The sequence below is a fragment of the Tetrao urogallus genome (assembly GCF_951394365.1).
Source record: "Tetrao urogallus genome assembly, chromosome: Z".
NCBI lineage: Eukaryota > Metazoa > Chordata > Aves > Galliformes > Phasianidae > Tetrao > Tetrao urogallus.
The window spans coordinates 31,348,898-31,493,076 of record NC_136816.1 but is presented as its reverse complement, the minus strand read 5'-3'; the positions used below and the strand labels follow the sequence as shown (position 1 = coordinate 31,493,076).

The following is a 144,179-nucleotide window of genomic DNA, read 5'->3' as shown; positions in this document are numbered from 1 at the left end:
CCAGAACACCTTTTGCCAGTCAGCCTTGGAACTATGAGCAATGAAGCTGGTGACGGATCTGAAGCACAAGTCTTACGAGGAGTTGCCAAAGAAACTGCAATTGTTTAGTCTAGAGGAGACTCAGGGGAGACCCTGTCACTCTCTAAAATTGCCTGAAGGGAGGTCATAGCAAGATGGATGTCGGCCTCTTTTCCCAGTTAACTAGTGATAGGATAACAAGGAATGGCCTCAAGTTGCACCAGGGGAGATTCAGGATGGATGTTAGGAAAAATTTCTTTTCTGAAAGAGTGATCAGGTGCTGGAATGGGCTGCCCGGCAACATGGCTGAGTCACTGTCCCTGGGGTTGTTCAAGAAACATTTAGATGTACTAACAGACATAATTTAGTGGGGAAATATTGGTGGTAGGTGGATGGTTGAATGAGTTGATTTTCAGTTGATCTGGAGGTCTTTTCCAATCTTGATGATTCTACAGTTACACGACCATTCAGCGCCTCATCTGGGGAAGTGTTTTGTGTTCTGAATTGTTTTAAGTCTCACTCAGAGTTGAGAACTTACAAATTATTTTGATTTGTCTCATTCTTGTTGTCCTAAGGTTAATACCCCAGCCATTTCTGAGGGAAGCCCACCCTACAGTTTTTATAGACAAGCCTTTTCTCTTCAAATCCCTATCTGACATGGGACAAAGAAAGTCATTATCTTGCAAATGAGTAAACAAGCTTGGTAGCTACTTGCACCAGAGGTAAACACACAGAAGGCACCTGGTTGGTACCTGTGACCAAGGCATTGTTGTGTGAGTATAAAAGGTTGTAAGCACTACAATAAAGGTCTTCCTTCTGCACCAGCAACAAAGTCCGTTACTCTCTGCCACAATCTGAAGAACTGCAAAGCCTGATCTGGTGGTGACTTGGAGCACAAAACCTCACAAAAATAGACATGTTCTTTCAAACTGAACTTATACATTGAAATAGATGTCCTTGACAGACAGCTTCTGTTCTGAGTAGGAATATTTAAAAAGCATATCTTGTTAAAGCAGATAACTTATATAACTTCTTGCCAGTGACCTAACATGCTGACATTCATGCTCACATTCAAGATGACTAGCAAGTACTGACTTTCCACAACTGCTTCTAAGGCCGAAGCAGCCTTGAAGAGCACACATGTTGGATGTAGTATATGTGAGTACAGTGGTGATGGAGGGCAGGGAGTGAGATGGAGGAAATTATTGCTGACTTAAAATAGGAGCAGCTTAATGAAAAAAAAAAGAACCTCTCCTTAGTCCCCCCTAAAAAAAAAAAAAAAAAAGCTCAAAAAACATGAACATCCATATAGAAGCAAAAAGAGAAAGGAATTATTTTCTATTTCCCACCAGCAAGTGAAGCCAAGCCATCTTCTGGGAGGCAGTGCCTTGTACATGTAGTGATCAGTCAGGAAGACAAAAATACCTTCATAATGATAGTCCCCTTCATTCCTCCAGCTTTTATTGAGCTTGACATCACATGGTATGGGATGTCCAGGTCAGTTAAGTTTTCTGGCATTGTTCCCTCCTGACCTCTTGCTCATCCTGACCTGCTGGTCCTCAGTGGCAGCTGGAAAGCCAATGACAGTGCTGTGCCACACTGCTTGGCTGTAGACTCAGTACTGCTCTGTAACAGTGCTGCTCTGGCTTCAAGCACAAGGCACAGCATTGTATGAGCTGACGCAAGGAGGGTGGCTCCAGCCCAGTTGGACCCTGTACAACTTCCACCTCGTATTCCATATAATTTCATACCATCTTTCTAGTTTAGTCTATGAGAGACATGTGTCACGCTTCCTTTAGTATATCTATATCCTCTGATCATCATAATATCCAACGTAATAGATTTATACATTCTCATTACCACTATACCTTGCCCCTTGACAGATATATGGATATTGTCTGCCTGTTTCATGGGCTACTCCCATTTCCCAAACTGCCCATAAAAACTCTCAATTTTTAGGCCTCTCTTGTGGAGGTGGTCAGTCTGGCCAGGAGAAGGAGCACGCTGGATTCTTGGATGCCAGCTTAGCTTAGCTTGAATATTTGCTGCACTCAGCCAGTTCCCCATGGAGTTGACTCCTGTTGGTCTGCAGTGTCTTTCTACAACATACAACTTAGATTACAGATTAGTTAAAGTCAAATCTCCTTGAGGCACAAAACTGATCTCCCCATCCTTCTGCATCACCCACCAAGTGCACAGGGGTCTTTAAGCAAAAACAATGCCATTAACAGAGTAATAGGATTGCCCTTTCGCAGGAGAAAAGCAACTCATTCTGCCTTCCCCAGCCATTTCCCTGCGTACCCTCCTCCCACAATGTGTGTGGCTTTGTTTGGGCATCATCAGGATGGCTGGCAGTTGCTCTGGTGATAAATATTCAGGTGGCTTCTTTAGATTTATAGAATCACAGAATTGCTCAGGTTGGAAAAGACCTTGAAGGTCCTTGAAGCTGGACCTTGCAGGTCCAACTGCAACCTAACCATACCACCCTAACAAGCCTCTGCTAAATCATGTCTCTGAGCACCACATCCAAACAGTTTTTTAAACACATCCAGGGTTGGTGACTGAAACCACTTCCCTTGGAAGCCTATTCCAGTGCTTAACAACCCTTTCTGTAAAGAAGTTTTTCCTGATATCCAACCTAAACCACACCTGGCGAAATGCCATGCCCCAGCACCAAATGCCCCTCAGCATAATCTATTATACCTCCAAACATTTCCAAAGATTTAATGCTAATACGGAATATGAAATATTCAGTCAATGCTCTGTCTCTTGGTCTGTGAGATTATGAGGTTGGAATGGAAGTCCCATAGTCTAACTCAATTCTTTCTGAGGTACCATGATGGCACAAAACTCGCTTTTCAAGGTCCAAGATGGCACTTCAAATGGTGGCAAGGTATACTGGGTGTGCTTCCAGCCATCATGTAGTTGCTTCCAGCATAATGAATATAGTATGTAGCACTTGTCCTGATATATTCATGGTAGGGTCCAATGCAGTAAATTTGCCATGCTTCATTATATAAAAATCCTAGCCACCACATTGCATTCCAAAGAGGCTTTACTTGCACAGCTTGCTTGCTTGTAGCACATTTCACATTCATGGGTGACCTTTGCAACGGTCTAAATTACCAGGTCAACACCCCAATCATGAGCCTGTCTGTATATTGTTTCTCTTCCTAGAAAGTTTTGTGGGCCCACTGACCCACAGACATCTCATCCCTACCTTCCCAGACTGGGTCTACTTGAGCAATTTCTATTTTCTATTTCCATTTTTGCAGTCTTATCTTCCTGCTCAATGTTTTGATGTACTTCAGTAGTGTATTTCTTGGGCATGTGATCATCTATATGACATACTTTTACATCAATATTTTCCTCTCGGTCAGCAGCCCAGATGAGCAGCTTTGTTGCCACTTGGTTTGCTTCCACTGCTGTACCTATACCGCACAGGGCATTTTCCACTATTGGTGAGTTGGTAGGTCATGCTACATATAGGAAGACAAGCAAGTGCTGACTCTGCACTCTGCACAACCGTGTTTTGACTACAAGCCTCCTCCAAAGCAAAATTTAAGCATGAGAAGAACATGATGAGAAGAGCCAAGATGAAAAGAGAAGACAAATGTTTGAAATAATTTTGAGGAAGAGTAGCATAACATTGTTTTCTAGGCATGCATTACTTAACATGGCTCTTGCCTGGTTTGTAACATTGCCTATTAGTGTTAAGGGAGTGTGGACCACATGTCCATGATTTCGATGGGAACCTACACTTCCAGTATTGTAGGCAGAAAATGTATTCAATAATTTAAATGTGCTCAATAATTTAAACATAAAACCTGCAATTATTTTTGTTGCCTTGAATAGTATCTCTCCAGGACTGACACCAACAAGCAGACAGTGCAGATGGCACTGCCTAGGGCAGGGTTCTGCAAGTGAACATGTGGGAGTCTGGCTATGGATATATGCAGGTGAAATGGTGGTCATTCCTGCCTTCCAGCTGTCTGCCATGCTGCTCCAGCAGAGGTCATTTGCCCCTTAGTTGGAGTGGCTGAGTGGGATGCCTATTTAGTTCTGGCCTCCAATTTCTATCTGTAGTAACCTAAACTAGAAAGCTGTTCAGTGGGTGGGAAATGTGCACTGCTCCCACTAGTTGTGACTAGGTGCCTATGTTTAGTACACTTTAGTACAGAGCTCTTTGTTAGAGAATAACAATTTTTTAATTTTTTTTTTTTTTTGTGGTTATGCATAAGCTTGAGCCATCCCTGTCTCCTAGATACAGACAGAACTGTGATTTTTTATTATGCACTTAAATTTCTGAAGTAATACTATCAAGTACAATTCAGAGAGTATAAAAGGGGGCTAAAATGATACTAGCTTGAAAATCAGACTACAGTACCCAAAATGTATTTGATACTTTTGAAAGCAACTCACTTTATGCTTTTTTCAGCCATCAGTTGTTAGTTTTATTGGTAGATTAGGTGGCAGATGAGAATGTCAATATGTGGAATTTCCCTGTGGTGGCCAGCTGTTTTCTAGTTTTTCCTGTTAATTGTAGGAAGAAACATTTTGTGACTTATGAGAAAATTGAAATCCATTTTCAGGTCAGTCACATGTTAAGCTTGCCTGAGGTCAGAAGAAAATAATTTCTGATGCTTCTGCCCACCATTCTTCCTCTTAGAGAGTACAGTTATTTATTGCAGTGTCTTGAAGGCGTTACTGAAATCTTGACTCCTGCTTTACTGTCCATCAACCTTCCAAAATTTGAAGGAACATCAGACACTGTGGCCATCATTTTTTAAAACTCTTTTCAGCTCCTTCCTTGTTGTGATGTTCCAGATTTACACTGTACTTCCTTACATTGCTAAGCAAACCATTTCTGTATTGTGTAGCATTCTTCCTTGATGGATTGCAGACTTCTCCTTCATGCTAGTTCATTAGTACCTCAGAAAAACTTGGAAAGGTTTGACCAGGTCAATGTAGTTCCTTCAAACAGGTTGAATTCTTCCTTCTCCTAATCTGCCTGGGTTGACCAAGGAAAGAAGGAAACCTTATAGCCAGAATGACACAAGACATTTGTGAAAACACTGAGATTTCACCTTGGGTGTTCCTCAGTTGCTGATCTACTGTTTCTTTCCTCAGGAGAGATTATCCTCTTTCTGCTGCATACATGGCAGCTGGACTCTGCTTGACTCAGCAACCAGACAATATTAATATTAAAATATTAATAATCTCTGAACACAAAACAAAACATCCTTCTTGTGCTGGGGGTGAAGGTTTCCTCTTTCTCCCTGCCCTTCTTTGTTCCCTCAAGACAATAAATATATGGAGAAGGCTCAAATTCTGCAGGACCATATGTTGCAAATATGTTCATGGGATGACTGAATTTCATCCCACTTGTCCCTGTGTTTTCAGTTAATATTTTTTCTTAAAGAAAAAGTTAAAAATGCTGTTTCCATCTGCTATGAAGTAGCAGGGAGGTAGCAGGTGAAGACATGACTAGGTTCTATGGTAAGAAAGAGCAGTACAGACCAAATACTCTAAGTGAATATCTACAAGAGATTTGCCTTGATTTGAGGTATCTAAAACTACTCTTAGCCAGTTCTCCGGCATAAATACCAGCTTCAAGACCTACCCCAAATACACAACACCTTTAGGGGTGGCTTATACGCACCACTATGCATACCTTCTTTCATTTGGTCTCCATCTCTTTCTTCTTCCCATGTGAAGTAGTAAATACAGACTATTCCAAGGTAAACACTGCAGAGCCAGGGAGTGAGCTTTAGTTTTTCTGTGGTGTATGACCACCAATATAAACCAAAACAAATTGCCTTGCAACAAATTGTAATGCCCTGTCTTCCTTAGGGGAAGGTAGAGTTATTTTTCACTGGGGTTTGTTAGTTAACTTGAGGTTAAATTGGAAAAAAAAAATCCTATAAACAGATACAGGTCTTGACAAGTCAATACAAAACTGGTTGAAGACATCTTCTTTCTCCTTCAGTTATAAATGCCTGAATCTGATCCAGTCCTGGGAGTTTCTGCCCAAAACTGAGTGTCTTGTATGCTCCTGTGGAGGTTGGTGATAATTAAGTGGTGATGTAAGCAGATCCTGCTCCAAAAAAAGCTGAGAGACTCATCCTTGTGAGAGAGACTGATCAGTTAACCTGGGATTGTCTAGATTGAATCCCCCATATCCTTTCACAAGTAAGATCTTCATTCACTGTACTCCTGAATACCTTTTGTCACTGGGGAATTAACAGTCCAGCCCATCTAATCTGATACACTTCAGGACATAGCTTTCCATGCTTGCAGGTGCCAATGTAACATGAGAAAATCAGATATTTTCATTTGAAAATTGTGCGTTAAAAGATGTTATTAAAAAATAAAACTGGAAACCAGTTTGACTTTAGAAATGGAGTACCATCCAGCAGATTAAGAATAGAGGAAGGAGATACAACTGAAATAATATGATCAGATGAATACAGAGAGAAAACTGTAGAATTAGAGTGGAACTGTATAAGCTATTCCCTGTTCAGTGCAATGATTCACCCAAGACCATGGGAAATTCCAGTGAGACCTATCACACTAAATATGAAGCTAAAATTAGACATTTGCAAAAAACAGATCAGAATGTAAATATCAAACAGCTGCTGCATCATCAGGAAGAGATGAAGAATTTGAATGGGTGCTGCTAAAGATTATATCTTTGGTTTACTATGAAATGTCTGGAGACTAACTAGTTTGAATTGTTCACTGAAAATACTTCATTCCCAGAAGTGCATGCTACAATTGCTAAACAGTTCCTGTATTTGAAATCTACATAAAAGTAGCTGGTGAATATATACAGTTCACTTAAGGTGAAGTCTTGATGATGGCCCTTTCAAATCAGGACAATTTTAAAGGATAAGCTGGAAGGTGGATTCCCAGAAGTAAAAATAAGTCAAACAAATTACAAGGAAGCCTTCCTGGTTTTTTTGGTTGTTTATTAATCTCTTGGTTGGTTGATTGCTTTTTTTGTTTGTTGCATGGAGGCTTTTTTGACTTGTTTGCTTTTTTTGTTTGTTTTTTTCTTCCATGGCACGCTTCCACAGCAAGGTCAGCTGGATTTATGGACATATTTGTTGTGAGCCTCTGGTAGATGCTTCCTTAGGCTATCCAAGATACTACACACCTTCTCTGAGTCTTCATAGTTGGACACTGGAAAAATATCTATTCAAGTATCTCAGAACTTTCAGCTATTTTTCATGTGTCTCCCTCAACTGCATTTAGACTAATTCCATTCTCCCCTAGTCATCTTAGATCATATCTTCTAGACCTGTTTATTTCTATGCTCTTCCTCACATTTCTTTCTTCAAGTATGACGTTCGATCAATTGAATCAACAATTGGAAAACCCATATTACTGACTCACAGACAGTGAAATGAGATTTACTTTTTGCACAAATATAACATGGTATCTCCACCCACAAGATAAAATGCTGCTTATCAGAAATTTTAGGCCTTAGAGGGTCCTGTCCTTAGGTCCCATAATACCCTGCTGTCAACCCCACTGAATCAGAGTTCCACCAGAGTTCAGGACCATGGGCTCTTCTCAGTGACAAAGGTAACAGGCTGGAGCCTGTTTCCCATGCTTCATATGGCTCAGTTTACTTCACAGATACCTCCAGGAGTTTTCCTCAAGACCAGGTCCAGCCTGAAATTCCCATAGGCAGGATCAACATTTCTACATTGTTCCTGTGTGGACCTGTTCTCCCTCTCCCCCTCCCTTTTTCTTGTCTTATTTAACTGAAGGATCTTTGTTGTCCAAAGAAGGAATGTATTTAATCACTTGGGACATCTTCAGATGATATTAGGAGTGATGTACTGTTTTGTCTTCCATTAATGATGGTGCATTCCAGTTGGGCACATGCTGGTGTGAAACTTACAATACACTGCATGCCTGCTTGCACTCTGCTTGATCTCCAAGATCCCTGATACTCCATTCAGTCAAATGAGTATCCTAAAGGGATACCTGAGTGCACCTCTTGTCACTGTATCTTCATTAGACAATTCTTTTAGAACTGATGCCAGAAATTTCAGGCAAGATCCATAGAAATGCTAGTCATCAGTGGATAAGATGTGACTGATAACTGCAGCTGACTAATATAAATATAAAACTGTAAGTACTTTTAGTATAAACAAACAGTTCACATGGTATGCTTTGTGTACAGGAGTATTTTTTTTCTATCACAATATTCGATAGAGGGAAAAAAACCCAAATATTAAAAATATATGCAGGCAATATATTTGAACTGAAGACAAATGAATCTTCTTCTTCTCCTTTGTAATTTTAAAAATATGATCTGTCTGCTGATTGGCAGATTTTATCCCAGACAAAAAAGAAAAAAAAAAAAGGAATGAAAAATGGAAATAAGTAGAGCTCTGTATTAGGTTGGTTTTGCTCAGCATTATATAGCCAATATACAAGGTATTTCTGCTTGGAGAAGCCCTGGTGAAAACTGATCATATACAGAAAAATGGTTGGGAGTAGAACGTTGACCATGAATTGCACACTGGCCTGTATCCAGTACTGTGACTTGCAACACATGTGAATGGTTGAAACTATGTATGGGACAACATAAACAAAGATAAATTTCAGCAGGGTAAATACACAGCCATGCAGAGCTACACCCACTCTTTTAGCATGGTTTCTAAGCCCGCTAGGTTTATGCATTGGTCTTGAAGCAACCTCTTGGAAAAAAGAAGTCATCAACCTGAAGAGAGGCGAGACAAAAAGGACTTGTGTGAGGGGTGCTTTGGCCAATATAAGTGAATAATGTCAATGAAAATGAAAATGAAGTGATAATGAAATGAAATTGAATTCTGTCAAGTTTCACAGAATCATAGAATGACTTAGGTTGTAAGGGGCCTTAAAGATCATCCAGTTCCAACTTCCTGCAATGGACAGGGCTGCCACCCTCCAGATCAGGCTGCCCAGGGCCTTACAACCTGGCCATGAATACCTCCAGAGATGGGGCATCCACAGCATTTCTCAACATAGTTTTTCACCAACCCCTGAGCAAAGAATTTCCGTTTAATATCTAATATAAATGTCACCTGTTTTAGTTTAAAAACATTGCACTTATCCCGCCACTATCTACCCATGTAAAAACTCAATCTCTGTCTTCCTTATTAGCTTCCTTAAAGTACAGAAAGGCTGTAATAATGTCTTCCTGCAGTCTTTTCTTCCCCAGGCAGAACAAGCCCAGCTCCCTCAAATTTTCTTCGTAGGAGAGGAGCTCCAGCCCTCTGATCATCTCTGTGGCCTTCCTCTCGACTCACTCCAACAGCTCCACATCATTTGTGGTGTTGAGGGCCCAATGTGCAGGATGTAATAGTCCGGATAGAGCCGCAAATGGCAGAGCAAAGGGGGACAATCCCCTCCCTCTCCTACAAGTCACACCTATTTTGATGCAGGCAAGGATGCTATTGGCCTTCCAGGCTGCAAGCACACGCTGCTGGCTGAAGTCCAGCTTTTCATCCGTCAGGACCCCTAGATCCTTCTCCACAGGGCTGCTCTCAAGGAGTTCCTCTCCCAGTCTGTGCACATATGTGGGATTGCCACAGCCCAAGTACAGCACCTTGCACTTGGCCCTGTTGAACCTCATTAGTTTCTCAAGAAAGATTCAGATTGGACGTCAGGAAATGCTTCTTGGCAGCTGTATCAACTGGGTTGCATGTCATTGATTCCCTTAGACTTGTACAAGTTCAGTTTCATTGGATGGCCTCAGACTTGCTCATTGTAGAAGGAATTTTGCTCCACTAGCCCCTTCCTAGAAGTTCAGGGACGTGAAAGGTATGGGAAGTCTGACTGTCACTGAAGACTGAGGAAAAAAACTCATTGAATACCTCAGCCTTTTCCGTGTCTGTTGTAGCCAGTCCTACCTTCTCAGTTATCAGAAGGAGTGCACTTTCCTTTGTCTCTTCTGAGCAAAATACCTGTAGAATCCCTTCTTTTTATTCTTTGCATGCCTTGCCAAGTTCAGTTACATCTGTGCCTTGGTTTTCCCGGTACAATCCCTTCAGATCCAGATGTCAAGTTTCATTGTAGTGTCATTGAATCTTGCATCTCAGCATCATAACAAAGCTTCAACTTAAATTAAAATAAAGAAATCCCCAAGGGAAAGAGCATCATATACTGCCTTCTAATAGTCTGTAGCCTTTCTGTTTAAGAGACCCTCGCTCCTGCAATTCATGAGTGGCACATGCAGTTGGTATCATTTCTGAAGATTTTTCAGACCTTTTCCCAAATGCTCCTCCTTTGTAGTATTTACTTCTGATCTTTCTACCTCTACTTCTCTGCTTTTGATTTTGTACAAATTGTCTGGGTGTGCATCTGAAACGGAATTGATGGAATTAACATGGTGATGCTAGGGATAATGCATGTGAAGGCAAAGAAGAACCTTACCAGTGTTTTGTGTATGTGTAGACTAGGGTCAACACACTATAATACAATACAATTCTAACAATTCTAACAATTCTAATTGTCTAATTCTAACAATTCTAACAATTTGTTGCTGCTGTTTAATTTTGGGGCCCATCTCTCTATCCTTTTCCCTCACCCCTTTCTGGGATGTGGATCTGCTGGTCCCTCTGCCCTGTTAGTCATGGAACTGGGCCGAACCAGCCCATTAACCATTGATATTCTGTATGATGAATAAACACCTTGGGTTTTCCTTTCTCCATATCTTGAACGTGAGAGTGATGTTTCCCTTTTTTCGGTCACTGAAAATTTCACCTGACAGCCACTTTTCAAACGTGATGGATGGTGGCTCGGTAACCACAACAGTCAGTTCCTTCAGAACCATGGGTTGCACGTCATCTGTCCTCATAGACTTGTACACATTAAGTCTTATGAGGCAGTTTCAGCCTTGCTCTGCTCTTATAATAGGAGGGATTTTTCTTCTCTCACTTTCACCTTGAGGTTCAGGGATGTGAGATTCAGGAGTGTGAGAGATGCGAGAAGTCTGGCTGCCAGTGAAGACTGGAGCAAAGAACCTGCTCAGTACCTCAGCCTTCTCCATGTCTGTTGTACGCATTTCTCTCTTTGCATGTATCAGAGGGTGTAGACACTCCATGGTCTCTTCTGTCATTTTTTACATCCCCTGCTGAGTGCAGTCCTGGCTTTCCTTATCCCTTCTCTGCATGTCCAGACAGCATGTATACTTCCCAGGTGAAGCATCCTTGTTTTCACTCTCTGTATGTGTCCTTCTTATCCCTCAGTTTGATCTGCAAGTCTTTGCCAAGCCATGTCGGTTTCCCGCTTCCTCTGCTTGTTTTCCTATACTGATCCACTAAATCTCTGATTTTTAATGGGAGGATTAATAGATTTCATCTCTTAAGCCAGAATCTACTTGTGGTAAAGGTGAAGTTCAGAACACAGTTCCCAGTGGTTCTTGAGTAAGAATCAAACTATAATGCTGACATTCAGACATTAGGATAATCACACCAAAATCTGCACTGTCAAAATGACAGTGTTTGATCTAGTTATAAATAGAGGAAGTAATATAACTCAGTCTAGTTGACTCTATATGAGCAGGGAGGCTTCTGAGTGTGATTTCCAGGGGTCCCTTTCATCCTCAACCAGTGACTCTGCTGTAAAAATGCTGTGCACCTTCTCTTTATTGTTAACAAATGTCAGTGGGAAAAGGAGGCTTATGGGGCAGAAAACTCTACAAATTCAGTGAGAAATGCTGATGGTGTCTTCTCAAAGTTTTTAAAAATAATGATTGCATTTCCAAAATATCATGACTGACTTTATGCTAGAACAGCACCTGTATAATTCTGGTATTATTAAATGAAGCACATTCAGATTTTCTAAGCATTTCCCTAAAGCAATATGACGTCCTACAAGTCTGTAAAATAAATTCCAATTTTCTTGCATCTTCAAGAATGGAAACTTTAAATGCATGCCAGCTTTGCAAAAGTTGGTGGAGGGGGAATGTTTTTATACTCTTGATACACATATTCAGTGACGTCTGTGTAGAAGAAACCTGATGTTTCTTGTAAGAAATGTTAAGTTGTAACTTTTAGTTAAGTCTTAGTACACTGTAACTTTAGTAAGTCTTTAGTACAAGTCTTAACTTGTAAGAAAAGTTAATGTAAGAGGAAAAGGTGTAAAAGAGATGTCACAATATGAGATTATAGATATATTTTTATATACATATACAAAATGTATATCAGCCAAGGTGAAGGGTAAATACAGAAAAAGTAGTCAACAGTTCATTGACAAAGTTTAGTCACCTAAGTCAATGAATTCACACATCTTCTAAGACACAGTTTTGCTCTTGGGCAGATTGAGAAAGTGCTGTCCTCCCAGCACGACTTAGCCAATTGAAGTACTCTTTTTTTTTCCTCTCTCTCTTTTTTTTTCTTTTTTTTTTTCCAGTTAACCTGAATTTGCCTGGACATTTTTGATTTCTCTGCTTGACAATTAAAATGAGAATTATAGAAACATTCAGGTGGAGAAGTACACCCAGAGATAAAACTTTTTTCTTAAAGTAGGGCTTTCCCCAGCTTTGTTTCAAAAACCTTCTAAGAGGTTCAAGTTTATCTGGGGAACCTCTTTGAAAGCTAAGCTGTCCTCAGAGAGATCTGTTTCACTTTCTGTACCGTCAGAATCTCCACTGATTCAATTTATGACCATTGTCTCTCATTCTCCTGATGTTTATCTCACTAGAAATTATAGCTCTGCTTTTTGTATGTAACTCCCTTGTCAATGCTATTGCAGGTCTAACTGAAGCTCTCTCTTCTCAAGGCAGACCTAGTCTGGTTCCCTCAGCTTCTCCAGGTCGGACATGTTCTTCCCACCCTCTCCTATGTTGGTGGCCTCTGATGGGCTTGCTCAAGTTTATCAATAACTTTTTTACATTGATGCACCCAAAAATGGATGTTCTGTACCAGACTTGTTCTAACAAGTGACAAGTAAGAAGAAGCAATTGCAACTTCCTGTGTACTGACCTGCTAATATATTCCAAGATGCTGTTGTTTCTCATCACTGCCAGGACATATTTGTGGCTCACATTTAGTCTGTTGTCTCGTAAGAACTCATAAGGTAACTTCAACAGTCTTACTATCCTGTAAGTCAGACAGACCTCAGCCTGCAGTGCAGGGAGTATGCTTCAGGTGCAGGATTTTGTTGAATTTTATTTCTACTGCCCATCTAGGCACCTCCTAACGACAGCCCTGTCATCCAGAGTGTTGACTATACAGCTAGTTTGGTGCTGTCCACAAACTTGACAGTGTAAATTATTTTTAATTGTCCAAGTCATTGTCAGAAGTATTACACAGTTACCCTGAAGAAAGTATTAAACAGAAAACCCCCGAAGAACTTCATGTGTCACTTGCTTTCAGACAGAGTGCCACCTATTAACCAATAACCTTTGAGACCAACAGCGCAGCCAAAATTTCACCGTCCAAGTCTTCACCCATCCAGGCAGTCATGTCCTACTATGGAGCCAGAATACTGTGGGAGACTGTATCAAAAGCATTGCTGAAGTCAAACTATCTGACATCTACAGTTTTCCTAGCATCTGCAAAACCAGTTATTTCATTATAGATAGTGGCTAAGTTGGTCCACTGCAATTTACCATTGGTATGACATGTTCTTCTCCTTCATGTGTTCAGAAATGTCATGGGTAGACTTGCTCCATTACTCTCTTTGGGACTGTCATTATGTTAAACATGCTAGTTACTGGCTGCTTTTATAAGCAGATATGGATGGACTAGCATACTCTGAAACAGCATTGCCAAAGGCATTAGAACTAATATTACAGGAAAAACATTGAAAAGAGAGCAAATTGGTGCCTCATCTCTCTCGGGGTCACAACTCACTCGTAACAAACGGTATTTTAAAGAAAATTAACTGCTTGAGTAGACATGGCCATGTCACTTTGCTTTAGGTTTCATCTTCTGAAAAACATTCCTAGCAGAAGAAAACCAAATGACTCTGACATAGTGGTTTTCTGAATCTGTAGTGTTTGGCTCTGGAAACAGTAGGTATCAAAAATAAACAAATACATAAATAAATAAGCAGGCATGCAGTTTACAATTACACTCTTATAGTCCGTTACTGCTATTTCTGTCCCATCATGGTTTTGGCTGAGATGGAGTTAATTTTAGAGATGCTAGTATGGCGTGGTGTTTTGGATTTTTGATGAAAATAGCAGTGATAACACACAGATGTTTCAGTTTCATATGGTCAAGGACTTCTCTGCTTACACTGCCCTTCCAGTGAGGAGCTGGGACAGCAGAAGGAGCTGGGAGGGGATAGAGCCAGCACAGCTGACACAAGAAGGCCAAAGGGATGTGGTCCATCATAACATATGATGCACTTTGTAAAGAAGGAAGAAAGGGACACGTTTGGATTGATAGCATTCGTCTGTCCTAGAAGTAGCTGAACACCTGCCTACCAATGGGAAGTAGTGATCAAATCCCTTTCTTTGCTTTGCTTGCTCTTGTGGCTTTGAGCAGTAAACTGTCCTTAACCCAGGAGTTCTTACACTTTTATCTTTTCATTTTTCTTCCCCGTCCCACATGCAGAGAGTGAGTGAACGTCTGTGCAGGGCTCGGCTGCTTGCTGTTAAACACAACAGGTGCTTTTTGGGCCCACCGTGTGGCACAAAGTGTTGAAGAAGACAAGATTTGTTAGGAGCATGGAGTGTGTGCTACACCAAATATACAGGTATTATGGCTGTTTAGCTGCAAATTGGTAGGCCCCTGTGCTTGCCATAGGACTTGCTTGCCTTACTGTATCTAAGAGTTCAGAGCTTGTTACTGGCTGCCTTCTGCCGTATTCCTTTGCTGTGCTTCTTAGCATATTGTTTTGCTATGCCTGGGATCACTTTGGTAACAGCCATGGCCATGTGCCTGGGCTGGTAGAGAGCCAAAGCATTGCTGCTGTTGCTGTGCTGCTGTACTAGGCAGGCTGAAACTCCAGACAGAACTTGAGCTAGTGACTTGTGGATAAGCCCACACGGGAGAATATAAACCCTGATGCATTTATGGCCATGGAAAAGTCTGCAATGTAGCAGGTACAGCCCAGAATACCTTGAAGCATCTGTGGCCGGGGATGAGACTGCAACACAGCAAGTACCTAAAAAGACTGTGGCCAATTAAAGATGTTGTGCCAGGGCAGGAACACCTCAAAACAGCGGTTATGGATAAGTCCATGCTGCAGCAGGTACAAAGCTGTGGCCCATTAGTAAATCCGCACTTAAGTAGGTAGACCTTGAACACGTGTGGCTGTGGATAGGTCCATGACACAGCTGGCAGATCTGAAGGGAGGGTGGCTCGTAGATAAAGCTATGCCACAGCAGATACACCTCTAAAGACCATAGCCAATTGGCTAGCTGGAGCAGGGGTGAGGAGTTTGCTGAAATGTTGCATCTTCTACCTGGTCTGATTGTGACAGATACGTCTTTAAGCTATTCTAACCCACGGTCTAAGCTGCATGTTATAGGAAGGTCTGTAGTAGGAACACAGGATAAGCCGCACAAGGAGCGGTGTGAGCGCAGTACGGACCCCATCTGAGCCGAATTCGGCACCAGGTAACACGACGCAGTCTCTCTCTCACACACTTCCCGTTCTCTCCTCGTTCCACGCCTTCCGCACGCTCCAAGACCCTTTCCTCCCTCAGCCTCGCACCTCCCGCAGCAACCGGGAGCGTTGACACCGAGGGCGCGGCACGGCGCGGCACGGCAGCCGCCCCCAGCACAGGGCCCCCCGGCACGCACGCGCGTGGGCCGCCCCTCTCCTCGGGGGAGGGAGCAGCGAGCTCCGAGCCCGGCGCATGCGCCCTGAGCCCGGCGCCCCCACTCGGCTCCTCTCGGGCCGCGCTCGGCTATTTCCGCCTCTTTGTTTTAAACTCCAGGCCGAGCCTTTTAATTTTAAACACCTCCCCCACACGCCGTTTTTTATTTTTTATTTTTTTAATTTTTATATTTATTTTTCATTTTCCGCGAGGGGAAGGGGAAGAGGGGCCGGTATCCCTCTCCTCCCCTCCCCCCCTACCCCGCTAGCCCTCCCCTCCTCTCGCCCTCCCTCTCCCCACGAAGGACGGGCAGGGCAGGGCGCCGGCGGCTCGCGAAGCGGCGGACCCCCCCGGCGGCCGGAGACCGCGCCCCTCCCCGCACACGGACACGGCGCCGCCCCCCACCCCGGCAGGTCAGTGGGGCCGGGGCCTGCAGCGTCCCTGGGGCGGGGGGCGGCCCGTGCGTGGGATTCGTGCGGCCCGCGGCAGGGTGGGAAGGGGCGAGGGAGCGGCCCCGATGCCTCTGTGTGCGTGGGGGCTGCGCGTCAACTTCGTGTGCGCCGTCGGGGGGTGAGGTGGGGGGAGGGGGATGCGGGGCTTGCGTATGGCTTTATTGGAACTGTGTGCTGCGATCTCCGCGCAGCCCCTCCCGTGGTCTGGGGGCACGCAGGTAGGCGTGGGGGGGGGGCGAAGCCCAGAGAAACAAAAGTCGTGCTGCCGGCGCTGGAGTGGCTGGATGCGCATAGTCCGAGGTGTGTGGGTGTGCGCGTTTCGCGTGGTCAGCTTGTGGTGGTTTTCTGCAAGTTTTAGTGACTTGGGTTGGCTCCTTCGAGACCCAAAGCGAGGGGTGTTCGTTTGGAGCGAACGTGCCCTGAGCAGAACGGGGCGCAGTGGAGGTCTGCTGTTACCACAGCCTGGGTCTTCCTTTGCTGCTTCGCAGGTATTTTTGGAAGTATGGAAGTATCGCTGTATGCAGGCTTTGTGTTGAAGCAGCCTAGCCATTTCCTGCCTTCTGCAGGAAATAGATGTGTCTGAGGAGCCAGGACTGAGAAACTCCATTTCATTGTCCCTGTACGCTCTTGAACATCCAAGAAAAACAGCAAATACTTCCAGTATTTCTCCAGATTGCCTTTCATAATTGCCTTCTGGAGTCTCGCAGAACAGCTAAGGTTGTGGGTGAAAAGATTTGCGTTTTAAAATGGAGAACGAGGGGGGAGAAAAGTTGAACTGCTTCTCAAACGTAGGTTCGTCTTAACTACTTCATCTCATCCATAGATTGATCTTCTAATGTAAACTGATTCCCTCTCTGAAGCCTGCTAAGTACATTGTTACAGGTCTTCTTGCTACCAGGTACTGTGGCTTTTTTTGTTGTTGTTTTGCTTTTTCTGAACTGTTGTTGCCATTTGGTAGGGCATGTGTGAACTTTACATATGTGTATGTATTTTTTAGTGGCAGGTCAGATAAGGAATCTGTACCGTGAAACTCACTGTGTGTTTCTTAAAGGATGCTGTGCAGTTACACAGCCCTTTGGTTGGTGACAAAATGAATTGAAATAGAAGCCTTGCACCCTTCCACTAGTTTTATTCAGCCTGGGGAAGAGAAGGCTCAGGAGAGACCTGATAGTGGCATTCCAATAGTGAAAGGGCTCTTAAGAGGGAAATCAACTCTTCGTACAAGTAGATAGTGATAGGAGAAAGGAGGACAGCTTTAAACTAAAAGAGGGGAGATTCAGGTTAGGTGTTAGTCAGAAATTCTTTACCCAGAGGGTGGTGAGGCTCTGGCACAGCTGCCAAGAGAGGCTGTGATGCCCCACCCCTGGAGGTACTCAAGGCCAGGTCGGATGGGGCCCTGGGCAGCTGAGCTGGTGGGAGGCAGCCCTGCTCATGGCAGAAGGCTTGGAAGTAGATGATACTTGAGGTCTTTTGTAGCCCAAAACATTCTATGATTCCTTCAACTTAAGTTGTTCTTACAGCTATCTTACGGTGTGTTTATGAGAATACAGAAGTGAACAGAGTAGAACTGATGGTACTCGGTGAGACCATGTCCTTAGGAACATAGTTAGGAAAACACCTGTCCCTTTTCTAAAGAGATGTGTAAGAGTACTGCAACTGGAAGCTTGGAAGGATGCAGCTTTCAAAGCATTATGTAAAATCCTACATGATGGAAATCTGCTTCAGTTCTGTATGTGGGTTTATGCAGCCCACCTGATCTGGTGGCTCTAATGTCAGCATAGACAGTCAACGTGGATTGTTTTTAAAATGTTGTTAAAGCCAACTTGTATCAATGCAAGCATAATAACTTCTGCTATTCCTGGTATTGATAATTACCACGCCTTGAAAGATTTCTGCTTCTAAAAGGCTGTGAAGTACCATCCTGAACTTGCTAGTATGGAATTGAATCTTAAAATCATAGAATTGTTTGAGTTGGAAGGGACCCTTAAAGATCATCTAGTCCAACTGCCCTGCAATGAACAGGGACACTTAAAGCTCAGTCAGGTGCTCAGAGCCGCATCCAGCCTGACCTCAAGTGTCACCAGGCGCAGGGATCATTTTTTGTGGCCCTCCTTTGGACACACACTCCAATAGGTCCATGCGTCTCCTGTATTGAGGACTTCTCACCTGGGGTACTGCATCCAGATGTGGCCTCTCCAGCACAGGGCAAAGGGGCAAGAGAGGGGAAAGATCACCTCCCTCACCCTTCTGACCATACTGCCTTTGGTGCAGCCTATCATACTGTCGGCTTTCTTGGGCTGTGGGGGCACATTGCTGGCTCACATCCAGCTTACCTCCACCAATACTCCCAAGTCGTCTGTAGTTGCTGCAGTTGCCCAGCCTACTCACACTGGCTATGTAGAATCAGTAAGGGAAGGTCACCTCTCAACTTTATACTTGAGACATAGGTAAAGTTTCTACATTTGCTTCAACAGCTTCCACTTATTTAGTTTTTTTTTTCCCTCCAAATGACTGTTTAATCTAGGTGGCCTTTTTAGATTTTGTCTTTCTTATTTTTTTTTTCTTACATGTAGAGATCTCCCAAGACTGAAATAGTTCCAGAATAAAATAGTGACTCGTCTGTAAGAAGCAGCACTTAGCTCTGAGCTAGATATAACTTGCAAAGTGGTTGTGAATGTAATGTTTTGAAAAGTATGCAGCTGGTAGCATTTCATTCCTTACCTACTGTCTTGACAGACATTGGGTTCAAATGTAAGAAAAATGTAATGATATTCTTTGTATGTATTAGACATTTTTATTTTTTTGTTGTTGTTTTGGAAATGTTGTCCAGTTGACACACAATTGGAAGTAGAGGTACTGAATAAAAGCTTGTATTGATAATTGTGTTTGAAGATGCAAAAGAATGTAGTCAGTAGTGTTGACTGGTTTAGTGATTTGAACATGGTTTTGTTTTTGTTATTGCTAGCAAGGATGCATAATGATGTTTCAAACCACTCCAACCTGCTAGATTAGGCACACTGTTGGGTTTAAAGGAAATACAGAGGAAACTTACTCAGGACAGCTTGACTGAAGTAAGTTAAAAGCCAGGAAGAAGCTGCCTGTGTCTAGGATCTTTTAATTATGTGAGACATCTTTTGAAGTTCCGTCTTGAAGTAAGTTTATAGTGTCATATTGTTCACACCTGCCTATTTGAAAACACAAGTTTTGTGTATTAGACTGTAAGTTTAGTTGATATTTGGAAGTAAGTGTAATAAAAAGGAGACAAAAGGATTATTCTGCATTGAAAGCAATCCTTGCTGTTATGATAAATAGCACTGCTTCATGTCTGAATGAAGATGTGCTGTATATGCTGGTTTGTTCTGTAATTTACTCTAAGTGGCCAAGAGAAAGATTGCTACTTTACTCTGAATTAGATTCACGAATTAGTTTTACTGGATATAAGTGCTTCTGTATTTAAATCAACAGCCTGAAAACTATATACAGTGTAGTGAGACCATGTGAGATTGAAACCCTTATTTGCTACTGGAAGTTTGATTGAAGTTTGTTTCCGCACAGACCTGGAAGTCTTGCAATCATGTTGCAGCATTGTAGGAAGGAATAAAACAATAGTGGCATTATCAGTGATATTGTTTATCCACCTTTTTTTTTTTTTTTTTTTTTTTTTTTTTTTTTTTTTTTTTAAATCAGAACAAGTACTTCAAAATTATGGGGTAGCATAGGTCATCCAAAAGTAGAGGGAGTGACAAACTGGTGAGTTCGAGTTACCTATTCTTTGTGCTGAAAAGATGACTACTTAGCACACTAATGACTGCCTCTCATTCAAATAGCAGTTAGAAACTGACAGAGCTTATGGGGGAAAGTGCTTAGGGGAGGTGTGTGTGTGCGCGCAAGCGCGCATCATCACAGTGCAAGTGAAACTGTAAGGAAGAAATAGGCAAGTGCAACTGGTTCTACCATTACTTTCCCCATCTCTTTAAAATGACAAGAAACAGACATCTTATTATCCCTGTAGATGTGTGTTTAGGCTGTCGTTATTGGGTACCTACTTCATGTTCTGCCTCTGTGATTGACAGTAACTTAAAATTTTGTCTATGTTAAAAGGGCTTGTGTTTTGGTGGTAAAAAACCATCCATAATGCTTACAAGTGAGGATGGCCTTGCTTTTAAAATAGCATAATTTCATTTCTGTTTAAGGTGGGAAGCATTCTGTGTGTTTTGTTTGTGTGCAATGATATGCTGTGCTGTACTTAATTAACTAGAGGAAGGTTATATTTTCAGGTCATTGTGACGAATGTCATGTTATTTGCTGACTTGCAAGTGGTCATCAAGTTTTTCTGTTTTACTTAAGAACTCTACTCCATGCATAATCGGACAGTCAGTGTATGATACTATATTCAATTATTACGTGATTATTACCATTTTACAGAATATAATGCAAATCTTGAGTGCTCAACTAAGAATGACATTATGCTTTAACAAGTCATCTCTGCTATGTTTTCCCATAATGTCCATAAAATGTTTGTAACCACAAAAATCATTTATTGGTGAAAATACGTGAGTATGGCCAGTGCATTGTCTGCAGATTTTTTTTTTTCTATTTTACTTTTTCATGTATCACCTTTTTTTTTTTTTTCTTTCCCTAGTTTGTCATCTGAAGGAACAAACTGAAAGCTACAATACAGTGGACTAACTTGTAAATTCTTTACATATGAAGTATTGGCTCTGATGTTTCCTGGTGTACCTCAACTATCTGTCAGTTTAAGTACCTAGACTGACATGATGAGTGCTGGGGCTCAATTGATTACTTACTTGAAGGACAGTGCTAAATGTATTTTAACTTACTAGACAGCAGAAATGCACTTAAAAGTTTATTTTGATCTACCGAATTTGTTAGTTGTACTTAACAGTGGCTATTATCAAGCTTTATTTGAAGATTTTTTTAAATTTTTTTTATTTTTTAAACACAGTGGCAAATTTGCTTCATTTAGAGTGGCTTTGCCTGAAAATCATTTGGACACAGAGAGGTTGGAGGTCAAAGTTATGTTCTCAGGGTTGAGGTCATAACGGCCTGAGATTTTAATTAAATTCCTCCCTTTGTGCTGTTCCAGGTGTAATAATAATGGAGTTGGCCTTATGATTTTTCTTTCTTAATCCTTGAAGTAATTCTCTTTGCATCCCTGAGTTATTTCTTCTATTTTGCTTGCATTATCAGCTCTGACTATGCTTATGAAAGCCACCCAGTTCCACAGCTAGCGATTCCAGTAGTCTTTCTGACTGTACTGGTTGATTGTTTATGGACTTGCACGCCCTTTCCCATATACAGTTTTTTGAGCTTAGCTGACTCTCCTTCTCCAGGAAAATCAAGCATAACCACCAGTCAAGCATAACCAACCACCACTTGTTGGATGGTAGCTTAGAATTTCTTCTACAAGTGCACGTTGTTCTGGTTCTATGCAAAAGTCTGCATATGAGAAATTGTTCTTTTATGTTAGCATGGAAACAGTATGGTCAGAAATTGTACTCCATTAAATAAATGGAGTACACAAACCAGGTTTAGAGATGAAAATTTACTATTCAGAAACAGTTGCATGAATGTAATTCATCTGTTAAATGAATGACATAACTAAATCACCTGTAACAGTTTCCTAAGACTGACTGCAAAGCTGTCTTGTATCTTAAACCAATTTAAGCTTCATGATCGTGCTTTTTGTATTTGGTTGCATTAGATGAGGATTTAGATGTACCTAGTTCAAACCTTGGTGAAAGAAAGGTCTTTCTGCTATGCTTGTATACTATGCCTGTCCTGTTCTCAGACTTTTTTTTTTTCCTTCTGGAAAATCCATATATACATTTATTTCTTTTTCCTCCCAACCCTCTTTTCCTAATGAGTTTGGACCTGATAAAATGGCATTACTTTAACTTAAATCTGCACTTTAAAGGTTTAAATTTCATTGCTACAATCCACATCTATTCTCTGCAGTGAAGTACCAAATCTAGTCTATTCAAAACACTATTCTAATAGCTTATTTTACCAAAAGTTTGGATCTAACTATTGATCAGGAATATTTTAACTGCAAGGTATTTTTTAAAAATAACATTTATCTTTATTAAATATTCTTGGTGGCACCAAATCAAATCTTTTGTATACATTCCAATTTATTAATCTTGCCCTTCTAAGCTTGTTCATCTTGTTCATGTTTTTCTTGACCAGTTAGAGTGGGGTAGATGTCACTGCCAAGATCAGATTATTCCATAATAACTTCACAGAAGAGTTGTTTTATATTCCTAAAATGCGTTATTCAAGCATCTTATCTTGACCATTGTCCACAAGAAAATGAATGTATGTCCCTATAAGTTTATTTCTGAAGTAGCGTATGAAAAGCTTCTGGATAGCTAGTGACGCTAATTTTAGTTTACTTTTCTGCACTTCAGATTCTCTAATTTGACAGAAGTCACCAGAAGTCATCTACGCCTACTGATCCATGCGGTGTTAAGTGATTCTTAGCACCTGGAGGTTTCATTCTTTGAATATCTTGAAACTGGTGGGTGTGGAAAGTTCTGTATTAGTTGCAGTCAGTTTTTTTTTTTAATGTACTCTTTGAGGCACAAGCATAGATGCTGCCACCAGAAATTGTTTATTAGGAGTATGTTTCTTCTAATATGTAACAGACAAATTCTAAAAGTGTTACTTGGCCATGGGTTGTGTGGTTAAGACCTGAAAATGGCTTAAATTTACAAGTGTCACAGATTCAGAGAGGATATTACTTTGTTTTGCTTTTGTGTTTTGGAAAACAACAACAACAACAACAACAACCAAAACAAAACCTAAAAACAAACAAACAAAAAAAACCATAACATTTTACCCTGGACTTTTTTTTTTTAAAAAACTTGAATTATTGCAATGGGACCTAAATAAGTGCTTGTATTCTTATAAGCCATTCTGTAGTTGACTATGTAAATAAATTATGGTCTTTAAATGAAGTAGCTTTTGCAATTGTGAGAGGCACAAAAAGACGTTTATACCAGTGTTGCATGTCCTCCTTCCATTGCTCCACAGGGCGGTTCACATGACTTGCCTAGTGGAGTTAGACTTCTTAAAGCACCGCACTGTTAGAGTCTTTATTCAACAGTCAGAAACAGAAGTTGATACTGAATTGAATTTTTGGAAGTGAATGGAGAGACTCATTGAGATTTGTCTTTAAGATGTAGAAATATGAAGTATAAGCGTAAGTGTAAATGTTTCAGATTCTTTTTCTGTAGCCACCATCATTAACTTATTTTCCCCCAGATTCCCTAGCCACTAAACTGCTTCCCATGACAAGTAGTCTTTGAGTTAGTTGTCTGTTATCACCATCTGCAGAGATTTGACAGTTCTAACATGCAAATAGTGGGGGCTAGTCGACTCACTCCTCCCTTAGCTTTAGCTTAAAGTCAAAGCAATGCACTCGTCTTTCCTCAGGAGTTACTTTTTCAAATGCCTGTAATGTACAAAGAGATCTGCATCTGGTACATCCTGAGACAAAACCTGCTCAGTACTTACAGTGTAGGAATCTGTTGTGAGCACGCTGTGAGGCAGTGTCCCTTCTTGTCCTGGTCAGCCCAGCTTTTAGTGTTATGTGTTTCCTATGAGGTATTTTGTTAAATTGTGTTCTGAGGAACGGGAGGAGAGAATATTGGTGCAGGTGTCATGTACTTAAACAACTGGACAGTGAGGTGGGTTGAGAACTGGCTGACTGGCAGAGCGCAGAGGGTCGTTGTTGGTGGTGCAGAGTCCGGTTGGAGGCCTGTAACCAGTGGTGTTCCTCAGGGGTCTGTGCTGGGTCCGGTCTTGTTCAACATCTTCATCAATGACCTTGATGAGGGGATAATGGCCACCCTCAGCAAGTTTGCTGATGATACGAAGTTGGGAGGATTGGCTGACACGCCTGAAGGCCGTGCTGCCATTCAGCAAGACCTGGATAGGCTGGAGAGCTGGGCAGAAAAAAAACGGATGAGGTTTAACAAAAGCAAGTGTAGAGTCTTGCATCTGGGGAGGAATAATTCCATGCACCAGTACAGGTTGGGGGATGACCTGCTGGAGGGGAGCTCTGCGGAAAGGGACCTGGGTGTCCTGGTGGATGACAGGTTGGCCATGAGCCAGCAGTGTGCCCTTGTAGCCAAAAAGGCCAATGGCTTACTGGGGTGCATTAAAAAGAGCGTGTCCAGCAGGTCGAGGGAGGTGATCCTCCCCCTCTACTCTGCCCTGGTGAGGCCTCATCTGGAGTATTGTGTCCAGTTCTGGGCTCCCCAGTACAAAAAAGACAAGGATCTCTTGGAAAGAGTCCAGCGGAGGGCCACAAAGATGGTGAAGGGCCTGGAGCATCTCTCCTATGAGGAAAGGCTGAGTGAACTGGGTCTGTTCAGCCTTGAGAAGAGAAGACTGAGAGGGGACCTGATCCAGGTCTATAAATATCTAAGGTGTGGGGGGCAGAATGGCGAGGCCAGACTGTTTTCAGTGGTGAGGGGAGACAGGACAAGGGGAAACGGCTGGAAACTGCAGCATAGGAAGTTCCACACAAATGTGCGCAAGAACTTCTTTACAGTGAGGTGACGGAGCACTGGAACAGGCTGCCCAGGGGGGTGGTGGAGTCTCCTTCTCTGGAGATGTTCAAGACCTGCCTGGATGCCTACCTGTGCGACCTGCTGTAGGGAACCTGCTTTGGCAGGGGGGTTGGACTCAATGATCTCTGGAGGTCCCTTCCAACCCCTACAATTCTGTGATTCTGTGATTCTGTGAACTGAGGTGTATTTAATAACTTTAGTGAATTATTTTGATCGTTCCTTATGCCATAGTTCAGACTCCAAAAGTAAATCTTGGTGAAGTGCTGAGAGGAGCCAAATGCAAGTCTGTAAGTATTGCTGCAATGTTGCAGTAGTTATCATGTTGCATTTAGATACTGTTTCTTCCATTTTTCTACTATACAGGTCACATATCTTGTGTTTGAAGCACATGGTAGGAAATAATAATATAATATAAAAGTGATTTTGCATTTAAAAGTTCCTGGGGGAGAACTGAGGTATATCTGGAATCTAATTGTGATGGCACAGTAAGAACAGTGGTGTTTATTTATTTACTTGATAATATTCCTTGCATGAGATGTTCCTGGTTATACAGAGCATTTTCACAGGATATTTTCTTCCTAAACTGTTTGAATAGTATGTGTCAACATGTAGACTTCTGTTGATAAAGCCATCACTTTGAATTTCTATAACCCATCAATTCTGGTAATTCTGAAAGTTACCGATGTTTTAATGATGGATAGCTGACAGTTATTCATATAGAATGAATAAAAGACTGATGTAAAAATGCAAGTCATCTGTCGGCTAAAACTTTTTACAGGTGCTTTCTTCTTAACTTGTTGCTGTTTGATCTGCTATTGCGAACTAGAAAGGTTCTGCAGTATATGTACTGTCTGTTCATGTCTTCATGAAATGGTGCAGTGCAAACCTGGCTCCTACAGCATAGCAGCCATTCAGTGATTATTTGCTTTCATATTAGTTTTCCACATGACTGACTGTTTTACTATGTATATATATAGGGAGAGATACAGATATAGATATATAGTAAATAGGCATTATCTATCTATCTATATATATAAATTGGACTGCTGATCCAGTTTTCTACTGATTTTTTGTTCTTATTAAGTCTATTATTTTATTTCAGCTGGCTTTTGATGCTGTCTTTGTTGTTAATGCTACCATATATTCTTAAAGCTGTAAAGGGAGAACCAACAGCTTGCAGCTAGGTATGTGTAAATTTCTAAGGGATTCTGAGGAATTTTCTGCAGTGATCTCAGTGCAGAGCATATCTGCAATTCATTGATGGACTAAAACTACCCTACGTTATAACCTGCAATGTACCAATACTGTGACAAGGTAAGGATGAACAACTTAAGCTGTTCAGTGGCTTGTTTTCTAACAAATTGGATTGAAGTATGTGATGCAATAACTATATGGAGCTGGGAAAGGAAACTTCAGGAGGTGGTTAATTCTTTTGCTTGCTGCAGTATGTGAAACTTACTTTAACTGCAACTGGTGCTGAGTAGAGTGTGATAAAGGAAAATGGTGTTGTTTTTTTTTTCCTCAGAGATTGGACTAAGCTGTTGGTATTGGGCAATTTAGAAAACATTTTCATGACTATTCTACTGAAGTGTAAATCTTCCTGAGCGTAAGTCAGGAAGGGAAATACTGGCTACCATCTTTGGAGATGTTATATATGCCGTTGAAGCATCTGGAGTGTAAGAAGAGCCCTAGGGAGTTGTGGCTAACAGCAGTCTGGGGGATCTAGCCCTCATTCCATCTTCTTTTTTTCTGAAGTTTCCCTTTGCTCTTCTGCTACTTTGAGCTTATATTGACAGGCTTAAAGCTGTCTTCATCACTGTGTTGTGCTAGTATACTGTTAAAATGAGCACCTAAATGATGTGTTAGGATTTTTTTTTTTGCCTCGAGGTGGCCTTCTCTAGCAAGGAGTGGACACTAACTGCCAGTAATTTCTAAAACAACAGAAAAGCAGCTGTCAAATGAAACCAGTCTTCTGTAGATACACTTTAATTTGTTGCTGCAATGACCTTCAGGCCTTTTGGCTACTCTAAGTATTAGCTCACTGCATAGCAAAACTTTGCTGCTGTTATTCAAAACAAAACAAGAGTCAGGGATTGGGTCACAGGAAAAATCAGTTTTGTAAGTGTTGAATTCTCTTGTGCCACTGTTTTGCACTGGATTTTTCTGTGAGGACTATGTTTCTCGAACTGGTGTCACATTGCAGTGTTAGGGCTGACAGATGAGATGGCTGTAATATGATGGTGTTGCTCTTTTCTGTGATCTGGCTTTCAACATTTTTTTTGTTGTTTTTGTTTTTTGTTTTTAACAGAATTTGCAAAACAACCTGTTGATAATCTCTTTAACACTAATCTTGGAGTGAGTGAATGGTGATTCCTATGTTACATGAAATTGTCTTCGACTGTAACACATTATTAGATTATGCAGTGAAAAAATGGCTTGACAGTTAACTTTTGGCAATCCTTGCTTGCTGCAAGATGGCCAGGAAACATAAATGCAGAACAGTTTGATAATTGCAGGCATCCTTCTTTGTGAAATGCTATTTATTTGTGGAAGATAAAACATGTTTTCATACTGCTATACCTTGACCCTCCACTCTCCCTTCTCTCACTCATGCCAAACAGTATACCTAATGGTAAGGAAGTGGAAATCATTGTGATGGCTTTACGGGTAAAATTCTAATCATAAATGTAAGTTTTCAAGCACTGTTATTCTGCTGATAATGTGAGCTTCTTTGCATAACAAGGTTAAAGAATTTTTTACTGTTGTTGTGGCAAAAAAAAAAGATGTTGTTAGGGAAGATGGAAGAACATGATTGTTTTCAATCCTTACAAGAAAAGGGGGGGAAATAAATAAAATTGCTAAGATCTTAAACAGATATAAATGTTGACTTTTGTGTCAAAATGCAGTACTCACTTCACACAAATACATATATCTCTGTATGATTCTTTTAATTCACTATCGAACTGATGTAACTGTAGTGGTTTCATTAAGCCTGCCAAAAGCCTGAGGTACCTTTCCTTTGAGCAGTGTGACCAATCCCCAGGACAGCGGTGTGGTAGGTCCCCAACTCATGGTCTATGAGGAGCAGGCAGATAAGATGAAATGTAGTTACAAATGTCGTGTGTGCTTTGGTTTAAAAAACAAAACAAAACAACAAAAAAAAAAGCACCAAAAAAAAAAACAAAAAAAGCCCCCACACTTTTAAATGTCTGTGCTGTTTGCTATAATATTTTAATACAACTAAGCCAGTATTGTTAGCATGTCTAATAAGACAAGAGCTGGAAAAACTAAAATTATTGTAGGGATAAAATAGCACTGCACTAAAGTTTCTTGTGCATTTTGCACAAATGTAGGGATTTTTCTGTTCTTTATTGTTTATGCCATTTTAAGTGGAAAGAATTAAAAAAAAACAAACAAAAAACAAAAAAAAAAAAAAACAAAAACCACAGTAAAACAGATTCCATTTCAGTCTTAAATGACCTCTTTTTTTTTTTCCTGGAGAGTAACTTTGTTCCCCTACCTCCTTTTTTTTTTTTTTTTTTTTTTTTTTTCCCCACAGAATCACAGGAGTTGGAAGGGACCTCTGTGGATCATGAAATCCAACTCCCTGCTAAATCTGGTTCCCTACAAGTATGCTGTATAGGAAAGTGTCCAGGCAGGTTTTGATTATCTTCAGAGAAGGAAACTCCACAGCCTCTCTGGGCAGTCTGTTCCAGTGCCCTCACAGTAAAGAAGTTTTTTCCCCATGTTCAGTTGGAACATCCTGTGTTCCAGTTTGTGCCCGTTGCCTCTTGTCCTGTTACTGAACACTGTTGAAAAGTGCCTGGCCCCATCTACTTGACAGCTGCCCTTTAGATGTTTATAAGTATTGGTAAGATCCCCTCAGCCTTCTCTTCTCAGGGCTCAATGGTCCCAGGTCTCTCAGCTGTTTCTCACTCGGGAGATGCTCCAGGCCCCTTGCCATTTATACAGCCCTCTACTGGATTCTCTCCAGAAGTTCCCCGTCTTTCTTGAACTGGGGAGCCCAGAACTTATCACAGTACTACAGTTGTAGCCTAACCAGGGCAGAGCAGAGGGGAGGATTGCCTCCCTCAGCCTGCTGGGCACACTCTTCTTAATGCACCAACCTTGCTATTTCTTTCCTAATTCCTTCAACTATTTGTTCTCCTACTACAAATATATGTGCTTTTGTCACTCAAGTGCCAGTCTTTGGTTTAGGTGCTGTTTATGTGATAGGTTGTTCTCAATAGGTCTGACTGCAGCTTCACAGGGCAGCTGCAAGACGGGAGTTAAGCTGAGCACCCTGGCTCTGCGCCAGCTGTGCATCCATTTCTGCTCTTCTGGGGATGGCAGGCACTTGCTCACTTTCTTTGCTCTGTACTGGGTAGATAGCCCACAGACTGTTTTGCCCTACCATGGGATTGAACATTTTTAGGAGGAAATCATCATTGCATATGAATTGAAGAAGCCTGAATTGATTACTTCAGATACTGCACCCTACTCTTCCTGCTTATTAAAAATAATCAAGCCTTTCGCAGGTAAAATACTTCAAATAATGGAACTGGTGTTATGCTGGTAGGCAGCCATGTTACCATACAGCTGCTTAATCTCTTTCCCCTTCTTAGCAAGATGTGTGGAAATGAGATAGAGGGGAAAAAAGTGAGTTTTTTAGTCTTGCTGCTTAATGAAAGGAAAGTAAAATCTATACAGAAGTAAAAGGAGAAAAGTTATTCTCCATTTCCTATCAGCAGATGATGCCCAGCCACCTATCCTGTGAGCCATGGCCTCATGCACGTAGCAGATGCTTGGGAAGGCACATCTTCATAGAGGGCATTGCAGCTCCTTCTTCTCCCCTTGCTGAGCGCAACATCACACAGGATGAGGTGTCCCTCTGGTCATTTTGGATCAGCTGTTGTACCTGTGTTCCCACTCTTTCTGGCCTGCTGGTCCTGGGGACACCTGGAGGGCTGTGTGCTGTGCCACACTGCCTGCTGCTCTTGCTTCAAGCACAGGTGCTCTGTGGGCTGCTGGAAAAAAGGTAACTCCAGCCCAGCTGGACCCAGTACTTGTGCCATCAGTGTTAGCAAGGAGAAGTAAAATTGTGCTGATGTGTTTTTTATCATTTGATGAAGTTTTCTGCATGTCAAGGTTTCGGGGCGAATACTTTAATTATGTCTTGGCAGTCTTGGCATAGTTTTGGACGAAGTCAGTTCTTTAGTGTGGTTTAGTTTGTGCTGAAAACAGTTTCCTTTTTTTTCTTCTTGGGTTTTGTTTTGTTTTGTTTTTCAAGGAAAGGGGCAGAGAGCAGGAATGCAGGAGACCAGAACTGAATTATCATAGGCTGTTGTCTGATTCCTCAATCAGGCTAGTGGAACTCAGGAAGCAGTTTGCTAGAGACTTAAGCACAAGTGCTTTGGCACCCTGTTTCTGAGCTAGTGTGTTAGAAATAAAAAACTAATAAGAACTTGTCAGGAAAACTGGTGCTTAGGCTTTGAAGTGTCTTAAGTGGTGTCAGTGTCACAACTTTTCCTTCCCTTTTCTTCCTCTACTGTACTTATGGTCTTACAGCAGTGAGAAGTAGTCGCAACAGTTTCCTGTGAAACTTTGAATATGGTCATAGTGGAAAAAAAAATTCTGTTTGCATCAACGTCTATTAAAAATTGTTATATGCTTTGCATAATAATGCTCGAGTTCCCTACTTTTTATACTCCTGTACTTTGTATCTTCTAAACATAAAGTGCCTGCAGAATACTAACTGCTGTGAAATTAACAGCAGTGTCAGAATTTGGTACAGTGCCTAAACAAAAAAGACTTTCATTTTAAAAATTGACTCGATTTAAGTAGTGAAGACTCATTGCTGACTGTCATTCTTCAGTTCATGATATCTAGCAGTGCAAACTTGTTTATACTGAACAAAACGAAATGTTTTCAGAGATAATGAATGGAAATCGCTTAAGTACTTGAAAAACATTCCACAACAACAAGGGAAAGTAGTAAATTTTAGATGATGAATGCAGGCCTTTGCAGTGTATGTTGACAGAAATAAATACAAGCTATTGGAATGAACTTTGGAGGCTATGAGTTCTTCTTCCCACTAACAATGACTGACAAATGTACTTAAACTGTTAATGGGATGATGTATTATTGAAACAGTTGTATGTCACTGTGTTAAGAAAAGGAAGCTTTTAGTAACACATTATTCTGTATTTTTAACAAGGAGAAATCTTTTTGTCCTTGAAGGTGATGTGCACAGTCCTATGTTGCTTTTGTTCTATTGCAGCACCTTCAAGTCCCAACTTTGATGGTCCTGAATTTCTGCACTTACTGCTTTGATATCTTTCACTCTAACAACTGTATTTCTTTAGGGTCCTAAGTTAATAAACTTCGGTATCTTTTATTTTTTAAAAAGATGGAGCATCTTTCCAAAACTGATGTTTCAAGACTTCAAGATAAGAATTACCTCATTGAATACTGAAAGATGAAGAAGACTGATTCAATGTTGGTAGAAAGGAAATAGCTTTTCTGCTCTTGGTTAAAATTCAGCTGTATAATTTCATTTCAAGGAAATAATGTGTTTTCAGCACATGAAGTTAAACATGAGAGTCATTTAAATATATGTAGTCACTTGGAAGGTCAGGAGTGTGTCTGCATTATGTAATCTGCAGCAGCAAGCATTCAAAGGAGAGTCAGTAACTATAAAATGGATGCTACAATTTACTTCTTAAAGAGGTGAATGAGAGCAGAGCACATTTGTCTACATACGGAGTATCTACCTGTATGCAAGTTACTGTGTGTACAGTTGAATCCAGGAGAAACACAGAAATACCTGCCATCCATCTTAGTGATCTAGGGACTGTTCTAGTAACATTACTCATCTTCATAGTAGCTCAAAGATGATTGTTGGACAGATCAGCGCAGCTGAAAGTTCTGATAAATGAAATTGATACAATTATATATTCGTGCCTTTTGTTTAAAGAAGTTCTTCCAAATCTTTGTTCTGTTTGGTTAATGGTTAAGTGCTGTAATCTGGGTTTTGTTAAATTACATAAGAACATTAAAAAGAAAAGTGGTTGCTTATAAAATGTTTATTTAGTTAAATTGCAGTACCTTCCCATTTCAGACCTGCTGGTAACTTCTTGTCACAGATTTCATCTTAAAAGATCGAGTCAAGGACTGAAAACCTGAATTCCTAAAGGCCTTTTGCTGAATATCAAATGGAATTTTTTTCAGTTCCTACATGAAGGAGCTTTGTCCTCTCTTTCTTAAAAACAGACAATATTTGCATGAGTTTGGCACACTTATTTCTAGTAGAGCTCTGCAACAGCTTTGGATAAAAGGATTAAAAATATGTTTTTGGGTTACCCAGCAATTACTAACTAGTGATAAACTTTGTTAATAAACAGTTGGTTTCAGTATTGTAGAAACACACGCAACATTACATATAAACAGGATGTTTCATTGATACCTAGAATTAAGATTTTTCAACAAAGTAAGTTAAAAGTTAAGGCTATAAGGGGAAGGAGAAGGGGCAAGATTTTTTTAAACAATCATCAAAACAGAATGTGGTGTTTTTGTTTTTGTTTTTTTGTTTGTTTTGTTTTGTTTTGTTTTTTTATGACACAGTCTATTATGCTGCTTCTGGCTTCACCGTGATGGACTTCCCAAGTTCCTTTCAAGCCTTTATTAGCTCCCACATACAGAGGGAGTTACAGGGCAATCCATGAAAATGCAGCATCAATTCAAGTGACAGCTGGACAGCTAAAGATGTTGGTACTGTGAGTTACTCATTTGTTCTGAAGAGGGCACAATATGAAGATTTAAAATCTGTTTCAGCTGTGGTTAAGTCGTAAATTGCTTTCTCCCAAATGCATGGACTTAAAATGTTATATAAAAATGATATGTGTTCAGGTCCTCTCTTGTACAGTCTCACTGAAGTTTTTGTTTTGGATCCATGAGATCTGAATGGAAATGAAATGCCTTTTTAATTGTTTTTGGAGCTAAATTTTCAACAAGGTTGTAGTAGTATTCATTAATTAAAGCAAGCTAGTTCCTGACATAATGCTGTGGTTTTTATAATACTTTTACAGTCTTTAAGGACTTTGATGTTTTAAGGACTCTTTCAAGTTTTATAAGTGATTCTAATGGGCACTGATCAGAAATGACCTTGTACCCCTAGCACTAAATAAAGGAAAAAGCAGAGCATAAAGAAGAATTTGTATGTAATTAAGGCAGTGATTCTTTGTCAGAAATGTAATAGATTTTGTAGAATCAAATCTAGCCAGTCAGTGGTTCTTATCCACTACCAGAAAGGCTGGAAAAAACCTCTAAGATCATCCAGTCCAACCATCCACATACTACCAATATTACCCACTAAATCATGTTCCTTAGTACTACATCTGCATGTTTTTTGAACACCTCCTGAACCTCAGGTAGCCTGTTGCAGTATCTGACCACTCTTTCAGAGAAGAATATCTAATAACTGATATCTGATCTGAACATCCTTTGGTGTAAATTGAGGCCAGTCCTTCTTGTCCTATTGCTAGTCACATGGGAGGAGAGACTGACTCCCACTGCACCACAACCTCCCTTCAGGCAGTTGTAGATAGCTATAAAGTCTCCCCTGAGCCTCCTCTTTTCCAGACTGAACAATCCCAGCTCCCTCAGCCGCTCTCCATAATACTTGCGTTCCAGATCCTCCACAGATTTGTTGCCCTTCTCTGGACGTTCCAGGGCCTCGATGTCTTTCTTGTAGTGAGGGGCCCAAAACTGGACACAGTACCTGAGGTGTGGCCTTGCCAGAGCTGAGTATTGAGCGGGCAGTTGCCTCTGTGCTCCTGCTGGCTGCTCCATTTCTGATGCAAGCCAGGGTACTGTTGGCCTTGTTAGCCATCTGGGCACGCTGCTAGCTCATGTAGAGCCAGGTGTCAACCAACACATCCAGGTCCTTTTTCACAGTCTTCCGGCCACTCGGCCCCAAACTTAGGATGTGGCCTGGTGTTACTGTGGCCAAAGTGTAGGACTTGGCACTTGGTCTTGTTAAACTTCATTCCACTGGCTTCAGCACAGCTATCCAGAGCACTCTGTAGGGCCTTACTACCCTCAGCAGGATTAACAGTTCCTCCCAAGCTGGTGTTATCTGCAAGCTTATTGAGGGTGCCCTCAATCCCCTCCTCCAGGTTATCAGTAAAGATATTAAACAGGACCGGCCCCAGTACTGGTTCTTGAGGAGCACCATTAGTGACCAGTCACCAACAGGTTTTAATGTCATTCATCACCATGCTCTGGACCCAGCCCTCTAGCCAGTTCTTTACCTAGAAGACGGCATACCTGTCCAAGCCACATGCTGCCAGCTTCTCCAAGGGACTGTTGCGAGTGTCAAAGGCTTTGTTGAACTCTAGGTTCTCTGACAGAACTTGTGTCATAGATGCTATTCTGCATCCCACAGATTGTTAGCCTGCTCTTAGAAATGTGTTAGGAGTCCATCGATAACAGTTGAAGCGTGATTTATTTGAGAGAGGCGGGTTGAATACAGCTTGCTGATCAGTTTTGAAGGCTTTGGTTTCACCAGCAGTGGGGCCAGACTAATGGCTTGTTGCTGCCAAAGGAAAATCACACTTTTCACTGTGCACTACAGACTCTTCCCTTGAGTGTTCTCCAACTCTCTTTTAACCTTCTTGTGAATAAATGAATTTCTCCATCCAGCAGAAGATTCTATACAGTTTCATGAGTCACTTTCAATATGCCCCAAAGATCTGAAGCAACACTACCTATTGTGGAAGGTGTTGTTTTAGTGAGATTCCATTACGAGCTTCTTTGAAGAATGTAATTATGAAGTTCTGGAGTTCTGCTAATCAAGAAAGCTAGATAGCAGATAAGGCTAAATATGTTCTTCAAAAGTGACAGCTTTCAGAAGCTTTTTCTGGCAAGAAAATGTATGGAAGATTGACTTTGTAAGGTTGTAATCAATAAAAAGATGTTCTAAACAAAAGTTTAATTAACTGAAGTTCACTGTAATCATATGCTTCAATGATCTGCATGAAAGGCTAGTGCATATGCACTTCCAGCAAGTCCATCTGATTAAAAAAAAAAAAATTCTCAAAAGTTAAAAATAATTATGATATTTTGGAGCTTTTGAGACATTAAACTACCTCTTCTGATGGGATTATATCACTTCTTCAGGTTATCTAGTACCAAAAGGAGTCTCTGTTTATGCTGCAGCTGTTCAGAGATGCTTGCTGTTAGTATTTGCGTACTTTTGCAACTCTGAAAAGCAGTGAAAGCAGCACTGTGGAAGTGGTTTATTGTGGAGAGAAAGGTATTGGCTGAGATAAAATATAAGCCTGTCATTTCTGTGACGGTCAGGTATTGCTGCATTATCTGTTAACCAGTGAGTGCAGAATTTACAAACGATGCTTACATTTCCTATTATTCTTTGTAATTAATAGTGGTTGGTTTTTGTCAGAGATAGTACTGAATCAACTGGGGTATGTCAAAAGAGGACAGAAAATTCCTAGGTAATAATTGCAACCTAGCTTTCTCTGAATGGGTTTAATATTACTGTGGTAGGTCACATAGCTTAAGTAGCACATCTCTAATCTCAGTACAGTTCATGTGAACGCAACGGAAATGAATGCAAGACACCACTCTTTGAAAGAGTTCTGACATTTCCAAAGGCTTCTTGTCTTGCTTTTTCCCTCCCCTTGCCTTTCTGTTGCTGAGTTTTACTCTGCCCGTTGTATCACTTGTTTCAGGGTCAAAAGTGATTGGGAAGGTTGGAGTTGGAGGTGAGAAGATGCTGTTTTCCCTTAGCAGCTGGTGCTGCAAGAAAAGGAAAACCTGCAGTTTTAATGCTGTTGCGTAGACCAGCTCATATGCTTTTAGCCTGCAAGTTTCCAGAGGCACTGCTGTTCACTGCAGAGCTTTTCACAAAACCACTTTTCCTGTTATGTCTGAAGAATGTCAGTAGAGGACTTGGAAATTCTGACCCCTGTGGTGGGACATCCTAATGTCCAGTGTGAGCAGGAAATGTTTACTAACTTTGCCTTGCCTTAAATCACAGAAATTCACAATACTGAATGTCCTAGTATTTTTGTGGTAGTGTTTTATGTGTTCACAGGCAGGCTTTACAATAATAGTGCACATGAGAATGATGCAATGTAGGAACACTGACTGTAATGTGCTGCTTTTGAAATGGCTATAATGTTTGAAAAATGTGTCCTAATACACCTCAAGAAAAGATTAAAAACAGCAGTCATTTTTAGCCACTCTGTCTGATGTCCTCTTAGAATTGGATTCATCTTTTGTTTTGTACATTCTTGGCTAATTACATGAATGTACGATTTTTGTTATTGTTGTTTCTTCCTCTGAGTGCTCTTGACAGTGGCCAGCTCTTTTCATTTTTTTACTTAGTACACTTTTATAATTTTTTTTTCTTGCTTTGTAGTATAGAAGTAGTTTCTAAGGATTGTAGCAATGATTTGTGAGTATTGACTTTTAAGATAATGCATCCTTATACAAGGAGATCATTGAAATCTGTAAGCTCACTGTAACTACATTTAAGGTAGCTTCTGAAAAGAAATTTAATATTCATATTAAAATAAGAAAATAATTCATTGTGCATACTTTTTCATTCATGATCATGTTTTATTTTTGATAGGAGATACCTGCCATCTGTTGACACTTGAAAAACCTCTTCTTGCTGAATTATGAGAATATTATTCCTTCCATAATTAAATTTGCCTACATGTCTTTGACTGTAATACATATTTATCTGTTTTCTGATTATAAAAAGAGCTAAGGTAGTGGGAAGACTGAGAGAGGAAAGATACACGGTATGACACACTAGAGCTAGCAGTTGTGATGGTAGGTAGGAAGGAGAGAAGTAGACCAAGTTGCATTTACTGTGTGTATGTATATTTTCTATACTTAAAAATCTGCCTTTCTCTTACTTTTTACCTCTTATATGTAAGTATAATGTACTTATTGTTCCTCTTCTTAAACAGAATCCTTTAAAATGCTTTGATTTAATATTGATTTTTTATCCATGTTCATACGAAGTTATTTTCAATCCTCATTGTAGTCAGGAAGACTTCAGTCCAGTATTTTATCATGCTGTTTGCTTTCACGTTCAGAGCTAAAGTAATTCAGTGCTAAAATCTTCCACTGGCTTTATAGGAGCAGAGTATATAATTTCTATGCTCTTTCAAATTACCACTTGCACAGTTTAAGTGTGCTTTCATTCTCTTTCTCTCCCTCCACATATGCATGCGTAAACATAGATGGATATGTGTATATATTCATGTGTACCTACAAGAATGTTCTGTAGGGTGCTTCTAAAAGAAAGATTTAAAGATGCTGAAATGAAATTGAATGTGAATACTATTCTTCTGCAATAGTAACATTTTTATGGTATTTAATATTTTGTGAATTTTCTAAAAATGTTAATTACTACAGCAGTTCTGATGCATTGGTATTTGTTCCTTTATATAAAATGAAATTAAAATGCATTACTGAAGTTTGTGTGAAAGGATATGCGATTCAGTTGTGAGTCTGTAGCTTGTCTTCAGCAGTATTGCTATTTCTTCTACCTTACTTGAATTCCTTTTTTTTTTTTCCCCATGTTGTGTGATTTAATTGTACAGCACAAGGGAGAAAGTTAGACTGTCATTGACAACTTATACAAGGGCATAACTTATTTTGTGTAATAAAAAACAAATATTTTATGGTAAAGTAAGAAACAGCTTCATCTCTGATTTTAACATGAAGTCTTACAAGTATGCCCGGTGAATAAAGATTAAATAGGTAGCTTCAGTTCTATGTCCTGATCATTATTTTTCTGCATCTCAAACATCTGTATTACTTTCTACATGTAATTTACTAGCAGTGGGGCCTGGGGAAGTACTGTGCTGCCATCCAGAGGGACCTGGCTAGGCTAGTGAAGAGCCAAATAGAGTTCAAGAAGGGGAAATGGTGAAGTCTTGCAAGGAGAGAAACAGCCCCAGGCACCTGACCTTCTGGAGGCCACCTGACTGGAAGGCAACTATGCAGAAAAGTGCCTGGGGGGCACCAAGATAAACGTGATGCAGCACAGGGACCTTGAAGGCATCTGAAAGGTCCGGGTCAGGTGGGTGAGGCCAGGTTCTTCCTAGCTGTGTAAGGCAAGCAGCAACAGACACAAACTGGAGCATACGGTGTTCCTTCTGAATATGAGGAATATCTTTACTATCAGGGTGACAGAGCACTGGATCAGGCTGCCCAGAGGGGCTGTGGAGTCTTCTTCTCTGGAGATGCTCAGAACCTCCCTGGACATCTTCCTGTGCGTTCCTGTAGGGAACCTGCTTTAGCAGGAGGTTGGACTTAATAATCTCCAGTGGTCCCTTTCAACACCTATGATTATGTGATTCTTTGAGACAAATGTGTAAAAAGCAAATGTGTTTCACTGTAGGGTGCACACATCTTAGCCATCTGTGTGCAACTATTAGTAATGGTGTGACTACACCCCAAGTAGTTCTCCTTTAACCTGTTAGGCAGGTCTCCTCAGAAAAGACCAAACTATATTCTGTTCTCAAGTCTTTTTAGTAGATCAAAGAAGTGAATAAAACATAGACTCTAGAAGATACTTTCCAGAAAATGATGTGGTTATCTTTTTCCCCCATTTTTTTAATAATTATCTATTGGCATGAGCGTGTCATGGTATTTTAGAAAATTTAAATCGTGATTCTTTCAAGAAAGTTATCTAAAGCTCATATTTATATTTTGGTTTTTGTGGTCATCTGCTACTCTTTGATTCTTCATTATATCTTAATTGTTTGAAATTAAGAGTAAGGTGAAATGATTAATGAATAGTAAGAATTTCTGACTTAAAAATGTGTTTAGAATAAAACCTACCACTAAAATACTGAGAGTAATTTTGAAGATCAGCTTGTGCTTATTCCACAAAGGCAGTTTTACCTCTGAAGTATTCAGGCATAGCTTGTTATGATTGCAGGAACTTGAAGGAAAAACATTTAACTCATCACTTATGGAAACAAGACAACAGATGAAAGAAAAAAAAAATCAACAGCAAACAGGCTCTGTAAATGGTACTCACGTAACCAGTTTAAAACTGGGCTCATGATGTGGTTTCCTTTTAAAATTTTCTTCCCTATTCTTATAGGGCTACTTGTGTTTATACATTAATTGAAAATTTCTGGATATCTGTCTTGAAGGGGCTTTTGCTTGCTGACTACAAAATAAGTTCTATTGTTGTTCTTTTGTGCTAGTTCTTCATAAGAACTATTATTTCAGTGCTGGTAGGCTAAAGAGTTAGGTTCCGTTGTAGTTGTTCTTCTTTTTCTGCTATATTTTACTTAATTATATGACTGGCTTTGTGAATGTCTTCCGTACAGAAAGTATTTTGAAACTGTATTTCTGACACAAACATCAGATAATATTAGATACTGGGAAGAAATCAGGAACTTGCCTGCAATGTAGAAAATTACACCTTCTAAGGAAGGTTTCTGATTGATTAGGGAACAGTAAAATGTCTGAAAAACAAAACCCCTAAACCTCTGAAGTACCGAAATATGTAAAAGCAAAACTAAATATTGACACTTGCTTTTGCTGAAAAAGCTAGCACAATAGCTTTCTGGTCCTCTCGTGAAATTCTTAAAATATAGCTTTATATCTTGTAAGTGAAACTAATGTAAGCCTCTATTTTGAAGTAGTGATTCTGGAGGAACGGAGATCTGATTGTAATTGGTTTGAAAATGAAACTGTAGAGACCTTTGTGTTAGTTGAAGAAGTCAGGCTGTCAATCTAGTTGTGGGCAGGCAAGTCACATATGCACCACAAACACATGGGTTGAGGTTGGAAGGGACCTCTCAAGGTCGTCTAGTCTGACCAGGTCTGGTACCAGATCTGGAAATTGGTGGTCCTGAGTGCGGCAGAGGGGTTGGGACTTGATGATCCTTGGGGTCCCTTCCAACCCAAGCCATTCTCTGATTCTGTAATTCTATGACCTGCCTCGTTCCAGTAGAGTCAGCTAGGGCAGATTGCACGGGAACACATCCAGGTAGGTTTTGACTCTCTCTAGAGAGGAAGGGACCACAGTCTCTGAGAGAGACTAAGGAGGAAGAAGTATTTCATACTGCTCAATGGAATGCCTTGTAATTGTAGGTCTTGTGTGGAGAAAATACTGCTTGTGAAGAATCCTTGGCCACCTAGGAAATAACTTACTGGAAGAAGATCAGTACTCAGTGACGATCTGTCCTGTGTTCCGCATCCTCGGTTTCAGTATTACCCTTTGGAGAACGGCATTACTTTGCTTTTGTGAACATATTTAATGAGATCTGTTAGGTTCCATGGTACGGCTCATCTGCACACTCAAGACCAGAGAGGAAGATGGGTGAATTATATCCTTCCTAACTACTTCAAGGCCCATCATGGGATCCATCAGCCTGTCAAAGCCCATCTCCACAAGCCCAGATGATCATAGCTTTCTTTTAGACACTAATAGTTTTATATTCTTATTTGTCCTAGCTCTTGAATCTTGTGATTCAAGAAGCTATTGCTAAAATCGGGTGAGAAGTCAAGTGGCATTCCTTGGGGAAGTATTGTAATGATGGATTATAAAATCATTTAAAACCATTCTCTAGGATCAATTGCATATGAATTTTTGTAGTGTGGTAGCAGCATAGCAGCGAGGCAGATACTCAGAAAAGTGAAGCAAATAGCATCCAATTCTTGCAGGCTGTTTTAATCTTTGAGTTGCTGAAAAGCATATAGTTCAATTTCTAATGGAACTGAAGACTCTCGACCTGTCAGGTAGCTTACATTTGCCCCCAGCAAGTTGCTCAGCATAAAACTGCATACTTCATTTGTGCTCAATAGTTCTTTATTTTGGGAAAGCAGAAACAACAGATTTTTAAGGCTGGGTGGGTTTTACTTGCTTATTTTATTTCAGGCATGTCCAATCAGTGTCCTGCAGTCCACATGCAGCCTGGCACAGCTCACACTGAAGCCTGCCCTGCATCGTCGTGGCAGTGACTCTTCCCCACTACATAGCCTGGCCCAGCCCCAGGATGTGGGGAGAGCACAAAGCAGTGCTGACTCTGCTTCTTGCACCCCTTGTACCCACTCAGGCACACTGAAACCTGTGGATATTACTTGTGACATGCGCTTGTGCTGTTTGCTGAGTAAAACACAGTGATTGCCGATACTAATACTTCAGACTGCATATGGGCATCACAGAAGAAAACAGAACCCCCACACAAGAAAAATCATGGATGAAGAAAGAGTGTTGAAGGAAAAATGGACAGATGGGTACTACTTTGTCAAGACAAATAATATGCTGCTATGCTTAATTTGCAAGGAATTTGTGTCAGTTTTCAAAGATTACAGTTTACATTTTATGCAGAAACATGCTGCCAAATGCAATGCATATCAAGGAATGTTTCATAACGACAAAATAGCAGAACTGAAAAAAGTCTGTCATCTCAGTGATATCTTTTTTGAAAAGCTAAAACTCTAACATACTCTGTTACTAAAAACTAGTCATGTGGTAGCAAATCTAATTGCAAAAAAATAAAAACCATTAACTGATGATGACTTTATTAGGCAATGTATGGAAAGCATGGCAGACATAATGTGTCCTGATTAAAAAAAAAAAAAAAAAATATTTTGTAAAATCAGTTTGTGTCACCAGACTGTTGCCAGGTGATCTGAAGAAATGGGAACATTTGTTGAAAGAAATTTGGAGAGTAAAGCTGCTGATTTCAAATTTTTTGCTTTGGTAATAGAGGAAAGTACTGATGGTGCAGATATGGCTCCACTTGCCATTTTCATTAGAGGTAATAAAGAAAATGGCTTCTTTGGTGCCATTAAAAGACACAATAAATAGCTTGATTTGTATGAAGCAGTAAAAAAATATGCTAAAGTGATTTTCTTCAACCTTTGTCAACATGTCTGGTATAGCTACTGATGGTGCCCCAATGATGGCTGGGAAAAAAGGACTTATAAAATTAATGGAAGAAGATGCAATTGCCACTGATAACTCACATTTGATGAAATATCACTGTGTCATACATCATGAAAATTTATGTGTGAAAGCCTTAAAAATGGATAATGTCATGCAAATCATCGTCAAAGCTGTGAATTTTGTAAAATCCAATGGCTTGAATCATCACCGATTCCAGGAATTCCTTAAAAATATGGATGTTGATTATTATGCAGACACCCATTTACTTTTTTGAAGGAAGGTCGCTAAGTCAGGATAAAATACTAAAAAAATATAATGATTTGCAAACTGAAATCAAATCCTTTTTGGAATCAAAATGGAAACTTGTGCCAGAATGCGAACATTGAAAAAGGCTCACAGGTTTAGCATTTTTGGTGGATTTGACTGCTCATTGACATGTGCTAAACGTACGCCTTCAAGGTGAAAATCAACTTAATCTGTGCTGTGTTTCAAAGCATAATAGTGTTTGAAATTAAACTTGAATTATGGCAAGCTGAAGTTACAGCAGATAATTTCATACGTGTATTTGCTAAACACAGTCCTGTGAAGAGCAAAAAATGTGCAGCCCTGCTTTCTAATTTGATAAAGGGATTTGAGAATAGGTTTCAGGATTTGTGAAAAGTCATAAATATTTTGGGTATATTTGTGATTCCGTTTTCAGTTGACATAAATATATTACTTTGATTTTTCAAATTGAGTATATAGAGTTGCAATGAGATGTTCAACTCAAAAATTTGGTCATGTCTCTTTACTTGCTTTTCATAAGAGAAAAATATCCCGTGCTTTACAGTCATGCCTTAATAATGTCATCACTTTTTTTGGCAGTACATACATTTGTGAGCAATTATTGTCAAGGATGAAGTACAGAAAGAGCAGTTTTTCATTAAAGATCTGATGAAGTCCTTGAGAGCTCACTAAGAACTGTGGCTACTTCAATTAAATCAGACAATGATGCAGTAGTATCACAAAAACAGTATCCCAATGGTTTTATGTTTCTGTTGCTCTCTATTTTTTACATTTCAATAAAAACCACATTATATGTAAGTAAAAAAAAACATTAAGACAATTCTTCCCTGGTTTAGCATTGAATGTGGAGGTTTGTGGCCCTGCATGTGGCAGGGAGGTTGGAGATTCATGATCCTTGAGATCCCTTCCAACCCTGGCCATTCTGTGATTCTGTGTGATTCGGTGACAATTCCTGTTTGCTCAGTGCGGACCAGGCAAGCTGAAAAGTTGGGTGCTGGTGTTTTATATCCCCAGTGCTGAAGCAAGTAGCAGGTGGACCTGCTTTATGAAGTTAGGGAATTAGTGCCATCTGCTGGTGCTGATAGGTTTCTTAAAAGAGGAAAAATGACTTGCCAGGAGATGAGAGGAATTTCTGGCATTCTAAAAAGAATGCTTGTACACATTTGCTACTTTAGCATTTAATTATGTGGATAAAGTAAGTAATAAAAAGGCTTCTTATTGGCTGTTTATCAGAAGTTGGCTTGCCAAAGCAAATGTAAGCATTGGGCCTGCTTAAGAAAAATATTAGTTTGGTAGGTTCTTTTATTAAATAGTGCTTGGCAAATACAACACAAAGAATTTTATGTTTAAGTTTACAGTATTTTGTAACTCAATTTGGAAGAATCTTTTCTACTATCTATGCATTTTTACTAAACTCAGAACCTTCCACTGTATTTGAAATTACTGATTTTAAGTGACAGATAAATTGTGTATACTCAATAATAATAAAACCTGAAAACAGTTGAAGCAAATGATTGATATCTGAAGCCAAAAGATCTACAAATACTCTGTTTACTCTGTCCTTCCATTCCTTGAAGAAAGGTGTCCTGCACCTGAAGTTGTTTATCTGAGGTAATAACCCTGTTATTCTCCAGAGCCCTGGAGAAGGCTTTTTACAGTAGCTCTTTGGTCATGCCTGTTCTTCTGCAATAAATGTCTGACTCATAAAATATCTTGTCCTATGATGGAAAAGTTTGTAGAAGTGAAGATAATTAATATTAAACTGGTGTTTTGTTTTCTAAAATTTAAGTGATACTCTTAGCTATATATCTATGTTTGTGTGTGTACTGTATTTCATCCACATGCAGTTATTAGCAAATCTACTGCAGACTTGGATCCTGATTTGAAACGTTTATTTAGTAAGTTCTGGGTGTGCACAAAGTTCCTTCACTTTAATATTTTGTTCTTAGAGCTGTGACTTTCAACTTCAATTCCATAGTCTTTGTAATTGAGGTATACCTGCCATTGTTTTCTTTCTGCTTCCAGTGCTATATAACCTTAATGCCTTTCAGTAATTATTTTGCAAAATTAGTAACATCTGCTGTGTACAGCTGCTTCTCCTCAGGCTCTCCACTGCGAGCTCTGTTTTTTCTGCTTTTTAATGAGGTAACATTATGCTATATTTCAGCAGAAGAAAAAAAAATGCTTATGCTTTAAATAGAGTGGTGCTGTAATGACTTGTGAATCCTTCAGGCATTCACTTCAGCTCTGGATTTGTAGCTGGTCAAGGCAATTACCTGTTTTGCCTTACAATGCTGAGTGGTACAAAAGAGAATTACAGTTAGATAAACTGTCAAGTTATCAAGAATAGCAGTAGCAGTTTAAAGAAACCTTTAAATAAAATCATTCTGGAATAGTAGTGCTCTGTTCTAATGTGTTATGTCCAGGATCAGCAGATGAGTCTGCTTTCCGAGTTCTCAATTAGTATCTCTAAATGCACTCATGTTCTTTGTATTAAGCATTTGTAGTGCATCACTGTCACTGTGCTACCAGAACCGGAAGCATATGGTGGAATTTTAGGACAAACTTGTTTGCTGGCTCTTTCCTTACCACTTCAGTACCATTTTCTTCTTCCAGCTTAACTCAGGTATGACCTTGTCCTCTCCCAGCAGCTGTGAGGGAAGGTGCATGGCAGTTTCATTGGAAGACCTTGTTGCTCACAGGTTTATGTTGTTGTGTGCTCTTAGACTGGTGTTAAACTTCTAAATCCATCTTTAGCAGCTGTGTTGTTGACTGCATTGTTCTCCATATTGTGCTGCAAAGTAAATCTTGCGGCAGCTCGCAGATACCTCTTTGTTTCTCCTCCTGTCCATATAAGGCATCTTACTTCTTCTGTGAAGATCTTTTTTGTGGATTGCAATGAAGTAGCATCTGATGCAGCCTTGCCTTGTTTTCAGTTAGCAGTATGTTTTTCTCTGAGTGCAGTAAAAGCACCTCACAGTACAGTTGTGAAGAGTTTCTTTTTTTTTTTTTTTTTTGCATTGTCGTTTGTGCCTAATGCTACCGTAAATATTTTGTGTCATGGTATTTATAATCACACATTTATTATCACATTGAAATCAGCATTTACAGGCTGTGCTTTGATTTGTGGAACGATGGACGATGGAAGCAGTAGTACTCATTACCTGTCTCTTAACATCTGAGTTTTCCTTGTGTGAATCACTTCATAAGGAAAACTTCCTTCTTTTCTCATACTGTGATATATGTATGAGATTATCCTCTCTCTGGAAGGTGATACAAACATCTTTTTTCTAGATATTTTCCAAAATAAAATCATAGAGATTCCAGAAACATAAAGTATCTTCCTTACAGTATTTTTATGTATTACAGATTACTTGTAAATGTAGCTTGAAAGCTCAGAATAATTCTTATCTGGCTGTAGATCACCAATCCAAGATTTTTTTTTTTTTTTTCAAACTGATCACTATCTAAGTAAGTCATGGGTTGTGGGTCCTTCTGTTTGTTTTTCCTTCTGTCATTTGTGAAGATAATGCATTTCTCTAGATTTTGCCTTCACATGGCGATAGGACTAGCTGGACTTCTGTGGTTCCCACAGTATCTGTGTCTTTTTGTGTGAATCTGACATCTTCTTTTGAAGTTCCTTTTCCATCTTTCTAATGTTGATAGACTTTTCCTGCTTTCTTAATCGAATACAAATCATGTGCCACCCCCATTCCCCTGGCCTGTTGTCTTAAATTCATGTAGGAACTTCTAGTTGAATTTGGTGAGCTAGGTATTTCTACATGGCAGCTGGATTTTGAGGAACTTTGGATGTTAACTTTCAGACTATTTTTCTGTCTTTTCAGGTCTCTGGATGGCAAACTCTGAAAAGAAATGCTGGTTTGAGAGGTATGCCTCATGTAGGCTCAAATTTCCTGACTAGTATATATATTAATGATAAGGCCAAACTTCTAAGGAGTTTCTTTGCTTATCCTCTTTTTGAACTTGAGTTAGTGTTCGTTTTCAGTGCTGCAGTCTCTCTGAAAGGTGAAAGCATATACAGGGGCATTTGACCACGTTGGCGACGCAGTTGTACTGGAGAGATCTGTAATAAACTGCCTGATCATCATAATGGAGAGCTGCCTTAGTGGATGAAACACTAAAGTGACTAAGACCAGTTGACTGACACGTATATTCACTGCCAACATCTCCTGATTGTGTTCATTTTTGTTTGTTTATATTTATTTATACTAATTAGAGATATAGTGCAGATGTCTTTGTAGTTGTCTTCATGTGTTTCCTCCTGGCATGAAGTTCTTACCAGACAGTCAGAGACCGATGATGTCTGGTGTCAAATGATGTTAGTTGGAACTAAGAAGAAACACGATTCTTGGTTCAGGTGATCTTTTTGGCATGTTGGCAGGATGTATCGAACTTTTTGCTTCCTGGAGTCATTCAGGTGCTGCTGAACAGTGCTGCACAGAGTCAAGGATGTTTAGTATTTCAGTTTCTTGTACGCCCTGCCAGTGAAACTGCTGGATGAGGGGAGCACAGGGAGCTGGGAGGGGATAGAACCAGGACAGCTGACCTAATCTGGCCAAAAGGATGTTCTCTATCATACGGCATCATGTGAAAAAAAATTAAAACTGATCGGAGTTGGCCCAGGGGGCAGCCAACACTTAGGGACTGGCTGGGAATAAGTTGGTGAGTGGTGAGCAATTGCTTGTGCATCACTTAGCTTTGTATACATATGTAATTATGCATACACATAATGATAACTACTGCTATTTCTCTCTTCATTTTCTGCCTTAATAAATAATTTTTATCTCATTCTGTGAGTTCTGCTTCTTTCACTTGAGTGAGTGAATGGCTTTGTGGTGTTTAGCTGCCTGCTGGATTAAACCACAACACTTTAAAACAAGACTTCTTTCAAGAATTGATTCAAGTCTCTCAAACTCCTGAACGTTTCCTATTTCTTGAAAGCAGTACACTTCCAATTAATTTTGTCGTGACTCAAAAATATTTTCCAGTGCAAAGTACTAAATATTTGGGTTAACAGTGGTGGTTCTTCAGCAATTGTCTGAGATATTGGTGTTGCTGTTTTTATATGCTGTGCTTACAAAGGTCCTAAGGGTTTTTTGTTTTTTTTTTTCTTCTTTTTTTTTTCCCTAAGTGTAAGGGAAGATGGTGCTGCTATGTTCATGTGCTTACGGACAGTAATCAAGAAAATGGAGCCACTCTGTTATCAAAGGTGCACGCCTTTGGGATGAGAGGGATTGCACACAAATTACAGTGCAGGACCATTCAGTGCCATTAAATAATTGGAGCTTTTTTTTGGCAATGACAATTGGTCAGAACCTGGAACAGGTTGCCTAGAGAGACTGTGGAGCATTCATTCCTGGATCTGTTTGAGTGCAGCGGGACTGTGCCCAAGAGTAATTCACTTTTAAATTGTGTCACTTTGAGCACAAAGTGGGATTAGAGCTTTTGGGAAGTCACTTCCAATCAGCATGATCCTGTGAATCTTTGTAGCCTGCTGAGTGATCATTTATCTGTGTATTATGTTTCCTGTAAAAGTGGGTGAGATTCAGATCATTAGGAAGCATTTGTTGTTCAGTGTTTCATGATTCTAGGATTGACAACTCTGACTTCTTTCTGTTCCAGCAACAAGATTTTGAGAGTGGAGCATTGTTTTTTGATTCTAACACTTGTTTGCTAGGTGAGGAGTGAAAAGCTTCAATTTTAGATCAAATGTCACTGTTTAGTCTACAGATACTCAGGAACATATCTATACTTCCTTACTTGCTCTAGTATGTTACAATTTAAGAAGATAACTGTAGGAGAACAAATGAAGCACTGTGTTGTACAGATTTGCTGTGTTAATTTTTACAGGAACCTAATATTTGCAGTGTTAAACAGTGAAAAAGTGCTGTTAAGTTCTGAAAATGGTATTTAAAAAATTCAGATTCTGTTCTGTGCCCTGAAATTACATGATTTCATATCACATGATAACTTTCTTTAACATTTCAGTTCATGAATTTGCCAGATAGACATGACTAGGATATTATATTGAGTGTATTTTTTCCATGTTTTTAACATGTATTTTTTTCTGTTGCTGAGGAGTGTATAATTTTGCTTTCCATCCAGCCAGTGGAGTATGTTTCATCCTTATGTATTTATTTATTTTTCCTGGTAAAATTGACTTTATTACACTTCGTAGCACTTTTACCTTTTCTGTGTATGGTTTGTTTGTTGTTCTGTTAATATTATGTCCCATCTCAATTGATCTACATTTGCTGTGGGTTTTTTCTAGTGCTGTGTCATGTGATTCGTGTAATAACATTGCTTGTCTCTACTATAGTGGCAGAAAAAGTTGCATCTAGCTTTTACTGGAAAATATTTTTTTTTGCTGCAGTTTTCACTATAACTTCTTTGACTTTTATGCCTCTTTAATGGTTGGAATCAATCTATGGTAATCCTGAATGCCTCGTTCTGCATTCCTGTCTCTACAAGTGCGGTTGTATTAGTGATGCCTAAGTATCCTTGTAGCTTAACTTCTCTTTTACACATTTTGAATTGAGATTTACAAAGTGCTCTCTACGTGAACAGTAGTTTAAACCCATCTCCTGAACTGTTTGTAAGAATGATGCTAAAACCCTTTTTCCCCGAGTATTAGAAATGTTAAGTAATTCATGCAGTAGCTTCTTTATCTGGATACCTCATAAACTAGATTGAAAATGTTGAGTATGCACCTACTTCTGAAATAATTAGAAACAAAACTATAAATTAAGATTTAGAAGAGTAATTAAGTTCCTAGAATAGATTCTGACATATGTTTGGATCTGAGTTGTAGAGTTTCGTGCTTCTCATTCTTCTGTCAGAAGCTAGTTGCTACCTTAATTAAGAAATCTCAGATGCCATAAAACAAGTTTGATATTTTGTCTGTTCCTTAACCATGAGTACTAGAATTCCTCCTAGTACATTTTGTATAGGACAATACAGAACTTCATGAGCTTATGATAAATTACATGCTTTTCCAATGTTATAATGGAACATAAAGTACTTTGTCAACTCCAGTTTAGATCAGATTGGTATGAAGGTTTGCTTTATGATGTATAGTCCTTTCTGCTTAATACCACTTCAATAAACAAAGGAGAATAGATATGATAAACTGAGTTACATATTTCTTTGTGAAATTTGGGGAAAATGAGTTACCATAAAAATTCTGAAATGTATTCCCTATTAAACTAGATGAAAACTATTAGCGTTTATGAGCCATGGACTATTACCATAACAGAGAGCAATGCAATAATGTGGTCACATCTGAAGTGCAGGAGGCAAATTACTAAGTTATAAGCCAGTCTAGCCTGCCATTTAATTGATGCTGTCAACTTATGGTGACAATAAATTCTCTTAGTTTTCTTCTCAGCGTATTGAGAAGAACATGCGTGTGTGTGTGTGTATGTTGTATACATAGTATATATGTTCTCTCTCTATATAGGTATATGTATACATACATAGATAAATATATATATGTATATATTTTAAAGGTAACAATGTACTTCTTAAGTCATAGGTTTTGTAAACTGTTTTCTCTGAGCAGCTGATGTTGCGGCCAAAGAAGTTAATGAGCTGTTTTAAGTTTTAATTCTTCATTTTTGCCTGTTTAGTAGTAGTTATGCTCTCCTTTGTATTGAAGAGTGAAAAGCTTTCTAATTCACATTTCTTAGTACAACAAACTGCAGTTCTGCCAGTGAAGCAATTTTAATTTGGAACATGTTCTTCTATTAACCTCCGTTTAAATAAAATGAAATTCCGGGTTTACTTTTCAGCTGTTACTGAGATGACTTCAAAATTATGCTTTAATATAGTGAATAAAGGCAGGCCTTAAGTGTAGTTGTACATGCTATGCTAAGTCAAATGCAATTCTTTTAAATTCTCAGTTTTAAAAATACTTTCTAATTGTTCTGAGGATTTTTTCTCTCTTTTTTTTTTTTTTTGTGTGTGTGTGTGTGTGTGTGTGTGTGTGTGTGTGTGTGTGTGAAATTTCTCCTGTGACTAGTAACTGCTTAGATAAGCAGAATGATAGGATTTCACCTTAAATCCAAGTGCTGTGGGCAGTGAGCAGCTTATTAACAGTGCGGTAGTGAAACTTTGACTTGAAATAATGTGAAATCACCAGTATTTCACACCTTCTATTTCTGTGAAGTTTTCTAAAAGTTAGTGCTATCGTGTGTGTGTACATGCATGTGTTTAAACATATAGAATGTATGAGAACCTTAAGTTGTGTAAACATATCTTTAAGGTGAATTATAGTTAATAATTTATCACCAAATTACCTATCACCAAATTCACAGCAACTGTGTTTCTGTATTTCTTTTCTGTAGACACCAAAGATGCTAACCAGAAAGATTAAGCTCTGGGACATTAATGCCCATATAACCTGTCGTCTGTGCAATGGATACCTGATTGATGCTACCACTGTAACAGAATGCTTACATACATGTAAGTATGATTATAATTACATTCAAGAGATTGTTTTTTTTTCCTTGATGTGCAACATGATGTAACAATTTTTAGATGAAATTCAGAAGTCTGTTGTGCAGCAACCAGAAAAATACGTGCTTTTCTAGACTGTTTTTTTGTTTTGTTTTGTTTTTAAATTAACAATTAAGAAGATGATGTTGTTGTTTTCACAAAGTGAGTGAAGAGAGGATGTTAAAGCTGTAATGCATGAACTTGAAGCCATATAGAAGTGATAATATACATATTCAAAAATGCAGCCTATTTTCATGCTGATAGAGTGTAGTATACATAGTTTTCCCTTTGGTGACATTTGACACAGCATATGTTCTCTACCTGCACTCTCCTTGCTCTTGCTCTCCTGTCTCTATGAAGAGAGCAGATGTGTTTGATGAGGAATAAGTAAATTACCTTCTACTCTAGAAATAGGGTTTTGTTCTGGAACATTTAACTGAGGCTGTTATGTTGCACTGTGAATTTCAAGTTTCACATCAGTGAATCAGGCCTTAGAACATCACAAAGCCTTAGATTTAAAACAAACAAACAAACAAACAGGGCCAAAACAAAAACAAACAGCAACAACAGAAACGAAATAATTTCTCTTGAAGTTATAAATTCATCCCTATATCTTTGTTGCTGACATAATGAGATGAAGTTTGAAAAATGGTGATGAATAAAGGTCCAGAAAGACTCATGGTAGTAGCGTTAAATGTCCTTTGTAGCTGCCTCATGACATGTGGAAATCAAACCCTATAACCTGTAAGGATATAGGGAAGGCATGTTTTATTGGCAGTTGCTCAAAAGCCCTGGTGCAAGGGGGATAATTCCTCCAAGCTTGCACACTGTCAGGAAGAATGCTACAGTGCTACAGATATAGACCAAACTAATACATAATCAATAGTTCTCCCAGAATTCAGTTACACACTCATTACACCCCTGAGAGTTCATTAGCATGCAGACCCTCCCCTCTTGCGCGTGCGTAGTGGGTCGTGGGATGAAGATTTGTTGTCTTCCTCGCGAAGGCTTCTGACCTTTTTTGCTGTAAACTTCTGACCTTTCGGGGGGGCATCCCCCCAAAACAGTTTCTTCTTGCCCCCTGAACATCTAATCATCTCTCTGCCAAATGTCCTCGGGCTGTTCTCAAACCCTTATCTGTATGGCCTTCATCCCCCTCACTATCTAAGACCCAGTGTCTGCCATCCCTTATTTTCTAACAAGCTCTACATTCTTGCTTCTGTAAACTATCTCTAACTATTCCGCTTCACCCCCCTTATTCTCAGTCACTGTGAAGCTTTCTTGCCTTTTTACTTCCATTTATGGGGCCCTTCTCACCTTTCAAATCCCCCCCTTTTCTTTAATCTAGCAGGATTTCCACTTGCTAGATTACTCCTTTTTTAGCTGTTAATAGATCTAATGCCATCCTGTTTTGGAGGATGAGGATGACCTATTTGGACAAAGATTGGATCGTTTGTAGTGCATTTGTTGTGGCACTTTCTACTATTTCTAGAGTTGCAGAGATATTCACTATAGCCTTTTCCACTCCTAAGACCAGGATAAGGGCTCTTACAAAACTGTGGTATCCTATATTATATCTTACCAATTGGTCATTTACCCTTTTAACCCTCCTTGGATTTTATACTGAGTCCAAGTAGTTCTCACTATGCCTGGTGGGAGTTTGAGCTCTCCCATCTCCGCACAGCCACCAGAAACCTTTACCCAGATGACGGCTGGGTTCATTATATTACTTCCATTATGATATTCATGCTCACTAATGAAAGTGTTATTACCTTCCTTAATAGCAGCCTCTGTTAAGTATGGAAATGTAAGGTTTATCCAAATAAAAGGGAGAAGAGTGACAATCATAAATTTAACAATAACAAATAAATAAATATAACACAAAACATAGTACTATTGCAAGCAAAATACAAAATGTAACAGCACACAACATCAACTTGCCACAGACACCACCCCATGAACACCCAGATAAAGCAAATTAGTAACCGACTCATCTTTTCTTTATGAGTTTAACTTTTGACGGTGCACTTTCCTTGACAGACCAAGTGGTTCCTCAGCATCTTGGAATAACCTCCTATAACAATACTTTAGTTACCCCACGTGCCTTATTAGTTCTAAGGGAATGCCTCTGGCCACTGCAAAAAGCTGTCAGTACCAACATACAGCGATACTCCCTTTTTCTTTTTGGGAGTTCCGAGAAATCAATTGCCATCGTTGCCCTCTCTTCTAAATCATTAATTAGATTCCTATCCTCTCTAGAGTATTTTACAGGTTCTGACTCAGCTTCAGAGATTTTAAGTTTACCGTCTGGAATTAAAGCCCTCTTCATTTGCCTGTTCTGCCACCTGACCCACCATCTTAGTTCCAGTTTCCTGTACAGTGTTACCTTTCTGATGTCCTTTACAATGTATAATAGCCAGGCTCTTTGGTAGATTTACATCGTGCTGTTTTCCTTGGGTGTGCAATCCTTGCTCTTTCCAGATGTTACTACCAGTGTGTAGCATCCCAAATATGTAATTAGCACCTGTCCATATAATTAAGGCTCTTGTCCAGGCAGTTATTTCAGCCTTCTGAGGGAAAGTCCCCTCAGGTAATGGTTGTGCTTCGAATCTTGTCAGTTGCAGCTACTGCATATCCTGACTTACAGTTTCCTTGTCTCACAAAACTGCTGTCTTCTGCATCTTCTAAGGGCTCGTCCTTCAGGTCCGACTGGCTGGAATATGCAGCTTCAGTTGTTTCAAAGCAGTCGTGAAATACTGGTTCTCCAGGAGTTCCGCTAAGGAAAGATACTGGGTTGACAATATTAGTTACAATTATTTCTACATCATCCTGCTGTACCAGGATGGCCTGGTATTTCAGGAACCTTTGGAGTGAGAGCCAGTGCTCTCTTTTTACCTACAATACAGCAGACACTGTATGAGTTATTATTCTTTGGTGTTATTCTTTGGCCTAGCATAACTTCACTGGCTTCTTGAATATTGAGTACCAGTGCAGCCACCGCCTTCAAACACCCCGGCCATTCCTCACTCACTTCATCAAGCTGTCTGGAGAAGTGTGCCACTGCCCTTTGATAGGGTCCATGGCTCTGAGCAAGAACTCCCAGGGCTATTCCTTGTTTTTTATGCAAGAACAGCCAGAAGGGATTAGTCATGTCTGGTAGCCTCAAAGCAGGGGGCCTTCATGAGTTCTTCTTTCAGCTGGGGAATGCCCTCCTTGCTTCCCATTTCATATAATATTTTGGCTTTACCAACAGTCCATAGCTGTGTATCCACAGTCAGCACCATCCTGTCATTCCTGGGAACGTACAGAGTTCCTTGGCAGGTTGTGACTCGGGTTTGGCAGATGGCTTCTTTCCTGACAGTCCTTAAGGTTCAAAGTCCAGCTGTAATCTCATATCCCAAATACATCACTTGCTATGGAGTTATTTGTGCTTTCTGTTGAGAAACTTGATAATCATTTAAACCAAGAAATTCAGCAAACTCACAATCCATTGCACACAGTCCTTTTTTGTTTCTGTGACATCCACGTACTGCAGTAAAGTTATGCCTTGGGATGGAGGAACCCAATCTCAGGTTCATGAATTGACCAGCTCTCAAAAATCATTGAGCTGTTCTCACAACCCTGGGTAACACTGTCCAGGTTAACTGAGCCTTTTCTCCCTGTATTGGGGTTTTCCTATTCAAAGGCAAATAACCTTAGACTTCCTTTGGCCAAAGCAGGCAGAAAGGGCATCCCTCAAATCCAGAAGGTAAACTTCACCTACTCATTCCTAAACTTGGTTAATAAAGTGGATGGATTTGCCACCACTGAGTGTATGCATTCAATTGTTCTGTTACTTGCCCTCAAATCTTGTACCCACATTCCTAAGCGTATCTTATTCAAGATTTCTGTAACTTTTGGGTCTACAGTCTTGTTTTTCCCAGTTTGTGTTAAAGCCAGACTTCAGTCAGTTAATAGCGTTTGATCCTTAGCTCCAGTGTTATTTAATTTCTTGCCAGAATACCTTGGCATGTACAAGAATTCATGTATTCCTACTTGTTTTCTCAGCCTATATTTAGTTGATCCCAAAAAGTAAGCCTTTTCTTACTGGGCATTAGCTCCTACTACTGTTACAAAATCATTTATGGGTGGTAAGAGGCACTCGTATCCACCAAAAGATAAACCTATTTATCCTGCTCCCCTAGCTGCAATTTAACCAGTGAATCTGCTAGGGTAAACTTCCCAGGTTCCCACCCTTTGGCTTTGCAACCAGAGACGATTCCCTCTTTCTCCACAGTTTGCACACTGCTTTCATTCCAGTGAAGTGGAGCCCTCCCTGGGCTCTTCCAGCCCCCCCGTCTCTCTGAGTGGATCTCTGGGTCCTACAGCCTTGCTCTAGTGCCACAACAGTAGCAGCTGCTGTTATTCCGAGTTTCCTTACTATCTCTGTTTCTCAATCTGTTTTTTTGTTTGTTTTTCCTTCATGTCGCTCACCTCCCTTCAGTCCTGACATCCGTGTCACACCTTTCTCATCTTTGCCTTCGTCAGCCTGTGTCCTTCCCAAAATTTTCACTTTCCAAACTCTTGTCATTACATCAACCACTAACATCATATTTCAGTTTTATCTCCTCCTCTCCAGAGGCTTCCAGTGCAAACAGTGGGATTTAAGATTTCCTGGATCCCTGCAGATGAAGGCTGTTCTCACTTCCAGTGCCCTATCCTCCCTGTCTCCCCCTTTGCAAGTAATGCTGTTTACAGCAGCAGTCCCCGTCCCGGCTCACTCTCTCACACCAAGTTCTGCTTCAGGGGAACAGTGCAGGGGGGTTGCTCTCGTGCCAGTGCAGATAAACTCACTTTTTCTTTTAACCCTTTTTCTTTTGTACGTTATTCCACTATTTGTACCCTCAGTTATGCTTCCACATACTCTCAATTCTACTTCTGTATACCATTAACAATTACACTTATACCATCAAAACAGTTTTTTTGATTCCCAATCCACTTGATATTTTACAACTACTAAGATAAGAACAACAGTTAACGAGACAATTAGTGAAACAGATAACACGACAAAGACAAACTTTCGCTTCGTCTGTCCCAGTCGTTTTCCCTTAGGGGAGGACAGAAGTGTGGGTCGGGACTCCACTCTCACCCTGTAGCTTTGCTGTGACTCACTCACATCACACTCACTCAGGACACACAAGACCGGTCTTAGCCAAGTTCAAAATTCCTCAGAGGGTATTTTGGTGGTACTAATACAATGGCTTGTTCAAATACGTGGTACCAAATATAGCAATAGATGGTGAACGAGCATGCAAACCCAAAACTCCTGCTACCACAGCAAGGAGAGCCCAGGCAACCTTTCAGAATACCCTCTATCCTGTCACCAACTAACCAACCTAAGGGGGAGCGATAGCTCGCTTCCTCGCGTACAACTTACAGGTCCCCTTTCCCAATCACATACCTGGTCCGCCGATGGTCCTTTTCTGTTCCCGCAATGATTGGGTGAGAAAAGAGTCCTTCTGAGAAATCTTGGGGCGCGCCAAAGGCATCCCCTCTCTCAGCTGGTCGTGCAGCCGAACAGAGTGGGTTCTATCTGGGGTGTGAAATTGACATGTGGAGATCAAACCCTATAACCTGTAAGGATATAGGGAAGGCATGTTTTATTGGCAGTTGCTCAAAAGCCCTGGTGCAAGGGGGATAATTCCTCCAAGCTTGCACACTGTCAGGAAGAATGCTACAGTGCTACAGATATAGACCAAACTAATACATAATCAATAGTTCTCCCAGAATTCAGTTACACACTCATTACACCCCTGAGAGTTCATTAGCATGCAGACCCTCCCCTCTTGCGCGTGCGTAGTGGGTCGTGGGATGAAGATTTGTTGTCTTCCTCGCGAAGGCTTCTGACCTTTTTTGCTGTAAACTTCTGACCTTTCGGGGGGGCATCCCCCCAAAACAGTTTCTTCTTGCCCCCTGAACATCTAATCATCTCTCTGCCAAATGTCCTCGGGCTGTTCTCAAACCCTTATCTGTATGGCCTTCATCCCCCTCACTATCTAAGACCCAGTGTCTGCCATCCCTTATTTTCTAACAAGCTCTACATTCTTGCTTCTGTAAACTATCTCTAACTATTCCGCTTCACCCCCCTTATTCTCAGTCACTGTGAAGCTTTCTTGCCTTTTTACTTCCATTTATGGGGCCCTTCTCACCTTTCAAATCCCCCCCTTTTCTTTAATCTAGCAGGATTTCCACTTGCTAGATTACTCCTTTTTTAGCTGTTAATAGATCTAATGCCATCCTGTTTTGGAGGATGAGGATGACCTATTTGGACAAAGATTGGATCGTTTGTAGTGCATTTGTTGTGGCACTTTCTACTATTTCTAGAGTTGCAGAGATATTCACTATAGCCTTTTCCACTCCTAAGACCAGGATAAGGGCTCTTACAAAACTGTGGTATCCTATATTATATCTTACCAATTGGTCATTTACCCTTTTAACCCTCCTTGGATTTTATACTGAGTCCAAGTAGTTCTCACTATGCCTGGTGGGAGTTTGAGCTCTCCCATCTCCGCACAGCCACCAGAAACCTTTACCCAGATGACGGCTGGGTTCATTATATTACTTCCATTATGATATTCATGCTCACTAATGAAAGTGTTATTACCTTCCTTAATAGCAGCCTCTGTTAAGTATGGAAATGTAAGGTTTATCCAAATAAAAGGGAGAAGAGTGACAATCATAAATTTAACAATAACAAATAAATAAATATAACACAAAACATAGTACTATTGCAAGCAAAATACAAAATGTAACAGCACACAACATCAACTTGCCACAGACACCACCCCATGAACACCCAGATAAAGCAAATTAGTAACCGACTCATCTTTTCTTTATGAGTTTAACTTTTGACGGTGCACTTTCCTTGACAGACCAAGTAGTTCCTCAGCATCTTGGAATAACCTCCTATAACAATACTTTAGTTACCCCACGTGCCTTATTAGTTCTAAGGGAATGCCTCTGGCCACTGCAAAAAGCTGTCAGTACCAACATACAGCGATACTCCCTTTTTCTTTTTGGGAGTTCCGAGAAATCAAATTGCCATCGTTGCCCTCTCTTCTAAATCATTAATTAGATTCCTATCCTCTCTAGAGTATTTTACAGGTTCTGACTCAGCTTCAGAGATTTTAAGTTTACCGTCTGGAATTAAAGCCCTCTTCATTTGCCTGTTCTGCCACCTGACCCACCATCTTAGTTCCAGTTTCCTGTACAGTGTTACCTTTCTGATGTCCTTTACAATGTATAATAGCCAGGCTCTTTGGTAGATTTACATCGTGCTGTTTTCCTTGGGTGTGCAATCCTTGCTCTTTCCAGATGTTACTACCAGTGTGTAGCATCCCAAATATGTAATTAGCACCTGTCCATATAATTAAGGCTCTTGTCCAGGCAGTTATTTCAGCCTTCTGAGGGAAAGTCCCCTCAGGTAATGGTTGTGCTTCGAATCTTGTCAGTTGCAGCTACTGCATATCCTGACTTACAGTTTCCTTGTCTCACAAAACTGCTGTCTTCTGCATCTTCTAAGGGCTCGTCCTTCAGGTCCGACTGGCTGGAATATGCAGCTTCAGTTGTTTCAAAGCAGTCGTGAAATACTGGTTCTCCAGGAGTTCCGCTAAGGAAAGATACTGGGTTGACAATATTAGTTACAATTATTTCTACATCATCCTGCTGTACCAGGATGGCCTGGTATTTCAGGAACCTTTGGAGTGAGAGCCAGTGCTCTCTTTTTACCTACAATACAGCAGACACTGTATGAGTTATTATTCTTTGGTGTTATTCTTTGGCCTAGCATAACTTCACTGGCTTCTTGAATATTGAGTACCAGTGCAGCCACCGCCTTCAAACACCCCGGCCATTCCTCACTCACTTCATCAAGCTGTCTGGAGAAGTGTGCCACTGCCCTTTGATAGGGTCCATGGCTCTGAGCAAGAACTCCCAGGGCTATTCCTTGTTTTTTATGCAAGAACAGCCAGAAGGGATTAGTCATGTCTGGTAGCCTCAAAGCAGGGGGCCTTCATGAGTTCTTCTTTCAGCTGGGGAATGCCCTCCTTGCTTCCCATTTCATATAATATTTTGGCTTTACCAACAGTCCATAGCTGTGTATCCACAGTCAGCACCATCCTGTCATTCCTGGGAACGTACAGAGTTCCTTGGCAGGTTGTGACTCGGGTTTGGCAGATGGCTTCTTTCCTGACAGTCCTTAAGGTTCAAAGTCCAGCTGTAATCTCATATCCCAAATACATCACTTGCTATGGAGTTATTTGTGCTTTCTGTTGAGAAACTTGATAATCATTTAAACCAAGAAATTCAGCAAACTCACAATCCATTGCACACAGTCCTTTTTTGTTTCTGTGACATCCACGTACTGCAGTAAAGTTATGCCTTGGGATGGAGGAACCCAATCTCAGGTTCATGAATTGACCAGCTCTCAAAAATCATTGAGCTGTTCTCACAACCCTGGGTAACACTGTCCAGGTTAACTGAGCCTTTTCTCCCTGTATTGGGGTTTTCCTATTCAAAGGCAAATAACCTTAGACTTCCTTTGGCCAAAGCAGGCAGAAAGGGCATCCCTCAAATCCAGAAGGTAAACTTCACCTACTCATTCCTAAACTTGGTTAATAAAGTGGATGGATTTGCCACCACTGAGTGTATGCATTCAATTGTTCTGTTACTTGCCCTCAAATCTTGTACCCACATTCCTAAGCGTATCTTATTCAAGATTTCTGTAACTTTTGGGTCTACAGTCTTGTTTTTCCCAGTTTGTGTTAAAGCCAGACTTCAGTCAGTTAATAGCGTTTGATCCTTAGCTCCAGTGTTATTTAATTTCTTGCCAGAATACCTTGGCATGTACAAGAATTCATGTATTCCTACTTGTTTTCTCAGCCTATATTTAGTTGATCCCAAAAAGTAAGCCTTTTCTTACTGGGCATTAGCTCCTACTACTGTTACAAAATCATTTATGGGTGGTAAGAGGCACTCGTATCCACCAAAAGATAAACCTATTTATCCTGCTCCCCTAGCTGCAATTTAACCAGTGAATCTGCTAGGGTAAACTTCCCAGGTTCCCACCCTTTGGCTTTGCAACCAGAGACGATTCCCTCTTTCTCCACAGTTTGCACACTGCTTTCATTCCAGTGAAGTGGAGCCCTCCCTGGGCTCTTCCAGCCCCCCCGTCTCTCTGAGTGGATCTCTGGGTCCTACAGCCTTGCTCTAGTGCCACAACAGTAGCAGCTGCTGTTATTCCGAGTTTCCTTACTATCTCTGTTTCTCAATCTGTTTTTTTGTTTGTTTTTCCTTCATGTCGCTCACCTCCCTTCAGTCCTGACATCCGTGTCACACCTTTCTCATCTTTGCCTTCGTCAGCCTGTGTCCTTCCCAAAATTTTCACTTTCCAAACTCTTGTCATTACATCAACCACTAACATCATATTTCAGTTTTATCTCCTCCTCTCCAGAGGCTTCCAGTGCAAACAGTGGGATTTAAGATTTCCTGGATCCCTGCAGATGAAGGCTGTTCTCACTTCCAGTGCCCTATCCTCCCTGTCTCCCCCTTTGCAAGTAATGCTGTTTACAGCAGCAGTCCCCGTCCCGGCTCACTCTCTCACACCAAGTTCTGCTTCAGGGGAACAGTGCAGGGGGGTTGCTCTCGTGCCAGTGCAGATAAACTCACTTTTTCTTTTAACCCTTTTTCTTTTGTACGTTATTCCACTATTTGTACCCTCAGTTATGCTTCCACATACTCTCAATTCTACTTCTGTATACCATTAACAATTACACTTATACCATCAAAACAGTTTTTTTGATTCCCAATCCACTTGATATTTTACAACTACTAAGATAAGAACAACAGTTAACGAGACAATTAGTGAAACAGATAACACGACAAAGACAAACTTTCGCTTCGTCTGTCCCAGTCGTTTTCCCTTAGGGGAGGACAGAAGTGTGGGTCGGGACTCCACTCTCACCCTGTAGCTTTGCTGTGACTCACTCACATCACACTCACTCAGGACACACAAGACCGGTCTTAGCCAAGTTCAAAATTCCTCAGAGGGTATTTTGGTGGTACTAATACAATGGCTTGTTCAAATACGTGGTACCAAATATAGCAATAGATGGTGAACGAGCATGCAAACCCAAAACTCCTGCTACCACAGCAAGGAGAGCCCAGGCAACCTTTCAGAATACCCTCTATCCTGTCACCAACTAACCAACCTAAGGGGGAGCGATAGCTCGCTTCCTCGCGTACAACTTACAGGTCCCCTTTCCCAATCACATACCTGGTCCGCCGATGGTCCTTTTCTGTTCCCGCAATGATTGGGTGAGAAAAGAGTCCTTCTGAGAAATCTTGGGGCGCGCCAAAGGCATCCCCTCTCTCAGCTGGTCGTGCAGCCGAACAGAGTGGGTTCTATCTGGGGTGTGAAATTGACATGTGGAGATCAAACCCTATAACCTGTAAGGATATAGGGAAGGCATGTTTTATTGGCAGTTGCTCAAAAGCCCTGGTGCAAGGGGGATAATTCCTCCAAGCTTGCACACTGTCAGGAAGAATGCTACAGTGCTACAGATATAGACCAAACTAATACATAATCAATAGTTCTCCCAGAATTCAGTTACACACTCATTACACCCCTGAGAGTTCATTAGCATGCAGACCCTCCCCTCTTGCGCGTGCGTAGTGGGTCGTGGGATGAAGATTTGTTGTCTTCCTCGCGAAGGCTTCTGACCTTTTTTGCTGTAAACTTCTGACCTTTCGGGGGGGCATCCCCCCAAAACAGTTTCTTCTTGCCCCCTGAACATCTAATCATCTCTCTGCCAAATGTCCTCGGGCTGTTCTCAAACCCTTATCTGTATGGCCTTCATCCCCCTCACTATCTAAGACCCAGTGTCTGCCATCCCTTATTTTCTAACAAGCTCTACATTCTTGCTTCTGTAAACTATCTCTAACTATTCCGCTTCACCCCCCTTATTCTCAGTCACTGTGAAGCTTTCTTGCCTTTTTACTTCCATTTATGGGGCCCTTCTCACCTTTCAAATCCCCCCCTTTTCTTTAATCTAGCAGGATTTCCACTTGCTAGATTACTCCTTTTTTAGCTGTTAATAGATCTAATGCCATCCTGTTTTGGAGGATGAGGATGACCTATTTGGACAAAGATTGGATCGTTTGTAGTGCATTTGTTGTGGCACTTTCTACTATTTCTAGAGTTGCAGAGATATTCACTATAGCCTTTTCCACTCCTAAGACCAGGATAAGGGCTCTTACAAAACTGTGGTATCCTATATTATATCTTACCAATTGGTCATTTACCCTTTTAACCCTCCTTGGATTTTATACTGAGTCCAAGTAGTTCTCACTATGCCTGGTGGGAGTTTGAGCTCTCCCATCTCCGCACAGCCACCAGAAACCTTTACCCAGATGACGGCTGGGTTCATTATATTACTTCCATTATGATATTCATGCTCACTAATGAAAGTGTTATTACCTTCCTTAATAGCAGCCTCTGTTAAGTATGGAAATGTAAGGTTTATCCAAATAAAAGGGAGAAGAGTGACAATCATAAATTTAACAATAACAAATAAATAAATATAACACAAAACATAGTACTATTGCAAGCAAAATACAAAATGTAACAGCACACAACATCAACTTGCCACAGACACCACCCCATGAACACCCAGATAAAGCAAATTAGTAACCGACTCATCTTTTCTTTATGAGTTTAACTTTTGACGGTGCACTTTCCTTGACAGACCAAGTAGTTCCTCAGCATCTTGGAATAACCTCCTATAACAATACTTTAGTTACCCCACGTGCCTTATTAGTTCTAAGGGAATGCCTCTGGCCACTGCAAAAAGCTGTCAGTACCAACATACAGCGATACTCCCTTTTTCTTTTTGGGAGTTCCGAGAAATCAAATTGCCATCGTTGCCCTCTCTTCTAAATCATTAATTAGATTCCTATCCTCTCTAGAGTATTTTACAGGTTCTGACTCAGCTTCAGAGATTTTAAGTTTACCGTCTGGAATTAAAGCCCTCTTCATTTGCCTGTTCTGCCACCTGACCCACCATCTTAGTTCCAGTTTCCTGTACAGTGTTACCTTTCTGATGTCCTTTACAATGTATAATAGCCAGGCTCTTTGGTAGATTTACATCGTGCTGTTTTCCTTGGGTGTGCAATCCTTGCTCTTTCCAGATGTTACTACCAGTGTGTAGCATCCCAAATATGTAATTAGCACCTGTCCATATAATTAAGGCTCTTGTCCAGGCAGTTATTTCAGCCTTCTGAGGGAAAGTCCCCTCAGGTAATGGTTGTGCTTCGAATCTTGTCAGTTGCAGCTACTGCATATCCTGACTTACAGTTTCCTTGTCTCACAAAACTGCTGTCTTCTGCATCTTCTAAGGGCTCGTCCTTCAGGTCCGACTGGCTGGAATATGCAGCTTCAGTTGTTTCAAAGCAGTCGTGAAATACTGGTTCTCCAGGAGTTCCGCTAAGGAAAGATACTGGGTTGACAATATTAGTTACAATTATTTCTACATCATCCTGCTGTACCAGGATGGCCTGGTATTTCAGGAACCTTTGGAGTGAGAGCCAGTGCTCTCTTTTTACCTACAATACAGCAGACACTGTATGAGTTATTATTCTTTGGTGTTATTCTTTGGCCTAGCATAACTTCACTGGCTTCTTGAATATTGAGTACCAGTGCAGCCACCGCCTTCAAACACCCCGGCCATTCCTCACTCACTTCATCAAGCTGTCTGGAGAAGTGTGCCACTGCCCTTTGATAGGGTCCATGGCTCTGAGCAAGAACTCCCAGGGCTATTCCTTGTTTTTTATGCAAGAACAGCCAGAAGGGATTAGTCATGTCTGGTAGCCTCAAAGCAGGGGGCCTTCATGAGTTCTTCTTTCAGCTGGGGAATGCCCTCCTTGCTTCCCATTTCATATAATATTTTGGCTTTACCAACAGTCCATAGCTGTGTATCCACAGTCAGCACCATCCTGTCATTCCTGGGAACGTACAGAGTTCCTTGGCAGGTTGTGACTCGGGTTTGGCAGATGGCTTCTTTCCTGACAGTCCTTAAGGTTCAAAGTCCAGCTGTAATCTCATATCCCAAATACATCACTTGCTATGGAGTTATTTGTGCTTTCTGTTGAGAAACTTGATAATCATTTAAACCAAGAAATTCAGCAAACTCACAATCCATTGCACACAGTCCTTTTTTGTTTCTGTGACATCCACGTACTGCAGTAAAGTTATGCCTTGGGATGGAGGAACCCAATCTCAGGTTCATGAATTGACCAGCTCTCAAAAATCATTGAGCTGTTCTCACAACCCTGGGTAACACTGTCCAGGTTAACTGAGCCTTTTCTCCCTGTATTGGGGTTTTCCTATTCAAAGGCAAATAACCTTAGACTTCCTTTGGCCAAAGCAGGCAGAAAGGGCATCCCTCAAATCCAGAAGGTAAACTTCACCTACTCATTCCTAAACTTGGTTAATAAAGTGGATGGATTTGCCACCACTGAGTGTATGCATTCAATTGTTCTGTTACTTGCCCTCAAATCTTGTACCCACATTCCTAAGCGTATCTTATTCAAGATTTCTGTAACTTTTGGGTCTACAGTCTTGTTTTTCCCAGTTTGTGTTAAAGCCAGACTTCAGTCAGTTAATAGCGTTTGATCCTTAGCTCCAGTGTTATTTAATTTCTTGCCAGAATACCTTGGCATGTACAAGAATTCATGTATTCCTACTTGTTTTCTCAGCCTATATTTAGTTGATCCCAAAAAGTAAGCCTTTTCTTACTGGGCATTAGCTCCTACTACTGTTACAAAATCATTTATGGGTGGTAAGAGGCACTCGTATCCACCAAAAGATAAACCTATTTATCCTGCTCCCCTAGCTGCAATTTAACCAGTGAATCTGCTAGGGTAAACTTCCCAGGTTCCCACCCTTTGGCTTTGCAACCAGAGACGATTCCCTCTTTCTCCACAGTTTGCACACTGCTTTCATTCCAGTGAAGTGGAGCCCTCCCTGGGCTCTTCCAGCCCCCCCGTCTCTCTGAGTGGATCTCTGGGTCCTACAGCCTTGCTCTAGTGCCACAACAGTAGCAGCTGCTGTTATTCCGAGTTTCCTTACTATCTCTGTTTCTCAATCTGTTTTTTTGTTTGTTTTTCCTTCATGTCGCTCACCTCCCTTCAGTCCTGACATCCGTGTCACACCTTTCTCATCTTTGCCTTCGTCAGCCTGTGTCCTTCCCAAAATTTTCACTTTCCAAACTCTTGTCATTACATCAACCACTAACATCATATTTCAGTTTTATCTCCTCCTCTCCAGAGGCTTCCAGTGCAAACAGTGGGATTTAAGATTTCCTGGATCCCTGCAGATGAAGGCTGTTCTCACTTCCAGTGCCCTATCCTCCCTGTCTCCCCCTTTGCAAGTAATGCTGTTTACAGCAGCAGTCCCCGTCCCGGCTCACTCTCTCACACCAAGTTCTGCTTCAGGGGAACAGTGCAGGGGGGTTGCTCTCGTGCCAGTGCAGATAAACTCACTTTTTCTTTTAACCCTTTTTCTTTTGTACGTTATTCCACTATTTGTACCCTCAGTTATGCTTCCACATACTCTCAATTCTACTTCTGTATACCATTAACAATTACACTTATACCATCAAAACAGTTTTTTTGATTCCCAATCCACTTGATATTTTACAACTACTAAGATAAGAACAACAGTTAACGAGACAATTAGTGAAACAGATAACACGACAAAGACAAACTTTCGCTTCGTCTGTCCCAGTCGTTTTCCCTTAGGGGAGGACAGAAGTGTGGGTCGGGACTCCACTCTCACCCTGTAGCTTTGCTGTGACTCACTCACATCACACTCACTCAGGACACACAAGACCGGTCTTAGCCAAGTTCAAAATTCCTCAGAGGGTATTTTGGTGGTACTAATACAATGGCTTGTTCAAATACGTGGTACCAAATATAGCAATAGATGGTGAACGAGCATGCAAACCCAAAACTCCTGCTACCACAGCAAGGAGAGCCCAGGCAACCTTTCAGAATACCCTCTATCCTGTCACCAACTAACCAACCTAAGGGGGAGCGATAGCTCGCTTCCTCGCGTACAACTTACAGGTCCCCTTTCCCAATCACATACCTGGTCCGCCGATGGTCCTTTTCTGTTCCCGCAATGATTGGGTGAGAAAAGAGTCCTTCTGAGAAATCTTGGGGCGCGCCAAAGGCATCCCCTCTCTCAGCTGGTCGTGCAGCCGAACAGAGTGGGTTCTATCTGGGGTGTGAAATTGACATGTGGAGATCAAACCCTATAACCTGTAAGGATATAGGGAAGGCATGTTTTATTGGCAGTTGCTCAAAAGCCCTGGTGCAAGGGGGATAATTCCTCCAAGCTTGCACACTGTCAGGAAGAATGCTACAGTGCTACAGATATAGACCAAACTAATACATAATCAATAGTTCTCCCAGAATTCAGTTACACACTCATTACACCCCTGAGAGTTCATTAGCATGCAGACCCTCCCCTCTTGCGCGTGCGTAGTGGGTCGTGGGATGAAGATTTGTTGTCTTCCTCGCGAAGGCTTCTGACCTTTTTTGCTGTAAACTTCTGACCTTTCGGGGGGGCATCCCCCCAAAACAGTTTCTTCTTGCCCCCTGAACATCTAATCATCTCTCTGCCAAATGTCCTCGGGCTGTTCTCAAACCCTTATCTGTATGGCCTTCATCCCCCTCACTATCTAAGACCCAGTGTCTGCCATCCCTTATTTTCTAACAAGCTCTACATTCTTGCTTCTGTAAACTATCTCTAACTATTCCGCTTCACCCCCCTTATTCTCAGTCACTGTGAAGCTTTCTTGCCTTTTTACTTCCATTTATGGGGCCCTTCTCACCTTTCAAATCCCCCCCTTTTCTTTAATCTAGCAGGATTTCCACTTGCTAGATTACTCCTTTTTTAGCTGTTAATAGATCTAATGCCATCCTGTTTTGGAGGATGAGGATGACCTATTTGGACAAAGATTGGATCGTTTGTAGTGCATTTGTTGTGGCACTTTCTACTATTTCTAGAGTTGCAGAGATATTCACTATAGCCTTTTCCACTCCTAAGACCAGGATAAGGGCTCTTACAAAACTGTGGTATCCTATATTATATCTTACCAATTGGTCATTTACCCTTTTAACCCTCCTTGGATTTTATACTGAGTCCAAGTAGTTCTCACTATGCCTGGTGGGAGTTTGAGCTCTCCCATCTCCGCACAGCCACCAGAAACCTTTACCCAGATGACGGCTGGGTTCATTATATTACTTCCATTATGATATTCATGCTCACTAATGAAAGTGTTATTACCTTCCTTAATAGCAGCCTCTGTTAAGTATGGAAATGTAAGGTTTATCCAAATAAAAGGGAGAAGAGTGACAATCATAAATTTAACAATAACAAATAAATAAATATAACACAAAACATAGTACTATTGCAAGCAAAATACAAAATGTAACAGCACACAACATCAACTTGCCACAGACACCACCCCATGAACACCCAGATAAAGCAAATTAGTAACCGACTCATCTTTTCTTTATGAGTTTAACTTTTGACGGTGCACTTTCCTTGACAGACCAAGTAGTTCCTCAGCATCTTGGAATAACCTCCTATAACAATACTTTAGTTACCCCACGTGCCTTATTAGTTCTAAGGGAATGCCTCTGGCCACTGCAAAAAGCTGTCAGTACCAACATACAGCGATACTCCCTTTTTCTTTTTGGGAGTTCCGAGAAATCAAATTGCCATCGTTGCCCTCTCTTCTAAATCATTAATTAGATTCCTATCCTCTCTAGAGTATTTTACAGGTTCTGACTCAGCTTCAGAGATTTTAAGTTTACCGTCTGGAATTAAAGCCCTCTTCATTTGCCTGTTCTGCCACCTGACCCACCATCTTAGTTCCAGTTTCCTGTACAGTGTTACCTTTCTGATGTCCTTTACAATGTATAATAGCCAGGCTCTTTGGTAGATTTACATCGTGCTGTTTTCCTTGGGTGTGCAATCCTTGCTCTTTCCAGATGTTACTACCAGTGTGTAGCATCCCAAATATGTAATTAGCACCTGTCCATATAATTAAGGCTCTTGTCCAGGCAGTTATTTCAGCCTTCTGAGGGAAAGTCCCCTCAGGTAATGGTTGTGCTTCGAATCTTGTCAGTTGCAGCTACTGCATATCCTGACTTACAGTTTCCTTGTCTCACAAAACTGCTGTCTTCTGCATCTTCTAAGGGCTCGTCCTTCAGGTCCGACTGGCTGGAATATGCAGCTTCAGTTGTTTCAAAGCAGTCGTGAAATACTGGTTCTCCAGGAGTTCCGCTAAGGAAAGATACTGGGTTGACAATATTAGTTACAATTATTTCTACATCATCCTGCTGTACCAGGATGGCCTGGTATTTCAGGAACCTTTGGAGTGAGAGCCAGTGCTCTCTTTTTACCTACAATACAGCAGACACTGTATGAGTTATTATTCTTTGGTGTTATTCTTTGGCCTAGCATAACTTCACTGGCTTCTTGAATATTGAGTACCAGTGCAGCCACCGCCTTCAAACACCCCGGCCATTCCTCACTCACTTCATCAAGCTGTCTGGAGAAGTGTGCCACTGCCCTTTGATAGGGTCCATGGCTCTGAGCAAGAACTCCCAGGGCTATTCCTTGTTTTTTATGCAAGAACAGCCAGAAGGGATTAGTCATGTCTGGTAGCCTCAAAGCAGGGGGCCTTCATGAGTTCTTCTTTCAGCTGGGGAATGCCCTCCTTGCTTCCCATTTCATATAATATTTTGGCTTTACCAACAGTCCATAGCTGTGTATCCACAGTCAGCACCATCCTGTCATTCCTGGGAACGTACAGAGTTCCTTGGCAGGTTGTGACTCGGGTTTGGCAGATGGCTTCTTTCCTGACAGTCCTTAAGGTTCAAAGTCCAGCTGTAATCTCATATCCCAAATACATCACTTGCTATGGAGTTATTTGTGCTTTCTGTTGAGAAACTTGATAATCATTTAAACCAAGAAATTCAGCAAACTCACAATCCATTGCACACAGTCCTTTTTTGTTTCTGTGACATCCACGTACTGCAGTAAAGTTATGCCTTGGGATGGAGGAACCCAATCTCAGGTTCATGAATTGACCAGCTCTCAAAAATCATTGAGCTGTTCTCACAACCCTGGGTAACACTGTCCAGGTTAACTGAGCCTTTTCTCCCTGTATTGGGGTTTTCCTATTCAAAGGCAAATAACCTTAGACTTCCTTTGGCCAAAGCAGGCAGAAAGGGCATCCCTCAAATCCAGAAGGTAAACTTCACCTACTCATTCCTAAACTTGGTTAATAAAGTGGATGGATTTGCCACCACTGAGTGTATGCATTCAATTGTTCTGTTACTTGCCCTCAAATCTTGTACCCACATTCCTAAGCGTATCTTATTCAAGATTTCTGTAACTTTTGGGTCTACAGTCTTGTTTTTCCCAGTTTGTGTTAAAGCCAGACTTCAGTCAGTTAATAGCGTTTGATCCTTAGCTCCAGTGTTATTTAATTTCTTGCCAGAATACCTTGGCATGTACAAGAATTCATGTATTCCTACTTGTTTTCTCAGCCTATATTTAGTTGATCCCAAAAAGTAAGCCTTTTCTTACTGGGCATTAGCTCCTACTACTGTTACAAAATCATTTATGGGTGGTAAGAGGCACTCGTATCCACCAAAAGATAAACCTATTTATCCTGCTCCCCTAGCTGCAATTTAACCAGTGAATCTGCTAGGGTAAACTTCCCAGGTTCCCACCCTTTGGCTTTGCAACCAGAGACGATTCCCTCTTTCTCCACAGTTTGCACACTGCTTTCATTCCAGTGAAGTGGAGCCCTCCCTGGGCTCTTCCAGCCCCCCCGTCTCTCTGAGTGGATCTCTGGGTCCTACAGCCTTGCTCTAGTGCCACAACAGTAGCAGCTGCTGTTATTCCGAGTTTCCTTACTATCTCTGTTTCTCAATCTGCCATCCCTTATTTTCTAACAAGCTCTACATTCTTGCTTCTGTAAACTATCTCTAACTATTCCGCTTCACCCCCCTTATTCTCAGTCACTGTGAAGCCTTCTTGCCTTTTTACTTCCATTTATGGGGCCCTTCTCACCTTTCACTCAAAGATATCTTTATATTGCAACATTTTAGCAAAAGTATTTTTTGAGCTGTGTTCAGAACCAACACATTTATGTAAGCTGGGCCCTCTCTTTGTCTGCTTGTATCTGCTAAAAGCTTAGAACATCACTGGTTTTGTTTGTGTAGACCTGTATTAGTCTATTTAATAGTACTTGCCATGCAACTTCAGAAACCATTTTAAAATGCATCTGTCATAGTATATTACTCTGATGAAACCGGTATGTTGATTGAATAGCTTCACTGTCTTAAGCTTTTTTGGAAGAGAATTAACTGTTTAATTGTTATGGCTTCATCTCCACTGAAAGTTTTTGTTTAACTTGTTTTATTTACCACCTAAAATTTGCTAGAAGGGTTAAGTAATCTCAGCTAAGATTATATTTTCCATTGTATTTCGTTTCTAAGTTATGCTTATCAGTTTTAATAAGTTTATTGTTTCTGTCACACTTCCATGCCATTCTTTTTATTCTTATGTCCCTTCTGCTAATGCTTCATATCGTAATTTCCACAGTGTGCTTCCTGGAGTGCGAGGAGACAATTAGATCCTTAAGCTTGGCTTCTACTTAACTTTTTTCTTAACTACTGCTATTAACAGGATTACATATGAAAACAGTATTGTACAAAGTCACTGGATCTAAGTGGCTGACTTAGATCTACAGATTCCTTTTCTGTTCTTTCACAAGTACAAACAACCCTTTCTCTCTGTTGACATAATCTAAGGTGTTTCTCACATTCATTTATGAAGTAAGTCTTTACTAATCCATAATATTTTCTCCAAAAGCAAGGGAACACCACTTGCTTTTTATTTTTTCACCCATTCTGTGGTTTTTGGTGCCCTTATCTTATCTGTTTTTATTTTCAGAATACTACCTCCAAGTGTGTCCAGTAGCACTGGATTTTTTTTTTTTTTTTTTGGATGGGAAGCACAGCTTTGTATAGAAAAAAGCAAAACAAAAAACATTTTCTACAAGTTGGCGCTATTTATGTTGTGTATATTAATACTAATGATACACACTCCTGAGAAAGCATCCTTGCAGAATCTACCCTGAAAGTGCCTTGCCTGTTGAGATAATGAATTCTCCACTGAATTATAATTTTCTTTCTGCTTCTACTCATAACTATGCAGTTACCTCCTTATTCTTCATATCCCTCTCCTCAGACATTCATAGACTTTTCGGCAGTAAAGGGAATACTGGAAACCTGCGGTGAGAATCTTCTTGATGGAAAACACACTTTTTCACTTCCTTTTATGCTTCATTTCTCTTCTCTATCTCTAGATTGTTAGTGACAGGCAGGCCTCTAAATGAGTAGGTAAAACATTCAGTAGTAGAAATTCATTATTAAATCTTTACTAGTGTAACTCTGTCTCTTAGTCAGAGTTCTAGGTTGTCAGATATATGTAAGTCTTTATAAACTTTAATATTTTCAATTTGATATTCATTGACGTTATGTGTAAACGATATTTTGAAATGAGAAACAGAAGGTAGTATTCTGTGAGTTCATGAGGATGGTGAACAACAGCTGTTTGTTGAACTAGATATAGAATGGGAATTGTCAAGAAGAGTGAAGCTACACAAATAAATAATCAACTTCCCTATTCCTTTCCTTGTGCATGTTCTTGGGTATGCTTAACTGTGAAAGCAAGAAAATATACTCATTTTTTTTTATTTAGTTGTTGTGGGTGGACTAATAAGCCTATCAGAATATAGGCTGACTTACTCTGAGTTCTGTTTAGTAGGAATTGATGTATGCTTCTTCCAGACTGGAAGATTGATTGAAATAGGAAAGCAGAACTGCTGTTGTGGCATTCCGCTGCCACATATTGCTATGCAAGGTCTATGCTTTGTGTTCAAAACTATGAGTCTTGACATGACCATAACTTCTACCAGCTGTGGTACTGTCACTATGAATGTGTAAATACAATATAAAGTACAAAGTCCTTATGCCTGCTTTGGTGCTGTGTAATTTTCTCGATATTACCAGCTGTTTATTGAAATGTACCATCATCCTGTCTGAGAGCTAGATGGCACTGTAGTTACAGAAATACTTCTACATTGTGTAATGAGTGCATTAATACCAAAATTAAATAAACTGGTGTTGCCTGAGAGAAAAGTAATTTCCTTTTTTTTTTCCTTAACATATAAAGTTGGAGTTGTATTTAGAACTTCAAGTGAGTCAGGAAATCACGTATTGGTGTATATTACCAATATTGTTTCTTAATAAATAGTTTATTTTGAACCAGGTGCAGATGAGCATGCATATGTAGCTGGAAAACGTTTCAGTGGCATCCATCTCTATAACGTAGCACTGCTTTAGCAGTCTTCACCTACTCTTTTTATGAATACTTAAGATCTGTCCCCATTTAATTATTTTTCTGAGAGAAATTTAACTGTCACGTACTCTGTGAAAGTTAGAAATGAAGTAACCACCGGATATCCAGTTTTGGAGCTTCCTATTCTTGAAAAAGGAAAAAAAAGAAAAAAATACTACTTAAAATAATTTCTGTGTCCTAGTTTCATTTCCACACATGCCTTATTTCTGTATGCAGCCATGGTTAAAGCAAATTGGCTTAGTGCCTTAATGGCATACAGTGCCTGTAATATCATTTGTGTAAACTGGATGCTGCAAGCTGACCTGATAGAAATAGCTGTTCTAGTAAGTTCCAAAATTGGATTGTGTGTTGTGTGCTGTATTAGGCAGACTCTGTCTATGTAAAGGTGCTTTGATTCTAAGCGCAACACTTCCCTGTATCTAGAGCCTATGTGAAAAATGTTGAAAACTGCGTTCTGCGTGGTTAGACATGACTGTATGATGGAAAAAATTGCTCTTATGTATATTTCAGTAAGAAGCATTTTGCAATGATATAAAAACAGGCTTTTCTGTTTTTCACTATGCTTGTTTTATTTCTTTTTAATTATGAATGTCCTTTTTATCAGTCTGTAGAAGCTGCCTGGTGAAATATTTGGAAGAAAACAACACCTGTCCAACATGTAGAATTGTTATACATCAGAGCCACCCTTTGCAGTATATTGGGTAAGTGAGAAAACAGAAATGCAACTAGTTTCTCTCTAGATTGTTTTAAACTCTTTAATACAGGACAGCTTTCTCCTGAAATGTCTTATGTGCTGATCAGCAGGCAATAAATTTAAATGTAAGTTTGAATTGAAATTTTATGAGGAGATGCAAGATCAGACTTTCCTATGAATTTTCAACTCCTTGACATCTGTTAGGATTTTCAAGGCTTAAGAACATGCAAACTATGCACTTTCCTGTTTAATTTTTGAGCAAGTTTTAATGGATCATAGAAGATACATAAATGAAACATGTATAAAAATAATATTTTTACTAAATCAGCAAAACTATTTTTAGTGTCTGATACATGTATAGTATGATAGAATATGATATGTATGTTTCAGGTATTATCTGCGTATGCTTTGAATGCACAAGTAGATGCCAATAGGAAGGAAGGAATTTATGTGGCTCAAGACAACATCTTCATCTACTGTAAAGCTACAGGAATACAATACCTTGGCTTAGAACTTTGTTTTCAGAGCCAAAAGGGGCTGGGAAGCAGAGCATCAAATTGAGAAAATATAGAAAGGAATTCACAAGTTATTTATGGTCACAGAATACTTTAAAGGAAGTATTCTACCTGTAATGGTCATAAAGTACTACCCCTTTGAGACTAAAATAGTCTGCCTAGCCTACTTTTGTCTTATTTATTTATTTATGGAATAAATAATCGTTAGTCAAAAGTTTCACTGTATGTGTTAGAACATGAATTCTTCACTTGTGTTCATCTCCCTTGTCTGAAGAACCTATAAACCAAATGTGTTTTCTCTTTTACAATTCTTAATGATGTTAAATGCTCACTTCTGACGTTGAGATGATGGTAGGTTCACTCATTTCTGTTGAAATATTTTTGGAGAAATTGCCAAAACATCCATGTGGTGCCAAGCCAGTATAAATGGGATTGCTATTGCTTGAAATTATATGAATTTTAGGATTAATGATATTTTGGTTCTCCATGTAGTCCTACTTCAAGAGATACATAATCATCCATAACACTCTTCGAATTGTTACCATTTCTGTAATTGTTCACTGATCTCCACTGCTGTGAAGTGCGCGTCAGGTGATGAGAAACCCGAGACTACTCTTGTAAGCCCGTTGTCTTATTTAAGTCAGATCCAGGATTTCATATTGCAAGGTCTACTGAGGTAATGACCTTGCAGCAGCTGAGACAGATACTTAGATTGTTTCTGATTTTATTTATGGATTAGAATTTAGGATAGTACTGTATTTCTTTCAGACTGTGACTTATTTTAGACTAACGTAGAAATTGCAGGTAAATAGTAAGTAAATTATGATTTAAAACAGAGATTTATATTTGTGAACTTGCTACTGAGGTTTAGAATTTCAACCAGTCCTGGCATGTTGAGTTTCTAACGTTTCTTTCATTTGAGGCATATTATCTTTATGGGCTTCATAGATAAAAGCATGGCTTAAGAGCAAAATCAAATTTTCTTTATGTTGTTGTCTTCTTTCTTTTGTGTGTGTGTGTTATTTTCTTTCATTTTTGTTAAGGCTGGTAGGGATAATGCAGGAAGGTGAGGGATGAATCTGTAGATACAGAAAACATACTACCTGTGATTCTTTTCTACTAAAAATGTGTTTACCTTAAAGTTTATGGGAATTTTGAGATTACTGGTGCTGTGTGCCTGACCGCTGAAGGGAACAGCCTAATTCTTCCTCTTACTTTTATGGGCCTTCTATCTTAGTCGACTTTCATCTCAGTTCCTTTCTAACTACTCTCATCTCTTATTTTATGTAAAGCTTGAGAATTGAAATTCTTTTTTAACAGACTTAGAGCTTTTAAATCATTTTAGCACTGAGACTTGTTTAGCACATATGTTTTGAAACAAGATAGTTGAGTTACTGATTCTGTTTTTTTCCCCCTTGATAGTCATGACAGAACAATGCAAGATATAGTTTACAAACTTGTGCCAGGCCTCCAAGAAGGTAAGTTGTAGTATGATTCTTTTTTTAGACACAGTTTTGCACATACTTCTGTAACAGTTAAAAAACAAACAAGCAAAAAAAAAACCGACAACGAAATAAAAAATCTCACAGTTTCAAGTGACGAAGTACAGAAGGGAGGGGAAATTGAGGAGAAATATACAGCATAAAATTTGTTCTTTCATTAGTTCTATTTCTTGTGATTGATTTGGTTTCATATCTGTACTAGCAGTAATTTTGTTGAGAAAAAGAAAAATGCAAGATGGGATATTTAATCAAAAAGTACTAAACCACAGCTATTACTAAACCACAACATTAGTTCAGCTTTTACATATTGGCACAATGCAGCTGCTGTTTTTTTTTTTCTTTGTAAACTGTGGACATAGACCTATTATGCCAGATTTCCAGAATTCTCAGAGGTAGAATGTAATGCTGGACTGATTTTAGTTTCAGTGAAGTTTTCCTCTACTGAGCGAGTCCTTCCTCAACAGGTGGCTTTTAGTTTGTATTTATAATAATTCTCTTAATAGTAATGATAGTAATAATAATAATAATAATAATAATAATAATAATAATAATCCTCTTTGAGAGTGGATCTGTTCAAATAAACAAGTACTTTATAGTAACTATCCTATGATATCTTTGTCACAACATTTTGTCACTTATTTACGTCACAACTTTCATTTAAATAGAATATCTTAATTCACTTATGATGAAGAGTGGATTTCTCAGATATTGATAAGCAAGCTTAAATAGATTATATGAAAATTATTTCTAGTATATTGAAAATCAGAACAGTAAATAAAAATTCAAAAATAATAGTTTGACTAAAATGTTGTGGGAGGGATTCAGAATAAGGCACAGTACTTAAAATCATCTCATTTTAATAAGAATGTTACCATAGTAGCTATTCAGATGACTAGTATTCTGACTCTGGCAAATAAGGTCAGCCATGACTTGATGCAGTAACAAAGATAGAAGATTAAGTGGTGACAACATCACTACTTGTTGGCAGTCTTGTTCCACTTGAATCAGAACAGGTAGAACACGCGAATCGGAAACACTGTATTAGAACTTCATTACAGTGGTTAATATTTACAATTTTTTAAACAGCGGAAATGAAAAAGCAAAGGGAATTTTATCACAAACTGGGCATGGAAGTTCCAGGAGACATCAAAGGGGAGACATGTTCTGCAAAGCAGCATCTGGATTCTCATCGAAATGGTAAATGTTTTTATTTATTCTTTCTTGGGTAGAGTGCTGCTCATAACTGTCAAACAGGTCTGCCAGAGGTATGTGTCCAGTTGGTTTTTAAGGATTGCTTCATCATGCTGTACAACAGAGTGCACGTAGGCTGGTTTTGCTTCTTATTTGTTCATGTAACCTTTATTTTTAGCTTCTCCTTCACTCTTGGTGAAGGCGATCTCCAGAATAGTACCCGCATGGGGACTCAGTGAAACTTCTGCAACAACAACTCCTGCACTGCTAGCAGCTGGACTGAACGCTATGCTGTATACTTGTTCTGCTCTTTTATGTGTGGGTCTGTTGGCAGCTTGTGTTGCTAAACAAAATAATTACTGTCTGGGAAGTCATTCTGTATTGCAGTCATGAACTCTGCTGTTTGAATCATGTTAACATGAGAATCTCCTGACAAGTGATATCCCACATATCTGCTTTCTTACCTAAGGTGAAACTAAAACAGATGAAAATTCAAACAAAGAAACTTCAGAGGAAAAACAGGAAGAAGATAATGACTACCACCGAAGTGATGAACAGGTGGGCTCATAGGTCTTGTTTTATTTTTATCAGGAGGTTTTAGATTTAGGGCCTTGTTAAATTATTAAGGAAAAAACTGTTTCAGGCTTTTTTTTTTTTTTTTTTTTTTTTTTTTTTTTTTTTTTTTGTTCACTGCCAAAAACAAGATGCATTGTTGCACCATGATTTCATGTAAGTATGATTTACTTACTGGGATATAGCAGGAACGGATAATATTTTAAAGGCACTGGTATTTCTGTCATTTTACTGAATTTCAAACTGTTTATTGGCTTTCAGATTAATACAGATTCAGCTTATTTGGGTCCCTTTATGAATGGGTGTCTCAGTGTTATTCTGATACACCGAACTGAATGTGTGTTAATAATTATGAATAAAACTTTGTTCTTTTTTTCTGAACAGTGATAGTTCTATGCCATCAAAACAGTATGAAAGCTGGAAAGTCCACCATCAAGTTGTAAATACAGTGCACATTTGAAATTGAAATCTCTTGCTAGGATATACCAGCTATGCCTTTTATATTTTTCTCATATGTCTCCAGTGTAAATTTAACTTGGATTAATTTTCAAGTATAAAACAAGAGAACTTCCAAAGGGATTGTATTTAACACTAGATCCTTTTTGCACGTAAAGTGAATCATCACAGAGCTTAAACTAAATAACAAATTGATGGATGAGAAAAATGAGAATTGAAGCATAGAAATGGAATAAACTTTATTTTGATGCCCATCCTTAGAATTTTATAAGTATGTTACATCATTTTTGTCCATTCTTTTAAAATTTGCTATTTTCTTTTAAATTTACATTAAAATTCTCTAGAATTAGCAATTGCATTAAGAGCAAGGAGTTACAGAAGAAACAATTGTTAAGAATTGAAAACAATTTTCTTATTATATATCAGACTCTTTTTAGATGTAGGGTCCTCGTGAGTTTTTGGTAGCCTGTGAATTTGCACTGACACATACTTTTTCCATCATTAAGAGAAGAATTTTTAGTCAAGCGTGCTTATCGCTAAATGACAAGTTCTTAGGAAATGTTTTCTTTAATTGGACTACATGCATTTCACTTTAAGGAATATTAGTATTTTTCACTTCATTGTATTAATGTGAATTGCTTATGGAATACATAATGAGGAGTGCAGTCACTTCTTGCACCCAGCTCTGACTGCTTGCTTTTTCCTGAAGGTAAGCATCTGCTTGGAATGCAACAGCAGCAAACTGCGTGGATTAAAACGAAAATGGATTCGCTGTTCAGCACAAGCAACAGTCCTGCATCTAAAGAAGTTCATTGCCAAAAAACTAAACCTTTCTTCTTTTAATGAGGTAATATTTTAATCTTCAAATATAATTCTGTGCATAAAAAGTTCTATGGAGAAGTGTGGGATCATTCTTTTTCAAAGCATCATCTTATTTTACTTCCTGAAAGTAGCAGCAAACGCAGTGTCTTAAATTGTATTCTATATAGTCATTTTTGTAAGCTAAGGAGGTGAATTTCAACAAGTTATTTTTCTACAAATATAATATTTTTTTCACTTTCAGTTTAGGATTTATGGTCTTATTTCCTGTAGATTTTCCTTCTTCCATTACCTCTTTATCCTAAATACTACAGTTAAAATGTAGCTTGGATTTATAAAGGATTTGCCTATTAGTTTGCAGTGCATCTTTTCATGTCCATCCTTGGGCCGAATGGCTTTGTTATGATCTTCTACATGCACTTGAAACAGACTTTTCAAGGAGCTTTATTTCATACATTATATTCAGGTGCATATATGGCTGTTTCATAAACATGGCCCTTGCAGAGGTTTCACATTCATTGCAGGGGACAGTCAGTAACAAATAATTAAGCACTACTGATGTTGACTGTGCTGTCGATGAAGTCGCTACCCAAAGTATTATATCCTTCCTTTCCAAGGGAATACTTGGAATCACATGAAGAACTTACGGTGAACTGTACCAAAAGAAATACAATTTTTCACACTTCTCCCATTTCAGATTCCAAATTAACACTTACAACAAACATGTAATGCAGCTTCTGTTGACTACTTCTTTTGGTCTTGCTCACAGACTCTTTTCATCTCAATCATTTGCTTTCTAGTCTGGAGTGTCAAAATCTTTCTATTCAAACTTCTCAGCAGCTGGTTTGTATCCTTACTGTTCTTGTATTCCACCTTCTCTGATTTCACACCACTCTATTTTAGTGCCGAAACTTACCTAGGCTTCCTGAAACAAAACTGGAACATCTTCTTTCTTGTCCTCATCTGGTTAGTAAGCTGTTGAATTGTGGCTGGAGCCCAACAAGAGCATCACTGTTTGAAAAGGGGGTCTTTTTTCCCCTTTAAATCAGACATTTTTTTAAAGACAGAGCTTTGATTTTGTGTGTAAGACCCCCTGCCCCATGCCAGTAGTCTCTGGTGTAACAGCCTACTATCATTCCTAAGGAAGAAACAAACTGTAACAGGTACTGTTTATTCTTCTGCCACCTCTCCTACTTTCTTATAGGATATATAAGTTGTGGTGCAGTTAGTGTATTAGTGCCAGGAAATTGATTTGTGTTAGCAAGTGTTAAGTTTTAGGCATTTGCTTACTGCAAGTTATTCAAGGTCTGAGTTATCACTAGATTTTTAGAATGCCCAATAAAATGATGTAAAGCTTTTGGGAAGAGGGCATTAGCACTGCTTGCGAAGGTAAATCAAAGTTAAGTCCAGTTCATGCAGAGTATTAGAGGTAGGTACAGCACTTCTATGTTGAGAAAAGACATTGTTTTCTTTTTTTAAACTACCTTTGTCTGCAGAGCAACTGCAGGATGAATAGTTCCATAGTCTTTGGAGAAAATAAATCATGCCTAAAATTTGTAGTATTGTTTGAAACATATTTCACAGATTGTGTCTCAACACATTGATGTCTTCTTTGTATTGTCAGCTGGACATATTATGCAATGAAGAGATTCTTGGCAAGGACCACACGCTCAAGTTTGTAGTTGTTACAAGATGGAGATTTAAGGTATGACATCGTGATTTCAAATAAATCATAAAATGTCTAGATTAAGAATGTTTTTAAAATATGTGGCTCTCAGATTAAGAATGTTTTTAAAATATGTGGCTCTCACGGTTACAAAGCAATAACTGCAAACTCATAGCTATCTAATGCAGCATTTTCAAACAGTAAATATTAAATTTGATTAAATATAACAAACAAGGGAAGATGGTATGTTGCATCAGCTGTCAAACTGTGATCAACTCTGGCAAATTAATTGGAAGCTACAAGAAAGTATTAATTTTAGCTGTGATAGGTGAAACTGATTATACTCTGTGTAGGTGGGGAAAGGAACTGTGATGCAGGAAAGGCAGAAATTTTCAAAACGGTTCTTTCCTATAGCTGAACAGGACAACTTTATTTCTCAGGGAGAAAGAGTAATTGCATTGCTTGCCTGCCTTAGTTAAGAAGAATTTCAACAGTGTTTAGTAGGCATAAACATGGCATGTTAAATGTGTTTGAGTACATCTTTAACTTACTGATTGTGTTTCTCTGAATAACCCCTTTGCAACTAAATAATAAAGTGGAACATTTAATATAAGTGTTAGTTATCACATTAATCGTAGCATCTCAAGTGAAACATGTAAGAATGAATTGCAAAGTTGGGCACTTATGAGTTGTCACACTTACAGATTCACTGTATGTATATTTGATGCTCTTTGAAATAAGAGGTGGAATAGTGGACAACAAACACAACCCAAGCTTACAGTGTATACTGAGATAGAACCACCTAGTGGCTGTGGATGACTGTCTGAAAGATGTGCAGGTGGGAGTAGGAAAGTGTCTCCTTCTCTGTGTGTAGTAAAACAGTTTCTTTTCTACATATAGCTGCATAGTAGATACAGATAGAAGGCAGAGGTCAGACTCTGATTTGCAGAGAGGTCACAATTAGAATCCTACTAGAATTTGTTCTAGAATAGAATGATCAAGAGGTTTGAAAATGCAGTAATATCTCAGTAACAATACTGTGGTTATTTGGGATAGCAAAGTCAGATTAATCACAAAGTATTTAAGAAAGCCTTTACAGTTCTGTGTGATTAGAGATTGATGGGTGATGCCTCAAGTTCGGTGTAGGTTACTGGGGATAACACTGTGCTGAACTTTAAACAATGACAAATTGTAAGCTAACTGAATTTGCGAGGATTTAAATCCTAATGTAAGAAAAAAATGCTGGGAATTTTTATGAAAAATAAATAATTGAACAGGAGCATCAAATTGATCTACTATTCATAGTTATCATGGAGATTTCTGTACTTTTGAATCAAATGGAAAAGGCAACTGTGTATTGACATCTTAAATGAAAGAGGTGGAGAGTGTAAGATGAAACTCATAGAGGCTCTGGAACAAATGGAAGTGATTCTTTGCAGGGTGAGCTACTCCTTCATGCGACGTGCTATAAATGTTAGAAGTTTACAAGTTTTTTTACAAGTTACAAGAAAAAGAAACAGTGGATATATTCATAGAAGAGGAATTGAACTATTAAATATATGAAGTACTGTGTACTCTTATACTGAATTCTAGGCATTTACATTTCTCACTTAGTAGGTTTCCTGAGTTAAACAGTCTTGATAGAACTGGTCATAAGGTGAACTATTCCTGACAAAAGGGAACGGATTCTCCATTTGATTTGAGTTTCACAGATTAAATTCCTTCTTGTCTTGATACAATTTTGACTGATCAGACAGCTATTCTGATAGTTTGTTTAAGCCTTGGTTTATGAAACAAAAGTTTTATCTACTGGAAAGATGAATTCTGGCTTTGTTTCTTAACCTAGCCTATATTTCTATCTTGCAGAAAGCACCTCTACTGCTACATTACAGACCCAAAATGGACTTGCTGTAAGAGAACTTTATTGTCCTTCTGGACAGAGCTTTTTGCAGAGACTATCATCTGGCACCTTCTTAGTGCATCACTAATCACATGATATGAATCAGACAAATAATTTTGGAAGACTGTAGTGCTTTCATAGCTGACTGTCCTTCTGAATATTTCTCCTGGGGATGTGTTATCTGGATTTCTGGACAGAAAATATTTATACTTATTTTATATGAAAGAAATCAAAACTCAACAAGACACTACCAGCACTAGGTTTACAGATATTGAAAACACTTCACAGTTCCATGTAGCTCAGCCTGACTCATCTCTTACAGTTACACAGAAATAAGTTAGAATGTTGTGGAGTGATTTTAAAAATGTTGCTTTTGACACCAAGTTGCATTTAGTTACTTTTCACATTCTGAATATTTAAAAATATATTTTTGCAAAGTGTTCTTGTCTTATATAGTATGCCTGATTGCATTGGCTTTAATCAAGTTCTGTAGGTCATTGAACATAACTAATGATATAGTGACTGGTGATATTTATTATGCTGCATTGAAAACTTTTGAAAATCTGGGAAAACAATAGGTTTATTTGTTGGTTTTATCCAGTTGTTGCTCTCTCTCAGTTTCTGTTTTAGTAAAGTTTTAATGCCCTTTTTGCATGGTGATTTGGTAAGATTAATTGTAATCTCTGCAGCTGATTTTAATGTGCCCTGATATTTTGCTGTGGCATATATTGCACCACATAATGATAAATACTCAAAAGTGCTAGATTTATGAACTTTAAATATATATATATATATATATATATATATATATATAAACATTTCTTATGTAGCTATGGCTTGCAGAAATCAGTTTTTACTGTAAAGAGAATTTATTCTCTCTGGCTAATGAAACACTGGCTCTTGGACAACATTGGGTGATACTGCACAATTTTCACTGATTAAAATTCCTTAGAGAAGTAGAAGCAGCTTTATATTTTAGTAACAGCTTCGTATTTTCTTTACCTATTTTTACTGAAACTGTTCTGTTTTCTTTAGTACAATTACTTACTGTTTTGGCGGGTCAGACAAGATTATTTTCACACCTCTGGCCTTAATTGATAACAGTACTTGCATCAGCCCTAGCAAATGCAAGGTAACATAAATGCCATGTATGTGTGTACATATATATATACACACATATGACTGTTTGTGTTATGGAATGCACCCTCAATAGCACTTAGCAGTGTTCACTGCATTGTAAGACTTTTTGAAATTGTCACCTTTTTAAAAACAGAGTTGAAAGTGATTTCTGCAAGCTGTATATTGTATAGCACATATAGGACAAGAGCATTTGGCTGCCAGCGTGTTGAGTTATATAGAACTCCAAACATACTATTAACATCTGGAAACAGTTAACCTTCTAAATTTTGGAAGGGTTTTCCAATCAGCTGAAAATGCTAGCTGCTATACATATTATTTTTTATAAACTGCCTTTGGATAAGAAAGTAAGCTTGCTTGTAACTGCCCTGCTTTGTCTGTCTGTGCTCTTCAGCAAGAAATATAATTTATTACTGATAACAGGAAGCTGATTGTGGAAGAGGTTTATCTCAGCATTTGAAGTCATCTTCTCAAGCTTTCAAAGCACCACATTCCTTAGCATATCTCCTGCACTTTTATTCTTTGGAGTTTTCAGCCCTCCTTTGTTAGCTGTGCTGCTGCAGAAGGGATGCTCCATTTTCTGTTTATCTTTCCAAAGATAAAATATCTTTCTCATTTTTATTTATAGTCACAGATGTGAATGGGAAGTAAATCAGAAGATACGCAGGCAGAGAAAGAAAGGGAGCCTACTGAAATATGGGGATGTAAAGGAGGTGCAAATGCTAAAAAAGGCTGCAAATGTGAGGGCAAGATGATAGGTAGACTGAGTGCTTGCATTAGGCAGAATTCCATATCCAGGCCTTTGGTGTGAGCATGCATGCTCCTATAAGCAATGAACTTGGCTCCAATTTTGTTCTGCCATTTCCAGCTCAAATCCATTTCAGCTTTTACCTTTGGTTAACACGAATTAGCAGATGAGATCATTTGCCTATCTTTTTACAGTCTTTAATGTAAAAAACTGAAAGCAGGTGTTACAAATGCATATGCAGATTGACATACTGGGCCCTTCTGGAGCTGTTCATGCTGTTGACGTTCCCTTGTAAATAAGGGACTGGCTGTAGCTAGCGAGAAACTGAGAGTACAAACAGGGCTATAGATGGGCCACTCTCTGCACCTGATGCAGACACAGAATTAAAGCTCACAGAGAGTATGTTGATTAAGGTGGCTTTTGTATGTGTACGTGTGTGGATATATATACACTAACCCACACTCTTTATGTATACACATGCTTCCTGAGAGAAATCTGCCTACCTTGGAAGAGTGTACTGCAGAAAGCTTTTGTACATCTAGACTCTGAAGCAGTGCTTATAAAGCGTGCTAGGATTTTAGCACTTTCCACTGCAGTTGGAACAGTACTAATTTGTACTCAGTTGTACAGCTGAGAACTCAGCTGCAAAAAAGCAAATTCAGAAGCCTTTCAAGTCTTTCTCTTGGTATAATAATCTGCAGTACAAAATGTATATTTGGAAGTTTGTAGCTCTATTTAGAATTACTTGAATATATAATGGTGCTACCAGTACTTTGAAAATTCTGTTGATAACTATATAGATAGGTAAATTCAAGGCAGTATTAATACCTATAAATGCTTTTTTTGTTGTTTTGGTTTGGTTTGTTTGTTTGTTTGTTTTCTCATTTGTGTGCAACTGCTTTTGCAATGTCTTTAATTTGATAAAGCCTCTTCAGTAAAAAGAAAAGGAAAAATATAAGAGAAATCCCAGTTATTTTTCTAAATCATATGCCATAGCATCATTGCTATGGATATTCTTTCCCTCAGGAGGGGTTGGGATTGTGTCTGGACCACATATTTATTTACTCTAGCCTTACTAGAAGACGACAATGCAATTGAATTGAACTGAGAGGGAGGCCTCCTTTGGGTCAGAGCTCTGTTTCACTTCTGCGAAGCTTAAGAAACAGTTAATTAATATCAAGATTATATAGGAACCGGGGTTCTGTTCAAACCTGAACGGAAAGTTGGACTCAGCATAGATATGTCTGTGTCCTAGTGAGATCATACTCAGTTTATTTTGGATTTTGTCAAGATGGCACTACTGTGAAGTAGTTTTCACAATTGCTTACGCTGGTAAATAATTGCAGTAAAGAAGTATCTTGTTACGTTACCCTCAGCAGCAATGAGACTGATGAATCACCCATGCTCAGAGTCTCATTAAATATAGTTTCATTAAAAACAGAGAATTCAGATAGAATATATGATATTAAATTTAAATAAGATTTGGGATGTTAAAAGTTAACTCTATAAAATTATTTATTCTATTTTAAGCTTTCTGTCTTATTTTGCCGTCCAAGTATTTTTGGTTTCAATGGTCCAACCTTATGTACGGGCATATAAAATGAAATTGTAAGATGTTTTTACAAGCTTCTTCCTTTTACATTGAGTTTAATTAGCTTTTGTTTGTATGTTTTTGTTTTGTGTGGATAAAGAACATTACTTATGTTTTTGTGCAATAGGTTTGAAACATGCATTTATTAGGCATATGCTTAAATTGTAAATGTATCATCTACTTACCGTTAAAAAGGAGTGTAGATGGAATTTTTGATTTGTTCAGATGGGGTTTTATTTGGGACTGTTGTCTGGGATGGTTGTTTTTTGATTTGTTCTTTATTTTATTTTAAGAGTGAAGTGCGGGATTTAAATTTGTCTGAGTACAAGAACTGTCTGTCAGCAATATTCTAAAATAAATGATCTTGCAAGAAATCTTAATGTGAACTGTGGAAGCAATCGGTAAGACTTGCAGCCTATCTGAAAATGTTTTGTGCCATTGTTATGTCTGGTATCTTTGTGTACCATCAAATCTGAAAATATTTATTTATTTTTTTTGGTCGTGCAATAGTGTACACAACACTATAATCTCTGGGGATATGGGACCATACAAAATATCAGACTACAACTATGATGGTGCTGTTTTTTCCAATAGGCTATGAGCCTTTGAAAGCTTATCTGGCTCTTTTGTCTTCATAACAACATAATTAGTTGTAGGAGATGGATTTATTTTTATTTTTTTCCGACTGGATGGTAAATGTAACCATACAACTAGCCTGCTTTACAGCACAAAGCATCTTACCATTGAGCTAAATACAGTAGGAAAAAGCCAACCAGTCTGTACATCAGCAGGTAAATATTAGTAAGCTTGTAGTCTCAACTATACTTAAGATGCATTTTGTTCAGAAGGCTGGACTGTACAGAAAAATCTAGTTTCTCTACTTCCTCAGGTGATAACTTCAGTTTGGATATTTCACTGGAGATGCTAATGTTTCAGTTCCTTTGCATAAAGTTTTGATAAGAGGAGAAAAAAAATGTCCTGTACACCAGAATCTGTGCGTAAGATATAATTAACTGTAACTGAGAGGTCTTGGCATCTGTTGCTGAAGTAAAAACCTGTAGAGAGAACATTAAGGAAGATGGGAACAATACTTCAATCTCTGCTTTCATGAAAATTTGCAATCAGTACAAACACTTTCTAGAAACTTGCTTTCTGTGGCAAGCTAACAGTAATACTTTACCATGAATTTATGATTTATTTGTATACAAAATAAAGCTCCAGTCTTGCTATTTGATCTGTGTTTCATCTGTGGAGCTTCCTGAAAATCTTTCAAAGCCACAGTGGCCTACCCAGTTGAGTGGTAAGAAGGTGGGAAGTAAATGTCCAATTCCATGAGTGCTTGTATTGCTAACTTTGCAAATAGCCTGAATGATTCTGCAGAAACCAGAAGGTTCGTTCAGGTGATGGTAGCTGTGGCTGGAGGATGGAGTCTTGATTTTTAAAGGCTGGAATGATGTTCCAGTATTATTAATTTTTATTTGAAACTGAAAACACAGGTTTACTAGAACCTTAAATTCAAGTTACTTATTCAAAGAAAGGAGAGTTTGTTCTTTCCTTCTGCAAAAAGATTATTTTACAGTTGAGGGACAATAAGCCAGTGCAACCACTAAGCCTTTATTCTCTCATGTGGCATAATAAAGATACTGAAACTGTCACAGTGTAAAACCATATTTTTGGCTTAGCTTCATTTGAAAGTTTACAATTTTTTATGCTTTGTGTTGCTGTGTAATTTTTGTACTATTGGTGGCTAGTTTTGTCTGAATAAGCCTTTTTGGATTATTGCTTAATGTTTTGATTTTATGATAGTGAAGCTTGTATTCAGTGTTTTGCCAATCAATATTATATGCTTGTTAATAAAAGCAGAGAAACTAACTGAAATCCTGTCAAGCTGGAAGTTATTGTCCCATTTTTTCCTTCGGGAATATAAGGAGCTAGTCAGCCTAATATCATGGCACTGACCAACCCAGCATGACTGAAACAATAAAATAATTTTGTGGCATGACATGGTCACAGTCAATATGTCTATAACCCATTTTACTCAAAACAAACAAAAGCATGGCCTGAAGTATTACCCCACTGCTCAGAGCAGTGATGTGCCTGTGACAAACATATGGCATATAACTGCCAGCTAGGAAATGAAATGGCTTCAGCTGCATGCAGGAAAAACATAGTTACCCTGATGTCTATATGTATTTGTAGATAGAAATGTACTTATGAGAACTGTGTGTTGCTTTCAGTCTGACTTTGCCTGGTGATGCTGATGCACAAGGGCAGACTGCAGCATTCTAGATGAAAGATTTGACATGACTTAGCGTCACATGTCAAATTACAAAGAATATCCATGCATATTTGATTTTAATTTGGGGACTGTCACACTTGTGTCACCTCTTTGTGAGCTGCTAGGAAGAAAGTTCTCTTGCTTATAGGAAATTTACTATGACCCAAATATGCTTTGCCTTTGGAAAAAATGATCTGTTGTGGTATTTGGCAAATATTGGTGCTTGCCATCTTGGTAAATTCATGGACTTCCCCCCCATACTTCTCCCCCCTCCCAAGGTCCTTGAGACTTATTTAAATTCCTGAACAGAGCATAGATGCAGAGTTTTGTTTTTTAGCTGAAATTAATTAAAATACCTAGTCCAGATACTACATTAAATGGGAAAGCAGTAGTTGAATTCCTTGCAGAATCTCTTTGCAGTAATGCAAATACATAGCATGTGTACTGCTGTCTATATACTGAGAGAACTATTAAGCTTTCTTTTTTTTTTCTTTCTATTGGCTTGTATGCAATTGCCAGCAACTGTGGGCTGGTTTGAAGTCAGAGGTTCTGACACATAGCTCATACTTGCACGGATAGTACCAATATATAATTGCCCTGAGGAGATCAGCCATTTGCCACCGCTTTAGCTTCATGTAAACACCCTCATGAGACACTCACCTTAAAAGGGTCTCTTTGCCTATGTGTAGTCACTTAAAAGTAGGTAAATGTTAGCACTAATTCTTCCTGAGCAAGAGTTACTTCTTGTAAATCCTACATGGTCTCATTTTCTGTGATTCTAACACTTCCCTGTACTTCATGCTCTTGGTTGCTCTCATCTATCACTGAACGAACCTGTGATGGCCCTGGTTTAGCCTGCTTCTGCCCTTCTTACATTTTCAGCAGCTATTCCAGGAGTGCAGAGATCATGTGCTAGAACAGAGGGCTTCTATTTCATGCCAGTGTGATTACAGATTTTCTGATCCCTGTATACACTGGAGTAGATAGGAAAAGAAAACCTCTGCTTCTCTTACACAAGCAAAAGTTTATAGCAACGTAACACTGCACACAAGTTGTGGTCTCTTTCTTTGGCATCTATGTCATGGAGAAATTGCTCAGGTTTACATGGGGATTAACTTAACGTGTATACCTCACTTAAGGAATGATTAAAGCAATGCCATCAGCATCTGTTGTACATGTGACTTTTGAAATACTTGTTGCAAAAATTGTTTTAGAAGTCAATGTTTCATATTGTTCCATGTAAAATATACTTGTAGTAATTCAAAATGTTCTCTGGCTTTGGTTTGGACATTAAAAAAAAATAAATTATTTGACTTTTAACGTCTATTATCAGTACTTTATGTTAGTTTGAAATGAGTCATTTAAAACTAGCTTGCTTTGTGGATTGTGGAAAACCTGAACAACAGAAACACATTATGGGGCACAACTAACTCCTCTTGTTGTGTCTTGAACACGGTGCTAATCTGCTAAATGACAGCAGAAACAGTTCCTGTTTGACCGTGAAGTTCCTAAGGGAGTACGAAACTGTGCTAATAGTTGTGCAGCTAGCCCTGAAAACATAGATCCGTCCTACAGCTAATGAGCAGCAAACTACATTTTTCCCCAAAAATGTAATCCAACATGAAGAACTGCTTCTTTCACTAACTGAGTATTTTACTATTAGTCAGTGTTGACAGAAAAATATCTCCTTTTGTACAATGACTGTGAGTTTCTTGAGATTGGAGTAGTCAGAAAAAGATAAAATATATTAATTGACTATAAGAATATATCTGGATGGGGTTATAACACAATGAACTCTGCACTGCTGTGTGGAAAGTCCTTGCTTGTCTTTCATTCATTTGGCTTTTTTTTTTTCCCTCTGTTTTTTCAAAAGTCCTCTCAATTAGCTTTTCCACTAGAAATTCAAGCAGTTACCTGGACCTGGTAGAGAAAAAAGTTTACAGGTGTACTCCCTACCAAGAGTAGGATGAGGGCCATATATGGGTAAACACATGACATTATTTTTGCAGTTCCGTTGTTCAGAGATGTTGTATTGATTGGGCTTGAATTAGGCACATCTGTGCTTGATATCTTGTATGTTGATGTACCTAAATGCACAGCGTAACTATGAAAATAAGAACAAAACATAAATCCAAGCAACTGACTTCAGTAGTAAGGTTGACTGGGTTATTCAAATGGCAGGATGATGCCCTTACAAGCCTTGTTCTTGTTCTCTGCCTCTGTCAATAGCATGCAATCCTTCATTCCCACACTTGTTGAACAGGAAGTTTCATTTTCATGGAAGACTTTAATGTTGTTTATTTAGTTCTTTTCCTCTTGGATGCAAAGTTTACTGTCCCTTGCCTTGAGTTTGGCCTGCTTTATTCACAAGATCACAAAGCCTCTGATTCTGGATGCTCTAAGATCACACCACTGCTGTTGTGAAAAATGCTGCTGCTGATGCACCAAATACTGTTGCTACTTCTGTACGGGTCTGCTAGTTCTCAGCAGTCTGCAGAGCAAAATTTCTTGCTTTAGTTTGTGTTTTACAGCATAATATATTCTCTGAAAGTTTTTGTGTTCTCATCTGAGCAATGTCTCCATAAACAGCTGCAGTGGATTGTGACAGTGTTACTTGGGTTTGTGACAAACGTGTTTTTTGATTCCCAGAGTGTCTGGAAAGAGACTAATGGTATGTTAGTGAATATGGATGTCAAGCAGAATGTGTCTTCTGGTTCTGCTTTAACATCATCTAGAAAAGATACATTCTTCTATTTCATTTCAGCCTTACCATCACAGCTGTGACATCTGCTCTTTGTGTGTTTCCTCCTCAGCTTTGAGGCTATCACTGGATCTCTTTATAGCAGTCTTGGTCATTGCTTGAAAATGGTGATAACATTGGTTTGAAGCAGATACTGAATAGTTGGTTCTGGGCCATTTACTGTTGGCACCTCTGCTGGTATTGTATGCCCTGACTCCATAGACATAACTGGCTTCTCACCCTGGAGGAGCAGTCTCTTCTTTCATCTGCATTCAAAACAAACAGTCCCATCCCTGCATGCATTTTGGTAGACCAATGACTGCTTCACCTTCACTCTCCAAGAGCTTTCAGGATTATGGGATGCTCAGGCTCACAAAAAGTTTACATAGATTCACAGCGATTCACAAAACTTTAAAAAACTTAGTGAGTTTTGAGCGTTTCAAGTTGAACACATGAGAAGAGTTACTACCAGGCGAGTGGGAGTTCTGTGATGGGCAACCTTACAGGAAGTTCTCAGTTCTGAATTGCAACATGGCTCCCTTCTTTCAGCATCATCTGTATTTGACTGACGCCTCAATATCATGGGTGTGATATGCTGGACAACAGGTTGGCCATTAGCTAGCAGTGCGTCTTTGTGGCCAAGAACACCAATGGTATCCTGGGATACATTAAAAACTCTGGACAGCAGGTTGAGGGAGGTGATCATCCCCCTTTACTCTGTTCTGGTGAGGCTACATCTGGAGTACTGTGTCCAGTTCTGGGCTCCCCACTACAAAAAGACAGGGATCTTCTAGAAGGAGTCTAGCAGAAGGCCACAAAAGATAATGAGGGGCCTGGAGCATATCCTGTTCAGGGTGTGTAACCTGGGTCTGTTCAGCCTGGGGAAAAGAAGACTTGAGGGTTCTGATTCATGTTTATAAATTCCTAATGGGCAAATGTATGAAGCCAGGCTCTTCTCAGTATTGTGTAGTGATAGGACAAGGAGCAGTGGCCTAAATTTTGAACATAAGAATTTCAATACAAGCATGCAGAAGAGTGTCCTTATAGTAAGGGTGATGCTGCACTGGCACAGGTTGCCCAGAGGGTTGTGGATCCTCCTTCTGTGGAAATATTCAACACCTGTCTGGATGCCTACGTGTGTGATCTATCGTAAGGAGCCTAATAAAGCAGAGGGTTAGGCTCCATGATCTCTTGAGGTCCCTTCAACCCCCCGCAATTGTGTGATTCTGTGATATAAGCAAATTGTGCCCCAAACCTGTCTTGATTCTCTTACTTCCTTGGCCTCGCTTCCTTTGTTTCCCTGGGTTGCTTGTCCTTGTCACTGTGGTGAGCTCTCCCGGCTGGATGTGAAAGAACCTCACCAACTTTGCTGATTTTCCCTTGTCCACTCACCATGGTCCGGGGGCTGCTGAATGTTGTAGTTACAGCACGTGCTTATTTGTGAGAGGTGACACCCATGTGGTACAGCTGTTCTGGCACCAGAGACAGTGACCAGCAGTTCTGCTCTACAGTGCCAAAGGAATGTGCTTTTATCCTGTTTGGGCTTCTTTTCTGACTACTATACTAGCTGTGCTTTCTTTTTAAGAGGAGTTGTTTTTTGCCCTGGAACTTGCATGGTCTGAAGGCAAACACAGCTATAAATAGCAATAGGGTCTTTCTTTGTTTAGAAAAAACATTTGTAACTGTCTAGCAAAGCTGCTGTTTGTTCCTAGACTGAGCAGTGCAATGGCTCGTGGAACCTGAGCACATGCTGGCGCATTAGAGCAGGGCTCTTCTCACTGACAGTGCACATTTGCTTTAGCCACATGCATTTCCTTTGTGTGTTATTGGGTTCTGAACAGAGATAGCTGCAAATGTCCTGCTTGTTTTTTTTTTTTTTTTTTTTTTTTTTTTTTTTGCTTCTGGATAGTTTAGGGGTTATTTATGATAATAGGACAATGTTGGACTGTTCATCTGACCAAAACTACGAAGCCTTGGGATCAACCTGTTGCTGAGTATCTGCAGAGCAGTGGATGCAGTAGGCAGTGTCTGCAGATAATATGATGCTTGCTAGTGACAGTTCATGAAGTCACATGTTTATATATGGTTTTGCTCTTCAGATTTTTGTTTCTTTTCCCTTGGTAAGATTCTTGATACACATTTGCAAGGCAGTGGGTGGGGTGAATCAACTACAAAGACAACCCTTTGTCTTATCTCCATCTTCTCTGGCTGTAACAGTGAAGAGTGAAATGTGCTTCCATCTGGTAAAGTGGAGGTTGAGGTGGCCTTGCTTGTGTCCTCAGGATGCATCTGCCAGGTGTCATCAGAAGGATGAGCCTATGTTAACAGTGGGATGCAGAGCAGTTCTGCTCCAGGCCTGCTCTCAGGAGGAGGGCATTTTTGCACAACCAGGTGTTACAACAGATTTATCCCATCTGTTTGCACATAATTTATAGCCAAAATTAAGCAGGGACGATGCTACTTGCTGTGTGCTGCTCAAGGTTTCTCCAAGCCCCATTGAGGCCATTAGTACTCTATGTTGGAGGACTGCCCCTGGCCAGCCTTCAGCCTCTGCAGGCTGGTCTGATGGATTCTGAGCAGTGCAGGATGCTGCTCTGCAAAACCTCCTTCATGGCAGATAGCTATAGTCCAGAGAATGCCAGTGCTACAATGCACACAGAACAACAGCTTGTGGCATGTTATCCTAGATCAGGCTCAGAGAAATGTGCTACCTAGCACTGGGTTGGATGTTGAGATTTATTTTTCACCGTAAGTACTGTAATTCAGGAAGCCTCTTGTTTTTTTTCCTCCATCATGCTGAAGCCCAGCTTCATGCTTAATGGGCATGAAAGTTATATACCTGCCTATTGATCTAGTTTTGGATTTTCTTGAGGCTGATGCACTTGTTTTTACCTTGCTATGTGAAGATTTTCTATTCCGAATCTGTGTTCCTTGCTAGCTGGTGATCCACTTTCAGCTTGTTTTAGATAGAACGGTGCGAGATATCCAGGCAGTGCAGCAAAAAAAACCACAAATGCTGAGCAGTGTTCTGCTTACAACAGTGTGCTTTTTTTCAGTGTGGCTTCCAGGCAGCACAGCCAAATTTGGGGTTCAGTGAGTCCTGTTGAATTCTGTCAGTTTTCAGTCAGTCAGTACTGGAGCAAAATCTGTCTTGAGGTGCTGTTTAAATCTCCCCATGCAATCCTGCTGACAGATTAGTCACTGTTTGTCCTTAACCTTCTGAATGTGCTTCCAAAATTGATTAGTTCAGTCCAGCACACAGTACTGGGTTGCAAGTCTAAGAGGTTGTCCTTTGAACACACCAAATGAGATGTACATGCTTGATGGAGCAGAAAGTGGATGAACTTACAGGTTTTAGTTTATTTTGTCAATCATAGAACAGATTGATGGTACAGGTATTTAGGGATCTTGAGAGTAGTGTAGTTTTGATGTATACAGTCTCCTCTATCTGGAAGCCAAAGATGAAACAAGCACAGAAATGGCACCAGAAACAACATGTGCAGAGTGCACTTACCTATGTATATCCGTGTATGCTGTGGCCTTTAAACTTCACATGTATTTATCTACTGGAAGAATTCTGTGGTAAGGAAGACAGCTGAGCACTGAGAAAATTCAAGTCAGGATTACATTTTTATGCAAGACTGTTTAAACCACTGATTCTGATCCCAGCAACTTGTAAGAGGGAGTTTCCTGCAACTGTCAGACCTTTGGGTCACAGCAGCCTCTGCAGCATAAACCTGAAAAACTGCTCAAGTACCTTGGGTGAAAAATGGAGATAGTGATAATATCTACATGTATGTACAGGGTAAATCCCTCCATCAGGGGGCTTAGGTCTCAGTATGACACTGGGTGCCAGTCTCCCCAGTTGCTGGCAGTGGGACATTGAAGCCTGAGGATGCAGCCCTGTGACATTCCTACTGCTTTGCTCCTGCTGCCATCTCTCAGCCTATTTATGTTAAGGATCAGCAATGCAAATTTATTGGCAACGAGGGAGTTCCTCTTCATTCAGACATCCCTAGGACTGAAAGTGGAAAGAAGGTAAATCTTCCACAGACCCACTTGTCTTTGTTCAGAATTAAATAGAGGTGAAAAAAGGTTCCTCGTGCTGCAAAAACAATTTGTTTTTGCCTGTTTCTCATGTTGGAAGGGTTCTTCAGGATCCCGTTGCTGCAATTTGTCGTCACAAGGATGACAATGGTGCATAGTCTCAGCTTAGCTGGGTGCCTGGCAGTTGGACTTCATGGTTATTCTGCAGAGATGGTGGCTTGTACAGGATAAGGAGCCTCTGACATAGCCTTTGTGTTTTGAGCAAAGCACTCCCCCAGTTTGTACTTGGAAAGAAGCAACCAAATATCCACAGAGAGTGAGTGCCAGACCCACAGATGGTACTTTTCTTATCAGATGGCTCAATGAGATTAGTGTGACTATTATTCAGGGCACTGGGAACACACCACTTGTTTTTCTTGCTGACATGCCAATTTGAAGAAGTTATAATTCTGTTTTTTTTGTTTGTTTGTTTGTTTTTAGCAGCTGTTGCCTTGAACTTTAAAGAGCATAAAAGTCCATCAGGTGTTGTATCAGAAACATCAGGAAGATTTTTCTTTTTAAAACTAGGCAATGAAATTGACAAGATATTTTGAATAAGCTATTTAAAACCACCACCTACATTGTGTTAAACCACAACAAAAGCAAATTAATCCCATTAGCACTCCTATTGAATTCTTCCAGTGGAGGACCTGCAGCGCTTCAAAGAAATCTATGTATGCCTTATATATGTATGTATATATATATCTATATATATATGCCTTATGTGCAGTCCTTTGTGCAAGGAAGGCTGTGGAGAGAAAGCTGTCAGTAGCTCTTGATAATCACAGGGCTGTGTGGGAACACTGGAAACTGCAACACAACTGCTCAGAGTAGCTCAGAGCTGATGTAGAACATCTGATTTGGGACTAGGGGCTGCTGTTTCAGTTTACCTGGCACTTCTACCAGTTGTGCACATCTCCAGTGTTCAGGTTTAGGGTATTAATTACTTTTCTCGTTCCTGTATATACTAAATTCAAACCATTTATGAGCTGAAGGATCATTGGCTCCATGCGCCCAAACACAGTTTTGGAGATGATTCCTCTTCAGAATGTCCTTCCACCGCAGTTGTTCTGTTTTCACCCTCCCTGGGGTTCTTTCCTCCCATGCTTGGCCATCTGCCTGTGCTGCACTGCTGATGTGGAAAAGGCTGCTTTGCCAAACAACAGAACTCCATTTTAATAATGTCTCCAATAAAATTTCAGTCATCGAACAGACTTCAAAAGTCTTTCAAAAGTTCTTTTAAAAGCTCTCAGTTGTATGCCACATAGCAGCTTGCTGCCAAGTTCTAGCTGTTCCCTTGCTTAGCTGGTGCAGTTTTCAGAGTACATATAATTTCATTCTGCAAAGAAACTGTCTTTGGAATGACATTTGGAATTTCATATGTGCTCTAACTGGGCAGAGTCGTCCCTGGCACACATCGGACACAAAAAACACAGGTCAGACAGTGCTCTTGTACATGGAAATTGCACACACTTGTGGAAAGCTCAGAATGCACGTTGCAGCAGGTGGGCAAGAAGAGTGGAAGCCCAGACTGCCACTGGCGTTTTCACAGGTAATACTGTCTCCATCATTGGGTGAAATGTTGCACTGTAAGGTATGCCAGGCCTTGTGCTTCAGAACGTGTGCCAAGTGCTGTGCGTCTAGTTTCTGACTGAGGGAATTCCAGACATTCAACTACGGGCAGTGCTGTCACAACAGAATTTAGCCAGTCTCCACCATCAGCCACATGAGTCTGAGGGCCAGACGACCACTGACTTTTTATTCTAAATTGGCATTTCAGACTTTTTGCCTGTTTTGAACTTTTGTGTTTGTGTTACACTTGTCCTAAGTTAAGGACTTAAAAACATAGGATACCTTTGAGGGTTTTTTTTATGCTATCACTTTAAGGCTTTTCTTCTTGTGGTTAAGAAATTTCTGGTGCTTGTACTGGAGCAGCATTTAAAGACACAAAGCAACAGTTCTAGGAGAGCAGGAGAATGCAGGCAGTTGACACCAGATTTCTTGGGTGCAGAGTTACAAGTGTCTCCAGAGCACTATCTTTTTTTTCTTCTTCTTTTTTTTAAACAATTCCCAATACGCTATTACATTAACAGAGGAAAGACACCATAAGAGAGAAAAATCGTAGAATATCCGAAGTTGGAAAGGACCCATAAGGACCATCCAGTCCAACTCTATCCCAAACTCAAACCCCATCTCTGAGAGTGGTGTCCAAACTCTCACTGAACTCCCTGAGCTTGGGGCTGTGCCCATTTGGCAGCCCGTTCCATGCCCACTGCCCTGTGCTGCAGCCCCTTTCCCTGACCCCCAGCTGCCCTCCCCTGACATGGCTCCATGGCGTTCCCTCGGGCCCTGTCGCTGTCACACAGAGCAGAGCTCAGCGCTGCCCTCCGCTCCTGTGAGGAGCTGCAGCTGCCATGAGGGCTGCTCTCAGCTCTTCTGCTCTGCGCTGAGCATACCAAAGGACTGCAGCCTTTCCTCACACATCTTGCTCTCTGGTCCCTAAAAATGAGGAAAACAGCCTTCTACCGGGCTGCACCACATTAAAAGGCAGCACTGATTCGGTTTAGGTTCTTGGATTTGCTGAATTTTAACAGAATACTGTTCCTGTGTTGGTGGCAAGTCCCTTGCTGAGAATACAAACTGTGAGGTAGGTGATACAGGTGCATGAGCACCATATGCTGTGTTGGTTTTATTCTCTTTAACATGATAGTGTGGAATAATTTCTGGAAAGCTACTATACTTGCATAGATTCCTCTCTTGTGTTCATCTTTGCTAGGGCTGGAATCAATTTCTCCAAAGCAAGAATAATGAATTACAGCTGACAAAGTAGGTACATGCTGAGCTGCCAGGGGATGCTGCTGGCACTAACAGCGGCACAGCAGCTACCTGATGGCTCCTCCAAGCGACAGGCTCTCCAGGCAGCCTGGAAGCGGGTCACAGCCAGGGGTGGACTGTTTCTGTTGTGTAGCAGGCACAGGGAGGCTATCATTTAAAGAGCACTCAAAAAGCAATTAATGGTTGTTTTCACTGTACCCCCTGCCAATTTGCTTTCTAGGGCTGTCCCTATTGATATTCTTTGTAGCCGATTTTCTTGAGCTAATTGTGAATTGCAGGAAGTACAACAGAAGCTGAGCTCATTTTGAGGCAATGTTTGATGCCTTTTCTCCAACCTGACCAGTTTCACACTATCATTTTGAAAAGCTCTCATCATCCAACTGGTTTTGCACAAAAAAATGCTCTTTTTGTGCAGCTTGTGAGTACAGAGGAGTTTTAGTGAGCTTGGCTTACAGCTGGGAGAGAATGAATGGGGCTGAGAGGAGGGAACCAACAGAGAGTGGCAGAAATCCTGAGGACAGATAGGTGAATCTAGGTTTTTCCAGATACTCAATACAAAACTGACTGTGGGTCAGTTGGTGTTGGAACTCTGGGTTGCTTTTGAACTCTTTCCAGGCTTTCCTGGGCTCTCTGGAATATAACCTAAAGCTGAAAAGCACACACTTTCTGTAGGAGGAGCACCTCTAACTACTTTGTGCCTAAGCAGGCAAATTTAACACGTAGCCAGGCCCAGCTGGCAGTGCGGCCTGCCCACTGCCCCACAGTTTAAAGGCGGCAGCTCTTCCATGCAGAGCAGCCCATCACTCAGCCAAACCATCAGTGCGCTATTAGCACTCTGTCAATTGAAATCAGGTGGTGAGGAGGGCAGTGCTGGCCACTGCTGACTCCAGGGCTGGCAAATAGAGTGTGCATCTTGATACACTGGCTAACCACAGTGCTCTGAACAGCAAAGAATATGCAGTTGTGCTGTCTGGTTTGATAAAGGAGTTTGAGAATGGGTTTCAAGATTGCAAAAAAATCATTAATTTGTGTTTGCGACACCAGTTTCAGTTAGTAGAAATACATGACCTGTAAATTTTCAAATACAGTGTAAAGAATTGCAATCAGATATTCAACTCAAAAGTCTGACTGTGTCTGTTTACTGGGCTTTCATAATCCCTTTTACCAGAGAGAAATATGCATCACTTCACAACCACACCTTATTCATGTCATTGCCTTTTGGCAATATGCATATTTGTGAACAGTTGTCAAGGATCAAGTAGAGGAAGAGTTCACCAAAAATCTCTGACAAGCACCTTGAGACCTCACAAAGGATATTATCCACTGCATCTAACCTGACTGATGCATTAGTTTCACCAAAACAAAGTCACATATCTCACTAGTTCTATGGCTCTGTACATTTCTTTTCTTTCAGAAAAATATAGAAAATTAAAATACTTCTTGTTACTTATATGGTAACAATATTGCTTATTTGGTGAGGGCTGTTCTGAAAGTAATACCTCCTATTTTATTATGTTTGCCCACACCATCAGCTATGGTTAGTGGTGGCACGGCAGTAGAGGTGGAACTTTTCCACCAGTATCCCATCACATGTTGTTGCTGTGTGATAGCGAGCAGCAGAGGGGCAGTCCGACAGAATGGCAGCTGACATGGAAGTGCGGATAAAGTGAAGATGTGTCCTCCATGTGGAAAAAAAAAGGGCACCCACTGACATACATCAACACTTGTTGTATGTTTATAGAGACCAAACAGTGAAGATGAGCATGGTGAGGTGATGGGTAGTGCGTGTCAGCAGTGGCAACAGTGACAGTGGGTCACCTTCCACTGCTATACATTTTTACAAGTGTGGCATACAGTGGTGAAAATCAGGAGGCACAGCTAATGGTTGTGACTGTGTTGAAAAATAGTGATTGGTAGCTGAAAATTTGCTCTATCAAGTAGTGTTATTGTGCTCTTTGAATTGCTTGTAATTTCCATGGAAATAAATACAATAAATTACTTTCACAAGACACTAAATACAAAATACAAAATACATGGAAATAAGTACAAGTCATTACTTGTACAAAACGTATGTGTATGTAGCTCAAGGCAATTTTGTTTCACTCAGCATGGCCCAGGCAGGACAAAAGGTTGGACACTCTATCTGAAAGAAGCCAGCACTGCCTGCAGAAGGTTATATGTTGACCTTGAAATATTTCAAGGGCACCTCAGATAGTTGGGGTAGGTATAAGCAATGCTAGTGGAAGCTGCATCACATAAACTGCTTTCACAAGTCTCTGCAGAGAGGTATTATTAATACCCACCCACTGCAGTTGCATTATAGCCATCTATCCTGCATTTGAAGAAAGACAGAGATGATGCTCTCCAAATACTTGTAGTACCACAGGAAGCAATGCGTGCAAGTGATTAAATAACCGTGGTGTTTCTTTGTGCTCAAGGTTTTCCTTTTTTTACGCCTGCAACCAACTATCACCTGCCTTAGAGAGAAGCTAGAGGGCTGTATGGTTCCATGAGAAATTTCACAGCTAATAATTAAAGTAAATTAACTGTTGACCCTTGGATGAGGAGTTCAGTTTAGATGTAAGCAGTGCACTCAGCCTTGAGAAGGCAACAGTGATTCCTGTTTATTTCATGGTTGTAAACTTTATTTAACTCGCTGGGAGGAATGTTACAAGTGATGAACAGCTAACAGAATGGCGTGAAATGCAGGAGGTTTAGTAGACGAGCTTGATAATGAGCAGAGTCTGTACCGGGGAGCTGCTGGAGATACCTGCAGCGTGCTTTACTTTGATGGTTATTGAGCAGATTTAGTCAGAAGGAGTAAGTGGATTTGGAGCTGGCTGAGGTGCTCTTGAAACGGAAAAGGTTTTGGAAAGACTTTCTCCTGGCTCAAGCTCCCTCACTTTCAGCCCTAGGACTTCGCTCTGTTAGAGCAGTGTAAGCCGGGTTACTGCACTGACTCCTGCCTCTGGCAATGCGTTTAGTCCACACCTCGGCTGTTCTGATCTGTGTTAGAAGTGCAGTGGTTAAATTAAACCGGGAAGTGGCACTGTTTGAAAGCAACAAGATTCAAAATTCACAAGGAGAGGGGCAGTCTGACAGGAGAGTCACATCCCGAGTACATCCTGATTGCCAAGGCTGCCATTTACCTTTGTAACTCACTAAATATGTGATTCTAACTCTGAGCACATAATATATATAATATATATCTCTGATTATAACTCTGGAGCAGAATTCTGTAGCGGTAGCATTTCTATTCTTAACCAAGAGATGACTCACAGCAGGTAAAAGGAATCTGTTTCCTTCCACTCTTACCCTTGAGACTCTCCCACTGCAGAGAAAGCTCACAAGTTTCCTTTCTGTGGTGCTCCTGAAAGGCTTTTTCTGTTTCAGAAGTTGCAGTGCAGAGAGGATATATGTATGAACCATCCAGATTTTTCTCTTAGGAGAATTTTCTGGGAAGCCTTTTCATCTGTGCAAAAGAAATCAGTATGGCCAAGAATGCTAATGAAGGACGGACACCTGCAAAGTTAAAGATGTGTCTCACATTCTGTATGGTGACTTGTTGTGGACATCTCTTCTGGCTTCGGTCACTAGCTTAGTTCATTCACTCAGATCACTGGTAATACTGGCCTGGGTTCTATAGAGCAGAGGGTTTGCCTTGCATGTCCTTTAGAAAAGCAGCTGAGACTGATGGTTTAACACCCAGATGGTTCAGCATTACTTCTTCTGCATTCATGGCCTGCCAGTATATCTGCCATTGACATTTCCTACCTCAGATATAGTGGTAAACATGTATTACTTTTGGCATTCTATGGCTGTTTTTTTTTTCTTTTGTTGTTGTTTGTTTTTTAATTAAGCCAAAACAACAACAATTAGTATTTCTGAGTAATATCTTGCATCTTCAAAGGACAAACATTCTCATTTTTGTAAAATAAAACATCTTTTGTTTAGCACAAGGATGCAGATCTTCTGCCATTTTTTCACTGCTTTGGGCTTTTAGCTATTTCAGAACCTTTGAGATGAGAATTTGGGGATGTTTAGGGGTTTAGGATGGATATCAGGAGAAACTTCTTTACAGAAAAGGTCGTTAAGCACTGGAATAGGCTCCCCAGGGAGGCGGTTGAGTCAACATCTCTGGTTGTGTTTAAAAGCCATTTGGATGTGGTGCTCAGGGACATGATTTAGCAGAGGGTTGTTAGAGTGGTATGGTTAGGTTGCTGTTGGACTCGGTGATCTTGAAGGTCTTTTCCAACCTATGATTCTGTGATTCTCATGGCTTCTGTTGGGACAGCGGTGTGTTTAATTCAGCACAGGTATAATGGCAGTGAGGTGACTCACATTTCACACCCAGCATGCCCTACTTGGGATGATGCTGTGGCTGTTGCCCCCATGTCCGCCCAGTGGCGCTTGGACAGCCAGCGTGGTGCTGAGCTGCAGGATCTGCTCACGTGGCTCGTTTCTTCTTTGAGCAATGAGCTGTGCTTGGCTGTCCTTGATTTATATTAAGAACCAGTCCAGCTGGCAAAATTACCTCAAAATGCATTAGTGAAACTACTTCAGCATCGATCACTGATTTTATTCCCCACTTAAATTCAATTACTTAATTTTGCAGACCACGGCCTTAAAGTCAAACTGCAGTAATGCGATTTGGGTGGGTAATAAAAAAAACAAAAATAACAACCATGTAAGCATTCAGAAAATGTTTATTTTGCGTAATGCAGCCAAATGTACTAAAACATCTGATAATTCAAGGCAAAATAAAACGTATAAATATAGTCTTCAATAATTTTCCTGCAAACTTGTTGATTCTTTACTGTTTTTGAGACTGAGTCCTTGTTTTGTTGCTTTATCCAAGCAGAGAATGTCACCATACAGATCCTGATAGGATAGGGAGATAGGTTCAAAATAAAGAAGAGGAGATTTAGACTGGATACAAGGGAGAAATTTTTTACAGTAAGGGTGGTGAGGCAATGGCACAGGTTGCCCAGAGAGGTGGTGGATGCCCCATCCCTGGAGACTCTCAATGTCAGGCTGGATGGGGCTCTGAGCACCTGATTCAACTATAGATAGCTCTGTTCACTGCAGGGGAATTGGACTAGATGGCCTTTAACTCCAACTCAAATGATTCTATAATTCTATGATCACAGCTGTCTACTTCAGTGTCACTCTCCCTTTGCTTTTCTTAGTCTGCTTCCAGAAGTCAGGCCAGAAAAGTGAATTACCATTGCCCCAGGAGAGACAGATTCCACCTTGAAATTTGTGCTAAAATGAATTTTCTGCAAGTGGTCTGATGATTGTGTTCTTTTTTAATTAAACTTTTTAGCCTATGGAGACTAAAAAAGTCAGGTAGATGATTTTGTACAGGGAGAAGTACCACTACATATTTTACAATTACCTTTTTTCTTATTTCTCTATTATTTATTACTGTTATATACTTTGGAAAAATCCAGCATAAAACATAATTTTTAATGTACTGCCAAGCTCTAGAAAATGAGTAGATATATTTGATTTTTGCTCAAAGTGACACTGGACTTTGAACTAAAACATATGGTTCATAATCTACAATTAAAAATAATTTTCTCTAACTAGGAGCAGCATATGACATCTGTTCCATTCCCTTTTGCAATTCATGCAATTTGGAAAAAAAGGGATGTGATCCTTATGTTGTCTGTGGAGTTTGTATCTGTATCTCAACCTGGTCCCGTTAGATACAGAGGATGAAGCACAGAGATGGGAAGGACACACCTTTCTGCCTTTGGTCATGATGAGCTGGGGCTGAAATAACCATTACTTATTAGGTTTCCAAACAGAACGTCAATTTTACGTTGGGTATGGGAATAATGGTCCAGGGTGACTCTCAGTGAAACACTGTCAATCAGATCTCTTTGTCTGTTCCTGATAGGATCCTTGGCTTGAGGTGTCCAAAATCCTGACGTGGCTTTTCGCTGAGAGCGCTTCAGTGAGGATAGCCTTGACTGTGCAGTGTGGCCAAACCTGCAGCACTTTTCAGGCTCCACGGGAACATAACTGGCTAAGATGTTGGTATCATACCACACAGAGGGGTCTTCCTGCAGGGATGGCTGGCCATGTCACAAGCTCCAGTTGGGGAAATCAACCCCAGTGGGGACTGAAAAGATTTGGGCATAGCTGGTGAGAATAATCCCTTGAAAGCAACTGTGCTGGAAGCAACAAGGACGGGTTAACTGAGCAAAACTCTGCATACAGGTTGGTAGTAGAAATATTATTTCTCTCCTCTGAAATCAGAGAAGCTTTACCACAGGCAGTGAGGAAACTGTCCCTTGGGCTGCTACAGAATGAAGTCCTTCCCCAGAAGTGGTGGATGATGAACAAAGGACTGGGTGCTAACATTCTAAGCTGCGACTGACTTTAAATGTACTCTCTGATGATACTGGAGCTGGTGATACGGGGCATCAACTGGCACATGCTACGAATGCAGCTCCTTTGCCTTATGCTGACAGAACTGCCACTGGGATACGGGAGATCTGCCCTTGGGCGAGAGGCTGGACAGATGTTTCTGGGAGAAGCAAGATGTCCAAGGGCCTGCCTGCCAACTTGCCTGGCTGGGCCTGCCATGGTAATGGGTCACATTACAGTCCAAAGGAAACTTTCATGGTACTTGGAAGGTAGGATGACAGTTGGAACCATGAGCTGTATTAGGCAAGCATTCTGGTTAGTCACTAGGAACCCTGCTCTACATGTGTACAGCTCCTAAGACCAAGAAGTTGAAGAGAGGTATTAGGGGGGGATCACCTGGAAACAGGAAACGGGATAAAAGAAGCTTGGGAATCACAATAGCCATATCATCAGGGGAGAACTTTCCTTTAGTAAGCAAAACCAAGCAAACATCTTCCCTTCCCTGGCTAGGATCTGGTACAAACCTCAGTGCAGGAGTCCAGACTAAGAGAACAATGTGTGTGTACAGGGAGGTGTGAGGGATGATGGAAAATGACACCTTTCACTGATGACTCTGCAGTAGGGCTTCAGAAGACATCTCATTATTTGACCTGTGAAGGTTTGTGATTTTTCTGTCTGCTGGATAAATTTCATTTATCGCCACCCTGATGAATTCCCAACACTGTAAGTTAGTAACTTGGAGAGGCAGAAAGGGAAACTGTTTCTTCTTTCAGGCAGAAGCAGACTTCAGTCTCCCTCATGATATGATATCATGTACTGTGATTGGTCCATCACTACCAACACATGGCAGCAGGAAAGGCACACGAAAATGTAAACAAAAAAGAGGGAAAGAGCACCAAAAACCTCGGTTACTCTCAGTATCTTCTTCTGCTTTAAGTCAATATTTGGCAAAAATCCCATGCTGGAACTATCCAACTAGAGAATTTTGAAAATTACAGTGAAAATGGGATACAAAGCAAAGAGGAAGGCATTTTGATTTGTGGGCAAACTGCAGACAGAAGTTACTTGTAAGACATGCAACCTGTGCATTTTGAGGTTAAGTGGAATTGAGCACTTCTTTCTTTAGAGCAAAGAGAAAATGAGAAATAGTTCTACTTGCATGTGGGAGTTACAAACCTGGAAAATGGCAGTGCCTCAGTTAGAATGTTGATGAGCAGCTCTTAGTTGGTTAATACAGTATGCCAGGGCCGACTCTTGGCAGAATTACAATTATATTGTTTTAAATTATGTCCACCGTTTGACATCATAGATTTTGGCAGGTGCTAGTATTCTAGCATGCTAGAATTTATAATTATAATCTATAATTAGATAGGTTTGCACACAGCCTTGAAAACACGCTGCAAAGAATGACATCAGTGTTACTGATATTATTTAACCCCACAAACTTCTTCTTCCTTCAGCTAAGGTCTATGTCCTTCATGTTCTTTACCCCCATTCTTCAGATACTGTGATGCATAATGGAATAGATACTAGGACAATATTTAATAGGGAAAGCAAGCTGTAGTCTAGAGTTAGACTGTAGTTGTGTTGTTACATACCTAACCTAACTATCAGTCTGCAGTTTCTGTGAGTTATCACTGCAGCTCATGCTTCTTAACCAGTATAAACAATTCCAGCTTCAGCTTCAAATGGGGCAAAGACCCACTTGGAGCTTGCTGCTGGGCCCTGGCAGGTCCAAAACACTTGTTCCTTGGGATGGTCATAATTTGTTCCTCAAATGTCTGTGTCAGCGCCTAGGATGGTCACTTCAGCTGTCCTATATGAGACCAGAGGTCTGGCCCTTCTTCAGGGCCCTGGCCAGCAGCTAGCTTGTGCAACAAGCTGTATTAATAGGGTCATGCATGAAGCAGTTCTTTCCTAGCTTTTTCTCCTGGACTCTTTCAGAAGGAGGATCTTAGCTAACTGCCTGACTCGCTTCTATCAGTGAATTTCTCCCAGTTTCTTTCTGAACCCATGTAAGCCTCTCACATTCTGTAGGGGGAGAGTTACACAGATGGATTACATTTTGTTTCAAAAGTCACCTTCTTTCCTTTGTTTCAAATTGATGATAGATTCATGTGATGTCCTCAACTCTTTACCAGAGCAGACAGCAGAATATTAATTTCTTGACTGCTCTCTCTGAGCTCCTTGTTGTTTCAAGTAACACCATATATTCTTTTTTTTGTTCTGTACAATAATTTGTACCCATTGTCATAATCCTCTCCCTCTGTTCCAGATGTGTTTTGGGTCGTTCATTAGGCAGAAGCTGTATTGAACATCTGATCATTCCTCTTGCCTTTTGGCATCATTTGTAGATCCATTTGATTTTCCCGAGTGCCAGAAAAACATTACAGAAAGCATTCAAGGTTTATTCACTTATGCAGGGCAGTAATTGTGACACTTCTAGCATGTCCTATCCCTTTTGTAATAATTCTGACTGTGCGATGTTTTTGTCGACTGCTGAGCATGGTGTTTTTGCTTTATTACTAGCAAAGACTTTATTCCTGAGTGGTTACGATTAGCTCAGAGGTCATCATTTTATGTCTGCATCACTGTATGCTTATCTACATGGAATTTCATCGGCTGTTTTATTGCCTAGTCACTGAGTATTACCAGGTACATATGCGAAGTTGTCTTTTTTCTAGATGGCTTGGGTTAGGTTAATGTTATTAGCGAAGTTTCTGCCCTCCTTATTCCCTTCTGATGTTTTACAACTTCTTTGAGATTGTGTTGAACAGCAAAGGTCACTAATGCACATCTCTTTGGGGATCCTTCTCTGTTGGAAAAAAAAAACCACTTATCTGTGTGTAACCTGTTCTTCTATGGGAGATTTGGGTCTCTTGAGGGCTGTGTTGAAATCCATCAAAATTGTTTCAAGCTCGCAAGTTGTCCCAGTCATCAAAGGAACACTGGTAGGTTTGTGAGGCAGAGATCTCTTTCACAAACACCAATGTGACCCACCCTTAATAAGTCTGATTTATCCAAGTCTGCTGGCTCTGCTCACTAGAAGTTTCTGCCAGTTTGCGGGTCTGTGCCTCCCAGGTCTCTTGGCTCTGGCTGTTGCTGACCTGGTAGTCCCAGCTGAGATTCCCAGCCAGCAGCAGTCTGGGAACACTAATCAGGTCTGTCTGGATAATACAGATTTACCTATGGATGTGTTGGAAGAGAAAAATAGATATAGGAGGGGGAGAAAGAGACATAGGCTCCTCCCCCTGGCTGCAAGGGAGCTCTGGGGAAAAAGGAATAGAGGAGATTTCAGCGCTGCTGGCTGCTCTGAGCAGCAAGGGAGTGGCGACAAAAGGTTACTTGGGAGCACTTCAGTGAGGAACTGAAAGGTGTTTGGGGATAATGGGCAAATTATTGACAGAATACTTCTCTGTGGGAAGAGCACACCAGAAACCACAGACTGACATTTGCCTAAATTAATACAGAAAGTGAAGAAATGAGAAGGATTTTCACTTCCTTTTTTGGTGACTCATAAACGAGAAGCAGCAGCATAAAAGCAAGCAAGGAGGTTATGTTAATTGAGTCTGAAGTCAAGGTCAGTTACTTTGACAGAAGTGAAATGATGATAGACTTATCATCTGGTAAGGATATTTTTCTCAGTTGTGGTAATGTTTGACTATTCTAGTGGACAGAAGAAATGATCCATGACACTGAAGGTTGCGTTTGTGCAGCTAAACCTCTCCTCATGCATGAGCAGATGCATCTTGGAGATGTGACTCGGCTGTCAATTGAAGAATTGCATTAAGAACAGCTTTTGCTTTTATCTTTGGCTATCATAACTGCTTATCCCAACTGCCTTAGGACTGCACCAGTTGTTTTTGCCTTCCTGAGCTGCTTTCAGCAGGTGCTGTCTGGAAAATAATATGTGTTATACAAAACCTTCCCTGTGCCATTCTTGTCCAAAGAATACAGCCTTAAACTTTTCTCTTAGTACAGAACTGGGCCTTGGCCACAATCCTAATGCAATCATGTGCTAGCAGAAAGTTACCATTTAAGGTGTGTCTTGTAGAGTGAAGACTTCATTATACTAGCAGATAGACAGGAAAAAGAAATGATTACTACCTTAAAAAGCATAATTGAGAGATGCATTCGGTGTTCTACATCTTATGAATTATTCTGTGTTTTGATATAGCAGAAAAATGTTTTTTGTCTCCAGAGTACAAAAGCTTCTGAAATTCTAAAATACAATGCTGTGAATCCCCCCTTGTCCAAAGCCATTATACTGTGTATTGTGATTCCACAATTTTCTGTTAAGTTTTCAACAGTGCTGGTCTCACAGTAACAAAGGCATTTTTCTTTAGAGAACTGACAAAGAACCATGACACCATCATGGACTCCCCTTCTGTTCACTCAATGACCAGTGCACATGTACAGATATATTTCCCCTCCTCCCTACAAGTCAGACTCAGGGCTCAGCATATGAATTTATAAGCACCAGATTGTTCTTTCCCAATAGAGTAGAGTTGTCACTCTCAAAAAATGTTGGATGTGTAGTGGTGCAGCTATGATGAATAACAGCTACAAGCCCATTCTGTGGAAGCATCTGCCCTTTTGCAGTTCCCAAGCCTTTGAGAAAAAGATAAATTGAGCCATAGTTCTCTACAGGGAGCTCAATGACGACAGTTTCTATTATCCCCCTTCATGAGTTTCAGTGATACCCTGGAAACAGATGTAGAAATGCACTTGATTTGGCACATCTCTTCATCTCCCTCGGTTTTAAGAACTGCGTTGTGCTGCAGTCTAGAATTGGTTCAAAATGGTTTGAATTAACAGGCATGTAGCTCAGAACTGCCTTTCTGCTCTTCTTCCTACTGAACTCACATGTGCAGCATAGAGCAGCTGCTGTATGTTGTTATGACACAAAGAAAAGAGAAATTGCTGCAGAAGTGGAAGGGGCTTATAAAGAAGAACTGTTGTGGTGCGTGTGTCAGTAGGTAGAGTTTGTAAGTGATGAGAAAGGGAATATGAAATCCTTCAAATTTCCTTTGAAGGTGCTTATTTAATGTTCAGGAATAAGGGCTTTCTAGCCTTCTTCATGCAAATGGAAGCTGGGAACCCTCACATCTTTGGGAAGAAAGCCAACTAAAGGGCAAAATCCTGCCCTTTGCGTATGTACCTGCATATGTGTGCCACAAAACGCATTCAGTCTTGGGGAAAGCTTCTGCTCCTTTGGGCCATCCCACATCTTAGCCCACGTGAAAAAAGTATTGCAGAGATCTTAAAAAAGAAAAGAAAAGAAAAGAAAAGAAAAGAAAAGAAAAGAAAAGAAAAGAAAAGAAAAGAAAAGAAAAGAAAAGAAAAGAAAAGAAAAGAAAAGAAAAGAAAAGAAAAGAAAAGAAAAGAAAAGAAAAGAAAAGAAAAGAAAAGAAAAGAAAAGAAAAGAAGAGAAAAGAAAAGAAAAGAAAAGAAAAGAAAAGAAAGGAAAAGAAAGGAAAAGAAAAGAAAAGAAGAGAAGAGAAGAGAAGAGAAGAGAAAAGAAAAGAAAAGAAAAGAAAAGAAAAGAAAAGAAAAGAAAAGAAAAGAAAAGAAAAGAAAGAAAAGAAAAGAAAAGAAAAGAAAAGAAAAGAAAAGAAAAGAAAAGAAAAGAAAAAAAGAAAAGAACAACAACAAGGTTTTCAGAATCTTTGTAGCCTTCCTTATATGTACCAGAGAGGAAAAAATATGTATTTCCCAAAGTTTTCTGAAATTCAAAAAAGCCATCTTGAAGAATGGGTAAAAGGCACTTTGAATACAGTTCTGTTGCAGATGAAAACCCACATGGGTTTCCATCTGATGGCTGCTATGCCACAAATTTCAGCAAAGCACTCTGAAATACTTCTTTAGGTTCTTTATTGCAACTACATGGCAAGTGCCCCTCCTAAAGTGCCTGAAAACTGTGAACCAGGAGTTGCGAGGGTGGGCTATGGGAGGAACAACCCATAGGCCTGGTACTTTCTAGCAGTAAAATCACCTGACTTTCTGTTAGCAAAACTTTGCCCAGAATGAAGGGAGCCACCAAGAATTGGCTCAGTAAGCCACTGACAGCGGCTAGGAATCAGGCTGGATGTTCCTTTGCTGGAAAAAAAGTCTTTGCAAACACTTTCCTTCAGCAGAATTAAGAAAGGGTTAAACTGCTGCACAGCAGCAGACAGGAGAGTGGAGTGAGAGAGCATCCAGATGAGATGCATCCAGAGAGCATCCAGAGAGATGCACCAGAGAGCATCAGCCCTGCGGGCACCATATCTTCTCCCACTGTCCTTTTGAGGAGAGGGAATGAGAGCAGTGTGGAGCTGAGATAGCTGCTGGTGTGAAACCACCACATCTATCAACAAAAAGGGATGCTGCTTCTCCGCAGGCTTTCACTCTTTGGGGGTTGCCCTGCAGCCCGCACTGCTGTGAGGGCTGTCCTTGAGAGTGGCTTCTCATGCTGGTTGTCTTCGAGGGCAGCATGGGACTTTCTGGAGAGATGTGAAAGCAATGGGTTGTTCTGCTAGTGCAGCTGCTTCCCAGCCGGTGGGTTGGAGGAAACACGTATAGCATAGCAAATAGCATTTGCTGCATGTCCAAACCACTGTGTTGAGAAAGGCTTTTAATTCATTGTGAGCAAAGCAGGTAATAGGTTGACTGACCTTATCAGCTGGACCTTTGTGGAAGAGTGAGACTGAAAGCTGCTGCCATTCCAGATGAAAGGACATGAGAAATCGCAGTCCCCTTGCAGTCCATGCTTTTGTCCACGTGAGGCCACTGCTGTTTCCTTCAAACAGTGCTGGGTAAGCACTTCCAATCCAACTGATTTTTATTGCCAAGTGGCAATAAAAGGCTCTTGATACAGCTTCCAGGTTTGAAGGCAACCCAGACTGCCAGAACAGGCTGCCATTTAGAACAGTTATCCATATTATATTTTTGATACAGTCCAAAATCGAACTTTCTAATGATGGCGTCTGTTGTCCAGCAAAATTTTTATGTGCAGATTTGCACTTAAGGTGATTCTCTCAATCTGTGATAGTTCTTTTTCAAAATGAGGGGCTAAAGATTCAAAAATAAGAAACTTCTTGGATCCATGGTGTTGTCAATGAATCAAGCTAACTCTATCTGCAAGATGAAAAAATGCTCCCTTTTTCCTTTGTAACATAAACAGCTTAACTTGTCAACACTGGCATAAATTCTACCTGGAAGTGCTTAAATGGGTTTTGAGTAAAACAGATTGCTTGATTTGATATTCTTTCTGTGAAATATTCTGCTGTTTCCCTCTGTCACTAAGGAGTGTTTCCAGATTACAGTGTTTTCTAAACAATTAAAGTTTCCAATGCGCTGTGCCAGGCTCCACTGATCCATACAATGGATGTGATTTTAGATACTCAAAAGTGTGAGCTGGCTTGCCTCCTATAAGGCTTTTGCACATTGCAGCATCCTCCCATGATCTTGGAAATAGGTGGAAATAATGTGTGATGTGATCAGGGAGAAAGGTGTCTGAAAGGCAGGTCTGCAGTCACCTACTGAGGGGCAGAGGGGTCTAAAATGTGGTCACAGGCCAAGTTAGAGGGGATTATCTCATGGGGACTTGAGGATGGGCTGAGGTCACTCCAAGTCTTCCTCAAGAACTGATGTTCTGCAACACCTTTTTTTTTAGCACCTCCTGAGAATTTTTGCTGCTTAATTTTTTTCTTTCCTAGCTCATGAAGAAAGGTTAGATCTAAAAATAAACTATGAGCTGAAAATGGAAAAAAAGAAACCCTCAGTCTCTGCACGCATACATACTTCAAAAGAAGTGAATTTTGTAACAAAAATCGGGTTATACACATTTCTTTTTTTTAAAAATAAAAGAACATTATGTATCTCCTGTTGTCTTAAAAAGTCTTCTTGTGAATCATTTGATGAAATAAATCTTTTCCTGTAGGTTGACTACTGATGGCTTTTTCTTAGTGCATTTATGCTGCTCAGGAACCTAATCTAGCCCTTATATTTGGGTATTGGTGCTGTGGGGCCAGTTCTTTTGCAGTTACCTTTCTGCTGGTAATGACTGATATGACTACATGTTTAGCTGCCACCGGTCTTCCTTGAAAAGTTCTGCAGCCCCTGTTCCCACAGTGACATTTTGGTGAAGAAATTCCTGCTCTTCTCTATGAAATTTTTGGGGATCAAGGCAGATGTTAGAGCATATAATATATATATATATATATTAGTCGTCCCATTCTCATTCAGTTGTATTTCTGAAGTTTGGTATTTTACAGAGAATAAATCTAAACCTATGCCGATGACTGAGGACTTTTCTGTGACACTAGAAGGTCTGATTGTGTACAGGAGCAGTGTAAACATCTTTATTTTTTTCATCTCTGGTTATCTGCTTGCTAAGGGATGTTTCTTTTGTCTTGCAGTTTCTCTGTTAAGGAACATTTGCTTCCTCAAATTGATTCCTGGAAACAAAGGAGTAGAAGAATGGTGTTCTGCCTCCTTTTCTGCAGGTGGTCTCTGAAACTGAATTTTTTCAGTTGATTCCTTCTAGATGAGAATTGCTGTAACCTGCAGCAAAGACTGCATCATTTTATGGACAGATGGGGAAGATTTCAGCAATTTAGGCTAACTTGGTAAACAAAACTGTATTGTCTGTTTCCTATTGCAGTGTTTCCCAACGCTGCTAGTGTACTTTAATGCTGATGGGAGTCTCTCAATGCTATCTGATATGTAAGCTTCTGTTCTCTTCTTGCACAATCTGTTTTATACTGTAGTAAAATTTGTGTCAATACTTGTGCTCATACCTTTAAGTTCTGTGAGATGCAGCCCATCACAAACAAAATGTTACCAAGCATGTCAGAGTTAATACTGCTGTAACAGTTAAGGTGGTCATGAAGAAAGCATCTTTACAATGTAAACCATTCATTCAGGGAGAGAACTCTGGAAAATGAAAGAAAAAGTAAGTAATAGATATTAATGGCTCTGTATACTCCCTTTAAAGCTCTGCTCAGTGCTTCATTGTCATTTTTGTGAATGATTCCACTGTAAAACCAGAAAGATTTCCTTTGCTGAAAGTTCAGGCAATCTGGCAGATGGGAAGATCTTCCTCTAGTTCAGACTTCTGGTGTTGAGTGCCAAGTAGATTAGACAGCATTTGATATCTGTGGATCAGAGATGGAGCTGAACTTAGATTCATAAAAAACTTGAATCTGAAAGCAGATTGAAGCAAGCTGGCAACTTTTCTGAACCTCAAGTGTAATGAGGAAGTAGTGGGAAAAATTGTCAATGCTTGCACAAATAAAGTGAGTGAAGATTAGAGTCTGGCTCTATAATGTGGAATGTTCTTCTAAGTAGTATTTGAGAAAGGCTGGTGCTTGGTTTTCTGTTATATGAACAGTATATCTGTCTCCAGCTTTACCTGGATCACTGGATGATTCATGCATTTCTCATGTGAGTACCTCATTGCATTAAACAGAATTGTTTTGCTGAGAACTGCAAAGCTGATGTTTCCTTGCCAAATACTCAGTGATTTTAGGTGAGGTCACAGAATCACAGAATGTAGGGATTGGAAGAGACCTCTGGAGGTCACTCAGTTAAAATCCCTGCTAAAGCATGTTCCCTACGGCAGGTTACATAGGAAGATACACAGACAGGTCCAGTGAGGGAGACTCCACAACCTTTATGGGCAGATTTATTTCAGTGCTCTGTGTTCCAGCCCATTGCCCTTCACCCTGTCACTGAGTACCACCAAAAAGAGCTTGGCCCCATCCATTTAGCACCCTCCTTTTACGTATTTATAAGCACTGACGAGATTTCCTCTCGTTCTCCTTCTCTCCACACCAAACAACCCCAGGTCTCTCAGTCTTTCCCCCTACAGAAGATGCTCCAGGACCCTCATTATCTTTGTGGCTGTCCACTGGACTCTCTCCGGTACTTCGCTGTCTTTCTTGAGCTGAGGAGCCCAGAACTGGGCTCAAGATGTGGCCTTTCCAGAGTAGAATGGTGAGGGAGGATCACCTCCCTTGACCTCTGGCCACCACGCTCTCTTTAATGCACCCCGGGACACCACTGGCCTTCTTGGCCACCAGCGAGCACTGCTGGCTCATGGCCAGCCTGTTGTCTGCCAGCACACCCAGGTCCTTCTCCATAGAGCTCCTCTCTAGCAGGTCAGCATATGACCCTTACAGATGAATGCAATTTTTCCATTCCAGATAGAAGACCCTAAACTTGCTCTTGTTGAATCTCATCAGGTTCCTCTTTGTCCAACTCTCCAGTCTGTTCAGATCTTGTTGAATGGCAGCAGTCTTCGGGTACATCAGCCACTCCTCACAGCTTTTTACCATCAGCAAACTTGCTGAAGGTGCATTCTTTCCCTTCATCCAGGTCATTGATGAGGATGTTGAACAGGACAGGACCCAGTAATGACCCCTGGAAAACATCACTAGCTACAGCTCTCCACCTGGAATCTGTGCCATTCGTCATAACTGCCCAAGTTTCAGAGAATTCCTCGGGGGAACCTCTTTTCTGCAGGAAGATTGAACAGGCTTGTCACATCTCTGTGCCTAGTGAAGCTGCTGAGACTAAGCATAGGATGAGGTCCTATTAGCAGTAATTCTTCTCAGCTTCAAGAAAACATTCACAGTGAGAAAAGAAAGGTGGAATCTTGAAATTATGGCTATGCTTCTACCTAAATAACTTTCTGCTTGTTCAGTGTTTGCTTGTATAACTTTTAAATATACTTTTATATAAACACGCTTAAGTCTCTCTGAACTTACAAGTTCTTACGAAGCAAGGGGCAATGTGCTCGGAGGGTGAATGTATATAGGAAGAAGGATGAGAGGTGAATGCATGATTGCCACAGCTTGACTCCCTCAGAGTAAAGCCTCACAGTGACCTTCCCAGGTGCAGAGGAGTTCAGTCTCCAGCAGCATTTTAGAGCCTGACATACAGCTCCTCAAGAGCTTGCTTGTGTTGGTACACTGAACTCTTGTGTGCAGTTGGGCAGTGGCAAATTTCAGCTCCCTACCTCTGCAACTCAGTGCAATCTTGTGAAAGAGAAAGCATCTTCCATGGCTTATGGAAGCTGGAAGCTCATATCCACTTCCAGTTGACTTTCAGTTGACTTTCTCTAAGAACAAGTCTGTGGATGCTGTGGTAGCAGGCCAGAAGTGAGGTCCCTGTGCCAGCAGATGACTTGCAAAATGATGATGAAGCTGCAAAGATCTGACCTTGCTAAAGCCTTGGCTTTTAGTGAGAGAGAGAAAACCAAGTATGTGCCATTCAGCAGGACAAATTTCATCCTAAGAAATCCCTTTTTGGCTGTGAACCTCTCAAGCAGCAAAGAGAATTTTGCAGAACAAGGAGAACTGGAAAAAAAAAAAAGAAATGTTCTCTGAGTTTTGCTGCACACAAAGGAGTTAAAAAATAGATTCCTGGATTATAGGACGTAGCAAAACTTTCTTTTTCCCCTTCCCCTGCTTCCATAAGCTTTCAATTTACCAGGGATCTAAGGCTAATGTTATACACAGGCGGCTGTGTACTTTATTGTGGAATTTTCTCATCCTTGGGCCAGACTGATCTGCTTGCAGGGGCAGCACAGACATCCTCAGGACACCAGGGAGCTATGCTTACAAGCTGATCTTTCAGAAGAGAGTCTCACAGCTACTATTGATTTCCTCCTGTCCAAAAGTACACTGGAGTGGAAAAGAGAAACTTTGGCTTGTGATTTTGTTTTTCATTGCTCTTTTATTATGTGTGCAGGCACAGATTCTGTTTCAGAGACATTAAAGGAGAATTTTTGTTTAACCCAGCAGCCTCTGGACCGTGAAACCTTCTTTGTGTTTTTTTTCTGGAGACTTTTTGTCAAATCTGGGGACTGTCAATAGAGCTACCTGTGCACGTGTAGATTTAATCCAAATCTCTCTTATTATTATTTTATTATCTTTATGCCTTTCCTGATTTTTAACACTGAATTTAACAACATTATTCAGAGAAGAGTTTTGAATAGAAATTCCTTAGAAATAGGAAATAGAAGCCTGTAAAGTCAAGTCTCTCAGGCAGTGAAGCAGAAGTGTACTTCAACAAGGTCTCTATACCCACAGAACTGTAGGACCACAGCTGATCTCAAGAAAGCCATTACAGATCTCGCAGGTTATCCTAAGGACAACAGAATCTCCCCTCACAGCTGGAGAAAGATGGTGTTAGAGAACAATGCAAACATTGGTGTTTGCATGTGGAACTCTCTCTGTACTCAGGCAGTGTACAGACAGGTAACGCCAAGGGCAATTGCGCAAACGTTCAGTTCAACCAATTGTCAACAGTGGAAAGCAGAGCCATTATGTGAATTCTTTTAATATAACCTCAGCTATATATCTTAGCTAGGTCCACTGCATATAGAAGAGCTAAAATGTGATGTTTTGGCCATTTGAGTTACCAGGTTGAAGTTGAAACCAGCAAAGAAAGAATGCATCTTACTTGCCTGCAGAATTCAGAAACAGACATCGGATTCATTTTCTCAGACCACCTAGGGAATGAAATGAGTCACAGAAAATTTCAGCCCAAAATGAGATAGATAAATCTTAGAAGTTCAAAAAGACAAAGAAACCAGCATGTGGTTCTAGTACTTGAAATACGACATTGCAGAAACCCAGGGCTTACGAGTAAATGCTAAGGAAAACTGTCAAATTACTCAACTAGTAGAACAGCAGAGATAGACTATATAACTGTATGAATACCTGAAACCAAGCATTTAAAGACTGCCAAAGGCTATGTATCCTCTTCCAGGATTTGCGTCCATGGGAAGTGTCCTTGTAAAGGAACTTTTCTAGTAAGTAGGTAACAACCTGAAAGTAGTGCAGTGCCAATGAGGTCAGGCTTCAAATTATAGACACTCAGTCCTTTAAGAGCTATGAATCTGCTTAAGCCCAAGAAGTCTATGTAAATAATTTCTAATCCACAATGAGGGGAGGTCCATAGGCATCAAGTGTGAGTGCTGCTGATTTGTTTACAGAGGAGCTGAGGAGAATCTTTGAGGCCATTACATCCATTAAATGTGTGAAATCTTGCGTCAGGGAGCTATGGGCTTGAATAGAATTGCCTCAGTGGAACTGCTTAAACGTTGTAATGGGCATGAAAATGTGCTCAGTCAATGTCGATGACAAACAAAATCCTAGAGGACCATCTATCCACTGCTGAAGTTCACAGAAATGATGCTCTCATGAGCATCAGCACTGCTAACATTCAAAAGTTAATTCTGTTGCCTCTGGCCTTGCTCTGACTGCATAGCAAGGAAAGGCAAACCTGTCCAAGAGATTTGCTTTTCTGTTTTTAATGCTCATTCAGATGAAAGCCCTAAATATTTGTTTCTGTCTTCACTTGTTACCATGGACTGTAAAACTGTGAACTTCATGTCTATGCTGCCTGCCAGACATCTCAACTGAGAGCAGAAGAGCTTTGTAGTCTGTTCTAGGTATGCTATTTGCTTTTAAATTATTTTAAACTTTTTCTAACGATGCAGAACATTGATTTTTTTTTACTGTAGCTTCCATCCAGTGCAAGGAGGAAGAGAAGAAAAGAATTTGCAGGATTTACTGCATCTGTGCTGGCAGAGGATCCATTTAGGCAGAGGACAGTGTGGCTTGATATGTGCTGGCATGGCACATCTACTCAGCAGGTGGCACCACCAGGAACAGGAAGGAGATTTGAGCTTGTTAATGTCAGCCTGGAACCAGCCAGGGCCCAACTGCTACTTGGAGAGGATTTATGCAGGTGTTGATGTGTGAAGAGCTGTGGGGGAGCCACCTGTGGCCAGATCCCAAATAGTTTACAGCTTCCTGAAGAAAGGGAGCTTGGGGTCAGATCTTGTCTGATCCCACCACGATTTGGCACTGTGGCTCATGGGGCTTGTGTGCCTCCGACTTGAGTGTGTTGTGAGTGCATTGCTGTGGACAGTTTGTAGGGAGATGATGTGGTGTATGAGCATGGAGGTCAAGCACCACATCGTGCCCTTGGCCTGGCAACCTGGAGCACAGAGAGCACCCACAGTCTGTTTCATGGTGGTGGAGGATTCTGGTGTGAAACGCAGCAGCAAAGTCAGGAAGCTGATCAGGAGTGTCTTCTGTTATTCTTCATTCAAAATAAATAGTTTTTAAAGTAGTTGAGAGTTTAGACAGGACTTAGAAATAACGAAACCATTTTCCTGGAAAATTTGACTCTTCTGGAGAAACATGGAATCTGCAAATATCGCAGGACATTGGCTACATAATGTTACTTAAAATTTAAGCTGCTTTCAGTTCCCCAAGGAAAAGAGCTGGAAAGTATTTTGAAATTGCTTCTGTGACATTTACACAATTTTAGGACTGAATTTGTTTTAGCTTTCAGGTTTTGGAACTGCTTAGGAATTGCCTTCCTCTACATACCATTTACTAATTTTAAATGCAATAATTCATACTTTTCAGCAGTAAAAGCCTTCTTTGTGGTTGGTGATACCATACTCCTTTTGTTGTCTGGTTAAACATTAATGAGAGGAACCTGAAGAAATAGGGGTTGGCATTGCTTCTCTCTCACTCCTTGGCTGTTGTGGCTTGTGTATACAGACGGGAAAGATGAGCTGTGCTTGATTTGTCTGGAGTGGCAGTTATAGCAGCAGAATGCTGAAAAATTTCAGAAATGAGCTGGTTAAAACTGCAGTTTCTGTCCTATGGGTACACTGCGATGTTTCAACAAACAAATACATAAATATTTACTCATATTCATAAGAGAGATGAAATATTTCTCCTGCAGATAATGATATACTTTTAAGTTTTCTTAGCACTCTATCTGGGACTTTCACAGTAAGCTGGAAGCGGATGTCATTACTCTCAGGCAACTGACTGAAAGAACAGTCTAGAGGACTGGAGTGTTCTCTCTAGCTCTAGAAATGCTGGCTGTTCATAGTTGGGCTTTGGACACTGGAATCAGGAGTGATCCCTACTCACTCAAATTAGTCAGCAAGGCTGTGAGGGAGCTTTAGGATCAGCTGATTCCATCCTCTTGAGCATTTACAACACCAGCATGTAACTGATGGGATATTTGATGAGGGTGCATAATAGGTTTTGCCAATGAAGCTGAAGGCTGATATTCCTCAAAGACATCTTCAGGTGCTGCTTGACACGTCTCTCTTCTTATGGGACCCAGACAGCACTCCTGCTAATGGTGGGGCAAGGGCTGTCTTCTGCAGAACTCTTGTCAGCACCCTTTCATGATGGTGAAGAGTATAAATGCTCAGAGATTTCTAACATTCTTGCAGAAGTTTCAGGTGTGTAGTCATAGCCTACCACTTAAAATGTTGGGCTGATTCCCATTTTGCCTTGTTTCTCCGTTGCTCTTTTGGTGGCCATTGACGTGGAAGAAATGTTTGTTAGATGCTCTGTAGCTCTTGACATCTTTTGTATGTTGTACCTGCAGTGGGCGCTCTACCTCTGGTAGGAACAGTCCATCTTTTTTCCCAAATGCCACTCCATCTGGAAGGAAGGTTAATTGTGTAAAAGCAGCAGCCAGAATTACTAGGCAGTGTTATGTTGGCTACAGTGTTGTTTTAGAGCTGTTTTTTTTGAAACAAGTATTCAGTTTTTTTATGAAACAAACATTACTACATCCACCCCCATTTTTTTTGTTTGTTTATGTAAATTATGGTACTTTGCAGCTTAATTGCTGTGGATATTATGCAGCCCCATTTAATACTGAGCTAACTGTGGGCTTGTCCCCTTCCTATTTATGGACTGATTTTGAAATTTTCTAATTGCATGTATTTATATTTTTCTAGGTCTGTATAATGAAATTATGAATTAAGATGAAAGAAGCAGAGAAAATCTGGCTCTGTGTCAATACAGAGCTGTTTCTAGCAACAAGTTTCAGAAGTCTTCAGGCATTTTGGGCTGTTTTCATAGCAGTGATCCTAGATAAGTGTTCACCAGCAGAAGTGATTTGCCAAGCTAAGGCATCTGTTATCCTCAAGTGGCACTGCCCACTTCTGTTGATGCAGAATTTTGTTTCTTGTTGCACATGAAGGATGTACTCTGTGGCTTGGGAGCTGAAACGTGGAGAAAAGAGTACTACAACATTTGAGCTAGCCTGTGACAACCTACCCAACCTACCCAGCCCTGCTCAGAAGATGCTGAGAAGATGCTCTGATAAAATGTACAAGTTTATCAGAGAAGTTGCAAACAATTGGAGTCACTGGAGGCTGATGAGCATTTGAATGGTAGATCTGGCTCACTGCAGGACAGAATGGGTTCAATTGGGTAGGGGAAAGCTGAATCCTAGTTAGGAGATGTACTGTCAGAAAAACTATTTCTCTGCATGTTGTTGGACTAGGGTATGTCCATCAATATCTTTGGTGGCTCTCTGTGAGAGCAGTTATTTATATAAGGAAGTTTGGTAAGCACAACTATTTTTCCTTCTCCTGACAGCTGACGCTTCTTTGGGCTGAACTTTTGATGTTCTTGTCTGTGAGACCCTACCTCCTTGCTGCACTTATTTTTCCCCTGGCCCCATGAGTTACTGAAATCTGAATATTATTCACAACAAATCAGTTCTTTTTCCTGTTTTTCTATGCAATATTCAGCCCTATATTGAGTAATCAATTCTATAAAAGGGTGAAGAGCAGAAGATGGACCTATCAGTGCCAATCTGCAAAACATTCTTCTCATGTAGTAAAATATCTTCATTATTTTTAACCTCCTCAGATATCCATTCCCTATTTTATCTCATTCATTGTGGAAACAAAACAATGTTCTAAATCACATTCTTATGTAAATAGGGAATCAAGCTTATTCATAGAAGTTCTTATTCATAAGAAATCAAACCTAATCTCTTCTTCCCTCTCTCCAAAAAATAGTAAAGGAGGCTGCTTATTCACTCAGAGAACAAGATTTTCCTGCATATGGTTCAAGCTATATAAACTGAAAATAAAATAACATAAATAATAATAAAAAAATTAAGTACAGATCTGTAGACACTCTTTTACCTTAAAGTAAAACCCTTCTATCTTCCAAGGATTTGCAAGATTATCCTCAAGATTCCCAGTGTAACAACGAAAATACCAGACTACAGCATTGCAGTATGAGGGACATGAGACTATCTGGTTTGCAGTCTTATTTGTTTAAGGGCTGTTCAACATGAATGATGAATCTGAGAAGTAGAAAACTTAGTAAACACACTGAAACAAAAGCCTTAATATAGAGGCCGAGCTCTTCTGTCCACGAAGGATAGATCTTTGCAATAACCAGATGTAGCCTTGGAGACTTTCAACTGGAAAGTTGTAATTAGTGAAAAAGGAGGTTAACTAGACTAACCTGGGTCTTCTGGAGTAAAGGAAATGAATTACAAGAGACTCTGTAGAACTGTGCAAAAGTGGATGCATTAGAGGAATTAGAGGAATATGGGGGAGACTTTCTCGACTTTTTCTCTGTGCCTGTGGTCTTTTTACACTTTTCTGAATGTATCACCGTTAATGTGACAAAATCTTAGCATTTTCTCAGTTTTTCTTTTGCCTTCTTACATACATGCCGGTGTGTGACTTATCTGTTGTCACTGTATTTGCTTCCCAAGTACCCTGATCAGTAGCGTATCATTCCTGCATGGCCAAAATAAGAAAGCTGTCCACAATAGCCATCCAGTTGTTGTTACGTGTATCAAAGTGGTCAGCAGAGTAAGTTTTTCTGTAATCACAGACAACAACAGGAGACTGGAGAAATGGGACCTTAATGAACATTTCTATGAGGTAGTCTTCATTTTGAGGTTCCTCTCCAGCATTTATCCTCCAATGAAGATATTAAATATGGGGAATGTTTTATTTTTCACTCCGGAGGATTTCTCTCTGGCTGATTTGGTTTCTTCTACTTGTAAGGAAAATGTTGTTCACCCATTTTGCAAGCTGTGGTTCATTATATTGATCCTGATCCCTTTAAATTAAGACTCGGCATGGAGTCAAGCTTTTGATCGAGCAAGATAGTGCCTTTATTTATTGAAAGATGAGAGAACAAGAGAGGAAAAAGAAAAGAGAAGAAAAGAAGAGAGAGAAAAAAAGGAAAGAAAAGCAAGTCACCAGTGTGGATCCCTTGATGTCCTGAAGCTCTCCCTTCTTCTCTTTCTGAGGTGGTTAATGATGTGGTGGGTTGTGCACTTCCAGCTGTGGTGTTGTCAATGCCTTTTATGCTGTATGATTGTCTCTTCCAATTGGGCCAGGAGCTATTGCTGGGCAGAGTGTGTCTGGTGTCACGTACTGTGTGCATGATGTACCAGCCATACTACATTTTCCTTCATGTGGTGGATGCAGAGGGCCCATTGTGCTGGCATACAATGTGTATTTGTTCTGCAGCTTTCACAAGAGTAATACAGTACACTGTCTGTTCCAAGGCATTCACAAGTCTGTTACAGTTTTGCTTTGTTAGTCACCGGTTAGCCGCAAGTTTGTTTCTTAACCAATCAGAAAGAGAGAGAGAGAATTCACAATGCTTCAGTTCCATATGGTGTTGTCACAGAATCTGAGCCAGGGAAGAGTGTCTCTTTATTCCCACAGCCACAGTGATCAAAAATTGAGAACTTTTGCTCCTTTAGTTTGATCTGCTGTTGGGATTCATTCTTTTCCCAGTTCAAAATGGAAAGTCACCCAAAAATGGTGCTTCTGAGCCTGCTGCAGGCTACCATGTGGCAGAGGTCTCAGTGTGGCTCTTCTCATCCTACTTTTTAGGTGAAGCAATTGTAAAGCAAGTGACTTTTCTTTTGCCTTTGGAGGAGCACAGATTTACCTGGGTAGTCTTGTAGACTTAAGTTACACATAGCTGAAATGGAAGTTTTGCTGAAATGCAGATGCCATTAGACGTTTGCTCTCAGTCCTTTCATACATAGCCTGCACATGCTGTTAAAATGTGATTGAACGTTTCTATGAATGATTACAAAATATTTGTTTCTCAGAGCAGAAAACTCCAGCCTGCTTTTAACCCAAGCCCCAGTTTTCCTGCTCACAATTTATGTGTTTTCCTTTTGCACGGCTGTTCACTTACCTACGAGTACTTTTTTCCAAGCCTCAGAACTACACCAGACATTTTTTTGTCAAGTTTGTGTCTTTGGGTGGTCTTGTTTATGGCTTCTACCTTTTTATCACTCTTTTGATTGGAAAGGTCCTTGGCCAAGTATACTTGAAGAAGCAGACTCTCCTCTGACATATATTATAATTGAGTTTCCTGCTTTCACGTGTACTTGAGTCCATTTAACTGTGAAGATGAATATCCCAGTTTTACAAATTAATAGATTAACTTATAAAACACACCAAAAATTTCAATACAGGTAGATTTTTGTTGATGTTGTTTTTGTTAGTTTTTTCTAAATAAAAGTTTCAATAGTTGTTAGAGTTTTGAAACTAAAAAGAAGTTCAATTTCTAACTTTGACTGTGTGACTTCAAAGCTTCCTGCTTTTTTCTCTGATCTTTAATGCCCAATCTCAACTTTATTCCTGAATAAAAGCAACAGAATTTTTTTTTTAAAAACACCATTAAGGTATGCTTTTATCAACTATTATCTGTTATTTCCCTTTCCAATTGTGTTCAAAGTGTAACCTGCTACTGTCAATTGCTCTCTTAGTCGTCACAAAAGAAAAAAACAAAACTTTTGTGCACTAGCCTCTGCATGATGTAGCTAATATGAACTTATAAATTCTGCATACACTTTTCACAGCCAGCAGTTTTATTTAATTAATCCTTCTACAATAGCCAATTGTGAACCATTTTAGCTTTGTTTATGAAGACTCACTTTGATGATAGTCTGCTGGGAGAAAAAAAGAACTGAGTCCTCCGAAACTATGCTCTTGTCAAAAATCTCTAGTCTATTTGAAATTGTCCATATTTCAGTTTGTACTGTATCACAAGACATAAAAATGAGATTAACTGGTGTAATTGAGTGCTTGAGATTTGAGGCTTTCTTTCAGTTTTTCCCTGAATATGTCCATGAATTTGGCAATATAGAAGTTGTATGGGAACTCAATTTCCCAGAATATTGTAATTTAGTGTATAGAAGAATCACACAGCTTCCTATATGAATGTATTTAAACTCATGAACTCCCTCATGAGGGAGGGAATCTGGGAAACTAAAGTGTCTTAGCTATTTCAGATATTTCCAATTCCGGTTTTGGGTTTAATGGGATGTAAATTCGTCCTATGATGCTAAAAATTCAAACAAGGAGATCTTTAGATATTGGCTGATGTCAAAACATCCTATGTTAATTGGGATGGTTAATTTAATTGATTAACTGATTTAAGTCTGCATCTAAGAGAGATTTCTTTTTGCTAGCAAAATGGTTATATGCTTTCCCTTGTCTCCTCTTAAAAAAGAATACAGAAGTCAATGTTTTTCTTTGCTAATAGGACACAGGACTTTGATTCTTATCAACTGTTCAACACTACGCTGCAATTGGCTAGATTTTTAGCAAAGTGTGACGACAGCTCCCCGTAATTTTTTTTTTTTTTTTTTTTTTGAGGTTTTCCATGGAAAGGGCTACATTTACTGCAGTTCTCCAACAATATAAAATGAACTGAATTCACTTAGTTTCTGTTCCAGCATCAGATGGACTTGTGTCTGTCTAAGCTTAGGAAAGAACCAGGACAAACTAAGCTGTGCATTGCTGAAACAGGTAACTTATTCAATGGGAACTATACACAACTCAATACACTACTTGACTTCGGCTGGTCTAAGAGGTGAACTAAGAATTGCGAATGGTTTGATTGCTTCTATTCTCCTTTTATCCTTAGAATGGAATTTGTAGTGTCTTTCCAAATCTGCAGCAGTAATCTGTCCTGCCTTTTCAGCCAACACAATTTTTTTCCTCATAATTAGTATCAATTTACTGTCAGCAATTTCTGTAAGATATTAAGAGCTGTACAGATACTGGAGGAAAGCATACTCCCTCTCTTTTAAGGTCTGAAGATATATACTGGCTTAGCACAGATGTACACTCTCAGATGGGAGAAAGAGTGGGGTGACAGGAGAAAAGGTGCTACCAAACGCATAGATTAGAAATGGCTGGACATGCAGGAAATGACAAAAACAGGTCAAGGCAATCTGAAAGACTAGTGTTTCAGCACCTTAGTGGTGTGGTGTACAAGTGGTACAATGAAGTGTAGGGTTTAAGGTGTTTGGGAGCCTTGCTTCAGAAACATAACCTGAACTCCTTATCCGGAGATTCTGTCATACAGGAGTATATTTAATGCTTTGAAAGGTCAGGTGGATTTAAGGTGGATGGAGTATCTTTGATGATATAGCCAAAACGTGTCCTCATCTCCTGCCAACAGCAATCATAATACCAGATGTTAAAATACTGTACATCCTTCACAGGTAAAGAAAGTGGCTCTCACTTGTGTGACTTTTGAGTGTTATGTAATCTGCCATTGAGACAAGGAGCATCAAGGAAAGAGCAGTTTGGAATAATTGAAAAAGTATGTTTTCTGCTTATATAGTGTGTTTACCACTGCTGTGATTTGTGAAACCATATATGTAGAGCAGTGGTGGGCTGCAGCTCTCAAGGGTGCTCCAGGTAAGATCACTCACCATCAGCTATCTATGTTGCTGAATATCTGCTCTATGCACTCAAAATGGCTTGTATCTCACAGGTCACTATATACTGTGTGAAAATAAATACACATACAGCTTAAGGACAGGAATTCTAGCTGCTCCAGGATTTTCTCTGTAATGCTTCAGGATGGGAATTTCAAGGCCAAGTTGAGCATCCATGAGAATACTTTTAAGCATGGCCTGAGATGTTTCTGCCTTCTTAGGTCACTGTTCAGCTTTTTATCTAAGTTTACCTTTGACTGATTCTTCTCTTCTCTGCCCTCCCAATTGCTCTCCAGAGAGGAGAATGAGGAAGATGTGCTCGGATTTACATTCTAGCTAGCTGCATTAGTTCTATGAAGGAAGAATACAAATGGGTAAAGCTGATGAAGGAGGATGGTGAGGAAGGAGCATAATCTGCTTGTAATGCAAATGGACCATGAGATTGGAATGCTCAAACAAAGAATTTCAAGGTAAGTGTAAGCATAAGATTCAAAAATACAAGACTGAAGGACTCAAAAATGCATTCCTCTATTTCCTAAATTTTATTGAACGTGTTCTCCTAAACCAACACTATACACTTCAGTATTCTGAAGTACTTAGCAGAACAAAACTGTTGTATCACAGGCAATCAGGGGAAATGATTATATTCCTGAACATATGGACCAAGGAGTTTTAGGGACTGTATTTTGTATGATGCTCTGTCTGTGATAAGTTCAATACGCAGTTTATGTGCCTTCTACTTGAGGACAGCTTTCGTGACAAACAAATGTATTCCACTGCAGCATTCTTCACTGGGGTGCTGGCACCTTCTGTGTAATGTGCACTGTGGATCTTCAGATCATGCAACATCTCAAGTGACAGGGAGCGAAGGTCTCTGTGAGGTAAAGGGCTTCTGCAAAGCACATGCAAAGCTCCCACTTGCACAGCAGGGCAAGTTAATGGAGAAAGAAAGCTACCTCACAAACCAAGGGAGAAGCACTTCTCCAGGGGGGTGGCAGGAACAACGAACCAGATCTCTGGAAAGATGAATATGTTTACTGCCTTTATCAAGTCTTTTTCCTCTCTTGTATGTTCCTGAGGTATACTGAGCTGCAATGCTGTTAAGAGGGAGAAGTGTATTTGTTCTGAGTCAGGACTAGCTCATAAGGATGGATATAGTGACAGTTTCCAATGTGCCCCAGGCTGTGCCCATCTGACATCTCCAGCTGAATGTTTCTGCAGCTGTCATGAGTCTTGTTGGCAAGAGTTGGTCACTGAACGCTCCTTCTGAATGCTGTGGTTGTTTCTCAGGAATGATATTTTGCATTTGACTGCGTAGTTTTTAGTAGGAACTGAACAGCCATGCTGAGTCTCCAGAACATAATTATGCCATTGTCCTAATTAGTTTCAAACTATGCATTGTCTGTCTTGATCATTGTGTTCTCATTACAGTAATTCTTCAAGAGCTTTACTGGATACATAACTCCTGAATTTATTTCACAGTTCTTTGTGTCTGCGGCAATGCCAGTGGCGGAGCTGTGAAACCGAAATCAGGAAAAGGGAAAAATGAAAGTAGACCCCTACAGTGACCAACATTATTTTTTCATTTAGAGCAAGTTTTGATGCAATTGTATACTTGCTATACTAGTTTAATAATGTAAATACTTACGTATTTATATAAATTCAGAGAACAAACAGAATGTAAGACATTCCAGAAAAGCTTTATTCCTTGGAATAAGAGGAAAGTATATATTTATTTTTCCTTCACCACCTAGTTTACTGACATTGCCTATTGTCTTGTTATCATCAGGAGCTGCCTACATTGCTGAACTGAAGAACTGAAGAGACATATTGTGCAAGTAAATTAGCAGCACACCAGCAGAAATGCACACTGCAGAAAATCAGGCAGAACCTGCTAGGACTTGAGGATATTTGCACAAGTACCTGTTATTGAAAAAGAGATTTGATCCAAATTACTGTGTGATTTGTGGAAACCTCTGCACCAAACGACACCTCCACAGCTGCAGCTCTTAGTCACAACTATTTTGCATTCACAGCCTGGTACCTGTTCTCATGTAACGTGTTATTCTTGGCATTTCACCATTTCTGTCACTATATATTGTACTAATTAGGCAACCTGAAGCAATTATGCAATGTAATCAAGCACTAAAATTTAACACTTCACTGATAATTTTAATATGGAAAAGCCATTCTGCTTTCTGATAGCTTCATTTGATTTGAACTCCTTTGAATAATGATGAGGTGAAACAGAGGTCTCTGAGGTAGCGTATTGACTTGAAAGCCAATCTGAAAAGTGGCACTACAGATCTAGTTCTCCTAATAATTTATTTCAAATGGCTAAAAAAACCAAAAAACAAAAAAAAACTGTTATTTGTGCTTTATGGTGAATGAGTGAAAAAATACACATGCTTTTCTTATTTAAACTGATTGTTGGTAACAAAATCAAATTAAATGCAAAAAAGTCCAGAGAACCTGAAACTTGCTTACATCTAAAGAAATACAGTAAGCTAAGCAGTGTCTTTACCGTCTTTTCCATCCCTGCTTTGAGCCATATGACTGCTTAAAGGTCTTATGCTTATTCTTGTGCTGAAACTCAGACAGTGGAAGACTTGTGCTTTTCTTTTCAACACTAGCTTCTCTCTCCAAAAATTTTATCTGTTATCACCTGCTGTTATATTCAAAATTTGTGATTGACGTGCTGTGACTACGTGAACACCAAGGGACTGCAGCTGCTCGACGTATATCCTTTCCTCTAAACCCTTCATCATCGTTGTAGCCCTCTTTTGGACACTCTCTTACAGGTTTATGTCGTTCTCGTACTGTGGCACCCAGTGCTGTAGGTGAGGCCGCACAGTGCAGAGCAGAGGGGGCAGCCGCTCCCCTCACCTGATGGCAGCACTGGGCCTGCTGCACCTCAGGCTACGGTTGGCCTTTTGGGCTCCAGAGCACACTGCTGCCTCATGTTCAACTCACTGTCAGACAGAACCCCGCAATCCCTTCCCACAGGGCTACTCTCCAAACTCTCATCCCCAGTCTGTATGTACAGCCAGGACTGCCCAGTTCCAGGTGCAGAATCTGTCACTTATTCTTGCTTCATTGCTTTATTTTGGTATCTACATCCAACACCCTTTCGGACTTACTAATCTCCAATATAAATATTTGTTTCCAGGAAACAAATGAGAAGTAATAAAAGGTAGACCCCATAAACTCATTGTAGAGAATGGAGATAAGAATTAGAATATACTTCTCTTATTTAATTCAGTCTTCCAAAAAAGTTATTTTCAGTTACATGTAGAAGGCATTTAATAGTTCTTTAGTCGTATTTCACTGCAGACTTCAGGTCTGCAAAACAAACTGAAACAAAACACCTTAAAGAGCACAAAACAACTCCACTCATTAAAAATCAGAAGCGACGGGATCTGCACTAACCTAATGTTCTCTAACTGAACTCCATATTCACCTTTCATTCAGAGTGCTCAACAATACCAGCACTCTAAATGAAAGCAGCTGAGCAAGGTGTTGAGAATCAGGACCCAGGAGCTTTTCTCTGACTTACTGCTGTCCTGTGTAAGCTCCCTCTCTTTTCATATTTATTCCTATCCTACATTTAGAGCAAGTGGAAAATTGTGACTGCAGATGCCTTAGGATGAGTTCACAAGGTTCAGTCTCCTCAGTATAATGACAGGCATGAACAACTGCTGAGCAAATTGCTCAGTAGACAATACTGATACAGATGGTAATTTCATACCTAGACTGTAAGAGGTACCAAAGCCTTAACCACAATCGAAAGGACAAAGGGACCTGTTTAGTCTAACAAAGAGGAAAAACTGTTCTAAATACAGAAAGAGAGTCAAACAAAAACTGGGAAAGAGGTGCTGAATTTTTTGAAATCTATTCTGAGCCTGAAGCTAGATCAGGGCAGAAACAAGTGATGAAAACCTGCATTTAGCTTTTTGCCCTCAGAAAAGGAGAGCAAGCTTGCTACCTCTAAGCAGATTTTTATTTCTCTGAAGGAATGGAGTAAGGTCTCTGCCTGGAGAGACTTCTTCAAATGGATTCTCTTCTGTTATGAGCAAGAGGAGATTTTCTGTTCTTCTGTATGGCCAGCACCTGCTTCCATGCCCTGTTCTTGAGAAGCTACCACTGAAGTTCAGAGATCTGTGGAGTCTGCAGCATGGCAAGAAGTGATGAGGAATGTGTGCTTAGAATAGAAATCTATAGTGACAAACTTCTAGTGGAAGGAACTAGCACAGTCCTGGCTGTTTATCTAAGATTGCAGTTATTTTGGAAGGCAAAGAGAAAGACCGGAGTATTAAAGCATCCACTAAGTGCTGTGTCTTCTGCCAAAAGTAATCATTACCAAGTATGATGGACTGATCTCCTAAGACTTCATGAAAATAAGTGAATGTTGCCTTGGTCTAATGTGTCCATAATGGCTCTCCTCTATTTTGAAGTGACACCACACTTTTGGGGGAAGCTGTTTTGGATAATGATTTGTCAGATCTTGTTTGCAGACCAGATCTACTGTCAAGTTACATTTCTGAGATTGAGTCCAGGTACAATGGACATCTCCTATGGCGCCGAAGGGCAAAAACTCTTTCTTGGCTCTCAGGTTTTTGTGAAAGAGGGGCCTTACAATATTTGTCTAACTTCTTGTTTTTTAAGCTGGAGCTATAATCAAAAAAGTTACCAAAAAGATGACTGTCACATGGAAGTGAAGTGAAGACACAAGAGTTAAAGTTTGAAGTTTAAAATTGCTTTTCTATCTTCCACTGTCCTGGTCCTCTGTAGCCTTCCAATATTTAAAATATGTTTATAAAAAAGAGATAAATCAAATTTTTACAAAGATAGATAGTCCTCCCCACCACATTTAGCCATAGAATTAAGCCAAACTGGCCCCAAAACCTGGCAGCAGGCTGGAAGGCCTTGAAAGTTTGAGAATTGAGAATTGAGATTGTTTCAGCCCTAAGACTTCTAATCATTCACTTTACCAGGTAAAACTGCCCCACTACTGAGAGCACCAGCTGTCCTTCGGGGAACTGCAGAGGGAACCAGCTACTATATGGTTCGATTGCTCTTTTGCCCCTACACTTGGATTGGATGACCAGTGTGCATGTCAGGACATCCACCAAAGTTTCCTATGGCTTTGTCCTGCCCGGGCAGGGAACTAAATAGTTCATCATCTTTCAGGTCCTAGCTCATGCACTCATGCTCTACTTCCCTGGTGAGGTGGGTGAGATGGACTGATGGTGTTCCAGGGCCTTTTGCAGATTTCACAGTGCATGCTTACTCTTTCCATTTCATGTTCTGGGCCGATCAATATTTTGAGCCTGATGTTGGTGGTTGGTCGAACATACTCATGCTGAACTTTCACAGATCTCCAAGGATGGTGTACCTTGAAACATTCATTGTGCCGTGGGCTTTCATGCGAGCTGCCGACTCGTGTGCATGCTGGATTGTTTAATCCTTGTTTCAAGTGGGTTGAAGTGGGTAGCCAACATTGCTGCAGACCCCAGGCACCGCAGTGTGGCCCAAGCCCTGCAGCACTCAGCGCAGTCTGCCTCGATCGGACAGTGGCATGAGGGGCTCGTCCCCAAACAAACGGTCGAAGGAACGAAGGAAGGAGGGCTTCCCCCCAGTGCCCCACCTCGCTGGCACCGGGTTGGAGGTGTGGGCCCCGGTTGGACCCAGGGCAGGGAACGAGAGAGCAGCAGCAGTCCTCTCCGTTGGCTCCAGGATTCAGCAATGCTCGGGGCCCTGCGGCTCTCACACCTGCCACCACTCTCTCAAATGCAAGAATGTGTAGTTTTCTGAGAAAAACATGCATTTCTCATGCCCATCTCTGTTTCATACCATTTCTGACACATCAGGGATGCTAATAACACTTCCAAATTTAGTGATTCTGTGAATTCAAGAGGGTCATCTTATAGCTCATCACTAAAATATTAGGAAATATCTGTCCAGGTATTTAGTATCTGACCAGTTGTTTTGACAAATATTGCCACCTGCCTTGATTCACTACTGTTCAACAATGCCTTTTCTATACTACCAGCATTTTATGCTGCTGAAATTTATGCAGCAGCATTCACAACTAAGAAAATCTGAGTTACATTTTGGGTAACATAATTACAGGTTTTGCTTGCAAAACCACAAAGAAACTTCACCGCTAAGGTCCACTTCTGCAGAGAATATATTAAGGCTTACAGGTATCAGAACTGATACAAATTCAAGTAGCAGTTATATAGCTATTACTGGGTTAGCTGCTGTATTTAGCAGTTTAGCTGCTCCTTAGCCATAGCTAACTGTTAGCAAAGTAGAAACAACGTTTGGGGATTTATTTATTTATTTATTTATTTAGGTGTGTGGAAGTCATTAGAAAAAAATATAGCTGATCTTGTACTGAGCTTACCTGGCCAGGTTTTGGTAACAGGGGCTGCTTAAAGGCCCATGCTCACAGAACCCAGCAGTTCTCCATGTCAGAGCAGCACTGCTCTACCTGCTCCAGCACCTTGGTAAATGAAAATCTTGATGCGCAGCTCACAATCAGCCATCCAAGCAATACCTGCTGTTCGTTTTTACTACTGATGTGGCATGGATCCTCCATACAGGTATCACAATTGGAGAGGGCACTGTGAATTAGAGGGTACGTTTTCTTTCATTCAACTGTCTGATGGACTGAGTATAGCTCGCATATTTGTATTCAACTACGTAAACAAGTGAAAACATCCTGTTCTACTGGCCATTCAGTAGATAACAGTGGATTAAAAGAAGGCCATGTGTGCACCCAGGCAGAAGCCTAATTTTAGTTTTGCATGAGTGAAGAGCCATAAGCAGAGCTGCCTGGATGCCCCATCTCCTTCATAGAGAAAAGCACAGGTTTATGGAGAAGGGGTCACACTTTTGAAACGCGGTCACATTACATTGGCACTAAAAATAGTACAGATGTGTACTTCATGTTTTATGTAACAGATCTGGTACTACTTAGCTGATCAGAATTCTGCAGATGATTTGTGCAAGAGAAGTTCAGATATTTTTTGCAATATTTCATTATGCAGTAGAGATCTAACAAAGGCAGGTTTACAAAAACACAAGTTTTGTATGCCTTTGGGAATGGTTGTGTCTCAGCCTCAACCTCAGCAGGAGATTGTTGTGATCTGTACATTGTTCCGAGTTGCCCATCAGAACAGGTTGCATGCCATTGAAATCATACCTGGCCATCAGCTTGTATAATTCATGTTCTCATCTTTGCAAAAGTTACGACTGCCTTTCAGAGACCTGATCAATTGACAGGGTGACCTTTCACTGTTCGGGCTCTTTAGGGCAAAGTGAAAATGCAGCCTTCTTAAAATGGGAGATGAGCTGTCCTTACTCATTTTTTTCCCAGTCATAGCCCTCAGGGAAATGCGAGTAAGAAAGTAGTGCCATAGTGTTGTGAACACATGACGTACCCATCTGGCTTGTAGGAACAGAGTTGGGCCTGTAGTTCTGCTCTTCTCCTGCATTCCCCAGAGCTGCAGGGTGGGGAACAGATGGAAGACCATGCTTTGAGCCCATATTCCTTCTCTGAGTGCTACTCCTGGCTAGCATTTCCTGTCACAGCACTAACAGCAGTCTTCACTCAAAGTTCTGGAAGCAGAATTGTCATGCTTTTTATTTTTTTTAAGTTTTTTTAATTTTATTTTTATCTTTTGAAAATGACAGTCAATTTATAACTTGACTGCCCCGGAGCAGTTTGGAGCTGGAGCAAATACTGGTGGTGATTCTTGGCTTGAGGCAGGTGTGGATGCACTATGCAAGTTGCCATCAATCAATCAGCAGCCCCACTGGCATTTTACTCACGCAGAGAGGAGGAGGGATGTACCCATGAGTCTGAATATAGATATCCAGGGGATGGAAGTATACGAAACTGTAACTATCTGCTTGTAATTTGGAGATTAATTTAGACATGTGCAGGTGTAGGAAACTAATCACTAACTCGGGGATGAACACTGCTTAATATTCATTTCTTTGTCTTCAGGAACTACCTACGTATTCTCTGTGAGTCTGGAGTGAGAGCTTTTGTGGGAGCAGTTTCTGAAGGAGGCTAGCCTGTCAGGACAGAACAGGGCTTGAAACTAAAGTGGGTCTTGATGGAACAAACTCCCCTGTGTCTGTCAGAGCTTGCTTAGCTGACGCTTGCTAATTGGAGCCATTAAATCGGAGATTTGATCTCCAGCCCTCTGGAAGGAGAGCAGGTTGTCTGGTGCCAGCTGACCAGTAATATTGATGGCTGAGTACAACTGTACTGATGATGACATAGTCCACAGTCATCTAATGATGACTGAGTCCATTGTACAATCTAGCCCTGAGTCCTGAGCCATAATGTCTCAGCTGGCCTGCTGCTCCAGGGGTTTTGTGCCACTTGGTGCTCCCTGCTTCCCATAAGACTCTTCAGAACAGCGATTTATGAAGCTGCCTTGCCTGCTGGTTGGATGCTGAGGACTTGGCTGCCTTTGGGTTTCTTTTCTTTTTTTCTAAGGATGCTCAGCTGTGATACAAAGGACCAGGGAGGGAAGCAGAGGACAACTTTTCTCCTCATTATGCCAGCAAGGTGTGAGGAGGTGTGTGGATGTCTGGGCTTATTCCCTTCAGCTTGTCTTCAAGCAGCTGGTTGGGGCTGTGGGAAGGGAAGGATGAAAGTGAAGGAGATGTCACAGTTTCTCCTATTAAGCAGAATAGGATGGAGACCTTGCTGGCATCTTCAGACTAGAATCCTCTCACACATTTCTTCCTGGGACAAAGGGAAGAAGTTCGCTGAATTTGCAGGCAGCAGCTGACTACTGTTTGTTTGCTTGTTCTAGAAACTGTGTTGCTTCTGCTCTTATTTGTATCATGTGAAATAATGTAGAACCTTTTTTTTATTTTGCACTGTACAGGGAGCAAGAAACTGTTCTTTCATGCCTAAGTGCTAGATGTCTTTCTTTACCATGGACCGCTGAGTGCCCCTAATGCAGAGGACATTAACCTTCAGCTCCTGCCTGCATAACTGTTGCTTGTGCCACTCTGGCATCCTGCTATTTTACTTAGTGCTAAGCCAAAAATTTTGCACCAAAGGGGTTATGTATATTTATGTTGGAGCTAGAACTTGACACCTCTTTGTTCTTACCGGTGGGAAGCATCTATAAGCCACAAAAAGGCAGTTATGCTTGTCTGCTGTGTCATCTGCATTATTGCTATTAATAATAGATATGTGACATTTGAAACAGAGGCTTTTCATGTGCAGAGTAGTTCACAAACAATTTCAGACTCCCCCAGATAACCTATGTTGAAAGGGGGAAAGTTGTATAGAAAAGCATTTGAAAGACGGAAAATGATAATGCAGACCTTCCCACCATGGTTCTGTGCTGTGTGCAGTATTTATTAAATACTGACAGTTTCCTAAAAATTGCTGTTAAAATGAGAATCTCATTGAACTAGAGTAAAATCTCAGTAGACCAAGACAAATTCTGAGACTCCAGAATTATGGACTATACTTTTAAGTTCTGATCACTCAACAGACAAAAGGGAACCAGATTTTCCTCCCAATGTTTTCCCCTCCATTTTATTTCCCCCTTGCACTGAACATCATAATTTCTGACTACAGAGGATGAAGTAAAGTATATTTCTTGGACTAAACTTGCATCTGCTGACAAAATACTGTGTAACATCTGTCCCATGCTTGACAGAAGCTGTGCTGCCAACACAGGCTGTGCCCAGCTATGTTTGTATTAATTTAATCACTTTTAGGAGTGCATGTGAGAACAGTGATCTAACACAGAGCTCCCAGTTTGTACTCAGGCAATCTGCTGACTCACGGTGATGCCATCTGAAGCAAGAAGGACAATTCTGAGCCTGCAAGGGCTGAACAGTAAGATTTGCCCAGCCTGCCTGAGTCAGGAGCTCTTAATCAAAAAGAAGAGCAAATGGGCTTGATCAGCAGTCTCTCTCAAATGCTTCTGAATTAACTGGACACTTTTTTATACCAGTTTAGGGATCAAAATCAAACTATTTGTGATAGACATGGGATGGGAAGGTGTGGCCATTTAATTTGCTTTGTAGGCATGACATTACACTTCCCTCCTTTGGGCATCTCGCAGTACCGCAGAGAGCTTGGAAGAGCTGTTAGCTTTGGATAAGCCTGCTCTGGGATGGATTTCCAAGATGATGGCTCTCTGTAACCTCCCCCATGTTCCCAGGACAAGCCACCATCTGCAATTCCCCTGAGTCAGCACAGGATTGACACCAACATTCCATGCTCTTCTGCTCCAAAAAGTCCTTTAATTTATGAGCCCTGTTTTGTCAACCCATGTAAACCTAAAAAGTGTAAAAAATAGAATCAATGCAAGCTTTTCATATAAATATGGAGTTTGCAGATAGCAAGAGAGAGAAAAGCAGAAGAAAAGAAGAAAAGAAGCAAGACAAACCAGTCCAAACTCAATTCTCGGGATCTTGACTCCACTCACCCCATATAACACCTACAATATAACACCTATAATTCTCCTCACGTGGAAGTGAGAAACATGAAAGCTCCCTTTCTCTCTGCCTCTCACTTTTTTTTTCTTTTTTTACTCCTTCTTTGTATTTTCTTGTTAGTCTCAGAGAGTGCTATCTTTAGTCAGCCACTCTTGCTGTGAGTTTCTTTAACTTACAATTGGATTGTCTCTCAGATTCTGGGGAATCCTTTTGTGAGAAGGATTCCCGAGAGTACAGGCCCTGTCTGATAGAATAGGATCTGCCAAATTAGCAAAGGACTGACGAAAGATACCATTTTTTGTGAGTTGTGGAAACCTTTTTTAACAGCAACTATACTTAAAGACTTGTATAATAAATTATTGCAGGCTCACATTTCAATATTTTCTGTCAAGTAAAACAATGAATTCATGAATATCACAATGTGCGATGTACATATCTCACTGGAAATTTGGATTTCAGCTTGTTGCTGTTCAACTTAGTGGCCCCAAATCTATAGGCATTATTTGAACTTCATTTTATTTATTTATTTATTTATTTATTTATGCAGTCATTCTGAGTGCACATGTGGCTCTTATTCACATGCATACCACTACGTGTAATTCAATTATGATGACAACGGAAAGGAAAAAGTGCAGAATTATTTTTAAGATGTTTTACTGGAAAACCAAAGAGAAAGATGCTAACATATGCAAACTCAGAGAGAATCACAGTGTTTACTAAAGGGGTGTTTAAAGGTGAGCTTAAAGGTGAAGAAGTGTTCTGAGTAAGAAAACCAGTAGTCTTCATGTCATAGCATATTGTTTGTCTGTAATTGACGAAGATATATCTGAGAGTCATGCAAAGTATTTCAAAGGACTTTGCTCTCTCTTACTGCACCTCCAGCAGTGTGATTGTATTACTGAAGAAAACAAAAAGAGGGAAATGCAGCTACATACAGCTAGCGTAGCTTAACTTCTGTAAGATCACTTCTGTCTCAAATTTTCACCCAAGTTTGTGGTCTTCCATGCTTGAAATGTATCAGAGCAGCAAAAGTCAGATCAGATGTCTTACATAACATTGCTTATAAAAGTCAGCAAAAACTAAATACAGTCATCTAATGCCAGAAATTCCTGTTGATCATGACTGAAATGTGTGCTAGGAAAATGGGTAGTGGATTTGGAAAAAAAAAAGAGAAAATCTAAAAAAAGCGAGGAAAACTATGTCCCGTATAGCAGGAAACAAAATTTTTTTCCTTGAAAATTAAATTTATTTTATTAATGAATTACAATGTGAAGTGCTACATCTGCACTTGGATGTCTCCCAAATGGACCTGTTAATTGCATACAATTACATAATGAGTCCCATTTCCCGGGTCATATTTTGACACTTTGAATTTCTGAATAATCTGATTAAGCCAAAGAAAAGGGCAGAATCTAGGAAATGTGCATATCCCCACTGAGTCTGCAGTGTACTGAAGTACTGCGCTTGGATGGGAGAAGTATCTTCCTGCTATCTCCTTGGCTTTCAGTGTGTCCATCTTTCGTTAAAGCCTTACTTTTCACACAGCGCCGTGCATAGCCTGACGGAGCTGGACTATGTTGTTTGTTCTGAAGCGCTGTTGTGAGTAGTAACCGAAGATGTATCCAGAGCAAGGCGTGGAGCAGTCCAACAATGGCATGATTTCTTCCAGGTTTGACAAAAAAGCTTTGCACAGGTGCTGATTGTGCCCCCCACCACCACGGGGGAACTGCAAAACTGATCACTTGGTGCTGAGCCACAGAAGCAGTAGGGTTTTTGTTTGTTTGTTTGCTTGTTTTCCAAATTGTATGTTGGCTTTTCTCTTCCGCTTGTACATTTACATCATTCTGTCTTCAAGGCAGATGGACTCAACACTGTAAGCAACAATAGCAGAGAACATCTCCATGCCAGCTCACATGGTCCTTTTCCCCTCTGTCCTCCATAGGGAAGAGTTCCCAAACTTGGTTTCAAACAAAAGGTTTGCCAGCTGCAGGGGTTAATGTTTGAGAGCTCTGATCATCTGCTAGCAATGCAGAATACTGCTTTATGACAACCTTGTTTAATGCTTTGTACTTTCAGTGCTTCAGATGATCTTTTTAGTCTGTTTCTTTTTAGTATTATAATTAATATTTAATTGTAATTAAATGTGCTACATTATAAATAATTTAACACATTATTTATACATAGATGAATATTTTAAGCCAAGCTTTCTAGAGGGAAAAGACTATGGAGAAATATGCGTGGGTGTATTTGCCAGTTTTTCTGTTCCCTTCCAAAATTTTGAAGCTGTCAGGTACTTTTAAGCCAAGTTTGCAAAAGGCAGAGGTCTCAAACAAAAATTGCTTTAAACTCTTGATAAAATGGTTATCAAAGTTAAATAAATGCAAAAGACTGCTGTTTTAGTCACTATTCAAGATACCAGAAACCTACTTAAAAGACTCATGCTCCTCTGCTGCCTTTTTTTAGCCATAGAAATACTTGTTTGTACTGGAAACCTTCTGTCACATACCGGCATCAGTGTGGTCGATGTGATTTCCTTGAAATTGCTTCAGATCCTTAGTTTTTCTCAACGCTTCTGGTGCTATCTGCTCCCGTCCTTCTTTTTGTCAGTCATCTACTTAACTCTAGCATCATTTGCTATTTCCCCACCTCTCCATTCTAAGTAAAAATTTCATGTCTCAAGTTGACCAATGCTTTGTTGAAATCCATGTGAAAGAACACTAGCAAATTTTCTTTCTCTAGGAAGTAGGTGATCAGTGACAGATACCAATTCAGTGCGACGTGAACTGCATATAATAAAAGCACAAATTCTGTATTTCTCCTTCCCCCACTTTAAAGTACTTGTTATGTGCTCTAAGACTTGTTTACAATTGAATACAATCAAGAAAAAAGTCTACGTGTTTTCTACTTCCTACATGCAACACTGAGTTCTTGTTATGGTTTAACACTAGTAGGCAGCAACATTACCACTCAGCCCCTCTCTCACTCTCTCTTCTCAGCAGGTTGGGGGAAAGAAAATGAGATGGAGAAAAAAAATACTTCTGGGTTTGAGGTAGTGGCAGTCTAATGAAAGGAAAGAAAAGGTCATTAAGAAAAAAAAAAAAAATTATCAACTTGTCACCAGCAAGTGATGCCCAGCCACCTTTTGGGAGGCATGGCCTTGTTACACATAGCAGTCACTTGGGAAGAAAAATACCTTTACAATGAGTGCCCCCAACTTCTTCCCCCAGCTTTATTTTTGCTGAGATTGATATCACACAGAATGGAGTGTCCCTCCTGTCAGCTTGGCTCAACTGTCCTGCTTGTGTCCCCCGACTTCTTGTCCATCTTGACCTGCTGGCCCCTGGAGGCAGCTGGAGAGCCAGCCCCAATGCTGTGCCACACCGCTTGGCTGCAGTCCCAGAACTGCTCAGCAACAGTGCTGCTCTGACTTCAGGTGCAAGGCACAGCACTGTTGGGAAGATAGCTTGAGCCCAGCCAGACCCAGTAAAATCTTTCAGTAGAGCTCCTGATTAAAAAGTTTTTTAAAGATTTTTTTCTGAAGTTTCGAAAAGAGCCATTAGAGTTCCTGCTGGTTAAACACAACCCAGTGCATCTGGAAAGGAAGGACTCCATGAGTCCCTTCTATGTTAGCCTGGAATATCTGTCAGTTGAGTATCTTCCTAGAATAGAATAATTAAGGCTGGACAAAACCAGTTAGATCATCTAGACCCAGCTGTCAGTGCATATCTACTGTGTCACTAAACCATGTCCCTCAGTGTTACGTGCATACAGTTCTTGAACACCTCCAGGGATGGTGACACCTTAGGCTGCCGGTGCCACTGTATGGATGCTATTTTGAGGAAGGATTTTTTTTTCCTAATCCCCTAATACCCAGCCTTCTTGCTAACAGTGATTGCAGAAAAAAGGAAACAGAAGTGTGGAATGATCCTTCCTCCCAGATGCCTTCATAGTTTGTCCCAAAATTCTTCACTCTGCAAATTTTTTTTTAAAAGTACTTTTGGAAGTTACATGAACCATCAGACACCCTCCATTTACAGCAATTTATTTCTGCAACATGCTTTCTCTTGATCCTGTGTCAGAGTTGGTGACAGACTTGTGATTGAGTGGTGCTGCGGGTGTTTTTATCTTCTATACTTTCAGTTGTGGGAAGGGATACTGAGAGGATAAAAAAAACCTATCTCATAAATAAATGGCTTAGCGGTTGGTGCAATCACAGGAATTTTGTTGTTTTTATTTTTACCATGGGGCAATTTACTCAGCACCTAGCATGATGGCTGCAGGTGGAAGTAGCCTGTCTCCAAGGGGTGAGAGGATCCTAGCTGAGGAACTTGCGGGACTCATTGAAAAGTCTTTAAACTAGGCATAAAGGGGGAAGAGGACAAAATCAGGGCCACTGGGGTTGAGCAGGTAGTTCGAAGGCTTATACCAAACCTGATGGGTGAAGAGGGTGGAGTACAAAGGGATGGAGAAGGGCAGGGGGATACTGTTGTTCTAAGGGATCCTAGATCCTCTAGAAAGATGGTGAGACAGAAAGCGCAGCTGAAATGCCTTTATACCAATGAACACAGCCTGGGAAATAAGAAGGTTGGGAGCCCATAAGTTAGAATTACGGATAGGACCAATAAAGACCAGCTAGTGATAAGGGTATACTACAGGCTGCCTGATAAAGGGGATACTGTTGACAAGGCCTTCTTGCTTCAGCTGCAGGAGACGTCATGCTCACGGGCTCTAGTCCTGGTGGGGGACTTCAACCATCTGGATATCTATTGGAAAGACCACACAGCGACCTACAAGAGACACAGGAGACTCCTGGAATCCATTGATGGTAACTTTCTGGTTCAAGTATTGGATAGACCAACCAGAGATGAAGCATTGCTGGACCTGCTGGTCACCAATGCAGAGGAGATCATTAAAGGCATTAGGGTTAGAGGCAGCCTGGGCTGTGGTGACCATGACCTTGTTGAGTTTGTGATCTCAAGGAATATGGAGTTGAGTCAGGACCCTGAACTTTAGAAGAGCAAACTTTAGGCTGTTCAAGGAATTGTTGGCCAAAGATTTCCTGGGATGCTGTCCTTAAAGACAAAGATATTGAGGAAAGCTGGCTGTGTTCAAGGATGCCTTTCCAAGAGCACAAGAGCTCTCCATTCCTCTGAATAAGAAAGCAGGCAGAGGAGTTAGTAAACCATCATGGCTCAGAAAGGACCTGCTGGGCAAACTGAGGGCAAAGAAAGGTGCTTACAAGCTCTGGAAACAAGAGTGTATCACCTGGGAAGAATACAGGGATGCTGTCTGGACTTGTGGACATGGGATCAGGAAAGCCAAAGCGCAGGCAGAACTGAACTTGTTGAGGGATGTGAAATACAGTATGAAGATATTCTACAGGTACATTGGCCAGAAGAGACAGGCCAAAATGAGTGTACCTCCTTCGGTAAATGTAAAAGGAGAACTGGCTTGAAATGGATGAAGAGAAGGCTGAGAGCTGTTTGCCTCAGTCTTTACTGGCAGCCAGGATTCTAATATTTCTTACATCCCTGAACCCTGCATCCCAAAACCTCTAGGTGAGGACTGGAAGAGTAAATCCCCCCCCGCTGTAAGGGCAGAGCAAGTCTGAGACTGCCTCATGAGACTGAATGCGTACAAGCCAACTGGGCTGGATGGTGTGCATCCCAGGGTTCTGTAAGAGCTGGCTGAGGTGGCTGCTGAGCTGCTCTCCATCATATTTGAAAAGTCGTGGCTGTCAAGTGAGTTCCCGAATGACTGGAGGAATGGTCACATCACTCCCATTTACAAGAAAGGAAGCAAGGAGGAACTGGGAAACTACAGGCTGGTGATTCTCACCTCTGTGCCTGGAAAGATCATGGAACAGATCATCCTGGATGACATGCTTGATCACATGAGGAATGAGTATGTGATCCAAGGCAGCCAGCATGGCTTCATCAGGGGAAGGTCATTCTGAACCAATCTGGTAGCCTTCTATGATGGAGTGATGGCATTGATGAACAAGGGAAAAGAAACCAGTGTCATTTACCTGGACTTGAGCAAGGCCTTTGACATGGTCCCCCACCACATTCTTATATCCAAATTGGAGGTATGTGGATTTGATGGGTGGACCACCCAACGGATAAGGAATCTGTTGAAAGGCCACAGACAAATAGTGGTGATTAGTGGTTTTGTGTCCAGGTGGAGGCCGGTAACGAGCAGCGTCCCGCAGGGGTCTGTCCTGGGACCAGTGCTCTTTAGCATCTTTATCAATGACATCAGTGACGGAATCGAGTGCACCCTCAGCAAGTTCGCTGATGACACCAAGCTGAGTGGTGTAGTTGACACAGTGGAAGGAAGGGATGCCATTCAGAGGGACATCAACAAGTTTGAAAGGGCCCAGGTGAATATACACCTGGCTCAACACAGCAAAATGCAAGGTTTTGCACTTAGGCCAGAGGAATCCCAGGCATATATACAGACTAGAAAGAGAAATCCTTGAGAGTAGCCCTGCAGAGAAGGACCTGGGTGTCCAGGTGGATGAAAAACTGAACATGAGCCAGCAGTGTGCTCTTGCAAGTCAGAAAACAAATGGTATCCTGGGCTCCATCAGAAGAGGGATGGCCAGCAGGGAGGTGTTTGTACCTCTCTATTGCGCATTTGTGAGGCCTCATCTGGAGTACTGCATCCAGGTCTGGAGCTTCCAGTACAACAAAGATAGAGAGCTGCTGGAGGGGGTCCAGAGGAGGGCAAATTTTTTTGGCCAGAGAACATTTCAGAAAACCCCTGACCTATGAGAGAAGTAGGACAAATGCTTTGGTACTGCAGAACTGCTTGCAAGTCCTATGTGTTCTAAAGCATGCAATGGCTGGAGCAGATTGGGGCTTCAGCGATGATGTAGGTGAGGTCAGCTACTCAAGAAAGGGAGATCTCCTGTAGTGATCATCAGCTCTCCGTTATTTCCAAGAAAGTGTGTGGCACAAAAAAAGGGGAACATCGGGTCAAAATAAACATGTGGAAGGCACTCTTCATACAACATGTCACTGGGCTGATTAACACTTCTTGCCTAAAGATGTGTTTTACGAAGTGTGCCAAAAACCTGGAGTTTGACGAGAGTATGAGAAAGTGATTATGTTCCGGTACAGGGAAAGCATCATACAGATTTGTCTGCTATCATTCTTTTCCATACTTCTATTAAAAGCTACTCTGTTTTGTTGTTGTTTTCTGTGAAGCTTCAAAAATCTTGCTGTTTGTCAACAACACTGGAGTTACAAACATCACTTGGATACAGACTGAGCTCACAAATATATAGGACATGCTGACTCTACTACTGTTCCTATGAAATACATATACAAGAATGAAACCTCATCACCTTGCTACTGAGCAAGGAGATCATCACTGCACGTAGTCCATGGAAAGACTGAATGGAGGAGAGATGTCAAAGTCACGCACCATGAATCAAGGGAGTTCCTGAGCAGAGGAAAGCGGAAGAGCATGGCTAACGTTCAGATACTCCTGTGGGAATATCCCAAACAGCAGGTGGAAAAAGGAGAACTCAGCATAAAAAATGTCAGTTAATGAGGCCTGGCTAAGTGTATGCTACTGCAGAAAACATAAAAGCTTAGTATGGTTGTGTAGAACTGCATGTCTACAGACTCACTTTTTAAACCTCCAGTTTGACCATTTGCGTAGCAAGCATGGGAGCACTGCAGTGAGAGAGGCTGCAAAGACAATCAGAGGGCTGGAGCACTACAGGCTGAGGGAGCTGGGCTTGTTCAGCCTGGAGAGAGAAGGCTGCGGGATGACCTAATTGCAAACTTTCAGTACCTATAATCAGGAGGGTAGTCAACTCTTTGAAAGGATAGAAAGAAAATGGTTTTAAATTGAAGGAGGGAAGATTTAGGTTGGACATCAGGGGGAAGTTCTTTAAAGAGAGAGTGGTGAGGTGCTGGAACAGGCTGCCCAGAGAGGCTGTGGATGCCCCATCCCTGTAGGTGTTCAAGGCCGGGTTGGATGGGGCCCTGGGCAGCCTGGTCTAGTATTACATGTGGAAGTAGGTGGCTCTGCATGTGGTGAGGGGTAGCGATTCATGATCCTTGAGGTTCTTTCCAACCCGAGCCATTCTGTGATTCATCTGCACCTGAAAATCTTCCTTATACTGTGCAGATTTACTTAACTTCACTTTTTAAAAGAATTTTATATTATCATCATTTCTCGTTAATACACGTCCACTAGTGTTAAACTTCTACATAATCCATTTCTGCTTCCCATCCATACAAGCAACTACTGGCAAATGAGCACAGACCCTTGTCTCCAGTTCCCTTCTCATCCCTCAGCCATGATATTGCTCCCAGATACAAGGGAATAGGTACTGAACACACTGCTGCCAAACATATACTGTCAGAAATGTATGTCTTAACTCTCAGAGAGCACTTTCGTGTCCCCAATTAAAGCACATTACTTGCGTAGCCAAAATGAGTGATGCAAACAGTCACTTCTCACAGGCCTGGCAGTGTAAGATGTTCTGTCTAGAGCCTGTTTGAATGTACTAAACTATCTCCATCTAGACTTCTAGCAAACTGCAAGAAACTGGCACTGTGAGGATCGAACTGCTACCATCTAAAGGTCTAAAAACTGATCACAAATTTTACTCACTAAGAATAACTGATTTTCTCCATAACAGTAAATACAAATGAATGCAGCTGAATTAGAATATGGATCAGGCCAGAAAAATCTAACCCAATTAAGCAAATTTTCTGCATCTGTCCTGATGCTTCCCCCATGTAAGAAACATTAGATAGTTCATCCTATATATATATATGTCTTGCATCATGTCATAGCCTTTTTGTTTTGACTTTCTTCCTGAGGACGTGAGCTGAGATAATT

General features: G+C 40.4%; 1 protein-coding gene across 1 annotated transcript; it reads left to right on the top strand.

Annotated features, from left to right (window-relative positions):
* Positions 1 to 50,464: 50,464 nt before the first annotated feature.
* Positions 50,465 to 81,483, top strand: PCGF3 (polycomb group ring finger 3; the record flags this gene model as incomplete). Its single annotated transcript, XM_079548390.1, has 8 exons — positions 50,465 to 50,573; positions 72,758 to 72,854; positions 74,785 to 74,840; positions 75,951 to 76,061; positions 76,525 to 76,613; positions 77,794 to 77,931; positions 79,528 to 79,608; positions 81,436 to 81,483. The coding sequence occupies 8 exons, from the start codon at positions 50,465 to 50,467 to the stop codon at positions 81,481 to 81,483; spliced, it is 729 nt and encodes a 242-aa protein (XP_079404516.1).
* Positions 81,484 to 144,179: the final 62,696 nt, after the last annotated feature.